Source organism: Thermobia domestica, chromosome 8, assembly GCF_964235325.1.
Source record: "Thermobia domestica chromosome 8, izTheDome1.hap1.1, whole genome shotgun sequence".
In the NCBI taxonomy this organism is placed as follows: Eukaryota; Metazoa; Arthropoda; class Insecta; order Zygentoma; family Lepismatidae; genus Thermobia; species Thermobia domestica.
Window position 1 is genome coordinate 290,257,563 of NC_137461.1, and position 144,179 is coordinate 290,401,741.

General features: G+C 36.6%; 1 protein-coding gene across 1 annotated transcript; it reads right to left on the bottom strand.

Moving 5' to 3' along the window:
- Positions 1-2,135: 2,135 nt before the first annotated feature.
- PolA1 (DNA polymerase alpha catalytic subunit) lies at positions 2,136-119,263 on the bottom strand. The gene is made up of 30 exons (XM_081769986.1): positions 119,067-119,263; positions 113,962-114,171; positions 107,109-107,299; positions 105,440-105,585; positions 100,852-100,963; positions 99,594-99,725; positions 98,247-98,371; positions 90,213-90,366; positions 81,977-82,141; positions 79,089-79,280; positions 76,897-77,073; positions 72,049-72,253; positions 66,620-66,891; positions 61,361-61,477; positions 56,504-56,568; positions 55,875-55,993; positions 50,938-51,062; positions 44,843-45,067; positions 43,638-43,781; positions 41,387-41,495; positions 39,929-40,068; positions 35,750-35,955; positions 32,413-32,677; positions 29,023-29,197; positions 27,484-27,595; positions 23,977-24,046; positions 18,874-19,005; positions 14,487-14,603; positions 9,176-9,251; positions 2,136-3,246 (listed from the first exon to the last, which is right to left on the bottom strand). The coding sequence occupies exons 1-30, from the start codon at positions 119,083-119,085 to the stop codon at positions 3,083-3,085; spliced, it is 4,461 nt and encodes a 1,486-aa protein (XP_081626112.1). The 5' UTR covers positions 119,086-119,263; the 3' UTR covers positions 2,136-3,082.
- Between the last annotated feature and the right edge of the window lie 24,916 nt (positions 119,264-144,179).

Genomic DNA, 144,179 nt, shown 5'->3' on the forward strand with positions numbered 1-144,179 from the left:
ACAAATCGTCGCAGTCTGTCTGCTCACCTTTCAAAAGTATCTACGAAGTCATATTGAGGTGGTTGGGGTTCCGTAGACAACGGTATACGAAACTTCTGGACGGAAAGAGCTCCTGGGGAATGGTTCTTACAAAAGGAATGGACGAGTGACCACTTCGGTGCTCATATCCTGTCAAAAGCCGCCACCTTATCTGAGAGACCATTTTTTCACTTAGCTGTCGACGGACAAGGTTACGGATATCTTCAACGGCAACCTTCTGTCTTCCATGACCACGGCCTCAATAGGAGCAATGTACTTTGAGCTAATTGCAAAAATGGGGTTTTTGGACTTTGGCCGATCTTCAGTTTGTGCAGCGTCCAATTTTGCGTAGTTTTCTAAAAGATGTAGTGCCTGCTACTTGTAAGATATAGTTCATCTTGAATGAGAATTAATTTGTGTTCAGAGGTGGAAGTGAAAACTGTGTTACAGAAAAGGTTCTCTGTAGTATTTAGCGAGTGTATACAGCAACCATTCTAAGAGTACTACTTTAGTTAAACCAGATGCCATTACTATTTTTCGTAAATTTTATGAAAAACTTACAGGGTTTGAGATAAGTTAAAATGACTGGTAAACTGCATATTATAGCGAGCGCGTGTGCATCTCGAAATGAAGCAGTAGAAACTATTGTATTTGCTTTGTAAAAAATCCACAAATATCTTTAATGTGCGTTTCCTTGAAATTCACATAATTTCTTACCAGTATACTTTACTTTTTGGATACGAATCATTATCTTTGTTTCCCACATTTAAATGTTCCCGTGTTTCTTTCCCTCCACTTTCCTCTATCCAGGGCCCCCTCTATTCTCCATCCCCTCTCCCTAGATCATTTTGTATTTTGTCCTTCCCTTTCATCTTGAGTCTTTTCCTTGTACCTGGTACTTCCAACTTTCCAATTCTCTTTCCCACAGAATCCTCGTTTTTCCGTTCTACAGGGTGTTACAAAAATAATATCACAATACTCTAGGAACAGATTTTTCACATCAAAATAAGAGAAAAAGTTCATATGGATCTATGCTCAAAAGTGGATAGTTTCGTAGTTATAGGGTGGCGAAAACTTCAAAAAAAACTTTTCAGGTCCATACTATAGGACTGACTAGTCGAGTCAAGACATTACTGAGGAACTGATATGTGAACTATCCAAATATCCATCTTTAAGAACCTTCGGTGCTTGCACAATCATTTTTAGAGAGGCTGTTTGGGAATACTTGATCACTCTCCACCTACCTCTCTAAAAATTGGTGTGCAAGTACTGGAGCATTCTTAAACATGGGTATTTGAATAGTACACTTACCAATTCCTCAGTGATGTCTTGACCCGATTACGATAAGCCACGTAGTAGTGGAGCTATGAACTTTTAAGATTCACTTGTTTCACGTTTTCGGCACCCTATAACTCCGAAACTATCCACTTTTGAGCACAGGTCCATATGAACTTTTTTTTTCTTTCTTATTTTGATATGAGAAATCTGTTTCCAAAATATTGTAACACCCTATATATATGTCCAAGCCATCTCAGCCTCCATTCTTGAAAATTTTTACTGAAGGTCCCACCTTGGACAGTCTAATGACATATTCACTAAGACTACAACGTTGGATTATTTTACTAATCAATTGCAACTATCAAATTACATATTCGAAGTATCTGGGAGTGGTTGATTTCCTTTCAAGATTACTACGAGAGAAAAATACACAGGATTGGGCAATAACGAAACAACTTGTCAACACCATTGAATACACACATTTGGCATCATTAATATTAACTGAATTAAATAAGGACGCCATTTTATCTATCATTAAGGAATGGATTGGGTTTTAAATGAGTGACAAAAATTAAAATATTAAGCAACTGGGAATACTATTTAAGATCTTTTTCGGACATCGATATGAATTATACGGGACTAATGCACATATATTCTGGGATCACCGCTTGGTTTTAATATATTGTTTCCATTATTCAAGCACATAACAACCACTTTAGTTTACAAAGAATGAAGTCGGTGGCCAGAATTAGTTTTACATTTCTTTATGGATAATTCGATTCGGTAGCAGTTAGACTCCTATTGTATTTTTTTTTTTTCCTTAAAGAAAAAAATCACACTACGACCGATGTATTTTATTTTTCTATGAAAAGTTATAAACAGATTGTCTTACTGACAAACTATATTATTTCGAACACTTACAAAAAAATACAAAAATGATTACCTACACTCAGACCTTTAAATTACTTTCGAATTTCCAAAAGACAATGCACAACAATATTTCATTCACATGCTCTCACATACAATACAAAGCAAAAATACAAAATTCTACTACCGTTTCTTTTTGCTTTCAAGTACTTTTCTACAGTACACGAAATTCTAATAAGACAATCAAACATACATATACTTAAACGTATCGTTGTATTTTCATGGATCTAGTTTAGCAAATACAGACAGAAAATCGTATTGAACCCACGGATCTATTATATAAAACGATTTTTGATATTTAAAAACAATTTTAAAATTTTCCATCACAAATTACCTAACACTTTCCATCAGTTATTGTTAGGGTTTTTTACTACGTTCCCTAAATGCCTTGTGAAGTATCACATAGATCTTCAAAATATTAAAGATAAAAAAATTTCAACTTATTTCACACTATGTACAAAAGATTATATGAGATAATTATTTTAAAAAGTAGTAAATTTATTTTTATTAAAACATTCATGACCACACCGTTCAATAGGTATTTCCACTTAAAATTCTATTACCTTTCTAAAACAATGAACACACTGGGGTATAATTATAAAAAATATTTCCCATAGAAAATTAATGACTTTTCAATCTTCTGTTAAGAATGCTGGCTAAAAGTATTTACAAATTTTCACTCGACTACATCTTTCGATAGAGCTATTTACATTTATCAAATACAGAGTTTCATTGGCAGTTTCTGAATTCGTACTTAAATATACAAATCAAATCGGCAATAACAGTGAGGTATTTCCACAGTTCTTAGCACATTTGCTGCACTCAAATATTCACATATACAATTAACTGACTCCGTTCTTCAAATTTGCTTTTCTACTTTGATGTTTGGTGTAATCTTCGTGGCGGGAAAAAGTCCTTCAAATAGTTTACTAAGATTAACAACAGAGTAGGCACTGCTTCGGAGAACACGTTCCACATGCTCCCTCAGTCTATGGTACGCCTTGGACACTTCATCTGACATTTCTGAAACAGAAACAGAACATTACATGACCCCTTCCAGTTTTGTGTGTTTTCTATGGATAGTTTTATTCGTAAAATTATGTCAGTGCTGTCATCTGTTTTATTACTGATAACAATGGTTCTTTGAATGTCAATGTACACGAATGAAGAATATAAAATCCAAAGAACACCAGACGACTATTAAAAATAACTCACAGAGAAGTAGAAAAGAATTCAACTTTCATTGATATTACAAAAAACGTCACCTATAGTTCGCATCACCCGAATTCGCGTGTGGCATCAGCCAATAAGCTCGCAGTGCACTGTTACTAAACCTTCAGAGAGAAATCTAATCATTCATAACTGGTTTTGTTCATATTTGTGAATAATTCTGAACATCTATATTACGGTACTATATTACATCTATATTACATATAACATTCCCTACGAGGGGGGTCAAAAAGTTCCCAGAATTCTGTCGTAGCTCTTTATTACCACAATATACACGTAAGTATATGTCAGAAGCGTTCCCAGTGCAGAAAGGTGTCAGACAGGGAGATGGACTAGCCCCCATACTATTTAACCTGGTACTAGAAGCAGCAGTAAGACGATCAGGCATAAAAAGAACAGGGACCCTAACGACCAATAGCCATCAAATTCTAGGGTATGCAGACGATATTAACATCATTGGAAGAAGTCTGAAAGCAGTAAAAGAAGCGTTTATAGACCTGGAGAAAGAAGCGAAACAAGTAGGACTTGAAATAAATGAAGGAAAAACCAAACTTCTAGTCGTATCTAAGAATACAGGACATCTGAAAAGAATCGGGTCACACATAAATATAGAATCACACAACTTCGAAATAGTGAATGAATTTATCTACCTAGGAACAACAATCACATCAAATAATGACCAAAGTGAGGAAGTCAAAAGAAGAATCACCACTGCGAACAGAGCATATTTTGCACTGCTGCCCCTTCTAAAATCAAATCTCATCTCTAAAACTACAAAAACCAGGATATACAGAACATTAATCAGGCCCGTAGTAACATATGGATCAGAATGCTGGACTATACGGAAAGAGGAAATGCAACTACTAGGGAGCTTTGAAAGGAAGATTTTAAGGAAAATATATGGAGGTATGAAGGTAGACCAAAATACATGCCGAATGAGATATAATAATGAACTCTACAATAAGTACGACGACGTAGACATAGTAACGCACATCAAACTTAGCCGTTTGCAATGGGTGGGACATATTGTCAGAATGGGGGAAGAAAGAGTAGTAAAGAAAATCATCTTCGCTAACATGGAAGGAAAGAGAACGAGGGGAAGACCAAGGAGGAGATGGTGGGACACGGTCCTAGAGGACATGAAGGAAATGGGAATACGGAACTGGAAGGCGAGTGCGGCAGACCGAAAGAAGTGGAGGCAGATTCTGACGGAGGCGAAGGCTCGTCAAAGAGCTGTAGTGCCATAGAAGAAGAATACACGTAAGTACACATTCACTTAACCGGGTCAATGTTCCATTAAGGGGGTCCAGTAATTTTTTCACACGAAATTTGCAATTTCTCCACTTCTTTCCATTGATTTTCGTTTGATTACACAGGGTGTCTACTGGAATACCAGAAAGTAAATTCATGACTTTTTCATGACTTTTCATGACCTTTTTGTTCAAATTTTCATGACCATGGCGATAAAAATTTACCATTAGTAATAATAAACCCCTACCGTCAGTGGTGCATCGGAACTATGCGGGTTGTTAGTCTTAAATATCACTTATTGTGAATCTTAAAGAAAGAGTCTAAAATTCTGCCGCCTTGTGCTCAAGCACAGAATAGAACTTACCTAATACGGGCCTGCTCTTACCAGTGAATCACTCTGTACTGTATTTGAAGTTTTAATTCTGAGTATAATTATCCATCTAGCAGAAATTTGTCTGAAATTAAGCACTCAGAGAACTCCCCAAAGACAAAACAAATTATAAAAGAAATTCGTTTTAAAAAAATAGATCATCAAATTTAAAATCTGCAAACTCAAACGAATAATATTATTTGTATAAGTCTAAAGGCCCAAAAATACACAATTTACATTTCTTAGAAGTAAAGAAATAGCAGATCAGAAAGTTGGACAGTAAAAAGTTGTTACTATATTACAGAGACTAGAAGATGAAATGGGGAGCAGCTAGGAAGACAGTAACTAACTGGTGGGGGAAATTCTCACAATAACTGACCTGATACAACTATTTCAGTACATGCAGTATGAGGTATAAAAGTATGAAGTATAAAAATATACTCTGAGATTTCAGATTTTCATGACCAGTTGGGTAAATAAAGGACTTTTTCATGGCTTTCATGACCACTAAGCAAAATATATGACTTTTTCATGACTTTCATGACCAGTAGACACCCTGCTACATAATATAACGTTATATTAGGTTAGTTTGGACCCCCTTAACGGAACATGGACCACTTAACCGCCTTTAAAGTTAGCACTGTCGAAAAACACACACACACACACACACACACACACTTGTTTTGCCGCTCCTGCGATTGATGGTAACACTGACGAAAGACCTCTTTCGGCATCTTCCGAAGTTGAGCCATCGCGTTGGTGTTTTGATGTCTTCTACGGTGACGAAACGGGTACCGACGCTGTTTTCCTTAAAAGATTGTCACCGTAAACTGACTTTAAGGCTATCAAAAAGTAGGTATCTGAAGCAGATTTCCCAAACTTGTATAAAAACTAGATGTTTGCGCGTTGCTCGAACTGCGACAATGCACCAACTGATTACCCACGACATATTTCTCCGTTTACATACACTACTCGTAAACTGACTGTTATGACCTGTTCATACTTGTCATATTTATAATTAGGGAATGTAAGGACTATGCTGGACAAGGTTCATTGTGATTACATCAGAAATGTCAAAACTACAACAATAATCCAGGAACATTTTGACTGTCCTTTGTATTTTACTTATCTACGTATCATTTATTTACTATAATAAACATGCTATTTTTATTTTGGATCCATATGTTATTTCTTCTTTACCAATAATTTCGGCTTCCAACGGTACTTGAAGTCCTTCGTCAGGGTATAAATATACTAGAAGATGATTTTAAAACTCCTGTTTGGCCTCAAAATGTTCTTGAGCTGAGTGTTTATGTAAATCTGTAGAAAATTTTGAATTAATCTGAAGAATACGACCGTCTCCCTGTATGTTCTATTCTATTAGATATTTAAGAGCACTATAGTAAAAAAAAATATATATGTTTAAACTTATTTATATACGCCTACTCGCAATTTTCCATTAATCCTTCATATTGAAAACGATGTAGCCAATTTAACATTAACCTGCTACATTTGGAAGTATGGAAAATCTTCAGACGAATTCAAAATTTTCTACAGATTTATGTAAATAGTTTGAGAACCTAAACATTAGAGTTCAACTAGCAGTTCACGATAATCATCTAGTACAGCGTGTTTCAAAATGCTTTGAACGAAACGAAACCATTCCACGAGCGTTAAAACTCTAAGGATGATTAAAATTGTATTAAAATATTTTCAACCACATTCTGTACTTTCATTTGGTACTGTCGTAGCAGTACGAAATTCTTCCGCCAGGTGGCAGTCACAAGTTACAAGATGGCTGCCTGTGGTGCAGATAAAGCATTCTGCGCCCTACCGTCCGTTAGTCAGTTTGCTGTGTGTGTGTGTGTTCATCGTTTAGTTTCGAACAAAATTTCGAAAGAGCCACGGCCAAAGAACTCCATTCGTAAGTGGTATCCACTATGCATGACAGAAAAATGCATTTGCAAGGAAAAGTTCATCTGGTAAGACTTTCTCATATCATGCAGATGTAGAGAGAGCTCGAGCTTGTTTTCAACAGCCCTCAAAAGTCTACAGGAGAGCTAGTTGAAAACGTCTGTGGGGACACCTCAAAGACTTCATCTACAAATCACCTCTACAGCAAAGATAACCATGAACTGATTAAATGTAAACTGTTCATGAAAACTTGTTGAAACAGATCTGAGAAAAATCGGATTATTGAATTGATGTATCTAGGGTAAATAAAGAGGGTTCACACTGAGTATTTGAGAATTACTGTACTACAATTTTTAAGACCTTAACTTGGAGAGTTATAATACTTATGACTAAAATTGAGAAATTTGCAGATTAATAATAATAATAATAATATGAAATCGTTCAGATCATTTTGAAACAAGCTGTATACTTATACCCTGACGAAGGACTTCAGTATTGTTAGAAGCAGAAATTAAGGATAAGGAAAAAGGATAGCATACACATACTAAGTTAAAAGCTGTCTCTACATTATATATAAATACACGAGTGCGTGCAATCAAAATGAAAGCATTACCATTATTTATTAAGATCTGTTGTTAGTACATCCGTCCGTTACGTCATATGATAACTCTTGAACGAAAGGGAATTACTTTTTTTTTTTTTTTTTTTTTTTAATAGATAGCTGGAGCGATTATTTCGGTCGTGTTCATTAATAAAGTCAATCCATTAACATTTCCACTAGTAATAGTGGCTACCCATATAGTGTTTACAATATATAACACTCCCTAGCTTCTATGAAACCTGCATAGCAGCGAAGAAATGTTGCTTGCCTATAATTAAAGGATATTTACTCGTCGCATGATTATCTTTACTGTCTTTTAGCACTTTATTTTAGTTTATAATTTAGTTCTTATTAGCTTCCTTGATATGATCATCGGGGCAATTTAAAATTAATGTAAGTTTTACAAAGTATCCAAAAAATTCTTACCGTTTGTGACGTCCCATTAATCATACGCTCACAGAGTGGAAACGAAATAATGAACGTGCCTGCCAAGTGATCGAGAGTTAGTCTGACCAACGACCTTCAGTAATACAGGCACACTGTGCACATACAGCAGTCATAGCGCGTCCAGGGTCGAAGACAAATGAAGGTATGAAAGAAGCTTGTTCGCATGTGTTCGTTATATGCCTTTAAGCTAGGCCTATCAGCTGCCGCATATACCAGGGATTTATGGAGAACGCACCACCAGGCATTGGTTCCAGAAATTACGTTGGAGAGATGTGAGCCTTTCGGATGAATCTCGCGGTCATGAAAGCAACAATCGAGGACAGTGGTCTAACATGTGATGAACTAGCAGAAAGGTTCCATGTTTCCCTTCCGCAAGTTTCAAGTGTACCAGACATTGGTTATCGCCACGTGACCCTATTCCTTACACCTCAAGACCACCTTTGCATCTACGAAAGGTATTGGTGAAATTGTCGGAAAGTGTACATTATCAGTTCCTTCTACCTGGTCAGACCATTACTGTTGACCTCTAATCTCAGTAGTTGCAAAGGGTGCACTGCGGCAGTAGGAGTTGGTATTGGTGAATCGCACGGGTGTGCTGCTCCTGCACAACAATATCAAGGCATATGTAGCAAAGAGAACCCGGGAGACCCTTCAGCAACTTCGCTGAGAGACACTGTGCCATGCACTATATTCACCGGACCTTGCGCCAACATTACCACCTGTTTCATTCCCTCGACTACTACCTTCGTGGGAAATCCTTCGCAAACGAGAGAGACCAGCGGAACACACTCACGGACTTCTTTGCATACAGAACCGCCAAGTTTTATCACCAGGGTACTGTACAGCTATAGGAATGTTGGCAAAAGGTGTTGGATGCTGATGGGTATTACTTCGAAACCTAAAGATAGTACCGTCCACTGTATTGCTCTGTTTATCATTGCTCTAGAACGACAAGAACTTCTTTTGGTTACCTTATAAGAATATAATGCATTAATATTATATTTTGTTAACAGTCAAAATATTATCGAATGCCACCTTTCTTATTAAACTGATCCATGACAGCCATCTAGAAAGTTCAGTTTATCATATGAGAACTACAAAATGCAACTGACACTTACTTTCCCAAGTCGTTTACTTACTTTTTTCTTGTTCCTTTGAAATGTCAAATATATGCTGGAAATAACTAAGTTGAGTATACAGCTGAGAGTCGGTGTACTGAAACAGAAAATAACAATTACAAAATATTCTAAACTTTAATGTACAAGTTTTAACAAAGACGAAAGTGCCTTGATATATTTATATGGTGAGCCCTAAATTCCTCCTAGACCTTGTGTGAACTTCGGTTTCAAATTTCCGAAACAGACTGGAAGTCGATTTCTTTCAATTTTTTTTTTTTTTTAATGTCAACTTTCCTCCTAAAATATACTTGAAAACTTAACTTCATAAATAAACCCCTGGCTGTTTATTCCTCCTAATATTAAGGAAAGTGAATTTTGTCAAAATCCAAAATGTTATAACCAAATTCTCAATGTTCTATTAAACAGATTTTTTAAAATGAAATCTTTGAGTTTAACATCCCACAATTATGCCCTTTAGGCTAAGGGAGGGTGAATGATGATGAAAGAATTGGTGGAATGAAAAGTGGGAGGAAACGAAAGTACCCCGAGAAAACCCATGGAAACTATGTTGTCCACCACGAACTTACTTGGCCAGGAATCGAACCAAAGGCCCCATGCGCCAGAGGTAACCGCTCTACCACTTAGCTACCGTATTCCCACTGGTAAAATTAAGAACATATCAACTTAAGAAACATACGGAAGTAGAATTTAAATCGAAAGTATTTCTTTTAAAATGAATTTGCTGATTTTTGTTTCATACTTGAAATATACGCGGAGAAAAAGCTTCAACCATTCTTTCCAAAGTTTTCTTTGTCCTTATAATGACACTGAAAACTAGCCATTTGGTAAATTTTTCTGAAGAGGGAAAATAAGCAGTTGCTCAGGAGTAGGAAGGTAGGAAGTGATTAGAGCACTCGCACGGGTAAGACAGAAACTCTGAGCCCGCGCCCTTGGTCCAGCGGCTAGCACGTGAGCCTCTGGTGCATATGGTCCCGGATTCGATTCCTGGTGGGAGAACATTCAATACTCACGTCCACAATCATTCACTTCCATCAACCACCTATTTATTTTCACCGTGGATCGTTAAAACTAGAAATTATATTTCAGTTTTCATTTTGCAGAAACCCAGACTTAATTCCAGTTTAGCTGCTTACCTTTCACTTTCTGAACTTTTGCAGTATCCAACCATATTTCGTCCCATTTTTGACGGAAGCAAAAATAGCACTTGCGGGAAAAGGGTTCGAAAAAGTTCCTTGTTCCATAAATAAAAGTTAACATGTTCGATTCGACTTCTGGACTAAATATGTCACTTCTGCTCTCTTGTGGAAGTTAAAAATTCCGTAATCTTATAGAGCACTCAGCATTGAGTTATATCTAAACTTAGACAAATTTAATTTCCTTCCATTATGGAAAAATGAAAAAGTGTTGAATTGTGTATTATTAATTTCCGGTCTGTTTAGAAAGTTGAAAGTACAATCACTAAATTTACCACACCCGCGATTTTTTTATGAATTTCTTTTTAAACTATATGAAATACGAGTCGAGTTCTCAAAGACTCAGTATAAATCGAACCTTTCCTTGTGCACTATATATCAAGGCACTTTCGTATCTAAAAATTATACAAGTTCTTAATAACAAGTTTTTCTTAGGACTGTTTACAGTACGAAAGAAATAAAAACCTCTGAGATTGAAAACATGGACACTTGCTTACATATATTTGAGAAATGCACGCAATCACTGGATCAATAGCAATTTGTTATCTCATAAAACTTAGATTGGACATTTATCACCGTTTCCGAAAATTTCTTCCTTAATGCATTCAGATATTGCTCTTTGTTAGCAATACCTAACTTAAAAATTAAAATATTATTATGAAACGAAATGAAATTAAATCTTTGAGTTTTACGTCCCACAATTATGCCGGCTAGGCTAAAGGAGATGATAATGATGGGAAATTAATGAAATGGTGGAATGAAGAAAGTTGGAGGAAACGGGAGAACCTCGAGGAAACCCACGCATACGGTGTTTGTCCACCACAAAGGTCACTTGGCGGGAGCAGGGTATGAATCTGGGACCCCGTATACCAGAGGTGAATGCTCTACCACTGAGCCCTGCGGCCCCTATTATGAAACGAAAGTTGAAGATCTTTGTAGGTGAACAGAAATAAAATATGAATCGTTAAAGAGAAAACTTAATTTAATATATAGCTCTAAAATCAACAAATTTTATGACGGAAATTCTGGCTATTTTTACCATCAAATTATAATTAATCTATTATAATATATTTAATATGTAAACATATCTAAAATGTTCTGAATTGCAAATAACATCAATTTTTCCGTAAATTACATCGAATTAAGACTAATATACATTTTTTTAATTATTTACAGTATTCGACTTAGTGAAACATGTACAAGAAAAAATCATCATCATCATCATCATAGGTATACTGCCTTTATTGGCAGGTCACTTGCCGCAGCTGAGAAGCTTCCATGCTCCACGGTCCTCCGCTAACTTCTTCGTCTTCGCGTATGATCTTTCTGTTTTTATATCATCCATACGTCCCTCATGATATAATCTCTTCTTAGGCAATGTCCCAACCAGTTTCTCTTCCTCTTCCTAATAATATCTAAAAGTGTTCTTTTCTCACCCACCATTTCTAACACTCTCTCATTCATTTTCCGCTCGACCCAACTAATTCTTTCCATTCTTCTCCACACCCACATTTCGAAGGCTTCCAGTCGATTTTCATCACCTTTACGTAATGTCCACGTTCCTGCCCCATACAGTACAACACTCCATACGAAGCATTTTATGAGTCTTTTTCTGAACTCTTTATTCAAGTTCCCACAAAACAGACTTTTCTTCCTCCTAAAGCCTTCTTTCGCCATTCCTATCCTTGCTTTTATTTCACGTTCGCACTTTATGTTATTACTAAGAATACTACTCAGATATCGAAAACTATTCACTTGTTCTATTTTCTCCCCTCCTACTTTTATATTTGACACCGACCCCTTCGTTCCAATCACCATGGCTTTTGTCTTTCTAACATTTATTTTCATCTCATATTCTTCAAAGCCCTTTCTCATTTTTTCTAACATTTTATTGATTTTCTTTTCAGATTCTGCAACAAGCGCCATGTCGTCTGCAAATCTTCTGCATCTAATCATTCTACCTCCTACCGAAATGCCATCATCATCATGTAAACTCTTTTTCACTATCTCTTCTAGATAGGATATCATTCTAACATTAATAGTAATTACTTTTTATAACAACAACATTTTTTCAATTCGAATCTGACGACTTCATTTTTGTTTTCCGGTCATATGTCGCATATTCATGAATCTTTTTCGAACAGATTAGGCATTCGTTTACATCACTACTTTAACAATAAAAACTTACGAATTAACAATTGGCGTTGTTACTATATACTGTAACAACGTATCTCAGACTACGAACATCTTTGACGGTCTACTTATTATCAATTTCCAGCGGCAGTGCACTTACAGTATATTTTCCTTAATTCATTTTTAGGAGGGAGGTCGGAGTTATATTTCTTCTTTCGTAAAACAGGGCAATGCCTTTCCACACTGCCTTTCTTTATCAGAGTAACATAAGCATCAGAAAAATCCTTTGACATAACAAAGGAGAAATAATGTTCCCATTCTTTAAGGAAATTGTATGTTTTTGTCCTTTGAAATCATTTTACCTCAATTGAAACTCACTTAAAAAAAAAAAAAAAGCGATTGGTGTCAAGACTTCTTTCCAGCTAAGATCATTTTTTCGAAAAAGTTCTGCTATCTACCCGATACTCAGCGGCGATCGATTGTCAGGCCAGTTCCACCCTAAAGGATACAGTAAGAATAAAGCACAGAGGAACAAGGCTGAAAATGTTCAGCGCTACCATCATCTCAGTTCCTCCAATTTTGCATTGGTGTCATACAGCTCTGTTCCTCGTGGTTATAGAGTTTTAAGTTAAATAAAAGCAATATTGGGATACAAGTAAATCATAGGCTGGCATTGTCTTTGTTTCCATCTCACTCCCAAATTGAAGGATTCCACGAGTCACTGGTTTCAGTACTACAGGTGGTACCTCAGGTCAAGTCTCAGGTAGGAAAGACTAGAGTTGTAGCCTCTCCCAGGAGGGTTGGGCTCTGCTTGTTTCGGTACCTTGCGGTGTTAGAACGTCTCGAACCGCCAAAAGGAAGAAGGGCATAGTCTTACCTTAAAATTCTCCAGTGGCAACACTGAAGACCTCCACTCGCTAGAGTAGAGAAGTTCCCCCACTAGATAAAGTGCTTTCAAAACTAGAAACAAAATTGACAGCTCAAAAACACTTGCAGATTTGTTTTGAAGAAGGGAATCTACGTCACATAGTTATTGCGGTCACTCAGCGAGGGTCGAATCATAAACGTCATTTTAGCAACAGTGGGTGGAGGATTTCCTTGGCAATAGACCTTAAGATTCCAATGTTGCCGCTAGTAAGCACGTGTTTTCAGAAGGAAAGAAGCTATTTTAGTCTTTCGCTTCTCTATGCGTGGAAGTGATTATTTAAAAAAAAAAAAAAAAAAAAAAAAAAAAAAAAAAAAAAAAAAAAAAAAAAAAAAAAAAAAAAAAAACCTCCTTCCCAACATGCACGAATTGGGACGACAAACATCCTTTCATCCATTCCAAACAAACCAATATCTACAAGTTTTCTTTTTCGTTAAGACTCACAGAACAGTTGCAGCTGATGACTTACAATGCGCACGAAGTGGCAACAGCGTACCACGTGCTTCTCCAAACGTCAATTTGTTTCTAGTTTTGAAAACACTTTAGTTTTGAAAAGGTTTTAACTAAGATATGGACTTCGATCCATTGCTGTTGATCTCATAAGAAACGAACCTCCTTTTCTGTACGGGGGATAGAAGTGCGCTTAACCTTGAAAAGGATGCAAGGTCACTGGGTTCAATGAACTTAAGAGATCAGTTTAGGTACACAACACACAGAATATGAAGAAATATTAAGATCTTTCTTTCGAAATATGAACATTTTGTCAAAATATTATAAAATACGAAAATTTAAAACACGCTTTTTCGATTCGATATACCATGAAACATTAAAATCCTTGTTCCCATTGCTCTACGAGCCACGGTTTAAGGTATTTTGAATCTCTAGTTATAACTTGTCCTTTAACACAGATCCACCGCTAACATGACTGTTTGCTTGCATATTTTTCTTTCTTTTTATTATTATTTATTTATTTATTTTTCGTACACAGTTCTTACGCTTTAACCTTCTAAATGAAACATACATCCTCCATATTTATTAAGAATATACTTTCCCCTCTTACCTCTTTGATCATAACACCTTTTTCGCAGGCATTACAAATAGGATAACATCGGGAGAAGCGAAGAGGAACTCGGCGAATGCGGTTTGGGCAACCTGGATCTTCACACATCAACCAACCCTGAAACACATATATTATCAGCACACACACACACAAAATGACAATATGTTCTTAAGACATTAATGAAAAATGTTCCGTATCTTTTCTGTAACTCAGTGTCATAGTAAAAATATACGCTCGAAAAGAGTATTTCACTACAAATGCTTGGCAACACTGAATATCTAACAATTACCTCCACTGATAATAAAGGCATGAAGAATCACTGACCTAAATTTAGATTATTAAAAATTCAGACTGAAAATATTCTTTCCCACTTCTTTCCCCATAATCTTTAAAACTTCGTTCCTACTTCATGACCAAGGCTGACGATTTTTTAGCCAAAGTATTGGAAACACAAACAGAGGATATACATACGATTGCTTCGCTTTCGTCGCCAATCTGCTTGAAATTCATTTAGCTATCCTAGTCACTGAATGAAAAATCACAGACTCTTCTTAAAAAAAGACAGAACCGCTGACTACGCGAGGGAAAATCAAACTAATCAAACTTTATAAATAACTCGCTCAATATAAGTTTTCTCCCATCCGATGAAAAATATTTTCAGCGAAAATATTCGATAAACATTTTCAATTATCGGGTCGGTGCATAAGTTTTCGTTGGTTTTCTTACTCCATTCAACCACTAACAACGAAGCCACTAATTCCGTAACATTAATCACTAATATAGTCTTCAACATTATTCACGACTATCACCATGTTTAGTAAACTCCTCCATCATTTTACGGTAAAATTCTGGGCGAAGAATGTATAAAGTCAAGTGTTCAGTGCCACGTGGTCGATCAAGAATGTGTTCTGAATCAGGTTTGACTCTACATGGAACAGATGATAATCCGAAGGTGTGAGGTCTAGTGAGTATGTTGGCTATTGTTTATGACTCCTATTCCCAGCTCCTGGAATATTTAGATTTAGGTTTCAGTTTAGCGTCTCTTTCAGCAGCGGGGCTGTATGAGATATAGACCTACAGCTTAATATGAGATCTGAACCACATGAACTTTCGCCGGGAATCGAACTCGGGTCTCCCACATCAAAAGGCGTGTACGCTAACCACTTAGTCACGAGGAAGCACATCCCCTGCAAGACTATTTTAGTCATGGTTGCAAAGTGAGACCTTACTTGTCGATAGCAGAATCATTGGATATCGTGTTGCTGGTCGTTTCCTCGCTAAAACTACCTGAAGTCGAAGCAGTTGTTCACAATACAGTGCAATATATACCGTCGCGTTTCCAAGGGTGCCGATTCTTCCTTCCTCCCCCTTCCCTGTTCATGTTGGCCTCCATATATTTTTATGAATACGTATTTTTTATATGTATTTTTTTTATGAATATACAATATTTGGCATAATTTGAATTTGTCTTAAAATCCTCATATATGCCTTCGTAGACCCTTCTCTGCAACAAAACACATATCTGAACTAACCCCCCTCCCCCCCCAAGAAAAAGTTGCAGAGAAATCTGCGCCCTTGCACGTCCCTAGGGAATATTTTCAGCTCAAATTGGATGTCTTCCTTCTCCGTCCAACCAGATGAATAACAATATCTTACGTAGATGCGGATCACTTTTGACATCGGGTGTTGCCTTTTTCTTTGGACTAAGCCATTGTTTCCTGTGTGTAATGTTAATGTCGAAGTACAATTCTGGTCAAAACGGATGGGCGATGTTTGCGTGCAGTGATGAAGAGCGAACAAATAGATACAGATGACAATATGTTGGCCTTTTTTGTCGTCACTTAGAACACACGCACCAAGCTTCTGCACCTTTCTAATGGCATGCAGGTATCTGTCGACGGTTTATGGTCAGAACGCATCTATATGGTCAACTCCCTGTCATTTGATGTGGTTCTGAATGGATTAACGGCATTCAAACAGAACAAAAGTCCTATTTCCGCCCAGAATATGCACGTCGAACTGTCCTTTCTTGAAACGAGCGTACGACCTTTAGGCAATCCTTTCACTAATTGTTGTAGCTATACACTGCACAAATGTTTCTGGCAGCCTTCGATGCCGACATAGTTCGATTGAATTCATACAAGATAATGTGTCGTAAATGTTCGTTTCCCTCCATGTGATATTCATACACTAAGTGCAAATTAATGTCGATAGGTTTACATAGCATGGATTAATCAAGAATCAAATTGTTCAGTGTACACACAATACCAACAGCAACAATTTGACAAGCGATTTTTCATCTCATATCCTGACTGACAGAACCTAGGCACCAGCCCAATATATTTCGTTGCTGAGCTGTAATCGCTAATTATTATAGGTCTCTGCGAGTCTCAACTGTACAGCACTTCCGGAGAATTACTATTTTGAGAGTCAAGCAAAACTACATAAAATAAATACGTAAACGATCAATAAAAAATTACAAGTCTATTCTTGAAGAGAAAATTCAGAACTTGCTTTCTCCGCTGTCCATTTAAAAGTAACTGGCAACTGTTACTAGGATAGGAAAAGAGAGAATCTTGTATCTTAAGACAACTGTAAAATCAATCAGAAAATTTCTGATTACTTAAAGAATTACAATGATCTACTAAAATCAAGCTCGACTTCACATTTTAATTACGTGTCGAGATATTTTACGCTTTGTGACTCACGATGCTTTATGCCAAGATCGAGTGATTGGTTAATGAAAATGTAACAAAGCTAAACTAGTGTCATTTGAGTGCTATAGAGAAAGAATTTTTATTGATTATGGAATATACATTGAAAGGCTCAAGCCCTAGAGCAGCCCTTGAACTACATTAAATTTTATGAAAAGAGATGATGTAAGGGGATGGCCCGGATGGAAGGAATTCCACCTCCCTTCTGAGCGGTATCACCAATCGTGTTCAATGTGAATTACAAATATTTTTACGGCAGTGCTTTTCACCCTCTGTGTATTGAAAGTCCGCAGGGGAAAATCTGAAATCATCAGTCCTACTAACTTTTTAGATCAAGGACAATCCTCAAGAAACAAATCGATGAGGTCTCCAAATTAAAAACTGCAATTATATGGTTCATGGTTCTCTAAAAATCTTATACTGATTTCCATGACTTTTCCTGAATTTCCATAACTAAGAAAATTTTCCCTAGTCTAAGACACGCGAACACTATAATTTATGTGCAGGTTAGAAAAAAAATTAAATTTTCAATCTGTCTCCACCATTCCCATAGCAGTCCAACACTATCCTTTCTATTTTGTAAATATTGGATAAGCTTACTTTCTTATTATAAATATTATCATCAGTCAAATTTACTGTATTTGGAATACGGTAAAACACGTACCAAACAATAACTATGGCACTAACAACATCTTTAATATTTCAGCATTCTGCAGGCTCATAAACAAGTATAAAACCAGCTCCAAATATGATGTTTTTAATCTAAAGTGATGATTTTTTTTTTTTTTTAATCGAACGAGCCCTTTGGGCTCTACACTCTTTATACGTTCAATGTTAAATGAAAATGCAACTTTGCCATTTACCTGGACCCACAACATAAGGTAAATGGCAACGTTGCATTTTCATCTAACATTGGAGCATAAAGAGTGTATACAACAAACGACTCGACCGATTTAAAAAATTCCTTCATTTTAGATTGAAAACATCATATTTGGAGACGGTTTCTCCTCTTACATTTTGTTGTAACTTTGATAATGGTTACTCTAATAAGAGTTACACTGTCAGGGGACTTTTGAGACACCCTGTATATACATCATAATTTGGTCTATTTCTAACTATTTGATCCAAGAAAACTACTTTTTTTTTTTTATTTTGTAGCATTAAGAAATTTCTTAATATTTGCGCGTGAAATCTGATTGCATCTTCCACTGTGTTCTGAACAACTAACCAATGTTCATGTAAATTTTTATAGAAATAAGTTTTAATTTTTTAGAAAAAGAACATTCTCCACCGCTGCACTTCCATGTAATAGTCTCCCACAGTTTGAATGAGATTTATTTCTGACAACTGCTGAAGATGGAGAGAAATTTTCTGAAAATGATTTGAAACTCAAGTCTAAGATTCATTAAAAAGCAATTCACCGTTGTATATTCAATTTCATTATAAAAATCTGATTATTGCAAAAATCCCTGTCTCTTCTGTTAAACATAGCAATTTCCCAATTCTTCAGCACATTTTGAACCATTTCCCTATCCTTCGACATACATACATATATATATATATATATATATATATATATATATATATATATATATATATATATATATATATATATATATATATATATATATATATATATATATATATATATAAGGGAAAAACATATTGCTTACCAAATAATATTGGTGAATGTATCCTCTCATCAGGAGCGTGAGTCGATTTTGAATATTTGAGAGATACTGCGTGGGTGGAACGGTACAGTTAGCATTTGAACATCTCTCTAAAGCAAACACGCTTTTATCATCCTGTAATGAAAACAACAATATTAGTGGCCACACTGCCTCATCATAGATAGCAACTAACAGAAGAAAGAAAAAAAAATTCATATGTTATTGGACAACTAATACGTATAGAAAAATTCTAACATATGCAGCTATTCTGATGGTTGTTGGCAGTTCACAGTTCATCACTTGAACAAGACAGTTAATGCAGTAGTTTTACAACATTCTATATAACTACAGAATGAAGTACAAAACGATGATAATATAAATTTAGCACCCTTAAATTTATTAATTTTTGAGTACTATGGCCCATACTGTGCTATGGTGAAAAAAACACCAACAATTATAAAATGAATGGTCAACTGACAATCAACATCTATATTGTTGGCAAAACACGAACTCAGGATGTTGTACGGAATCCCGGTGGAAGAGCACGACGGTGGTTCAGATTCCTACTCAAACTGTAAGTCCATGACTCATACAGCCTCGGTGCTCTAAAGAAATGATGAACATCAATAAACAACCGCGAATCAGCGGTTTAAACCACTGTGATTCAATTGCAACTTAAATCCAACTGAATAATCTCCCCTTTTTCAAAATAACCTTCCTTTCGTTGTAACTGTTTGTCATAATAAACAAAGGTCTATTGCCGCAGAAAAATCTCGGTCTAATCCTATGCAAGTCAATCCATTCTTGATTGTTTCTCTGCTTCATATTATTCTCCCACTGCAAGCTGTACTCAAAAATCTTCCTAACTGGGGCTTAATACACCATCTTTCTCATATTTTCCGTCCGTCCATTTTGTATGGCCCGATACTATTATCCGTATAGTATTCAGCGACTTATATGATTCTATGCACCAGTACGCACTACTCATGCCAGTAACATGTCCTACTTATCTTAAATGCCCCCTTTTTATTATTCGTATGATGTGCGAACGGTCCCGGGTTCGATTCCCAGTGGGAACGCTCGGTCGAAAAGGTTTTGGGTGTCTAATAATGGTTCCTAAAAAACGTTATAGGTGCTTGTCCACCTATTACATAATACCAAGCTACTAAGGCATTCTGTAACATTCAAATGTTTAAGCCTACAAACACACATATTGAAGGAAAATCCACTTCCAGCGTGGCTTTGAATTACTTATCGAACGTATGGAACACATTGTAATAATTAATATACTGCTTACCCAAACCATGTTCCTTTCTGATATTTCAAGTTGTTTAGTCCTAACCTGTTTATTTAAATTGTTTAGTTTTGTTTAAAGATGTTTGTTCAATGTAACTTGTTAGCTGTAGAAGAAGAAGAAGAAGCAAGGGTAGTTGCTTGTTGAAACTGTGTATAGCAGCAGAGTGTGTGAGTGAGCGCGTAGCCTATAGCTGCATCATCGTAGTGTTCAATGTGCATTTTATTTTAACTCGGGAATTGTAAGAAATATTAATAATATTATTAAATCGAACTATTACAGAACGAACCAGCGTTTGTGTGATACAGTCCATCACAAGTGTCTCTCAGGACTTTCCATTAGAGTCACAAAGCTTTTTTTTTTTTTTTTTTATGTAAGGTCTTCACGTTTTTCTTTCTTACATCTCAACAGTGGTAATATAATGAATATTACACAATAAAGATTTCTACGACACTAATAGTTGCTTACTTATTACAGTGAATATAATGTTTATGAGTAAACACTTAAAATATATAAATTTAAGGTTAATGCACGAACTTATAACTAAAAACTACTAATTTTTATTGTTTTAGGAATCATTTCCGTGAAATCTTCTTAACAGGAACTTCATCATATCCAATCAACCAACAACCCCCAAAGCAGAACGTTTTTCAACTTTCTGCAACGACTTACGAAAAATCCAGAAAATTTCTGCAAGCATTTTTGCAATGGCGTAGTAACATTATAACATACAATTTTCAAGCGCATAAGTTTTTACGATTCTACTTTCTAAACTTTTTTCTTTTTAACTTATAGGCTTTTTATCTATGGAGAAATATACAGGAAGCTTATAGGGTTGTATAATAACTGAATAAGTAACCAATCAAGAAATTCAAATATATATTTATTCAAAAAGAATTACAGATACTTTTTTTTAACATCTTAAAGCATTGCAAAGTCTCCTTGAATCCATCTTATAACTTTGAATATCACTTCTTTAGACATTAATTTGTCTTCACAAGTAGGCTTGAAATGGTTGCGGTATTTGACATAAAGCCATTTTCAAAAAAATTTCGTTTCCTTTGTAACTAGCAGGTAGTCCATTTATCTAAATGCAAACCAATATATCAGTTGTGCCAATCTCAGCAAACGAAAAATCACTAGCTGCAAGGCGTTTAGTCATAATAGTGCTAATTAGACACAACCAACTTTCACAAATTATCCTGAGGTAGCCATTTTCAAAGTACCACAATCACGCTATATCAACGACGGCAGTGTAATCAACAGAGGCACGATTTTTTGGTGACACGCGAAATGTATAAATTTTGTGTGGAAATGCTGTGTACCTAAAACAAATATTTTTTACTATTTGTTAAACCATATAACGCTCGCGATTAAAATGCGAAATTCTGTCGAAGTAGCGAAATTTATAATAAGTCTCGATATTCCACAAAATTTACGCAAAAGTGACAATTTTTCGATGCTTTTACGATTTACTCATTACCGTTATTTTTCCCTTTTGCATACTTGACCATGAGTAAACGCTACTAGTTCGTCATTTGCTCACCACACCAGCTCAAACCTGCAAAACCTGATGGTAAGCTTTCTAGGAATATGATAAAAATTCCCATTTTTGAGAAAATAGGCCATTATGAATTTTTGAAATTTTACATACAGTTACAAAATGAGCTTGCCGGTATCTACTAGGGATGGTCACAAAGTTCCGGTGGAACCGGTTCTCGGAGATCCGGTTTTTAGAACCGGTTCTGGAACCGGTTCCACACCTGGATCCGAAAACCCGGTTCCAGAACTAGAATCTAAGGAACCGGTTTCAGATCTGAAAACCCGATTCCAGAACCGGATCTTGGGAACCGGTTCCAGACCTTGATCCGAAAGCCCCCAAAGACCCGTAAAGGAGGCACAGAGTTCACCTTTCAAACCCTGCAAAGAGGACCATGCGCTTGTGTCCTCCCCGCCCAGACCCGCTTGTGCCCCCAGAAAAAAAATTTTTGTCCACCAGTGGGTGTTTAGCCAGAGTTGGCCAGTTTGCCTGTTTAGCCAATGAGTTTGCCAGTTACCCAATTTATTTAGCCAAATAAAACAAGCGGCCGCCGCCTGGGCGCCTGCCTGTCGAAAAAAAATGAAATGAAATCTTTTTGTGTTTTATGTCCCACGGTTATACCGGTTAGGCTAAAGGAGACGGTGATGATGAGTAATAAATGAAATGATGGAATGAAGAAAGTGGGAGGAAACGGGAGAACCCCAAGAAAACCACGCACACGGTGTTTGTCCATCACAAAGTCGCCTGCCTGTTGATTCCACCATTTCATCTAGCACATTGTTCACAGCCTACCAGCAGCTCGGGTTTAGCGTAGGGATGGTCACAAATTTTCGGTTCCAGCGGAACCGGCTCTTGAAGATCCGGTTTTCAAAACCGATTCCGGAACAGGTTCCAGACCTGGATCCGAAGAACCCGTTCGAGACCTGGATCTGAAGAACCGGTTCCAGACCTGGATCCGAAAAACCGCTTCCGGAACCGGATCTTCTAGAACCGGATCCGTTCAGACCCGAAAACCGGTTCCACTAGGAACCGGTTCTGGCCATCCCTAGTATCTACTGGTGAAGTGGATAGTGTGGAAGGAAAGTTGCGAGGTATGTTAGATGAGTATTCAGAATTCGTTGGAAAGTGTCTCCAACTAATGTAGATATCAGTTTCGAATGTTGATGTGGAGAGGGCTCTCTCTCTCTATTCTTACAATGACATACCGACTTACCGACAAAAGAACAAATTTAGCACCAGAAAACATTGAAACAATGCTCACGTGTTATTTGCTTAAGTAAACTGTGAACACTATAGTTATTTTTTTTTCTATTAATGTTCTCTCTGGTCTGTTTATTTTTCCTTTAAATGATACTTTTATTTAATGAGGATGCTTAGTGTTAGTTTTTAAGAACTCAAATATTGTTTAATATAGTCATGCATGAGCTCATATCATGATGATTGGTGAGTGGAAATTAAGGTGAAATAAAAGGTAACTAATTGTAACTGTCCGGGAAAATAGTGTTCTTACATTGAAATTTTATTCACCGATTTCATTCCACTTTAACGAAATTACGAATTCTTATTTACCACAAAATCGTGTCTCTAGTCATCAAGCAATGTGCAATGGCTCAGCTGACTGCTAGGGTCTTCACTCGAGAGCATGCACAGACATGAATACATATTCTTTGCCTGTGGCTGCACGCACTGTAGCACTGGCGACTGTAGGTGTCGCTTACTCTTCCCATTCGCGCCTCTTAAGTTTATCGGTACATTATCACGAGTATTAAACGTTGAATTGTTCTGAATTGTGTTTTATTTATAGAGAAGAAAATCTTCCTACAACCGTATTTTTTATTTACAGAGTAGACAACCTTTCTGAGGGAGTGATTCTCGTCTAAAAGTTAGCCAATCTTTCTGAAGCTCACATTTTCCTTACTGCGACATTGTCCCGCTGTTGCCTGTTGTTCTGCTTTGGGGCCAACAACTATTTCAAATTTCCGTCCGCGCAGTCTATATTGTGCAATATTTATTGTATTATCACTGTAGAATAATAATAATAATAATAATAATAATAATAATAATAATAATAATAATAATAATAATAATAATAATAATAATAATAATAATAATAATAATAATGATGAAGAAGAAGAAGAAGGTCTTACTTAAAACTCGACTTACGCTTTGTGACCCAGACGGCAAGTGCCCGGGAGAAGCACTTGAAATATCAGAAAGAAACACAATTGAAAGAAATGTTATTTGGGTAAGTAGTATATTAAAAGTACCTTACCACTTTCCTAACTGGTCCATCCATCACTATCTCCTCTTGGCACTGTTCATTCATGCATTTGAACTTAAATCTGCAAAAGAAAGGAAAAAAAGTATGTCCTTATATGTTTACGTATAATTGAAGGTATATCTTGTATAAAATTACTGTCATATTTACGTCCTTCAGTAGAAGAAAACAAAGATACGACACAAGGAAAAGAATATTTATACACATTTATTATTATCTCATTTATATTCTCTGAAAACAATGCCACTACTCAGGGTTCGCTGGTTTAAACCAGCAGGTATTTTCAAAGAAAAACTGCACGGTAACGTTCCCACATATACCATCTGCATTAGTTTTATATCCTTTTCACCTTTTAATCAAGGCGTCCTATGTTCAATTCTCGAGCGAACCACAACCCTTCTTTCAAGTGTAAACCAAGTAATGGTTCGGGTGTTACTTTCGCCTTGATAACCTCGGTATTACTTAAGGATATTAAGCCTAAACATACGAAACGAAACCAAATTGTATATTTCTGCTTGCCTGAATGTCTGTTATTTTATAAAGAAGCCAAGGTTGTTTAAATATTTTGATAGAAATTGGCAAAATTTATCGACTGCCTACTTAGCTCTAACATTAGCTTGGATTGGACTTTGTTCTAATTTTATTGAATGATATCTACATACTAAATTTGTAATTTAATACCTGAGTTTTAGCGTACTGATTATGATACGCTGACCTTAAAATTTTACACACAAAGCAATAATGGGATTTTCCTGTTATTGCTTTGCATTTAAATTAATAACAGAATTTTACCAATGGCTAAGGCGAGAGTTTCTAGATTTATATATAATTTTGTATAATGGTTTCACTTGTGCAACTGTATCTCTTTGTCCTTCTGAAATGACTCTTAACAATTATATTAACAAATATGTAAAGATCAATACAACTTATTTCTATCAGGAGTCCTTCGTGACTGAGTCGGTACTCATCGCACTTTGGGAAATTAGTCCCGATTTTGAGTCCAAATGGAGAACAATTTCTCTTGGATGTAAGCCGAGAAACGGTTTGGATTCCGCTTTAAGCTTATACGACCCCTTTCAGCTAACCCCGTTGTTGCATAATAACATCAAGGCGAAACCAACTTATTTCTGTTCAAATGTAATATAAATACACAGAACAAATTATTTTTAAAAAATGTTTACACAAAAAATCGGGATTTTTGGTTTTTTAAAAAAGGTCTTTGCCAACCCTGCTAGTACTAAAGGAAGGAAGTTGATTTGAGAATAATAATGAATGTGTTTTGGTTGTTTAACCGATACCAAAGTGCAAAGGCATATTCGTGAGTCACACTAGTAAATACGCCGAAAAAAGAAATGATTTGACTGAGTCACTTTTTTTAGTTTTACATCTATTATGTGATATAGTTAAAAGAGAGATTAGATGATTATGAATTGAAGTTAGGACTACATGTCCACAGATAAAGATTATGATTATGGGTCTCTCAAAACAATGTTTTTTTTTTTTTTTTTCACGTACCGTGTTCCCAACTTGAAATCCAGTACAACTAATTAAAAAGAAAAACATACGAAGTTAAGGTTTGCATTTTGTGTATACTTTAATCAATGCAAATTATAAATTGCTTACTTAACTGAGCTTTTGGTTTCAACGAAGGTCTGCATATACACCGACAAAGAAGTTACAATAAGCTAACCAAAATACCGTCTGGAAAATCAATTTATGCGAATTTAGGTAAACAATTTATGGTTTTCACACGAAGTTAAGCATCACAGTAAGCTACCAAATATATATTCTAAAAATGGCGCCCACGAACAACGGAGCCCTATTCTTCAGGTTAAAAAAAAAAAAAAAAAAAAAAAGCGAAAATGCTATATAAAAGTATACCCTCCGAAGCTTCCTTTAGCTGCTATGGAAAATGAAAATTTTCACTATGTAGCGACGTCGTACATTAACTTTGAAGCACCAGCGTTGCTCTACGGATCCATCAAGCACTTGCATCAATGATTAATAGGTGGTGCTAGTGTCAACGTCTATCGACTTTGACTGCAATATGGAAAAAGTCAATGTAACTATTTTATGGTTTGGTAGGTATCTAATTGTATGTTTCCAGACGAAGACCCGAAAGGTATAAAATTATAATATATTTATATTATTTTATTTTAACTTGTAGAATGGTGCTCTATTATTTTCAAAGAACACTCGATATATATATATACAGGGTGGTAGGTAACTCCAGCGACAAACTTTGGGAGGCGATTCCTTATACGAAATGAAATAAAAAAGTTCTAATAAACATGGGCAGAAAAAAATAAACATGCCTCTTCAGAGTTATGATCCATTGAAAATTCGAAAAATCATTTTTCAAAACTCCCTAACTTAGAAACAATAGGACCTATCCAAGCAGTTTAAGGAATTACACAGGAACTAGTATGTACTCTATCTATACCAGCCTATCTATACTAGTCTATCTAAATATCCATGTTTTACCATCCTCCGTTATCGGTGAAAGGAACTGTGAAAAGGAAGTTGAAGTATAGGGATACTCCTTTAAGTGCTAATGGTGCGTTTGTTTCGCTGGTACCGGTAAATTCTGAAACATGGATATTTAGATAGAGCGTATACCAGTTTCTGTGTAATTCCTTAAACCGCTTGGGATAGGCCCTATAGTTTCCCGTGATATATCGAATTTTCGATAGTTCATACCTTTGAAAGGAGACGTTTTTCGACCCATGTTTATTAGAACTTTTTTCTTTCATTTCGTATCAGGAACCGCCTCCAAAAGTTTTTCGGTGGAGTTAACTACCTCCCTGTGTATATATATATATATATATATATATATATATATATATATATATATATATATATATATATATATATATATATATATATATATATATATGAAACAGCACAACCATTCACATTAGGAATACCTACGGACAGTTGTAATTTTGCTTTATGGTTGCATAACATGAAACATTAACATTATGCAACGAGTTTGCTTATAATTATGTAAGAACTTTATCTTCTCTACCACTGGTAATAATTTGATTATAGTTCTATTGTACACACCACAAAACCATTTGTTGGTATTGTAGAACCCACCGGGTCCACGATATGCTGTTTTGTTTGCTATGAAATGATCAGTTTTCTTCTATTCTCAAAAACTCTAAATATTTATTTTTATACAATGCAGAGGAAAAAAAAAACGGAAAAAAAACTTTTATTTATTTATTCACTAAAATCATCCATTTTGTGTGTGTAAACAGCATTTTCCCAAGCTCTTAAATCTGTAGGTAGATTCATGGATATGCTATTTGCCCATCACAAATCTGGCACGCCTTGTGATCAACTTTTCGATTCCTCGTACAGGAAGTAAGAATAGAATTGTCCCTCTTTATTTCATCGACACACAACTGACTGTAGCTACGTGTGATTTCAAGTGAATACAACGGTTTCCTTTCTCTACATAATAATAATATACATTCCATATATGAAGATACTCACTTATCACAGAATCTAAATCTTTCTTCATCCATCAATATGGACCTCTCCCCTACATTGACGTCATCGTCCTCTGCTTGAGCAATGGATTGACGGTAGGCTGTCGGATCCAGGCCTGGAATACAAAGATTGACATATGTATCAATTCACAAAAAAAAAAATTAATAAAGATGGATCGACTGGCTCTTTTAAGAGTTATTGACCACCGAAAATGTGAAAAATCATGTATTAAAATGTTCCGGCTTAAAAATTATAGGACCTATCGCAAATAGTTCACGGAATTGCACAGAACATAGTATGCGGTATCTAAATATCCATGTTTCACAATCCTCTGGTACTCACGGAATGAGTACCCAAATTACTTTATGTATTTAGGTAGAGTGTATATTAGTTCCTGTGTATTTTCACAAACCGCTTGTGTTACATTCCATAGGTTTCAAACAGTCATTTTAATACATGATTTTCGGCAATTAGTAACTCTGAAAAGAGACGTTTTTCCACTCATCTTTATCTGAACTTTTTTCTTTCATTTGCTATAAGGAATAATCTCCCGAGTTTGGTGGTGTTATTTTGCCGCCGCCAATATATAGGTATCTAACAATATATAGGTATAATAATATATAACAAAAATGTAAAAATCTTCATGTTATATTTACATACGTACGCATAAGAAATTTGACATGGTTCCTCGTATTGGGAATGAGATGTGCTGCGTTTTTTTTTCCGCTTTTGGACGGCTCTAGCTTTGAAACTATGCACTTTTTCGAACAGGTCCATATTATTTTTTTTCTCTCTTTCTTTGATGTGAGGAGTTACCTGTTAAGAGTTCGTTAATATAGTTTATTAACGTCCAGTATACATTGTGTATTAGTTGATAGTTATAATTTATTTCTCTTTGACAGATCTTTCAAATAAAATTAAATAAAATTGTTGAGTTTTACGGGAATGGAGGAGGAAACGAGACAACCCCGAGAAAACCCACGGACACTTGTGTTTGTCCACCACAAAACTCACTTGGCGCGAGCTCGAATCGAACCAAGAACCCCATGCACCTGAGGTGAACGCTCTACCACTGAGCACCGCGGACCCACGGGTCTTTTTATTTGGCTTATTACTAACACCAAATTCCTTACTCATTATTCTTTTCCTTCCTCTCGAAAAAATTGATGACAGGATCACTGTTTAAAATTGAGAATGGATATCATAAAGCATACTAAACACTTGAACACTATGATCGGATAGAAGTAAAACTATGTGTTAAAATCAACATCTCCTGCGCACCCTTTAGGATCAAGCTCTCACCTAGCACAACTGAAAAGAAATTACTAGATATATGTGAAATGGAAGAAAATGTAGAATTTTGATTACTTTAGTTTGATTACAGCTATTAAAAGCTTCTCATTAAATCTGCTTCCCACATCAGCTGACTGAAAGCAAAATTTTACTGAATTTTATATATTTCATCTAATTCTACTGATTTAGTTGTAACAAATGGATTTGTGAATTGCAAACACAACTTGTTGTTTGCTTCCATCTTCTTACCTAAACATTCTGCAATCCGAGCAGCATCCGTGCCCTCAATTGGTTCACACAATCGTGAAACTACTGGATGTATCTGCTGCGACAAATAATACTTGACATCTATTTTTAGATTTTCGTTGTTTTTAAGTTCATCAATATGGTATGCCCTCTGAGTTGCTGGAAGATTACTACCGTCCTACAATAAACAGTAACAAAAATTTTATATTACCAAAAGCAAATTTAATACATTTAAAGTTAATATTTTATGCAAGTTAGTTTTTGATTTTCATGGCCTGTTACAGAGGGCCGTTCGTTGTTGACAAAATGGGATTCATCCTCCCTGATCAGGCGCGTTTCTCACTGTAGTTTAACAGTGTGTTTGTGTTTTCTTGCTGGGACAAATATCCCGTCCAAATTTACTCGCTTTTGGGAAGAGTACATTGTATAATCTTTCCAAGTATTTGTTTTCCCGCTAGACGGAAAATACAGTCAAAACTGAGTCGCTTTGGGAGGGTTATGTTGTAGCTCTTTACGGAGCGAAGTTTAGGGTTTCAATGATAAGGAAGCAGCGTTAAGGGACAAGGATTATGATATTAGCTTAACTTTAAATCAAGAATTTGACCGGTAAATTTAAGGATTCCGTGGCCTCAGCATTCGGTTCTCAACCCAGGAAACGAGAACACGACTGTGCACGCAAGCCACCGCCAGCATGCAGACGAAACTTTGCAAAATGTCCATACAAGAGAATCTCCCGACTGAAAGACAGATTGCCAATCGTGTAAATGTGTCTTTGGGAAATGTCGACGATACTTTGCGGAAACGACTGAATCTTGGAAGGTGTTTAAGGCTAGCCATAATCTTACCGATACCAACCGACAGGAACGCCAACTGTAACGCTTGGAAGCTGTACAGACGGCATCTAGCAAACCACAGATGGTGGTACATTAGATGAGGCGTGAGAGTGCCTTTCCGACTGCGACAAATTAAGAGCCATCATGTACAGAGGCAAAGATGCGAAGTAGGTCAGAAATTTCCCGAAAGGGTTCATGGTGGATACCGGCTACTGTCACAGAGGCAAACTGAAGATTCGCAGGATTAAGAGAAACTGGAAAATCAATTCGCAGTTCTACCAATAGGAGATACCAAGGCTGATCTACGAGCAGGAGCTACCAGAAATATACGTAAACAAGATCAAGATGGTAAGCATCCATAAAGACAAAGCTTCATCACACGTCTCAAGTTCGTTCCTCGCATTCTACCAGAATATGAAGGGTCTACTGGAATACAGACAATATCTTTCAATGATATACCTGTGAAGTCTCTAGATACAAATCCAACGGACTTTTGTGTATCTGGACTGCTTAAAAGGGTTTTGGGCAGAAGTATGATAACTGAGAATGGACTCTGGAAAGCTGTGAAAAAAGAATGGAACATGATTCCCTCATGGTGATCCAACGGAGCCCTCTGCAATGGAAATAACGTTATTGGCGCAACGTTCGGTAATTGGAATCTGTATCCTGATACATTTTCACACTTCAGGGTCACTATTCTGTCCTTCACGAAAACTTTTATCTTTGGACGCAAGGTGAAGATTAATTGATATTTATGCACTTAAAAAAATCCTCTTCTAATTAAATACTCATTAATATTTCGGAAGTCGTGTGTTGCCACCGACAAAAATAATTATTTTAGATGTGAGGTAGGTGCGTTTCTAAAATTAAGAAATAACAGATGAAGATAAATCATCTTGATTTGTAAAAATTTAAAGTAGTACATAATATATTCTCCCTTTTACTTAAGGTGTATTCTTGTAAATCACCGCCACACTGATGAATCCGTTAGTATGTTGTATTAAAATTAAGAATCAATTAGTAATGAATGAAGTATCAATGACATAAAAAATACATATATATTATAACATGTTGACATAGGAATCACATCTTCAGTATATTTCAATTAACTAGATGAAAGCAAATGATTCTCTAAAATTGGATAATAGTTACTGATAAAAAGATTTAAAAGTAAATACACTAATACCTATATACCTTGTTTCTTGCGGTGTTTTATTTCGTTTCCAAAGTGATTTGAAAACATCATGAAGTTTTGCTGGAAATACATATAAAGTCGTCAGAATTATTATTATTATCACTATTATTGAAAATTTAAGAATTAAATGCTGCATTTGAAATCATAAAAGTGCCCAGACCAACGAAATGAAATGAAATGAAATCTTTGAGTTTTACGTCCCACGGTTATGCCGATTAGGCTAAAGGAGACGGTGACTATGAGAAATGAATGAAATGGTGGAATGAAGAAAGTGGGAGGAAACGGGAGAACCCCGAGAAAACCCACGCACACGGTGTTTGTCCACCACAAAGTTTACTTGGCGGAAGCAGGTCCAGACCAACGAGTTCAAAGAGCGGGCGAAGGGGGCCTAAAGTATGGAGCGTTCACGAAGTAGGCGCCAGACAAATATGGTTGGAAACAACTGATCTATAGTGATTAATATTATAACTGGAAATTATAAGATTTCTACAACTTCCGGTTAGAATAGATAGATTAAATACGAGATTCAACCTCTGTTTGGGACACTGAAACCGTATCAGAGAAAGTTTCTCACTTTTAAAGTTTTTGGTGTATTGCAATCAACAATGAAACTGAAACAATCCACTCCCAGTTGGCTAGAGTAGTGTTTCTCAAAGTGTGGGTCGCGGGTCGTTTCTTTGGTGGGACGCGCGAAGTTTTTCCTTTTAATTGTGAAAATTTTATTTTGATGCAGAAACATATGTTGTAAAGTAAGCGCCATTCAGGAAATGAAAATTGAAAGCGTTTGCTAATGGGGTGAAGAGTAAGTGGTTACTCAGAACATTGCCCTGCTGTACAGTCAATAGAGATGCTGGGTTAAGATGACAAGAGAATGGGTGAGTCAAAATCTGTCACGGGGTAGGGCATTGCGTTGAAAATAGTGTTAGCTCTGTGTTACCTTTATAAGCAAAAATTAGAAATATGATTTACAAAGTTAATTAGTTTGAAATACCACCATAAAAGTAGGTGGGCCACAAAGTACTTTTTTAATATTTAATGTCGATTGCGGTAAGAAGTTTGAGAACCACTGGCCTTGAGGGTTAAGGACAGAGATTAAACTTAATCTTGGGACTTAAACACATACAATATAATTATTTCTCGCTATTTTTGACCATTTTTGCTCTACTTATCGACAGACGAACGAACGAATACAACCATTTTGTAAGATTTCCTATACTAATGTATAGCGTATAGTTTGTAAGTCTAAAATGGGTCTTTAATTACTTTTAATGTCCAATTTGAGCTAACAAAAACGCACAAGTAACTCAAATGAAATGTAAACAGTGATCAATAACTGAACTTAGAACTAAAAAATCCTAAACATACATCACATATGACATAGGACACGGCGTCTCCTTGCTTTAGCTTTTTCCCTCCTCTTGAGTTGATCCTCATAGCAACCTGCACGTGAGGTAAGCTTTTCTTATCAGCATAGTCCTCGGCGTTTTTCGTCAGTTGTTTAGTAATAGCCAGAAGCTGAATCGGAACCTTCCCGTTTTCCAACTCTTCCCTCAGATTCTCCAAATGAGCGTGTATGTTCTCGATCCTTTCGTCGGGAGACTGATCAGACAAAATCTGCTCCAAAACTAATCTGAAATAAAATGAACAAATAAATTAAATACTGTCGTTGATAAAACAGGTCATCTAAGAAGTACAAAGGATACTAGGAAAGTTTTTCAATACAGTTTTATTTATTTATTTATTTTCATTATAATTTTCACCACATTCAATACTCCTCTCCATCTTCCGAAACCAATTTTAAAACCAGACTTTAAAATTTTACTAGGGAGTAAGGTACACTCGTTGTTCCAAGCCCTCAGAAGATCCAAAGTCGCAGGATGCAAGGTCTTAAGACTGTAAGGAGGGTGTTCAAGAAGTTTCAGTCTTGTAGTGGTCAAATATTCGGCGCAGACTTTTGCGAGGTGAGCTGGAGCATTGTCATGATGGAGGAACCTGGTGTTCATTCTTGAACTTGGTCGTAGGTCCTTCAAAGATTCGGTGACTTTAGGCATTCACTGTTCAGAATATCACTTAGTTGTGACTGTCTTTTGTGTCCGAAACGACACGCTCCATAATTTCACTCGATTATAAAAAATACAGCTACTATTTTCTTTACTGATCCGGATTTTCTGACAGCTACAGATGTATCCTCATCATCAAAGATCCAAACTTCGTTCTGAGTCTTGGTCGGCACAACATAATAATACAACCAAGTCTCGTCACTTGTCACGATGTTGTTCATATATTGAGATTTTTCTTTTTCAAACATTTGCAGCACCTAGAGGCAACAAAGTTTCTTCACGTGTAAATGAACTTGCAAAATCGAACGGATTGCTGGTGCATTTAGACCTAAGGTATCCTCAATCTGCTGGTAGATCACTTGCCTGTCTTCGTCAAGCATTTTCCTAACAGCAGTAACATTTTCCTCCGTAACTGACGTTCGTGGCCTACCCGCCCTCTAAGTGTCCTCCAGAGTGAAATTTCCGTTTTGGAAGTCTTTGTACCACCTGACTATAGACATACGATGTGGACAGACACCACTCAGTGCACGAGTCATTTCTTCTAAGTACTGACCTACGTTTAAACCATCCGCGAAGTTATATCGCAAAACTGTTCATATCTCATTTCGTGACAAGATGCCATACCAAGAACTTTAGATTATCACTGCTAATCAATAACTCAGCCCATCGACTTGGCGCAGCAGTTCTGTGCAAGTATGAACGTATCTCACTGTGCACCAAGAAGATTCCTGCAACACATGGTTGCGTCGTATGGCGTCAGTGTCCCAAATCTGAGGGTATATGTGTGTTGCAACTTGTCAGGCGTAATGCCAGCTGACAGCTAGGAGTTGAAGCTAGTACATGTGCAAAAAGGGTTTGAACTCTTGTAACCAAACGTAAGGTATTGCGCCGTGAAGATCAGTGAACTTTCCTGAAAACTGCGCTACATTTTACGATTTTATTTCGAAAAATTGTGTAAATGCTGTTTATGGACAAGATACATTACCAAAAGCAACACGCCAAAAGATGGTTTAGTCGCTTTCATTCTAGAGATTTCGATGTCTATATGACATTTCTCGCTGTGGGCCACCAATTACAGCAAAAGTGGATGATTTTCTGGCAAAAATCGAGCAAGACCACCGTGTAAAAAGTCACGACATTACCAATGATCTAAACATTAATCACCAAATAGTCTTAAACCATCAATCATCAAATAGTCTTCTTCTTTGGAAAAATGAGATATTTAAGTTTTACGTCCCACGCTTATACCGGTTAGGCTAAAGGAGACGGTGATAATGAGAAATGAGTGAAATGGTGGAAAGAAAGTAGGAGGAAACGGGAGAACCCCGAGAAAACCCACGAGCACGGTGTTTCTCCACCACAAAGTCCACACGGCGCGAGCTGGGATCGAACCAGGGACCCCAAGCACCGTAGATTGTGAACGCTCTACCACTGGGCCACCGCGCCCCCCTATTAAACCATTTGGAGAAAGTTGGATACAAATAAGAAATTCAACGTTTAAGTGCCATATGATCGAACTCAAAGAAACATTTTCTCGATTCTGCTAACCCCTACTGAAACGAAACGAACTTTCACCATTTCTGAAGCGGCTGATCACGAATAATGAAAAGTAGATAACCTAAGACGACAATATGCAAAAAGATCATGGTAGAAGCGAAAAGCTCCACTTTACAGTCTGTGGGAATATTGATGCTTAGGAAGATTATGGTATGCGTTTGGTAAGATTGGAAGGAGATCGTGCATTATGAACTGTTGCCATCGGGCAAAACGGTAGACTCGGATCTGTGCTATCGACAATTAGTGCGAGTGTGCCTAGTAATTCAAAAGAAACGACTGAAACTGCTCAACAGAACGGATGTCGTATGCCACGCTGAAAATGCATATATCTTTAACGACCCGTCAGAAATTGAAAAAAGGTGGCCCAGAGACTTCAAAGTGTCCATTGTATAACTCGGGCCCGCACTGTCAGAACATTTGTATTGGTCTCTGCACAACTCCCCAAATAGTGTTAATTTGAAAAGAGGTCTCTGAAAAACTACGTGATTTTTTTTTTTTTTTTTTTTTTACCAAAACCAGATTTTCTATAGCAACGGGATTATAGAGTTGCCAAAAAAAAAAATAGAAGAAGAAGAAATGGAATCTGAGTTTTACGTCGCACGAGGGCTAAAGGAGACGGTGATGATGAGAAAAATGGAGAAAATGATGGAATGAAGAAAGTGGGAGAACCCCCGAGAAAACCCACGCACATAGTGTTCGTCCACCACAAAGCCCACTTGGTGCAAGCTGGAATCGAACCAGGGACACCACGCACCAGACAAGAACGCTCTACCACTGAGCCACCGAGGCCCCAGAGTTGCCGGAAAAACAGATCATTTCATAATGTTATTTTCAAATTACAATAAATCTGCTCACAATTTTGACATCCCAAGGGTCAATACTTTAAACAATCTGGTATTTAATTAACTTCTAAACATAAAATAATGGTTTAAGACCCTGTACTATGACAAAATTTTGTTTTAAAGTAACGAATATAAATTGCTGTGTGACATTTTTGATTTATTATAATTATTACTTTATGTCAATAAATTAATGCTGCATACTGTATCTAACTCGTACTACATAAATCCATACTGTGTACTTACTTGCCAGCTTCCGCAGATAATTGCGACCAATCTCTTCGCACGATGTCCAACCCTTTGAGTTCCTGCTCAGTGACCAGTGTTCCATCTGGACGACGAGAAATGGTCACTGCTGCATACTTCTTTTTCTTCAAAAGCAGCATGTACTTGAAAACTCCATCAATGTCTAACTCCACTTGGCGATACAGTTTATTTACTTCACTCTTTACCTACAACAAATTATGAACAAACGACACATTTTATTATTTCAATTGGTCCACGAAAAAAAGAATGCCTTCTATTATTACAAATAAACAGAACGGTCTCACAACAAATGAATGCTGGGTTTCTTTGTAATTTTTAATTCATCTCCTACACCCTAAAATAAACTAAGACTTGATCAACTTCTGAATTAATCAATACATTAATTTGACTTGGATACTCTCCTTCAAGTTCAAAAATCACGTAAAACAAGCATACAAATATAACATTGGAAAAGGGTTAATAATAAAGTAGAATACACTCTAAGGCCTACTATACAGTATAGGATAAATCCTAGGAAATATCTCATGATTTTTCCTAGAGACAAAATCTCAACGTGTATGGCATCAGATCGCATGTCATTTCCTATGTTCTGAACGATCATATGAGATTTCTCTTGTTTAGAGCACATACTATTTCGGAACGAAAATTCTTAAGATTTCGATTTAAGTGACATCAGGTGCGAGAAAGTGAAATCAAAACTCGACAAAATGAAATGTGGTGCAGAGACTGATGAGGTGTTTTGCTAATTTATCTTCTGATTTTTGTACTTTTTTTTTTAGAGGTGTGCAATTTAACAATATAGCGCCTGGTATCAATATCAGTAGGATGTGCAGTGTAATTACGTGTTATGGCACAAAAGGGTAGGATTTCCTACGAGATGCGTCGTAACATTTTTCCTCAGATACATCCTAAGATATTTCCTAGGACTTATATCATAGTGTATAGCAGCCCTAAATGAATATGTCTCATAGAGAAACTTAAACTGTCTCGATATGTATACTGATATTAGTTAATAAAGAAATCCTCAGTTAGCCAGTAGCATATATCAACATTAATTTATGTAATACTAAGTGTCATTATTGCCAAGAGGAGGTTTAAAAATGGATTGGTTAATTAAGCAGTTTGGAATGACGAACTTAAAAGTTATCACTGAGATTGACTTTTAAATTTTATTTCCTCAAGAATAGCAAGTTGAGACGAAATTTTTCACGGTGCACTTACACTTACAAATGCAATTCTAGAACTTTTTTTTTTTTTTTTTTTTTTTTAAATCTCCACCAAATACATTCCAAAATGACCAATGTCCAAACTTTGTCCATTGTCGAAACCAACCGTCACATTCACAACATAACACTTTCACAGCCTATCTCAATAACTAGATCAGGTTTCGACCCTTTACAATTAAAATACTTTGAAATACTAAACCGCTTCTTTCAAACTCAAAGTCTCGGTTATTAATTTTCTAAACTTTATCCACCAACGGTATCACCCAACACACATCTACATCTTTATCCAATGTAACTACGATCAACTGACAAATTTTGTCTGGTCATCTGACTTTGAATGCCGAATATCGTATAGGGCCATTACCACTACGCTTCATCTTTATTAATCTTCAAGATATGACGGATCATGTCTCTAATATAGAAATGGTCAGATTCTCACCACGCCGATATCAGTGCACCAAATAACCTGTTGTTCATGCAAGACGCTGGAAAACTATCTTAAAATCTCCAATTTCTCTGACAAATACAGGGTGTTCGGGATAAATCTGACAGTTGGTTTGACTCCATATAAATATGCGTTCACGGAGGGTGTTGCTTGAGTTCTCACATATTTCTTCTCTTTGGTTTCAGATACAGCTGTGAAGTCACACAGAACTGCAATGGACTAGTGGAAGCCACCAGAATATTGGAAAAGAGTTACGTGCATCATGATGATTCGCGGCGGACACCCAAATTCTGCAATCACGACAGCCGCTCAGTGCTCCTTAAAATACTGTGAAAGCGATACGAAGTGAAATGCAGAAGTGCAACGGGGACTACGAAGCTGTGGCTGCAAGAAAAGAGTACAGAAGACTGTCTGATTGCCGCCGCACACAGAAATTCATGCAACAATTGCAGGAGAATGTGAAGGAGAACTCAAGCTCACTGCACATGGGTATGTGGAGCTTTTATCCACTGTTGTGAAGCTTTGGGTGGAAAGAGTGGCTGCTGGACGACCCTACGTGTAGCAGCAAGACTGCTCCCTGCCATACTGCTGGGAAGACCCTGAAGTGGTTGTCTGACAATTTTTACGACTTCACCGGTCCCGACATCTGGCCCCCAAAACTCCCCTGATTGCAATCCTATGGATTATTATGTGTGGGGCGTGGTAGAGCAACTAACCAACCGCACTGCCTGAAGAACGAAGACCCAGCTGATCGACCGGATTCAGGAGGCATTTGCAGCTCTCCCTTGGTATACCATGAAGGCTGCCTGTTCCAGATTTCGAAGCCGCCTTGAGGCTGTTGTGGACGCGATTTTTTTTTTTTTTTTTTTTTTTTTTGTTTTTTAGTGGTTTTGCTTTGTCTGGTTCTCTTTATTCTGTAGAGTTTCCATGAGGTCAACACAATTTGGTTTTAAGATGCTATTCCCTGTTTATGACTTTCACCTATACAAGTGTCAAATTTATCCCGAACACCCTGTAAATGCTAAGTTGTTGAACACCTATGCGATCGTCCGAACATAAGCAAAGTATCAGTTTAATTGACTAACGTACACACATTTGACGTGGCTTTAACTAAGCTTTTACGGTTTATAGGTATATGTACTCGAATCCTGCCAAACTGGATCAAAAACGTACACTGTTAAGTATACGAATTCCTTGTTAACAGTAACTCTCACCATTAGCTTTCAAATTGGTGTCCGTTGCAACGATCTAAAATGCAAGACAGCTTCACTCCAAAACTGCGCTGCGATTGGACGAGGGTGCGAACAAAATAGTACTTGGAGCCATTATTATCTGCTTTATTTAATTTTAGTAACAACATATTTAATTTTATATTAACAAGTCACTGAAGGATTGTGCTGTAAGCACCAGAAACGATATATAACAGATGGGACAAGTAAGAAATATACAACTGTTACACTATCACAAACGTAGTAGTAATTTGCTGGGCTTGTGGGCCATTATCTTGTCGCAGCAGGTATATTCGGTAACCAGAGCTGGAAACCACAAGGAAGGCACAACGTTCGTTTAAGATAATATCAATGCGATATTATAGTAGTGCCGGAGCAGTCTTGTAACTGTTGTTTCCTGTTGGGTCTCAAATTGGGTTGACTTACTGGCGATGGAATACATGTTGAGAAATGCAAAATAGAGGCGATGAAACACGAAAGGAAAAAATACAAAGTAGAGCAAACGGAACACAAAAGAATACAAAGTAGAGGATATGAATCACAAAAGGAAAAAAATACAAAGGCAGTGGAATACACAGAGAGAAATACAAAGGTCATGGAACATAAAACAGAAATACGAAGTAGAGGAGATGGAAAACACAGGAAGAAATACAAAGTACAGGAGATAGAAGACAAATGGAGAAATACAGGAGATGGAAGAAGAAATGAGAAATACAAAGTAGAGGTGATAAAACATAAGAGGAGAAATACAAAAATACCAATGTCTAACTCAGCTATACACTCTGCTAATGGGCGGGTCATTGTAGTTACTACTGTAATACGTGTAATATAAGCACTAGCTGTATATACTCAAACAAACCATAGCAAACTGTATTTGTGGACTTCTTTGAAACTTGGATCGAAGAATAGTAGCATGATTATCTCTCAATAGATGATAACCTTTCAATATATGTCAAGGTGCCATTATTTACATTAATATAAAATGATCATATAACATAAGACTGCATCAAAATAGCCATCACACGGTTATCGTGTTAAGATCATAAAAATATTTCAGTTGTTTGAAGAGCATAAGAGTACTTTAAAGTTGTATTTTAAGTTTAAGAAGGTTGCATACATCATTCATTCATTTTACAGTCGTGTAAATAATGACTTCTGTTAAAAAAAAACCATGCCACATATTACTACCATAATCCAATTCAACTTTGAGGAAAATAATTTCTTGACAAACGAATTCTAAAATACCTGGATTTCTTACCTTAGTCCCAACTTTAAAGACTTCGTCGAAATCAGTGCAACGAGTGTTAATCATGATTGAATCCGTATCACCGTAGATAACTTCGAAATTCATCTTCTGCACAAGATCTTTTGTGTTCATTAAAATTTCTCTTCCTTTCGCTATAATAATGACAGTAAAACATTACTTGGTACAAATTAAGTAAACAGGGACATTTATTACACTTTACGAACGTGTTTAATCAAAACAGAAAATATTCAATTTAAAAATATACATATATTACTCCCAAGAAATTAATATTAACAGTAATTAAATAATAACTAAAAAAAAGTTTTCAATATTGAAATTTCTTTGTCAGTGATTCTTATTTAATCTGAATATTATTATCTCCCGGTGTAAAGCATATCTATCTATCTATATTTATATATATACAGGGTATTGCAAAAGTGTGTCTCAATATTTCGGGAACAGTTTCCTCAAATAAAAAAAAAAAAAAAAAAAAAAAAAGTTAATATGGATCCGTGCTCAAAAGTAGATATTTTTGTGTTTACAAGGTACCAAAATCGTGAAAAAAAAATAACTTTAAAAGTCCATAATTTCACTACTATAAAATCGATCGTAGTCAAGACATCACTGAGGAACTAGTATGTAAACTATTCAAATATCCATCTTTTAGAACCTCCGGTACTTCCACGATTATTTTTTGAGAGTCTGTTTGGGAGTACTTGATCACTCTCCACTTACCTCTCTAAAAATTGGTGTGCAAATACTGAAGAATTCTTAAACATGGAAAATGAAATGAAATCTTTAAGTTTTAAGTCACACGCTTCTGCCGGTTAGGCTAAAGGAGACGGTGATGATGAGAGATGAGTGAAATGGTGGAATGAAGAAAGTGGGAGGAAACGGGAGAACCCCGAGAAAACCCACGAGCATGGTGTTTGTCCACCACAAAGTCCACACGGCGCGAGCTGGGATCGAACCAGGGACCCCAAGCACCGGAGGTGAACGCTCTACCACTGAGCCACCGCGCCCCCCTCTTAAACATGGATATTCGGATAGTTCACATACCAGGTCCTCAGTGATGTGTGCTATTTAAGGAGCGCACTGAGTAGCGTATTGGTTTAGCCGCCTCAGTTCTGTACTTTTTCATTCTTCGAATGTTCATTAAATTCCCATCCATTAACAATACTTCATATGGTGACCTGTTTTCTCATATGGTTTGTATTTTAATTAACTTTCAACATTTCATAATTAAAGATATTTTGTTGTGGCTAGGCCGCTCTTAACTTGCCGCTCTTAACTTGCAGAGAACACTACCATTAAACTCTTGTGGTACCTTTGCCACAATCAACAATACATATAAGATTAATATCTACTTAAGTCTTTATTACTGTACGATTCCCTTATTCTTGCGCCTTGAGTATAAGAAATATAAAAGGTAAAACCTATAAATTAGTTGTTAAATTATTTGATACTAACCTGTTACCAAAGCTGCTAAGGGTTTAGCGTAAAACCTTGAGTGGGCAAAACCCAAGCAACCGTACATACTGTTTGCTGTCAGTTTAAGGGCCATCTGCCTGATATTATACTGCAGAATGCAAAAGAAAACAAATACATTGTAAGTAACTGCCATCATCTCAGATACAAACACTCAAAATGGAAATGTCAACATACGTTTTAGTTATTTGAGGTTGTAAATAATTCCTCTTTTATTTTATTTCTGAAACACACATTTCAGATTGGAATTAATTAAACCAACAGGTATAATTTTCCCAACTTCTTTTGAAACATGAAATACAATATTATTGTTTTTTTTTTTCTTTTTAAATGCCCGTTATGTGGCCTTAAAATAGCTCTCCAAAGTTATATTGCGCAGCTCACAAAACTATGAACAGAAAAATAAAGTGTTAGAGTGAAGCTTATCTAATGTGTCCCATTCTTGCGCAATACTTTGATTACGTTTCAAAAAATCAAGGGACGCAGCGATATCTTGATTACCAAAGCACTTAAATATTTCGAACATAGAATTAAGGATGTAAATGTAAACACAAAACTACCTTTGCGGAAAACAAAGCGAGATAATCATATTTTATCTTGACTAAGAATCAGGGATATACAAAGTGAAAAAGTGCATGACTCAACCGGAACTCGAACCCGGATCTTCGGCATACCGTGCCGATACGTTAACCACTACGGTACCCAGTCCGTCCCCAGAACGGACATACACTTTCCCACTCCTGTAATCGGATTCTTTTTCTCCTGAGCACATGGTTTGTACCCTAACTTCCTGTTGTGCTTGGACAATCCAGCGTCCATATTGAGAACACCTATGATGGTTGTATTATCATCATATTAACGAAAGGAGGAAACAAAACAATTTTAAGACACCAACCTCTCTTTAAGTACGAATTCAATGATATACAAAGAGTATAAAAGTGCATGAGTGGACCGAGCTCGACCGGTTGGTTGTGTCAAAAATCGGTTGTTTCATCTTTAATATTCAGTGTAACAAGATGTTTTACGAAGAATTTTTATATCCTTAAATGTCATGCTTAGTAGCGTACATATGCTTACACAAATCTAAGGCTGCAGCTTCTCTCGGCTTCAGGTTTGTCTAAGCACATGTCGACATGAACATTTGAACCATTCCAGTTTAAAGTTATAAAGAGTTATGTGCGTAGTGTTTGCTTAAACAATCTTTTTTGTTTCAAAACAGCTAGAATATTGGAAAATGGTGGACTGAAGGAATTACTAGCCATAATCTTCTTAAGAAGGCAGTTAGTTATGAAATATTCATGCAATTCATACTACATTTATTCACTATTCATACAGAAAACGAACACTATAATTAAAAGGTTTATTTGTAAGTATAATATTATATACATACATGCGCGGATCCAGGAGGGGGGCTATAGGGGCTATAGTCTCCCCTTGACACCCAGGTATACACTGGATAAAATGGGATATATATATATATATATATATATATATATATATATATATATATATATATATATATATATATATATATATATATATATATATATATATATATATATATATATATATATATACTGCAAATTGTATGTTAAGAAAGAGGGAAGAAGTAAGAATATTACTTAATATACCAAAAATTGAAAAAGTGCTTTATACAAAAATTGTCTATTCTGATTACACTTCTGCATCGATCTTATGTAAATTCTGATTGAAATCTTTAAGTTTTACGTCCCACGCATATGTAGCTAGGCTACAGGAAAAATCTAAGTTTTACGTCCCACGGTTATGCTGGCTAGGCTAAAGGAGACGGTGATGATGAGAAATGAATGACATGATGGAATGAAGAAAGCGGAAGAAAACAGTAGAACCCCGAGAAAACCTACGGACACGGTGTTTGTTTATCACAAAGCTCACTTGGCGCGAGCTGGGATCGACCCAAGGACCCCATGCACCAGAAGTGAACGCTCTACCACTGAGCCACCGCGGACCGCTAGGCTAAAGGAGACGGTAATGGTGAGGAATGAAATGAATGGTGGGATGAATAAAGTGGGAGGAAGCGGGAGAACCCCAAGGAAACCCACGCACACGGTGTTTGTCTATCACCGCGCGAGCTGGGATCGAATCAAGGACTCCATGACCAGAGGTGAACGCTCTACCACTGAGCCACCGCGGCCCTCTAAATTGTGATTGAGAATAAATATCAACTACACTGTATGAAGCTAAGAGAACAAACCTGTAATTTTAGATCTGGTGCAAGGTCTGGAGTTTTCATTAGCTTTTTCACTTCCCTTCTACTTTCAACAAGTTTACGGATTTCAGTTGGGAGGATGCCTGGTTCTAAGTTGCTGTCTGGAAGCTCTATCTGCACCTCAGAATCCTGAAAAAAAAAATGTGTTTTGAGTAGATGCGCAAAATATTATAGGCAAAATATCATTTTACCTATTATAAAATATTATAGTTTAAGGGAAAAAAGTTACTCATAGTACAATAGAACTAAGAAGTTATTTAAACGTAATAATCGAAGATCTGAATCTACTTACAACAGTAAATTCTCAATTTCGTGTCCTAGACATTAGAATGAACTCAAAACTACTTTATTTTCTATCGTTAAGCACCTTTTGCTTTATGCTAAAACTACGAGGGAGGCTCAGAAACTAAGGTTACAAGTATTTCTGGAGTTTTGTCTGTTATAGAGGAATGAGGAGTGTGCGATAATTTTAATATATGGATTTGGCAACTGTGTAGTTTCAGCTACTTGCCACCTACGGCGCAAGTTGCATGGAAACTAATGGCGACTCGTTTGTGATACTGCCATCGCGAAGAAGTCCGCTTAGTTATTCGATTTCTGTGCACGAAACATGTAACTGAGACTGAAATTCACCGGCAGTTGGTAGAGGTTTACGAAGAGACTGCAATGTCTCGTCAGTATGCGGAAGAATGGTGTGGGAAGTTTGCGGCTGGTAGGGAAAACGTCAACGACGAGGAACGCAGTGACCGATCCAGCACGCTGCTAAAGCAGTTTTGTTGGAACATCCGAACCTCGTTCCAAGCGACTTTCACCTGTTCCCGCACTTGATGGAGCATCTAGGAGGCCGTCGCTTCGTTTCAGACGAGGAGGTGAAACACCTCGTTGACAACGTGGCTGAACACAGAAGGAAAGAATTTTTACCATGAGGGAATCTTTAAAATCATCCCACGATGCGACAAGTGCCTCAACCGATATAGAGACTGTCGAAAAATAACCTAATGTATATATGTAGTATCTGTTGGCTGTATTGGTTGTATGAAATAATATACACACGTTTCACTGCAGGCTTTTTATTTTGTCACTCCTCGTGCACAAAATACTATGAGACAAAGTTTATCGTTAAAAGACATCTATACTATAAAATTCCAGTAAATACGGCTTTGTCAATATTACAATAATAAAGGTTTTACCTCTCCTTCAACTTGAGCAAAGTATGACCTCTGAATGGTAGTGAAGCAAATATTATATTCCTGAATGATACTCGGGTATAAAGAATTGAAATCCATTAACAAAATGAATGTATCGTAGAATCCTTTCTTTGGTTCGAGAACAAGCCCTCCGACGTATTGAGGCTTCTTTCGACCTTTCTTCTTCTTAGAAACCAACTCCCCATCTTCATCATCATCAACTTCCTCCTAAAGAGAGAAAATAGAATGAGAATGAAAACAGCAACGAAAGAACATAGTTTGTATTTAATATTTATTTAATTCAATTTCAATTTATTAAAGACTGAGTTAAGGCTTTGTCTTATTTTCCACTCGGTCTACTACATAATTACATTGTCAACAATAACAAATAAAAATAATATAAAAGAAAATCAGCTTCCAGACTCCATTGTCTTCAGCTAATCTCTTCGTATTCACGTACAATTTTTGTTTTAATACCCTCCTCAACTGAAGCCTCCTTCGCCCCTCCCTCTTTCCTATCATACCCTCTCGCGCATTCCTCGTGATATAGGTCTTTCTTAGTCAATATTCTAACCACTTTATCTTCCTTTTCTTAATATCTAAATTGTTCTTTTCTTCCACACCATTTCTAACACCATCTCATTTGTTTTCCGCTCAACCCACCTACTTCTCTTCATTCTCCTCCACACCCACATTTCGAAAGCTTCCAATCGTTTTCAATTATTTTTGCGTAATGTCAATATTTCTATCTTATGGTATAATACTCCACACGAAGCACTTTATGAGTCTTCTTTTCAGTTCTTTATAGAATGACCCACAAACTACACTTTTCTTCCCTCTAGATGCTTCTTTCGCCATTCCTGTCCTTGCTTTTATCTTCTGTTCACAGTTCATATCATCATTAATAATACTACCCAAGTATCGAAAAACTAGTGACCTGTTTTTCCCCCCTCCTATTTTCTCCCCTCCTACTTCTGTATTTGACACTGACCGCTTTGTTTCAATCACCATGGTTTTTGTCTTAATAACACTTATTTTCATTCCATAGTCTTCACAGCCCTTCACACAAAAACATACAAAAATGAATTCCCACTTTTTCCAACTTAAATCCAATTACGATAAGCATATGTAGTATATATATTTAAATGCAGTTATTCCCATGAATGATAGCGTCCCCACGAGGTCCGAAGAAGACAAAGTGACTGAGGCACGGTTGTAGCTTGATTACTACAAGAGCATTTTTAAAATGTTATTTCAAATTTGGTAATGTTGTCGAAGCAGATGATAATGAAGTGTAGATTTCAAACTTTCGTAAGAAGTCCGTTAAACAAAGATACTGAATGTACTAAATTTTAATGTCACGTGTAGGCTGCCACCTAGCGGTTTAATGAACGATTCGGTTTTTGAAGGCACTGTTAGTAGCAAAGACTACCTAAACACACTACACCCATCCATTTTACTTACTACATTGCACTAAACACGAACAAGCCAATTTCACTTCGAACAAGATAATGCACGATAACATTGCCATTGACACGTGAGATCTTGAGTAGGTGGAAATTGAAAGAACACGAATAGGACGAAGAAACATGGAACAAATTAGGAAGCAGACATGAAATTAAAACAAAATGTATAGCAGACATGAAATTAAAACAAAATGTATCTCACCAGGATAGGGGTCCGAATGAGGCACGCGAGTTGGCGAACGACATATTATCAGATATGAAAGAGGGTGTGAAACTATGTTCGTATGCAAATTTATAGCGGCTGAGGACAACATGGAAAAAAGCAGGAGAACCGGAAGAAATATGGCCGATCGTAGCGTGCAGCAACACAGAAAGCTAAGGAATCACTCATTTTACGAGTGAATGGTCACAGAAATTAAGGTCAAATGTTTAGTAGTAGATGCATGATAAAACTTGCTATATGTAATGAACATCATGGCCACCGTATTGAGTGGCCATCTTAAATTCGGATTCACAATGTAAAAGAGAAAGTGGGTCATGTAACATGAAACAGCACTGGAATTTTACCAGAAATTCATTGTTGTTAACCATTATATAGTAATTCTATTGTGAGCTGAGAAGTTACATGCAAGAAAATCGTGAGCGCATATTTGAACAAATGTCGGAATAACTTGTCGGAAGGCACAGGATGCACATCTAGAAAAAGATTACAAAGAGCTGGTAATATTAGTGTTAAAGATGGATAGTTGTAGTCACGTTAAAACATCCAACACAAAGGAGGGCTGGGGATAACAGGTACAATTACGGCGTGGCTCTCTTCAAAGAAAATAGCGTATATAATCACATAAGTAAGTGTACTAATAAAGGTATATACCAATCTATGAAGGACGGTTGACGTGAAGAGTATCTATAAGTGTGTGATGTAAGCACAAGAGCTGTTAATAGTATCCACACCTGACGAAACAGGGATTATTACATTGAGGGTGCTGACAATCCGATTATGTTTCATAAAGCAAAAGGACATTGGAGTCTGGAATTTTCCAGGGTGCTCTTCAAGATACCCAGGCATGTAGAAGGCATGTTTAATGAAACCGGTGAACCGGGGAGCACTAAACTGGAAATGCGTAAAAGCTTGGAGATGGATGAAGTTGTCACGATGCCGTACATGAAACCCATTAAGATGTAATGAAGCATCCTTGATAAACCTCACCTACTGTTTGTATACGCGAAAGAATCCAACGTCGAGAGGTTGAATACGTCCATTGCATTTAGCGGGGTATCAGTTTCTTGTGAAACTCAATATTACCCGGAACAGTGGAATGCATAAGTTTATCATCTTTGTTACAAGACCATGAATCAACCAAGAGCAAGGTCAAAATACTTCCTGTCCTTCCACATATTTGCTGATTTTCTAGCAAATGCCTTGATATCGAAGGGATGCTATGTATCTTCGCAGAGAATTTACCCGTAGGTTTAGCGGACATAAGAAATAATGGCGATAACAGTTTCCCATTCATTGATATAATGGGCATTATCATATACGAGTGCTAACTTCTGTCGTTGATCCCATGCTACAATACACTCGTTTCACACCTTTATTTGCCACTTTTTGCCTGAATGCATTTCTTTGTCGAATCTACTTTGATCTCTGAAGAACTTGGTTTAAATTGAGATTTTCTTTTACAAACATCGACTTTGTTTTAGGAACAAACTTTTCTGCAATTCGATGTAACTCTTGCTCATATTTGGTTATTTTGGACATGGAATGAGTGATTTTGCGAGACACAATATTGTTACGCCTTTCATTTTTCTTTTGCCCAAGACCAAGATGCTTTGAACTGAAGTTACGAACTTTTTCAATTCCATCCATGGCCTGCGTTCTTTTAAAACGTTGTAATACCTCATCGTTTATTTTTCTCACAGACACTATGTTTAGGTTTCGTTCAAAGTTACGAAGGAACAGAAATTTGTAACGTGAAAACACAGATGATACTTTTCTTCTTTTACCTAATGTTTTTTTCTGTCTCCATTGAGTAGTAATATGTATTTTCTAATTGTTGGCTTTGTATATTTTGTAGGCTCCAATTAGGTGGGGATGGCGCGTAGGATGAACTCTTCTTTTGGTCGAAATTACTATATCTTAGAGCATGCATTTGCGCGTTCGTTACACCAGTTTCTTCGAGAGGGTCACTGTGACTACTCTTATTACGGTCACTGTCTCTCTCGTCCTTATCTGACACACTATCATCTATAAGTAACGTTTCATGTTCTTCGACCATTGTATCAATATTTACTAATAACTACACTTCTGATCTTGCGCACAGGGATTCTTGTCGCACGTCCAAAACTCACGCACTAATAATAACTACGTCGGGATTCATATTCATGCTCACAAGAAGAAATAACTTTTCCATATGATGAATTAGAATATACCTTGGTATTTTCTAGCACTTCCTCACTAGTGGCTCGCCGACCAAGGGCACATTAACAAGCTTTCTCCAATATTTTCTGCCTGCAAACAGCACACACAGTAGGTGGCACGGGCTCACCTTTGGTCTCTTCTTTCTCAATCATCAATGATCATCTTTTCCTTACCCGCAACTATTCTGCATGTAAACACTTTTTTTTTGTATACAAACCAGTTTATATATATATATATACAAACCAGAGTTTTCTAGCTTTTGCGTCATACTGGTGAGACTTTCACAGAGTTTCTGTGCGTCCTTTTTGTATGTTACTTCTCAGCTCACAATACTTATTACAGAATGGTTGACACCAATGTGTTCCTGGTAAAATTTCAGTGTTATTTTATATGCCGCATGACTCACTTTCCCTTTTACATTATGGATCCAAATTCAAGATCGCAACTTTCAATATGGTGGCCATGATGTTCATTACATATAGCAGGTCTTATGTATCTACTACTAAATATTTAGCTTAATTTCTGTGGCCATTCACGCGTAGAACGGGTGATTCCTTAGCTTTCTGTGTCACTGGGCCCTACGGTCGGCCATATATTTTCCGGCTCTCCTGCTTTTCCATGTTGCTCTCAGCCGCTATAAATTTGCATATGTGCATAGTTTCACACCCTCTTTCATATCTGATACATATCGTTCGGCACCTCGCGTGCCCTATTTGGACCCTTTCCTGGTCAGACCATCAGTCTCTTGAAACATATTTTATAACCAACACAATATACATATATAAATCTTAACTTTGTGCACATTGTAATACTCCTTACTTTTAATTTTTCAAACCTACTGTCTCTTCCCGCACCACTGAAGATCCACATATTGAGTAGAGAGCTAAGTGGTTCGTATGTTTTTAAAAAATTGGAACTGAAAAGAAGTGTTTGGGAATTATTTGCATCTTAACTTCTTAGGTAGGGATGTTATTTTTCTATCTAAGTTCTTTCGCACTCTTTCCCTTTAGAAACATTTTGCTGTGGTTCGAACGTCGATCTTTCAACTTTTGTTAAGTTCTCGTTGATATAGAAACAGAGTACCGTATAACCTTGTTTATCTGGCGCTCGTTGATCCCGATTGACGGATAATCAGGATCAGATTTGTAGACATTTCAGAAAACAGCTGTGGACGTATGTACAGGGTGTCTACTAAAATTCCAAAATGAAATTTCGTGACCTTTTCTTCAAATCACAAAATTTCCTAATATTTTCAAGAACGAATTTGAGTGCGAATTAGGCCGAATTTTCATCCATGCGATAGAAACGTACTTTGCTTGCGATTTGATAGCGTCTAAAGCCGACGGTCGACATTTTTGGTAGTGAACTTTGACGTTTTATAGAACAAAAATTTTCAATCTGTACTTACATCTATACAGTATTAAAAAAAAAAAAAAAAAAAAATCGTGACCCAAAAGCTAAATTTGGTGACTCTCATGACCGTTCTCTGATTTCGTGACATTCGTGACTGATAGACACCCTGATCTAGATGCTGTGCACCAGCTGACAAACATCATTGCGTACTTGGAGCGTCAGCCCGACACTACTCCAGCTGAACTATTAACGATAAAGTGTTTGCGTGACCGTGCTTCATTCAAACGCCACACGTGTTTGAAACAGAAGATATTGGACCAGTTTTTATTTATTTATTTATTTATTTATTTTTATTTTATTTTATTTATTTATTTTTTTTTTTTTTTGTAAAGAAATGATGTGAAAAGTTATCATAATAAACGGTAAGTATGATTATTTAAGAATCTGTTTTGCTTATTTTATAAATATTTCGAGTTTCGATTTTCCGGATTGCCATTGGTCCCGTCCGGATAAACAAGATTGTACTGTATATCGCAAGATACTTTCTAATTTTTACACCGGGCTGACAACTACCGTATACGTTTAATAGTGCTGATTTCTATGTAATTAAATATCTCTAAAGATTATATTGTATCTGAATCTATCATAGCTAAATCAGAAGAAATCCCTGAAAATAATATTGATTGATTGTTTCCGTTGGGATTTAGCGTCCTGCTTAGCAGCGAGATGAGCTCCTGCCGGGAATTCAACCCGGGTCTCCCGCGTGAAAGACGCGTATGCTAGCCATATAGCCACGGGCAGGCTCCTGAGAAGAATGCGGAAACACGTAAAGGAAAAAACTTCAAACATTCGTATACCTTAACGTTGGCTTTCTTGTACTGCTTATCTGGAACTATGAAATCCTTCTCTGTGAAAGCGTGAAGCAAAAGGAATTCATTCCTTTCAGATCTTCCTCCCATTAGCGTACGAGACATCACGTTTCCTGCAAGGATTATTAATGTTAAAGCAATCTCTCATTATAAATTAAAATAACATATTTAATTTAAAAACAATCAAAATATACAAAAATATATCGTTAACTGAAAAATGGATAAGGCCTACCTCAAGCTCTCACAAATACATGCATCTTGATTAAAAATAAAATTCGCAGAAAGTAAACACTATGTTTGAATCCAATGATAAAATTGTATTTTCGAATTTATGGTTTCGCTAACACTGTTCATGTTTTTTTAACGGTGTTTGTGTATTAAGCGTTCATCAGTCCCATTCCAATTTTTCGCTTTTCTTTCGTTTAATGCCGCACAAATCAAAGACTATTGGAATTTGCCTTTGGAATTTTTTGGTCAACACAAATACAAATGCGTAAATTGTACACTGATTCTAAAATCCGTGCTAAGTGCCGAAATGAAAATGTTGAGTATAAAGACCAGATTTTACTTCAGAACTGGCGGCACATAGGCCCAAGCGCATTCTTCTGGCGATTATTTGAACTACTTCTACAGTAAACACTAGACAGCCCGACTTTAATTGAGCAGTGTTAGGCACATAACCAACATTTCGACATTAAACCGAACTTTTCCATTTTTGGCACTTAGAACGGATTTCATTCTCACTCTACAATGAAACAATGTTTTTTGTAGTGGTGGGCACAAAAACCGGTTTTTTTGTTTTTTAGAAAAACCGAAACCAGCTTTTGAAAATTTTCAAAAAACTTTCGGTTTCTTCAATACCGGTTCGGTTTTCACCGGATCGGGTTTCGGGTTTTTTCAAAACCGGTTCCGTTCTTTTTTTCATTTTTTTTCTATTTCTGACCAGAATAGTTTTGTTGTTTTCCGGAAACCGAATCAGACTCCCTCTATAAAAATTGCTTCATGATATCCTTAGGGCTCTGAAACATGTACTTTTAGATAGCGCACATATCAGTTCCTTTGTGAAATCTTGACCCGACCACGGTAGGTCCCATAGTTTTGGAGCCATGGGCCCTTAAAGTCCATTATTTCATGCTTTCGGGAGCCTACAACTCTGAAAGGAAGCATTTGTGCACCCACGATGGTCCACACTTTCTGTCTTATCTTGGTGTCAGGAATCACATCCCAAACGATGTGGGTGTTGTTTTGAAACACTCTGTAGTAAAGGGAAACCGAATCAGTTTCCACAGAAATAGCTTTATATGTTTTCCAAGATTTCACCGAAACCAGTTTCGGTGAAAACAGAACCGGTTTTGGAGAAAAACCGAACCGGTCTTTGGAGAAAACCGAAACCGGTGGAAAAACCGAACCGGTTTTGGAGAAAACCAAAATGTCGGTTTTTCGGATTTCGGTTTTCTAGAAACCGGTTTTGCCCATCCCTAGTTTTTTGAGACAGTCTTTATTCACTCGGAATTCCTCATCTAAGCCTACGATGATATAATAGATTTGAGACTATTTCTTGTAATTGGAGAACGTATTTGCAAAGAGCTGCAAGAAAGCCTTTTTTTGGGGGGAGGGCGATTTTTTTAATTAAAAACAGCTTTTTGTATTTAAAAAAATCACTATTTTTTGTGACTCTTCTTAAAGTACCACTTTTGTTCTGTACTAGATTCAACAGTTAAAAATGTGCCTTCACAACATTCAGTATTTTTGAGTCTTATTTTCAACCTGGGGCTAACTATCTTGACTAGTTTTCACACTTGACATTTCTTCGGTTGACAGCATGTGTATGTTATGCAATACAACTTATCACTAGTAACACTTTGCTTGCCTAATCACTCCATCAAGTGCCTGAAAGTTACATATCTTGTTGTGTGTGTTTCATAGGTTGCCTAAAGTCAAACTGACAAACAAAAATGTATCATAAAGCATGAAGCAGGTACAAAAACAATACAGTTTTGATATAAAATTTCGCTTATATTTCGTTCTCAGTTGTGAAACACTATTGTGAAATTCAGATATTCTAAGAGAACATAACATAAATTCATTTAGGAAAATCAAATCTATTAATAGTAGTTTTGAGTATGATGTTAGTTTAATGGTAATAAAATTTCATTATTTATAGAACTACTTCTTTTCTTACTGCTATATCCTCTCAATGTGTTTGAAATAGGAAACGTAAAGTATTGCGTTTTTAACAGTCTCTCGCTCGTATTTTAATGACCTCAATTGGGCTCCATTGTGACCGTGTAGATAACTAATGTGCCTTTGGCGTGGGAAACCCGGGTTCGATTTCAGGCGGCAGCTTAAGTGGTTCGGTTTCAACGTCTCATATAGCTTTGCTACTTAAAAGGACGCTACAAAACCCATTACATCCAATGATCTATACGTTTAGTTTTTTTTTTTTTTTTTTTTTTTTCTACAAGTGCCCGATTTATTTGATTCTTGAATTTGTCGTGTTTTCTTCTTCAAAATAAATGAACTAAATGTTTTTCTTCGTGTTATAATGGGAGAAGAAAGGTAGAATGTTCTGTTATTTCTTCATTAAAATAAGAGTTCAAAAAGCTAAAAATTTTCCAGGCAAAAAAGCAGTGGAAAGACTTCGTTTTTTTTCCAACCCTTACATCTCTTAGTGTCTCTAGCCAAAATACACACTATTCTGCTAAGTGGTATTTTCTTTGTTTCTCTATCCACAGAACATACTGTTCCATTAACAAGGTGGGCACGGTCGCCCAGTGGTAGAGCGCTTAACTCTGGTGCGTGGGGTCCCTGGTTCAATCTCTGACCAAGTAAATTTGTGGTGCACAACATCGGGGTACTCGTGTATCCTGCTACGTTTTTATTCCACCAATTCGTTTATCATTAGTCACTTACCTTAATCATCCGTCTCCCTTAGCCTAAAATGGCATAATCGTGGTGCCTTAAACTAAAATATTTCATTTGAGAGCATGCTGGGTTATCCTGACGGTATAGGAACACGTGTTACCCTGCCGAAAGATGAAATTCCGCAAACTGACCAGGTAAAGGACTGATGATGACATGAATATACGACGCATAGCCCCACTCCCCTGAATGAAGACCAGAGACGACCACAACGTGTATTTCATTACACATACCAGAATGCCACGTGTGTGGTCCCGCGTAGCGTAGTCGCTAACGCTCTCGCCTCCGGTGCAAGCGGTCCCGGGTTCGATTTCCGGTGGGGCACTCGGTCGAAGAAGTGTAAAACACTTCTTCAGGCCAGCCATATTGAATGAGGTTTTCCTCATTCCAACCAGGCAAATGCCGGGGTGGTACCTAACTTATAGGTCCCAGGCCGCTTCCTTCCTTCCCTTTCCCCGGATTGTGTGCTCGGCGAGGGACGTCATCCCTCAAAACGTGAAAGGCTAAATGGCCTTAGATGCCGAAAACCCAGAAATCTAAATCTTCCCCCCCCCCCAAATGCCACGTGTGGGTAGTGTAATGTACGATGAGTGCGAATATATACGGACATGCATACGACCATCACTGTATCCAAGAAGAAACGGATCTTACTTGCTGAGTACTATCGCCCTCCATTTTCCTAGCCTTGCAGCCTCTCCCAACACCACTACAGACGTTATTGCTGATAAGCAATTTTGCGAGAGGATCACGGCAATGTATTTGCCTTCGACTTTTTTTTTTTTTTTTTTTTTTTTTTTTTTTTTTGTACTTGAGCACTCAGATATAGGGGCCACGATGGCTCCACGTGCATTGGAGATCGCCATTTTGTGAGTGCTCGAGTGGCCTGAACGGTGTGTCGCGGGGTACATCTACTGTGGAGACAACCTCATCATGTACAACACCGATGAACCATTGACACGTGACGACTAACGCGAGCGGCAATTGTGAGTAAAGATCACCCAGCCTCTCGCAGCCTCACAATTTAGCCATGTTTAAAGTCATTTAATTTCTATATAGGCGTTCGCTGTCGTCACCTTGTCACTACAGATGCGGACTGTGCTGTACACACAATGGACTCTCAAACAGTTATACTTGACGTATTGTCCAACGATCCTGAAACTACTACCAGCATATCGTTTGTAGATCATGCATTCTGTGATGTGAATTTTCGTTCGAATAGGGGGTGTTTCACTTTCTGCAATCTATATTTTAAAAATAATATTTTATGAAGGGCAAATCACAAATAAGGGCAATGTATTTGTACAGTGTATACGTAATCCTTTACCAAACCCAGAACTTACTCTAACTAGAAACTCAAAGGGGAAGTACCAGAGCAAGATATCGAAAACTCACGTTTACAAGAAGAATCAGAACATCAAAGTGTAAAAGTAGATAAAAAATATATAACACGTTTGACACTATTTTGCCGCCGCAAAACGTTAGACATTGCAAAGTAGGTCAAAAGAAAACCTGCAGTCCACAAAATCCTTTACGTATCTTAATACGTTCCGCTGAAATCAAAAGATTGGAGACTTCTCGCTTCGAACAAGCAATTTGTATGTTTTTCAAAATGATTACCGCTGTCAAGAAATGAAAAAAATCTCGCAGTGTGTTAGTATTTATTAAAAATCTGCACCACCTAACAACCTCAACTTAAAACCCTACGTGATGAGTCGAAATGAAAAATGAAATCTTTGAGTTTTACGTCCCACGGTTATGCCGGTTAGGCTAAAGGAGACGGTGATTATGAGAAATGAATGAAATGGTGGAATGAAGAAAGTGGGAGGAAACGGGAGAACCCCGAGGAAACCCACGCACACGGTGTTTGTCCAACACAAAGTACGTGATGAGTCGGTATGAAAGGTATATTTTATAATTTGAACTGCTAATATAGTCAGAAAATAATAATAATAATAATAATAATAATAATAATAATAATAATAATAATAATAATAAACACATACCTGCAATATTTGTAATTTGCAGGGCAAGTGGAAGAACATTAAGATCACACATGAGTCGCACAATGTAAGCTGCATCCTGCATGGTCAGATTCACTAGCTGAAGTAAATTATTGGAATTGCTGCAAAATAAACACAACAAACTTTTACTGATGATACTCTTTCACACGAATATTTAATTTTTAATTTTTGATACGAAATAGATATCTTTGTAATATCTACCGCTATTTGAGTTTTGACACAAAGTGTCCATAGAGTAGTTACGTTCACAAGTTACGTTACACTTCTTTTAATCCTTGTTTTTGTTGTTATTAAAAAGGCTTCTGAATGAACTAACTAACTACAGCATAGTTTTCTGCCCATCAAAGTACAGCAGACTGTTTTCACGTACACAAAAATCGACATATTTGAATTCACTTTGAAGTTACTGGTAAGAGAATCCTGAACAATGAAAATCTACTTTAGAACACATTTTGCTACATGTTATATCAAATGCCGAATGTTAACCGAATGCCGAATATTTCCTTTAAACTAAACACAATGTTAACATACTTTGTTTTGCCTTCTTTGAACAGAAACTTAATAAGAATGGACAATTCAATAATTAACATGTTAATAAGACATCAACGAACCTGTAACAACTTCTAATTTCCTCCATTGGAACATCGATTCTTTCATTTTCTTTAACGTGCAATACCTGTAAAGATATTCAAATACAAAACATTAAAAGTAAATTTCTCAAATTCTGTATAAGGACATCATCTAATATGTTGAAGAAATATAAGGTATGAAAGCCTTAAATAAAATCTCACTACATCAGTTTCCCAACGTAACACTATGATTTATTTCGGCCAACCAATATGTGTCCACCATAAAGACAAAGGAAGACCAGAAAGGGAATATTTATAGCGGCATTCATACTTCGAGCTTTGACAACATGAAGAAGACAGGATAAGAATTCTTATATATCAGAAGTTTCAACAAAATTTTACTACTCTTTTATATGTCAGCATTAAATATAAAGATTTTTTCGTCTTTATGTAATTATTCTAAGACTGGAAATGGATTTACTGTTCGAAATACCGGTACCTCAAGGTGCTATTAACGTTTTTTGGAAACAGTTGGCAAGGTTGGCTTTATTTTGATGCTTACCAAACTTCTCAAACTAATTCTTATTGAAGTAATTTAGTATTTAAATATGTACCAGAGGTAAAATCAACAATATTTATATGTAACGAATTTTAAGCACAGAACATTAAGCTTAGTGAATTTTCATTTATCTCCACTTCAGCATTTATATGATAGACCAAAAACACCATTTGAGTTATTGCATTTACGAACAATGTTCTGTGCACTACTACGTAACGCTGACGCTCATATCATCACTACTATGATATTAGAGCACATAACGCTTAATTTTCCCTCCAGAATTTTATTTATTTAATATAATGACTGTAAGAAAAGCCTTCCTGTTCTATTGTAGTACAAAATCTAAATATCAGTAACTGAAGAAGGTAATAAATATGTATGTTCAACATTTCGTATGTTCGTTTCAAAAGAAACTTAGCTCCAGCCACGACAGTCATTCAAATGAGAATAAAATTTATTCTCTGTAGATATACCTATATGAGTAAGTTTTAGCAGCTAGAAGGAAGTTTTATCTCAAAACAAAAGTATACGTTTAACAACGTAAGTGCTCAATGTTGTTAACTATAGCAACTTTACTCTCTTTTCCTTTCTGTAGTAACGGCTAATAGAGGCGACTAACTTTTTTCTCTCTCTCTCTCTCTCTCTCTTTCTATATATATATATATATATATATATATATATATATCTGGAAAAACAGCACCTTTTATGATTTTTTTCGCCTTATTTTTAACATCTTCCTCCCTTTTTACCTCTCTAAAAATCCTAACCTTGATTATTTAATATCTTTAAAATCCCAGGATTCTGAATACATCCATAACATAATTAAGTAAACTATCACAATTTGTCTTGAATCTTTGACTGTACACAACCAACAAACCTTTTTTTTTTTCTTTCTTTTCTTGCTCTGTAGCGTTTGAATATTTTATTTCATTTATTGTTCTCTCAAAATTTGAAATTTTAACACTGTTTGGCACTCCTGAAGCTGCTGCTACTTTTAAAAAATATTTTCCTCTTAAGCTTATTCTCATCTTCTTTCTGAGCCTCTTTTGATTCCTTGACGTGTTCTTCATACCTTCTGTGGGAAGATAAAAATAAGTCCCTGAATCTTGTGTGAAATAACGCAGATTTCCCTGAATTTCAAGGCCAGTGTAAACCCTGTATAGACAGTTAAGACCAGAGTGCTGTTCAAGGATAGGATAGTAAAATTTCCATCCATCCTTTTCTGACGGACACCGAGAGTCTGAGTGAACGATACGCTGAACTCGAAATCGAATATGCTGTTGTGATAGGTTGTATGCTGTAAAATAGGTAAATAGGAAATTTGACTGTTGCAGAAGTATCGATAACACTATGTTACAATGGTTTTCTTTCCTGAGATTTATTCATTGATTGTTCTCGTATTTCGTGCCCTGATCTTAAAACCATAAGTCGTTCATTTGTATCAGCCTCCATTTTTGCAGAATTGGGGAAAAATGGAATTTTTATTAATAAATTTTCCTTTCTCGAGTTGGCTACACTTTCTGCTGTGTAGTTGCAACACTGTGCAAAATTCTTTATCAGTGAAATTGTGGTTCGTTGTTTTACTTCCTGATTTGTGATTTTGCTGCAGATGGAAGGACTGGGAAATCAGACATTGGGACAAAGGAAATTGTTGGACAAAGATAAAAGTATGTTGCTGGATATTACTCTTAGATTTTTTCTTCTAAAAACTACTTGTATGAGTGTTGTGTGCAGTGAGTCTTGCCGAGACAGTGACTGTTACATCCAACTTTAGACAGATAACACTGCTTGTGAAAAAAGCATATGAATTGTACTTTGAGTGAAAAGTCGGGGATCAGGATAAAAAAATGGGCTCCATATGTGAGTTGTAAACCTTGTGGAGTGAATCTTCGAGGGTGGTAGAACGTAACACACAAAGCAATGCCATTCGCCGTGCCAATAGTGTGGCGTGAGCCGAAAGACCACAGCTCAGACTATTTTTGTTTAACAAATGTAAGTGGAATAACCTCAAAAATCAAGAAGGCAATCATATACCCAAATTTACCTTCCGTTGTTCGACCTCTTCCACACAGAAAATAGTTACCTGTGCCTGTTCCACCGAGTAAATGGTCGTTGGATGATTCTGATGAATATGCTTCTTTTCGTAGATCGTGATTCCGAAATTTAAGAAGAAAAAAATCCTGTCTATACTGAAAAAAAATGAAATCTGTAAGTTTTACGTCCCACGGTTATGCCGGTTAGGCTAAAGGAGACGATGATAATGAGAGATGAGTGAAATGGTGGAATGAAGAAAGTGGGAGGAAACGGGAGAACCCCGAGAAAACCCACGAGCACGGTGTTTGTCCACCACAAAGTTCACTTGGCGGGGGCTGGGATCGAACCCGGGACCCCAAGCACCAGAGGTGAACGCTCTACCACTGAGTCACCGCGCCCCCTCCTGTCTATACTGAAAAATCGTCGGAGCCGCAATTAATATCTCAAAGTAAATTAAATTATCTTGTAAGGGATTTGCACTTGTCCAAGTCCCAAGTTGAACTAGTAGCTTCGAGACTACAAGAGTGGAATCATTTAGAGAAGAACACAAAAGTAACTATGTATCGCTTTCGCAGATGTGATCTTGTGAAGTTTTTCGATTCTCACGAAGGTTTGCTGTTCTATACAGATGTTTGTGGATTCATGTCTGCATTAATCGTTGACTACGATATGAGTGATTGGCAGTTATTCATTGATTGTTCCAAATTCAGTCTAAAAGCCATGCTATTACACAATGGAAATAGTCACCCTACTATTTCTTTCGCTTATGCTGTAGATATGAAAGAAACACACGGAAATATGAAGCTTTCACTTGAAAAACTTGAGTACGCGGAACATCCATGGCACATTTGTGATTATCTTAAAAGTTCTTGGCCTGCTTTTGGGGATGCAATCGGGGTATACGAAATATTGTTTTCTGTGCGAATGGGACAGCAGGGCAAAATATTAACACTACAACGTAAAACGATGGCCTGCAAGGAAGTTTTTGACCCCTGGACAGAAAGGTGTTAGTTACGAATCTCTTGTCGAACAGCAGAATATGTACTTACCACCATTACATATAAAGTTAGGATTAATGAATATTTTCGTCAGACCTCTAAATAAAGAGGGCGGTGACTTCCGTTATCTGAAGGCACCATTATCCCGCATCGGAGATGCAAAGCTTAAGGAAGTGATATTCGTTGGACCAGAAATACGAAAAGTGAGGAAAGATCCACAATTCGACGAAACCCTTAGCGAAAACGAGAGAAGAGCGGGGCTTGCACTGAAGAATATGGTAAATTCTATTCTGGGAAACAGAAAATCTGAACAATATGTCCCAATTGTTGAAGAACTGATACTGAGTTTTCAAGAAATGAGTTGCAACATGTCTTTGAAACTTCATCTCCTCCACAGCCACTAGGACTTCTTTCCCGAGAACCTAGGTGCAGTATGAGATAAACACGGTTAAATATTTCATCAAACAATTCGTGTTCTAGTAGAAAGTTACTCGGGGAAATGTGAGGGGGTCTCTATGCTAGCTGACTATTGTTGGACCACGCAAAGAGAACGAGAACATGAGGGTGCCTAAAAAAGGAAGTGTTGATAAGAACGTTTCTGAAGCAAGACAGTTTTCTTATTTTATTTCACTTCTGTATGTTGTGTTTCACTAATTTTGTTTCGATTACATATTTTATGTGCATTTTAAGTTAATGATTACATTTACATTTAGGCCTTTGATTCATTGTAATGTAACTATAAGGTGTGTGGATAATATCAATTGTCCATCAAATTTAAAAAATAATAATAATTTTCATCTTAGCGTAAAGATACCCATACGATCTTTCCCAAGGGAACAAAACCCTGGAGGTAGGCAATTTTGTCACAAAATCGTTCAAACTGTACATACAATTGCATAACGCCAGCTTTTCTAAACGACAATCCAGGACACAAATGCCCACTTGAGACACACACAGTCAGGCATTAGTAGGAATTTGTTCTGCAATGTTTCCTTTCAATTTCATGCGGTTCCTTCAAAATTTAGACGGTCTTTACGAGCTCTGTAATGTTTAACCTAGCATATTAATCATATTATATATTAAAAATTTAATTGGCTATTTCTCAGAATTGGAGGCTGATACAGAAATTCCAGTTACATCACTCTAATCAGCATAAAAAAGTTCTATAGGAATCAGTCATTCTCTTTCAGGAAAGAGAAAAAAGTTGAAAATTTGTTGTACAGTATAATCGTTGATGTGAATCGAATATATATATCCTCAATAACAGTTACAACAGAGAAAGGAAATTTCCTTATTACATATACTAACCTGCTGACAAAGTGTTCCCAAGTCGTAACTCCTTGCTCTAATTAGCTCTTTGGCCGAAATCTTTATATCACAAACAAGTCTTCCACACATGACACTTCTTTCAACAAAGCCTTTCGCCTAAAAGGAATACAGCAAAAAAATAAATAAATAAATAAATAAATAAAATAAAATAAACAAATAAAATAATAAAGAAATAATAATAACTAAATAAAAATAAAAAACAAAATTTAATTTGGTGTTTATTATTCGTAAATTACCTTGCCACAATATATTTCTACTAAAAGACTGCTTATTTGGTATTAATATTATCGTACTTGAAGATATCAATTGTGCAATGATATAAGTGCAATGGGTGGTCAATAGTTTTCTCGATCAGGATTTACTGCCTCGTAATTAAAGTAGTCTGACAAATGCCCACGACACGAGTTAACGCCATTATTAGTAGTTAGTAATTACTAAAAACATACTTTGTAATTAAGTTCGTATTATATCATTTATTATTATTTAATGAAAAAAAATCGTTGGATGAATGTCCCATGTTATGTTGTTATGTTCTACAGATTAAAGAAGACACAGGAGAAAATTAGAAAACCCCGCAAAAGCTCACAGACATAACTGTTTCGCAAAATGGACGAAAATGCTTTGTGATACGGCGCGCCAGTGAGTACGGTTTCATTTGTATAAAATACACGAAAGTTTCCCGATTGCGGCAAAAAATCGTCCTTCATTGATTCAACTAAATCTGTAGTAGCAGTAAGTGCATCAATGTTAGTAGTATATGTATAACTGTTACGAGCACCTGCCACTCTTAAGAGAAATCAATCATCAACAGAAGCAGACTGTTACTTAAGAATGTGAGAAATCAAACAACAGATGCAGGTTGTTACTTAAGAACGTGAGGAATCAAACACCACAGATACAATCTGTCACTTAAGAATGTGAGAAATCAAATAGAACAGATACAATCTGTTACTTAAGAATGTGAGAAATCAAACCAACAGAAGCAGGCTGTTACTTAAGAATGTGAGAAATCAAACATCAATAGATACAATCTGTTACTTAAGAATGTGAGAAATCAAACCAACAGAAGCAGGCTGTTACTTAAGAATGTGAGAAATCAAACACCACAAGTACAATCTGTCACTTAAGAATGTGAGAAATTAAACACCACAGATAGAAACTGTTACTTAAGAATGTGAGGAATGAACCAGATACAATCTGTTAAGAATGTGAGAAATCAAACACTACTAGATATAATCTGTTACTTCAAGAATGTATATTATATAGTACATGAATACATAAGTGACCTATTCCAGCAAAGAGAAAACTATCAATTGAATTAGCCTGGTAACGAACGATTACTTTTCTCTTATTTTCTGGAAAACTACGCACGGGAATTGACTTTCAAGAACTGTTATATTGATCAGCTCGATATGATGAAATGAAATCTTTCAGTTTACCGTCCCTAGGCTAAGGGAGACAGATGAGTAAGGCAAGTGAATGATTATGGAATAATTGGTGCAATATGATTGTGGAAGGAAACGAGAATACCCCGACAAAACACACGAACACGATATCGTCTACCACAAACTTACTCAGCCGTGGATCAAACCTGGAACCTCACGTACCAGAGGTAAGCGCTCTACCACTGAGCCACCGTGCCCCCCCTGCTGGATGTGATCTATCGATAAATATTTACCATATCTTTTGAAAATATTATAGTTAATTTTGGACTATGTTTCATGAACCATACTGTATACTGTCATTTTGGAGTCGAATAATGAAAATCTTGGTTACTGGCGTAGTTATCGTACAGAATCACTTTTTAGTTCGCTTTTTCGACCTTCTCGAAATCTACGCATCAGGATTTACGCTCATCAGTTAAATGATATATATCGATTGGCACGTGTCTCGTTTTGAAGAAGTTTCTTTTCCTCGTTAAACGCTAACAACGTGGTAGAATAAGTAAAATTTGTGTTTACTTAACATTTTAATCTTTTTTACACGATTTATTCCACTTACTTTCCGGGAAATGTTGTTTTAAACAGAAATCACTTGAAATGATTCGCGAAAATTTGACTCAAGTCTAAACCCCATATTTCAGCACGGAAACCAAACGTCCGTACAGGAAAATATTTCACATCAGTACTAAGGAAGTCAAGACTTGCCTCCATCTTAAAATGAAACGGAATCTTTCAGTTTAACGTCCATTATAATGGAAGAATTCGTGGAATGATAATGTAGAAGGAAACGGGAGTACCCCGAGAAAACCCACGGACACGACATGGTTCACCACGAACTGGCCGGGAATCGAACCAGGAACCCCACGGACCAGAGGTACATGTTCTACCACTCAGCCACAAAGCCTCCATTTCCATCTAAAGTTTGGTAAAGGTAGGTAGATCGTGCACGGTATGTATTTTTGTTTTCGAAAAAATTGAATAAAGGACGATGATAATAATATACAGGGTGTTTTAAATCAACACCGACAACGTTTGGCAGGTAATTCCTGACACTAAGATAAGACAAAAAGTATAGACCACAGTGGGTGCACAAATGCTTCCTTTCGGAGCTATAGGCTGCCGTAAACATGAAAAAATGAACTTTAAAGGTCCATAGCTCCAAAACTATGGAACCTACCGTAGTCGGGTCCAAACTTCACTTAGGAACTAGTATATGCCCTATCCACAAATCCATGTTTCAGAACCCTAAGGTACACACGCAACAATTTTTTATAGAGATAGTTGAAGAGTACTTCAAATTATATGCCCGTAGCCAGACTCCCACTATAAAAATTGCTACGTGATTTCTTAGGATTCTGAAACATGTATTTTTAGATAGCGCACGTATTAGAAATCTTGACCTGACTACGGTAGGTCCCATAGTTTTGAGACTACGGGCCTTTAAAGTTTATTATTTCATGTTTTCGGCAGCCTATAACTCCGAAAGGAAGCATTTGTGCACTCACGATAGTCTATACTTTTTGCCTTATCTTGGTGTCAGGAATCACCTCCCAAACGTTGTCGTCGTTGTTTTGAAACACCCTGTAGTAAAGTGTACAACAGTGGAACTGGGTGTAATAGTGGTGTAACCAATCTAGGTCCACAACATAAGTAAAAAACAAATTGCAAAATAAATCTCATCTTCTAATACCAATCTACAGTGCAGCATACACATTGAGAGCTTTACTGTATTAGCTGCCAAATATAAGCTCTGTAAAAATAATATGCAGAATAGAACGGAAAATTTTAAGGCTGTGCTTCTCTCTTTTGAATTATTTTCGGTTAAACCACTATTTTACACAGGTTCAATTATTATTATTTAACGTGAAGATTTTACAATTATACTTAATATACAAGAAAACAGAGGTACACTCCTTTAACAAGATTCTGGACGCCAATTCTTCTATGAAAACCTTTGTATTTGGTCCATAAGAGGAAGTAAATCACATAATTGTGAATCTTTAGCTGTTTAATGATGCGAGTAGACCTGGGTTCGATTCCAGGTGGGAACACTCGGTCTAAAAAGTATAAAGCTTTTCCAGGACAGCCATTCTGACTCGGGATGTACTTGAGCCTGAACCCACAAAGTGGAAGTGATGTATATATTTCCTGAAAGCTTGTGTCAAGATAAGATCAAAACCAGTGACCAAAATTGAGGTGCTCTCATGTATTCCGCTTGGGGGCAGCACTTCTCTCATTTTTATTAAAATCTTTAAGCCTGTCTATAAAGTCTGCTGCAACCCCGAAAAATCTGAAACGGTGAGACAGATATGAAAACAGGATTGTGCTAGTGTCCCCCGCAGAGTCCCAGAGGGGGTCCAACTCAAAATTTTTAAATGGAAAGGGGGTCAACTTGCATATCGTATGAAAGTTAGTGTTAAATGAAAGAAGATAAATCAAGTCTCGACTCTCTACGATAAGCCTGTGCAAAATGGCGGTGGGTCAAAATGTCAACACGGGTGTTGAAACATTCGTCTTTTTTTTTATTATTTTATTTTATTTTTTTTTAACACCTGCCTCACAGTTTCAGATTAACAGTAGTGGGCATAAACTCTTCAATGACACCTGTGTTCACATTTTGCCCCATCGCCTTTTTACACAGGCTTCTCATCAAAAGTCGAGACGTGTAACATCTTTCACTTATCATCAGCTTTCATACGATACTCAACTTGAACCCTTTCCCATTTCAGTATTTTGAGTTGGATCCCGTCTAGGACCTTGCGAGGGAACCTGAAACTTTTTTTTTTTTTTTTACTTTGAATCATTATACTTTTGAAATAATAACATATCCATGTTTTTGTTTTCATACCTATACCACCGTTTCAGATTCATAGGAGTGGCCATAGACTTTGCAATGAAGATTGTACTGATATTTTGACCCACCGCTATTTTGTACAGGCTTATCGTAGAGAATAGAGACTTGATTTATTTTCTTTAACACTAATTTTCATACAATATGCACGTTGCTCCCCTTTCCATTTAAAACTTTTGAGTTGGACTCCGTCTGGGACAATTTATTTTACTTTGATACGTTGTACTTTTGAAATGATGAAAGACATGTTTTTCTGTTTTCATATCTGTCTCACCGTTTCAAATTTTTCATAGTTGCAACGGACTTTGTAGACAAGCTTAAAGATCTTAATAAAAATGAGTAAAGTGTTAGCCCCGAATCAAAATGCATGAGACCCCAATTTTGGTAACCGGTTTTGATCTTACCTTGACCCAGGCTTGTAGGAAATATATAAATCACCCCCATTTTGTGGGTTCACGTTCAAGTACATCCCTAGTGAGTAAGATTTTCCTCATTCACATCAAGCAAATGCCGGGATAATTCCTAACATATAGGTTCCAGGTCGCTTCCTTCCTCCCCTTTCCTCTCGGATAGTGTGATCACCCTCATACGTGATAGACATAGATGCCGAAAGCCCAGAAATCTAATTCCTATTCCTTTAGCTGTCTAAGAATGTTGTTTAAGTGTTTGTTTCCAACCGCTTTCTCATCTCTAATGAAAGACCATATAGTGATTCCAAGTACAGGAAGTATATTTGCATTAGGAACGGTGAATACAAATACATAAATAAAATTCTTTACTAAAACACTTGTTATTTTCACTTGCTGTCGAGTTTTAAATATTACTGTAAACACCAAATAACTTTCAAGACAAGCGTTGCCTTTAATAGCACATCACAAAGTGAGTAAAGTTTTTGTTAGTTTACACTGATTAAAGACAGCAATTAAGAATAACAAATACACTTACTTTTCCCACCGGTACATTTGTTCGTTTTAATCTGCCAAGTCTCGACCAATGAGGAATCTTATTTTGGTTTATTCGATGAATCAACACTTCGAGATCAAAACCAAAAATATCATGGCCTACAACGATATCAGGATCTATTTTGTGCACTTTAGCGAGGAAGAAACCAAGCAATGCTCTTTCAGAGTCCATCTTCTCTAGCTTCGTGGCTTTATACTTTGAAAACTTGTCTTTATGATCAAACGGCCAAAGCTCATCGGCTGGGCGAGTTATAGCTGGAAATAAAACATTCTTCATAAGTGTATGAAACACGAAATTTCTACGATGTAAAACCTAAGACGATGTAAAATTACCACTAAATTAAAATTAGATTTTAGGACAAATATGAAGAGAGTTCTTTTCAACAAAATCTGAAAGATTTCTACTCTAACATGTTGCTGAAAAATGTGACCTTATCTATCATCATTTGAAATAAATTACATCAGAAAAAAAGAAACATATCTGCCAAAAATATAACAGGTCTTTGAAATATTCTACAATAGGACAATTCATTTAACACTTTATATATTTATTTATTGAAAATAAACTTTCATTTTTGGGAATTATTATGATTTTTGACAATGTTTTCTGCAATAAATTAAAACAAGATATCAAATATACTTTCAAGTACGGGCTAATCGATGCTCCTTCTCGTTTAAAATTTAAGGCTAAGTACTCCAATCTGCTGCGGAGAAACATTACGGTAGAATCTTCTATAGATATACTCTATCAGTTTCGAAGATATATATGTATTCTAAATTTGTTTAAGACTATTAGTTGGATATATTAAGAAATTGAAGAGTGGATTGTTGTTTTGATATATTAACCTTTAGACGCCCGCCAGGAATTTTAACAAAATCGTAGACTCTCACGTTGGGGACTCTGGTGACCCCTCTAATTATCACAGAGTCATGATTCATACACCATTGGAAAGCTTATAAAGCACAGATTCGTGCAATGCCCGCCAGATTAATAGAAGATGAAGAAACACACACAAAAAAAACTGTGTTAAAAACATGAAAAAATTGACTTTGCGGGGCCCTGGCAACCCTTGCAGTCACCTTACGCTGACAAAATAATGCTAATGTGAAGGCAATAATATTTAAAAATGGTAGCCATTGCTACAATACAATACCGATTTTTATGGGTGTACCACAAAGAGGGAGGAATGGCCTCTCAAAACTTGATGAAAGAAAATTGATGAAACAAAAAAAACGAACTTCACCCTCCCCTTTCCCCTCGGCCGTGGTAAATTCCATATATAGAAAATGCATACTGGCGGAAAGCTTCATCCCTCAAGAATACATTGGTATCAAATCATCTTTCTAGTTTAATTAGGGGCTGAGCTATTGATGTTGTCGTAAACATGTATGCAATTTAGGTCAAAAAACTGAAGCTCCAAAAATTGGTCAACTTTGCCCCTTCCCTACTCCCCCATATAAGCACGAACAACAAATACAGGCTATTATCATTTAAGGGCTTGTTTCACATACTAATTTTTATGAGTATCCCCAAAGAGGAATGCCCCCCCCAAATAACTTGAAAAAAAACTTTAACTTGCTCCCCCCGCCGTGGTACCCCATACTACATGCACATCGGCGGAAAGCTGCATATTTCAGGAATACACTGGTATCAAAGTCATCTTCCGATCTTAATTAGGGGCTAAGCTATTGAGGTTTAAAGCCCCGATACAGCATTTGTGTCAATGGGCGTTTAAAGCTTAAATCCCTAATAGCTATATACGAAATTAAACACTAACACGAATTACTAGAAAGAAAAATTGGACCCAGTTTCCGTCTATTGGTATCGGTGCACTACGTTAACCAAACAGGAAGACTCGAATAAGACAAGACGCATTTTCACTCCAAATGTTATTGGTAGTTCAGAAATTATTCTGCCTGACAGTTACTTTTGAAAAACCCAATGCCGTGGACCCTCTGGTAACAAACTTAATCCGTTTTATAAAGTTGTTCGTGAACTGAAATCATTTTTCTCATTTAATGTAAATACAATTAATCTGTTCCAGCAACAGAAACATGGTACTGTTATTTTTTTAAAGTATTTTTCTATGATCAAGAATATAGAATGAGATTAAGGTTATCCTTTTTAAAGACAAATAACTGTAATACTCAATTAAACGAAACAGTATGAAGGCTAATGTTTCATTTTAACGTCCCACGATTATGTTTGTTAGCCTGAGGAAGACAGGTGATTAAGCCAAGTGAATGATAATGGAATAATTGGTGGAATGAAAATGTGGGAGGCACAAACTTACTTGGCCGGGGGGATTGAACCAGTGATCTCACACACCAGAGGCAAATGCTCTGCAACGAAGCCCCCTCACACACATACACACACACACAAAGTAGCTTTTGGCACAGCACTAACAGATTATTTTACGGGCAAACACGCAAAAGCACTACTGAACGTGCTGAATTGTGTGGGTACAGGTGTATGTTGTCTCTGAGATATTGTTCGTAAACAGAGGGATTCGTAAGCTGTGTCCATTGTTATATGCATATAAATAATAAAATCAATAAACTAATGGAATTAAATGTATTTATACTAGAAAATGAAATACTGCGAAATCACTTTTAGTTTCTCACATTACGTTAGACTATCCAACATTACAAATACTTCGCCCAATTCCTTATTCTTTTCATAAACCTTTTGGCTTGGTTACCCTGAGTACACAACAGAAATAATTTTCTCTGAAGTCAGCTAAGATCAAAGCTTCTTCCATCACTGTTTCTCCTCAACAGGGGAATCGCAATGAGACTCGACCCTGGAAGAATAAACTCATTCTCGGATCTCATCATTCTTCAGACCAAAGGACCAATTATATTCCAATTATAATACAATGGCGCTGACTAGGTAAAATATCATTACCAAGCAAACGATTACTACAAGAGCACTTGTATGGTGAACACACGAGTAGGAATCATGTTATTAAATTATTATAAATGAAATAAAGTAATAACTAATAATAACTTGACTCGTCTTGTTCATGTCAATGTATTTAACATTTGGAATTTTCTATGAAGGTCTCCATCTTCCTCAGTCTTAATCATTTGAATAGAGCCTTTTACGCATGTAGTTAATAATTTTAATGAAATTCAGTGAAGTTTTATTCGTTTCAAAGTACAGTCAGCAACAAAACTTCCTTCCGTTTGATGAAATAAGTTTCGTAAATAACTTCAGAATTGAAAGACAATTGAGTCCAGTTTTCAGTAAATTAAAAGGAATGTAATTTTCTGTACATTCCAGCCTTGAAACTCGGTGAAACTGCGTACGTTCCACAGTTATTCATAAGGTTACCAAACGGAAAGAACTTATGTCGCTGACTGTACAAGAAATTCCACATATTGGTGTTATTTTGAATATTCACACATTGGAAAAATACCATATTTGTTACAGATCCATCCATTCAAGAATGTTATTTTCCATTAAGGAGATTACAGTTTAATACATCTATATACTGCCCATCTTTATCACGTAGCTGGACTTGAATCAAACAATTCCAGTGTACGCTGACATCTTTGTCGGGGGCTTCTAAAGGTTTTAAACTGGATAAATCTAGGAAGGGTCCTGCCTACCTGTGGAATCTTTTTGAGAGGAAAAGAAAACCTGTCACTTCCCAAAACTGTAACGAACTAGACTTTTTGGAAAGAAGTACGATACTTCAAGCACAAAAACTAGTTCATTGCGGAAACTACTCTTCTATTGTTCACCGATACATTGATGTCAACTTAAAAAATAAAGTGTCAAGTGGACTTACACTTTTCACAGATTTTTATGTTTAGAATCTTCAGCTAACTGAAAAGTGAATCACAGTTATCACGAAATCTACCCCAACTTTTACTCCAGAGTTCCTACCGATCTGGAGAAATCTATTTCCCTGACTTTCCCTCACCTTTAGCAGGAAATTCCCTGACTTTCATGACAGGTGTCGGATGATGTTAAAATATAAATAATTAAATAACGGCGAATATTTATATATGAGAACATTTATTCTACAGAGACAAATAGTACTTAATTGTTCATACGTACATTCCATTTCCATCCCATAAAAATCTGAGCAACGCCCCATACTGTGATCATTAATATTGCACGTACAAGAAAAAAATGCAACAAAAACCAAACAGGTATGGCTAAGCTGAAATTGGTGTAGAAAAAATTAATGTTAGAAAAAATATATTTTATAAAATTTCCCTGATTTCCACTCTTTTCCCCTGAGTTTTCCTGACCAGTAAGAACCCTGTACTAACAGGAAGAACAACTAGTCAAAACAGTGATATGCACCTATAAACTATACACTGCACCATTTCCAAAAAGCCTAGTTCGTTACAATTTAGAGAAGTGGGTTTGTTTATATTTTTCTCTCAAGAAGATACTACAGGAAGCCACGACACACGTTTCCAAGTTAGAAACAAGTTACCGACAAAAGTCTCAGCTTACACTTAAATTGTTTGGTTGAAATTCAGTTACTTCGCGATACAAAGTATAGTTCATTTCTTCAATCGAAGTGCAGTTGGTATATAAAGAATGCTGCCTTCTACGTGTGTGGCTCGTCCATAAATAAGTCATCGCCAGACGGATCTTGCGGAAAACACCCCCGATAGCTAAATGGTCAACTAGAACCCTCATTTCAAGTAACTGACAGACGCTTGTCAACTCCGTGTGAAGTCAGTTGCCACAGTTCCAAATGCTGTCATTTAAGTTGTGCTCGATTCCTTGTTTCCAGACCAGCTTCCTTGTTTTTACATTGGCTGACATCTGTTTCATATTAACCATAGTATTGGAAATCTTTAAGTTTTTCGTGCCACGATTATGCCGGTTAGGCTAAAGGAGACGGTGATAATGAGAAATGAGTGAAATGGTGGAATGAAGAAAAGTGGGAGGAAACGGGAGAACCTCAAGAAAACCCACGAGCACGGTGTTTGTCCACCACAAAGTCCACACGGCTCGAGCTGGGATCGAACCAGGGACCCCAAGCACCGGAGGTGAACGCTCTACCACTGAGCCACCGCGCCTCCACCATAGTATTGGGAAGAAGGAACAAACGCAGTGGGTGTTAAAACGTTGCAACCCCGCAAATGCGGTCAAAAGATACTGTTGTAAAAATCACCATGGGAGCGAAAGAAATTTGCCGAACTGCACTCCTATTAAGTGAACACACTATAAGACTTTATATTTGAGTTATTGATAACATATCTACGGGCCAATCAACCCCAGAAACATGTTGACGACATGAGATGTGACTAAAATTAGTCAGTTGGTTTGAAGAAACGGCGGGAAAATTATATATTGTACAAAAAGGTTAAGTCAAGTTATTATTTATAATTATGTGTCAACTTAGCTCAGCTAGTTGAGTAAAACCACTTGCTACTTACCACAGAAGTGTTGGTTGAAAGCCGGTTGTGGAGGTGCCTTGTCAACATGGAATTTGTTATGAACTAACACCCCCAACATCACTATTTCATTTTGAGAGGTCTTCGAGTTGATTGTTGTTCGCATATTCAACGTCATCACAACCAGAGGCGGGGGAGGGGATTTACACGACGAAACCACCACGTTTTCTGGTTTCACAGCTACAGCCTACGGTTCAACAATGAAGAAAAGTATCAAACATGAGAGGAATATCTAAATACACAAAAATCTCAGTTTGAAAATGTTCCAGTATGAGACTATTATAAGAAATCCATATCATTGTTTTTATAAGACTCTTCAAGTCATTCCCTGAATGGTTCCTTCCTTTATTTCAATTGCATGTATTTATGTATTACTGGTTTCGTACAGCCATACTGTAGTTTCTGGCTTATCAGAACACCTGGGCGGGCTGACCAGATATATCGATATCCCAAGAACATTTTTTGATATATAAATGTTCTGGTTTTTATGAATGGTCCCTTTTCTGAAAAAATAAATAAATAAATAATTTTACGCAGGAGCGCACCCACACATTCTTGCTAGAGGAGTCCAGAGTTTGGACGGGGGTCCAATGATACAAGAAACTACGCCTATATAGTACCGAACTAGTGTTATTCTTCATCCGAGAAGATGATAATGATTGTAATGAGAAAAGAAAGAGTACAGATGTAGTATAAAATCAAATCTTAATGTTACACCCATCACTCTCTGCCCAACAAGCATCGTTTCATTATGAAAGTGTACAAATGTATGTTGCATTTAAAAAGTTTGGGGGACCCCGCGTGAGTGTGCCCCTGGTTTTACTCACGAAATTTGATTCTAGTTTCAAGCTGTACGCTCGAACTAGATGGATGTCTCTGTTTCCTGTTCTTCAGAGGATTTTAAGCATGATTCGTGGTTTGAATTCATACTTCTTCTCAACAGGGAAAGATTTTTCTGTTATTTTGAATGCTTTTTTCTCCAACAGAACTTCATTACTATGGCTGAAATTTCTGACTGACCAACTTAATGTATAAAATAGAACTATATAATGTATAAGACAATTGCAAGCAGAAGAGTCATCATTGATAAAAGTTTCCAGTTTAGTTGAATTTCGATTAATTTCTCTGATTTATGTGTGTACTCCTCATCGGGCTTTTGCTTCAATGAACATATCAATCATGCGTGCAAGAACATATCTAAATTGTTAGACTTTATTAGGCAGACCTTCCTTCTTAAATTCTCGATCATTGTAATAGTGTGTAGTCTTGCTTTCATTCTATTAAAGCATAAGAAATCGTATTCAGAAGTTTTCGAAAAAGAAAAAAAATCACAGGATCAACTACGTAAGCTTATAAGATTCAATGGAAGTATATTGAACAGAATAGAAACCTAGTTGATCTTTCTAAGCAGTATACTTAAATCACAAATCAATTTTTCTTGTTTATTGCAGAGAAGATGCCTTCACGCACCAAACCGCCAGACATGACACGGAAATCTCTTCTAATGAACGTACGTACAATTTCTGCAGGGGCGGCGCAAGGGTAGCCCCCAAAGAAATATAGGACATTTTGAACATCTGCAACAAACATGCAACGAGAAATTGGTAACTGTGTTCAGTACAGATGTTTCAGATAGTCGTGATGCCACTAGCTTAATTATGAGCTGAACACAGTAGTATGCTGTGAAAGAAAGAGGTACGTACATGATGGTGACTGTGCACGTGTGAAAGATGGAGAGGGAGGGTGTGTAATCACAAAAGGAGGAATCAGAGGTGAGGAACTACTACTAGCACATGCGACAGTACAATAAATAATTACACGGTAGGAGTGTGAAAGAAAGCCATAGCAGGAGTGGTTCAGATGATATCACTGGTAGCGAGATGTGTGCCAGGAGGTCCTCTTCGCTCTCTACAGGAGTTTCGTAGACAAGGGTTTTCATGTAGCCCCACAAGAAGAAATCAGATGGGGTGAGGTCCGGCGAACGAGCGGGTCATGCAACAGGACCCTCTCGCCCAATCCACCTATTTGGGAATGTTTTATCGAGATAAGCAGCATGAGCAACAGCAGCAAAGTGCGCTGACGCTCCGTCATGCTGAAACCAAATCTGCTGTCGAACAACAAACGAGACAGTTTCTAATAGTTCTGGAAGCGTATACTACAGAAACACCGCGTACACTGGTGCAGTTAAGCGTGAAAAACGAAGATAGGGGCCTAGTAAGTAGTCACCAACGATGGCTGCCCACATGTTCACTGCACATTTCTCTTGATGGCTCCGTACAATTGTTGCGTGAGGGTTTTCAGTGGTCCACGCGTGACTATTACGACCATTAAACACACCGTCTCTGGTAAAACAGGCTTCATCAGTGAACAATACCGAGGCATGAAACTGAGGATCGACCACACAGCGCTACACAAGCCATTCACAAAATACGACACGAGAGTCGAAATCAGCTGCACTCAAATGTTCGCATTCTTTGTGGATGGTAGACATGCAATTCCTGTTCATGTAGCATCTTCCACACAGTACTGTGTGCCACACCCGTCATGTGCTATGGCCCGAGTGTTTGTTGAAGGTTGCTCTTCCACACGCGCAAGCACTTTTTCTTCGAAGGTAGGCGTCCTGATAGTTCTGGTCCTCCGCGTCGTGAAATTGTGGTCGCATCTGCCCCGTTTCTCGCAAACGCTGGAAAAAGCGCGAGAACATGGAACGCTTGGGATGTCTCCTTTGCGAAATCGTGCACGATATAACCTTTCCGTTTCAAGGCTGCTACCATTCGCCATTCCATACGTAAAAACCATATCTGCGAGCACGTCAAAGGCAAACTCCATTGCACTGAAAAGGTAATCGCACAAACTACAACCGGACAAACATGACACCAGTCTATCAACACTAACCAAATCAAAACACGCTTTATCAACCGCATTTGACGAAACACCTCACAGGCAACTGACAGCTGCTGCGATAGACACGAGAATCTTTCGAACTGCAGTAGAGAGGGCGTGCTTACATTCGTGCTGTCGACTGGCAAGTCGTTTAAAGGCCCTCTACTTACTCTTCCTGTGTTTGTCTTGTTTAAAAACAGAAAATGTGTTCACAGCTATTAGATGTAAGAAAATAACTGCATCACTTGCTTTTGTCGATACACGCGATAAACGTCGTCTGTAACTTCTGTGATACATTAATATAATTTCAAGTAGACCAACACTCAACTAACCAGAATCTTTGTGTTCCTCTGCGTGCAGAGTTGGAGTGGGTCACGTAAGACATATTTGAGCGTAGATCGGTGGGTTGTGAATCATTTCGATGACCCACGACAACGTAAGTCCTTCTATTACCCTTCTTATGAATCACAACGGTGAATCAACACTAACCAGAGAAATGATGCAACCCACAATGACCCATGACCCACCACAACTGATCCCTCGTACAATATTAAATTCGTGGGTCAGACTGGGTCAGTCGATTTATGGCACGGTGGGTCACGTTATTGTTGACCCACTCCACCTCTGCACGGTACATTTACTGCCGTCCTGCTACGGTTTTCTTTCACACTCCTACCGTGTAATTTTTGTACTGTCGCATGTGCTAGTAGTAGTTCCTCAACTCGAATTCCTTCTTTTGTGATTGCCCACCCTCCCTCTCCATCTTTCCCATGTACACAGTCACCATCATGTACGTACCTCTTTCTTTCACAGTATACTACTGTGTTCAGCTCATAATTAAGCTAGTGGCATTATGACTATCCAAAACATCTGTACTGAACACAGTTACCAATTTCTCGTCTCATGATTGTTGCAGATGTTCGAAATGTCATATATTTCTTTGGGGGATACCCTTGCGCCGCCGCTGCTTTCAATCCATTCCAACATTAATGAAATATGCAGGTAAAAATAATGCACACTGAATTTGACCGGACCTTAATCCAACATTTCCTTCTCGAGTTATGGCCATTTTCGTACCGCTGCGACAAACTGCAGTGACCTCTTATCATAAACTTATTTCTGCATTATTTTTGGTGTACCCGGCTCAAGACAATTTGATCCTTTTTATTTTAAAAGTCTGTTACCTTTAAACAAATAGTGTAACTAATCGTTGTACGTTCTCGCAACGGATGTATATCAGCAACGAGCAGACGAAGCAGACAGTGGCCTTGGCAATCAACTGCAGCCCATCACAGTCGTACTTGCGCTTACGTCACTATGGTAGGTGGGACTCACGTGAGCAGCGAGAACAAGGAGTAAACTGCGTGACGTAGCCATCGTTGGGCGCCAACTAGGTCATCTGAAAGGACCATGCACTAACTGCAACGATTAATTAATCTAAAATTTAAAGTTATTAATATCCACTTGTCTTTTCATAAAAAGTAAACATCCACATTATTTATAGTTAAAATCTTACCTATCATGGGTGAAGCAATATAAGTATGGTGTGGGTATCAAATATAAGCTTAATTTGTGTATCATTGACGTTATTCTGACCCGGATATTCTCGCCTCATGGTTGTGCATGGTACGAAATATATATATACTAATGCTAGCAAATTGTTTTAAGTTGTTTTTCAGGTTAAATGATGCTGAAGTTTTGTCCTATTCGTAAGTTTATGGTTGTTACTTGAATTTTCGCCTATGTGTAGTTAGCGGTAAAAGAAGCTATTGCTTTTGTGATAGCTTGTTTCGTCGTATATGTCTCTTATCGTTTTCCTCATAGTTAATGTGGCCACATTAATGACATGATGTACCAAAGAGGCTTTACAGTATCTCTATCACTTACCAATAATTTTTCCTCCAACTGCATTCTACTCAGTCAATATTCTACTAACGATGTACCTACCTCAGCTTTACACCAACTAACGGGAGGAGTACTGGGCTGTGGGGCTTTGATATCCAACCAACACGGTCCTTTAATCTTCCTGCTCAACAAAAACAACTCCAAACTTGAGGTATTTGTGCCAAACACATGACTAAACGTTTCTCCTTTGCAGTCTGCTGGCAGAATCGGATTACTAGCCTTAAACGAATAAACAAAAAACAGAAATAAATCAAATCAGGAAAATTTCTGAGCAATGAGTGCATACTTCAGATAAAGTATTAACTTTACGATTACGATTTTTTGTAATTTAATAAATAAATAGAACAGTAATATAACTTATGAAAAGAAGGTATAATCATTTCTATTATCAACTCCTTACATCTGGAAGCAGTCAACGTATTATGTGAGTTGATTCGTGTATTCTCACCTTTTCTCTTAGTTATTTTGTAATAATTAGCGACTTATCTACAATTTGTAGATCGTTAAATAATGGGAATTGGTCATTGCATATATGGAAAAATGTAAATTAGTTGAAGGGTACACTGTGTTACATGCATAAATTTCTAAATTTCTGAGCAAATGTAGGTGAATCACCAACCAATTCGATACACAAATTAGATATCTTCAACATAATTAATATTTTGGATTCTCAAATGATAAATTGACGATACTTGAAAAATAACAAGAAACAAATTATGTAAACGAGTAAGACATCTCGCACTTGTTAGAATTCCTTGAGGGACAATGCATTAAGATTGAATAAATGAATTTTCGCTTTTAATTATTTACTAAAGGCGGCAGTATTTAGAAGACGGTAATTTATAACAATTCTTGCCTTTTTAAAATGTTAAATGAACTTAAAGAAACAATTAAGGATACGAAATAACATTCAAAAAAGAAAATAAGACAAACAATATTAACAATTTTAGACATCCGTAGGATATACAGCAAACTCACAATTAGTAGTGTTAATCGCCGGATGAAATGGCACGAATATGTGAACAACACAAATCCAGAACATTTATTGATTTGCCACAATAATGGTTTAGCATAAGAAAATCATGGACTATACAGTGTTTACACTACAATTGTTTCAATTGTTGCTGTTTACGACACGCGTACTGCTAGTTGTGCGAGCTCCGTTCACACGTTCGAAATTTCTTGTTGTTTCAATCTTTCGAATATCTTCATCGAAAATAATATACCGTGCACGAATAAAACACAAATAAATTAATCGAGCTGAGTTGATTTTGAGTTTAACGTCCCTTTTAGCAGCGAGGCTATATGATACGGGACCTACTGATTAACGTGGAACACGAACATGAGCTCCCGCCAGGAATCGAACCCAGATCTCCCACGCCAGAGATTAATCGAAAACTTGCGACGAGGTGGCAATCATTTTATCTTTCTGAACTTGGTTGGCGATTTACATAATACCACCATTTCTTTTTATTATAATTATTATTACCATCCTTCTTCTTACCCTCGGTGCTTAATCATGGGACGTTAAACTAGGAATTTCATCTCATTCTTGTCAGATAGTTACCGTATTAGAACCCACCTATCTAGCATTTCGTGTTTTTGTGGCGAGTATTAACTTCTCCGTTTTTTCCGGCTCTTTTGTGGGAAGTACTTCTCTCTTCTGTACTAGAACTTAAGACACGAAATTTCAAGTATAAATTCAATAGCCAGATTAGAAAATTTGTCCCCAATTTTTCTTCCCATTTGAAAGAAAGAAAATCCAAAACACCTACTACCAAACTAAAATATTGCATCCCCAATGGCGATCTGGGACTGGAAATTTTGCGATCTGCTTTAACTCGCTATCTACCCAGTTAATTGCACACTCCAGTTCTACTGCTTCTGATATAGTATGGAGTTCGCTGTAACACCACTGCCAAATCAGTCTAAACCTGCCGTCGCTGACTGATCGTTACCAGCCCAGACACCTGACGTATTTCATACTTCAGGTATTTCTATTAAATCGACGTATATAATTATTAATAGTGTATAGCTGCAAAATATACATAGTTCAAATCCGCTACTTTTAGAGCACAACCTAGCTACTTTTTAATCTTTGGATCTGACAACACTGGTTGGGATTGAATTAGGGACCCACGCACCACAGGTGAACGTTCTACCATTGACACGCCGCGCTTCCTATTTGACTCAAGGATGACGACGGGAAAAAATTAAAAATTATCTTTACTTACCGAATATTTAACTTCCAAATATTCTGAGGTAACAGGTACATCGGTAAGCTCAAACGCATAATTCTTTGTGACTCTACGAGATTTAAACTGAGAGATTTTATACTTTTCGGCCACTTTGGAATTAAACTCGTTGTACACGTCCATTATGGTAACAGGCTTCCCAGTATCTGCATTCGTTTTCAAATCGACGAACTATAAATTAAAAATGAGTAATTAGGAACACAAAATTTTATACAATATATAAGATATAATACTCTGTTACGCCAAAAAAAAAAAAAAAAAAAAAAGTATCCAATGTTATAGCGCATAGGAATATAAATTATCTTAAAACAGAAACAAAATAACACGTAACATAGTTGCTAATGAACTTAACTTTTCCATTCAATTAGTTTAAGAGCTCTCACGGTTGAGCTTCATGGCAAGGTTCTAGAATACAGATCCCCCCCTCCAGGTCCAGCAACCAGTGGCCAAGTTACGTGAATTACGACAATGTAAACTATTTCAAACTATTAACTAACAAAAATATCACTTTCATAAAACGATTTCTTCCAATGATCTACATTATAAAGTAACAGTAGGGCAGAGTCCCCCCCCCCCACACACACACACCTCAAACGTATATTATTTTAGAATATATGTAATTAGAAAAAATCTTTCAATGCAAGTAAAATTTTGGTTAATTAATAATTTCGAACTTATCCTAATAAACAAAAGTAACCATGAACATCAATAACATCAGACAACGCACTATCAGATCTACATAAATAGGAGAATTCCAGTGACCCTAAACGACAATGGTTAAAGTAAAACGACATATTTACGTCAATAATTCATATTTTATTTATTACAGAACTAGAAAGCAGGCATCTGGAGCTTAACGTTTGTGCCTATGAAGAAGGCGTCCAATGGGAGGCCGAAATGAAATGAAATGAAACAATGTACCCATTGCGAACAACTGAATTTCAAAGAACACCACATTGTATGCCACAAAAACATTTTGTAAACTCATAAAACCCAAACACACACACACACAATAGAATCAAGAAACAGAACACTAAAGAAAATTATAAAATGTACACACAACACACAAGGTGTAAAGCAATATATTCCAAGATATAAATACTTCGACAGATTCACACTACGTCTTCCGACAATGAACAATTCAACATAGACTCCGAATACGAAAATGAAACTGAATAAATTTTAGAATAAAATACAAAGCAAACTAAAATATAACTTATGCACAAGGAATCAAAGAAATAAAAAACTTCATTTATCTAAAATTATAATTAATTATAAATAATTAATTAATAATTACTATATGAATAAAACAACAGACCTACATATGATTAGTGTGGTTAAGTAAACAAACATGGTAGTGAACCGTTCAAACATTGAAGTTCAGTGTTCTTAGTTTCGGTAATAATATATTTGAATGTTAAAAAAATATCCAAAAACTGGAAGAACAGAACACAGAAAAGAATAAGGAACGAAAAGGAAAGAAGACAAGATACGTAAAATATATATCATTAGTTTTATAAAGGAAGACTTGTGTTCTAGAACCTTCCCAGCTTCATTCTTATTGACGCCAAAGTAATACTGAACTAATGAAAATATACAGCATAAATTCTCAATACACTAAATACCCTTATAACAACTGAAGGAAGCTTACAGATCCATATCATGAGGTAGATAAAAATAGGTATAATTGTTACTCTAGCATAGAAGAACAATACCTGACAAATATACAATTTAATAATTATGTTAAAAAAAGATTCGTACAAAAACAAAGAGTACTTCTTCCCCTACCCCCTACATTAAGAAAACAGAGGGCGAAGAGTATTTCCAAAATTCTGGAAAGTGACGTCTTATTAGATAATACATGACTTATATAGCTAATACTTCTTGTGTAAAAAAGGTTAGAATATATCAACACAATTATGCAGCAACAACCTTTTCTTTCGATGCGCCGTGGAAGAATGAGAAATGCGTTGTTGATTTCAGTTTAGCGTCCGTTTCAGCAGCGAGGCTATATGAGACGCAGTGCTATATAGAGTCATTATAAGAACTAATAGATTTCACTATTATAATAGATATTATTATTTATAATAAAAATATAAAATAAGTATGTCGCGATACCCTGAGTGTCCAAGTAAAGTGTGCTGTCAATTAGAAAAGGTTGAAAACCACTGACTAAACTCTTTCCAGCCTTACGACAAAGTAGACATAAACAAAGCGAAATGTATTACTCCGCGGCTCACACGTGCTTCGGCAGCGAAAGACGTCAACAGCAAGATCGTCTGCTAGCTTACTGTCGTCGCATAATTTCAACAATGTTAAGGTTATAGTTGGTTGGTAAATAATTAACGCACTGACACTATATTGGAAATATGTATTTTCTTAAGTCCTTATATAAACAAGCTTACCGCTGTTCCTGTGTCCTCTTTTGTGTTTTATAACACGAGACGAAACATGGATTATTGTCACATATCGTCGCCACGAAACTCTGCATTCTGCAATAATTTTAAATGAGTGGGGTAGGCGCGCGAACACATACGCATGCGCAGTAAATACTATATGTCCAGATACGGGTGAGGCTGAAATAAAGCTACATCTGTTGTTAAATATTATATATATATATATCGCGTTTATTATCACAAAATGCATGATAGATTCAGATATCTTTATTTGAAATTATTATTTTAGTAGGGATTATATTGCGGTAGGATACTAGTGCAGTGAGTCCAACAACCAATCACTGGTCATCGACCCACTGGTAATCAGGTGAGTGTGTTTACATCTACTTTTTTCTAAGGCTGGAAAGAGTATAGATCAATTAGAATATTCTTGTAAGAAAATTTTTAGATTAAGGATAATATAGAACTTACCGTTTCTCGTGGTAAAATATAGATCCTTCGTTCTATATTTTTTACTGTAACACAACAGCTAACGAAAGTATTCGCTGATTCAATCCAAATTTTGCCGAAGAGAAAGACAGTGCCTGGCTGCTTGAAACTATCTTCATACGCATCCCACCAAAAAAACCTTAGCACCTGGAAACAAACACACATCAAGTCACATACACCAATTCAATAGTTTATTATCTCGATTAAGTAAAAATTCATTATGGAATAAAACGCAATGGTTCTTCACTAAGAATCGTAAAATATCAAATTTTACCACTCACGTAGAAACTCAAATTTCACGTTCCGAAACAAATCAAGGTCTATTTACCATGTAAAATATAAAATGAAAATGAAATGAAATCTTGAAGTTTAAAGTCCAACGTTACATACCGAGGCTAAGGGAGACTGTGATGAAAAATGAATGAAATGGCGGAATGAAGTGGGAGGAAACTGGGGAAACCCGAGAAAACCCATGCACACGATGTTTGTCCACCAAAAAGTTCACTTGGCGCGAGCTGGGATCGAACCGAGGACCCCATGCACCAGAAATGAACGCTCTACCACTGAGCCACCGCAGCCCCGAACGTTTAAAATATAGTTTTAAAAAAATGGAATACTATATTAACTGGCCAATATAAAATTATTCTATAGGTAGAGCTGAGTAAGATGCCACATTATGTTCTCCACACATTTCTTTTGCATGCTTGCCAATATCATATGTTTAATATGTGAACCAGATTTTCCATAAAACTTTAATTATGTTCCAACTGTTCTCCAAATCACCCGAGAACAAATTTAATTTCGGGGATTTTGTTTTAATAAATATGCTTTATTTCCTTTCAATGTTATTACCTAGTTTCAGAAAGAAAAAAACCTTTTTATTACGTCATGTTTCTTCTTTTTATTATTATTATTATTATTATTATTATTATTATTATTATTATTATTATTATTATTATTATTATTATTATTTGTGTTGGGATATTGTGAGATGAGGAATTCATTACTACTGCCTGTGTTATTTTAATTTTATATTGGGTGCCTTCCATTTCAATTCAGGCAGAGCAATCTCAGTTATTGAAACTTTTTTTTATAGCAACTAGACATGTTTTTAAGACACCCATATTTTTTTGTTTTGTCGAAAAAAATTTTCCCGCCAAGTAATAGGTCATCAAAGACAGGGAGTACAATTTATGAATTGTAGAAGACATGGAAAACTGTCAACTTCGGAGCCTCACCATTCGGCTATGGAGACAGGTAGAGTTATAATTCTTGTTGTGGTATGTACATAGGGATATAAATAAACTATATTTTATTATAGTTTGGTTTGCGCATGCGTATCTTTTTGTACATAAATTAACAAATAAACGTCAATTTATCTGAAAAGTCGAAGTTTGCGAATTTTTTTCGAGCACTTCCGGTTCGAATTTTAAAATTCTGTTTTCGCGGTTGGTAAGACCTGGTTACCCGCTTTCCGAAAAATATTTTGTATCGCTTGTGTGTACAACCGTTTTGTCGCAAAAAAATTCGAGAAATTGTAAAATTTTCAAAAATCGCCATTTTTGGGCGCCATTTTCTCGAAAACACCACCTTTTAAAATTTTGAAATTTTGTCAGATGGTTCAACTTTGCATGAATAATAAACACACCAAATACCATTCTCGACCAATGCTTCATGAATTAACTGCAGCCTTTTAAAGTTAGCGAAGTTTCGTTCACTTTGATGTCACAGTTAGCAACACTGGGAACAATAAAAGTGCAATGATTTGATGTTTGTGGTTGACATTCATTAAATAAAGAATAAAAGGTTTTCTTGGCTGTTTTTATTATTATTATTATTATTTTGATCAAGAAGGCGCTCTGAAATAGTAAAATGAGCCTCCCTCTACTCCTCCGTTTTCTTAAACCGAAATAACCTGAGGTAGAAATTACGATTACGAAACACACAAATTTTAAGTTTACTTGAAATGGCCATCCAATAAATTCTGATGATCTACAAAAAGCCTGAACTATTACCTCAGTGATGATTTGGAATGCTCCAGACAAAGTCTCAATTAAGTGCGATGTCATTACAGTGATCGAAAAAGGACAAAAAGTTTAAAAAATCGAAACTTTTCTTATGCGTTCCAAAGAAATTTCGTATCGTACATTGCTGGTATAACTGTAAGAATTGTGATTCATGACTACATCAAGAAAATCCAAAGAGAATTAATTACTACCGAAAAGCACCGTATAAAATTTCAAGATACAAATTCTATTATACTTCATGTGGACTTCGCTGAAAACTGGGCTGTTATTCTGCAAAGTGAAATTCAGAGTTATCACCGGAATATGAAACATATGACAGTTTTGTTGTAATAAACGACGATAAAACACACGATTCGGCTCATGTACTCATAACCATAGACAAGATTCTAAAAATATTCGAAGAAAAGCGAAAATATATTTTATAGAAAAAGGTTTGAATACGTGAAAATTAGTGTCTATAATTTCCCAAACCGTGTCAGTGATTTCTGATGGTGCTGCATCCCACTTTAAAAATCGCTTTCAGATGTTCGAGATGCAGACAGGTCTGATAAAGCAGTAGTTTTGCAGTGAAACCGGCCATGCAAGGGTTTCTGCGACGGTATTGAGGGGGGAGGTGTAAAGAATGTGGCAACGTGGCATAACCTTAAGCAAAAACAGATACACAGTATTAAAACCGCAGAAGAAAAAATGAAATGAAATCTTTAAGTTTTACGTCCCACGTTATGCCGGTTAGGCTAAAGAAGACGATGATTATGAGAAATGAATGAAATGGTGGAATGCAGAAAGTGGGAGGAAACGGGATAACTCCGAGAAAACCCACGAGCACGGTGTTTGTCCACCACAAAGCCCATACGGCGCGAGCTAGGATCGAACGAGGGACCCCAAGCACCGGACGTGAACGCTCTACCACTGAGCCACCGCGCCCCCACTAAAACAGCAGAAGAATTCGTGAGTATAGTGCAAGTACAAACTCCGGGTATTACTCTCGTTTTGTCGCCTAGAACTGAATTCGACGACTTCCGGAATAAAAAAGGGAAAGTATGCGACCGGTAACTGGTATTCAACGAAGTCATCTTTGGCTTTCGGAAAATGGCAAAGTTTTTATGGCAGTAACGGGTCACCATGAACTAACTTCATGCTTCCCTCAAAATCGAACTTCTGCAATTCAAAGTGTAGATTTAAGAAATCTTCAAAAAGGAACTTTTGTTACATACATATATGTATGATAACCAGTGGTGCGTAGCAGAAATATTATGAATAAATCATGAATTACGTGAAGTGCTGTTTATGATTCTACATGGACCTTCAGCATTTGTGATATCGACAATGTGCTACGCAGGGGCGGATCCAGGACGGACTTCTGGAATGGGGGGGGGGAGTAATACTTCTCTTAGAGGTACTTTTAAGAGCTCCAAACTCTGAAATCGGTTTTATTTATATATAAAATAAAAAAAAAAAAAGTTTCTTCCCCCTAGATCCACTCCTGGACGAGTTGTGTGTGAGCCAACACCTATTGGAGCACCTGCACGGTTACATGCTATTAGCGAAGACGACACCAACCAAGCAAATGATTGGTCCATGTAAAATAATAATAATAATAATAATAATAATAATAATAATCAGTGAAATTTTATTTCCGAAGACCATTTTAAGTAAGTGAACTTAAAATTTGTGCGTTTCGTAATCGTAATTTCCATCTCAGATTATTTCGGTTTAAGAAAACGGAGGAGTAGGGGAGGCTCATTTTACTATTTCAGAGAGCCTTCTTGATCAAAATAATAAAAAAACAGTCAAGAAAACCTTTTATTCTACATTTAATGAATGTCAACCACAAACATCAAATCATTGCACTTTTATTGTTCCCAGTGTTGCTAACTGTGACATCAAAGTGAACGAAACTTCGCTAACTTTAAAAGGCTGCAGTTAATTCATGAAGCATTGGTCGAGAATGGTATTTGGTGTGTTTATTATTCATGTAAAGTTGAACCATCTGACAAAATTTCAGAATTTTAAAAGATGGTGTTTTCGAGAAAATGGCGCCCAAAAATGGCGATTTTTGAAAATTTTACAATTTCTCGAATTTTTTGCGACAAAACGGTTGTACACACAAGCAATACAAAATATTTTTCGGAAAGCGGGTAACCAGGTCTTACCAACCGCGAAAACAGAATTTTAAAATTCGAACCGGAAGTGCTCGAAAAAAATTCGCAAACTTCGACTTTTCAGACCAGAGGTGAACGCTCTACCACTCAGCCACCGCGCCCCCTATCCAGATGGAAGTTAAAGTCAATATACGTAAACATTAGCATCATTTATTAGCATAACAATCGATATAACTGCTTGAAGGATTCGTACAGTAATGCTAAAGGTTCCAAGTTAATCTGCGACGTTGCCACATAGTGAAATTTTGATTCCCTATAGCGACTGTACGAGGGCCTGGAGAGTATACCATTACATAGTTTTTTAAGAATATTTAAAGAAATATATAATTACAGTGTAGAATTCACTTCAAACCTCAAGATATGCATGTGTTTATAAATTATATTCGCTCTACTTTCACTAAACTAGTATTGTCTCTTATCTGTGTCTTGAGAATGCTGCCAGTGAAGAAGTCGGGAGATTCAACGACTGATGATTAATAGATTTATTAACAGTGTAGAAAAGAGCAAGGTGTAAAAATTTGGCGTTTATTTATTCTACATAATTTTCATAATGATATCTTCAATAAAATAAATTAAACTTTTGGTGTTTCATCCGTGTTTTATGTATTTTAATTCATGTTTTAAACGCACTGACGAAATGTATAGCAGTAATGATTAACGCAATTAGTGCGTCTGAAACCTTATTTAAAATAAATAAAACACGAAAAGTTTAATTTACTTACCTTTAAAGTTTACTTTTAAGACTTTCTTTCAAGAAACTTACATTAACCACCATATATAAAATCACACGCTTAATATCTTATTAATGTTTTATAAAGATAACCAAGGAAGTTGTCGCTTTTTCACCCACCACCTTCGAACATCAATATGTCACCTCAGACGTACCTACCTAGTTTTTTAAGTATTCATCAGCATCGACGACCTTCTGCCAACGTTCTGGAAGGCCACGGATTCCATCGCGGTAGAATTTGGTAGGCCGTGAAGCGAAGAAGGTATCAAGTGCATTTTGCACCTCTACTAGGGATTTGAACTGGCGTCCTCTAAGGTAATTGTAGAAGCAATGGAACAGGTGATAATCGGACGGTACAATGTGCGGGAGTATGGCGTGACAATAGTGTTTCCCATCCAAGGTGTAGAATGGTGTACCGGGTCATCCTAACCACGTGGGGCTTAGCGTTGTCCTGTAACAGGAAGATCCCTTTGCCATTTAGAAGTACTCGCTGGAGAGTTTTCAGTTTTTCTTGAACACGGCTCAACTGCTTACAGTACACAGTTGCATTGATGCTCTGAACAACTAGTAGTACTTCCCGATGCACGATGTCGCGAGCAGTCCACCAAACACACAGGAGGACCTTCCTCTGGTGCAATACTGGTTTCGACTGTTTTAGAACCGGTTCATTGGATGCTAACCAATGCTGACGGTGCCGTGGAGCTTCGTACAGGACCCAGTTCTCATCTCATGTCAACAAGCTGTCCAGAAATTGCTCCTTTCTCAGACGAGACAGCAAAGAAACACAGATGTCTGCTCGCGCTGCCTTCTGGCCCGGAGTCAAATCATGTGGGACCCATCGACCCAACTTGTAGTGCTTCCCAAGTTGAAGGTGCTGCCGAATGGTTTCTCCACTCACACTGAATTGTAGTCCCAGTTCCTCATATGTCTAATCACTGTTCGCCTCAATTGCTGCCTGAAGATCTTCATTTTGTACATGTGTTGGTCTTCCGGCACGTTGTGCGTCTTCGAGTGTTTAGTCACCGTCATTAAATTTGTTAAACCATCGCTGCACTGTCCGCGTAGTCACGACACCCTCACCAAAGGCCTGGCGTATCTTCCGCCCCCGTTGCAGTGGCGTTTGACCCCAGTTTGAACTCGTACACCGTACACGCCCGTATGACGCTCTGTGGAGGTCCTATGTTCACTCTGTCCTTGCGCAAGTTTACGGTGAAACTGACCTTCCAGAACCAGGTAGTATGTTGGATATATCCACACCAACAACTGACCTTCGCCTTATCTCCATTTGCATTTAACTCACGGTTTGAGAACCAACTGAACATACATCTCCACAAAAAGCGACAGAACTTTCTTGGTTACCTTTATATTATTTCATTGTTTAAAGGTATTTTTGTTTCTTCCGTATTTTGAAAGATATATCGTAAACTACTCACCTGCGGTATATTACGTGCAAATGCAGCTTGAAACAAATTGAAAAAAAAATCATTAAATGGTTTTTAATCTACAATACTGTATGCATCATGCTAAGTTATCAGGCATGTGAAAGAACGGAAAGTAGAAGAAAAAGAAAACTTACCAGAAACACAAACACTTATCAATCCCACGAATAAATAATTTTAAAATTAATATTCCAACGTAAAACTCGTTAATTTAACTTTCTGATATTCCCGTGTAACAATTCAATGCGATATCAGACTTGACCGGCTTCGAACCAATAAGCATGCCTCCTATATTTTGCGAAAACATCAACAATTGCGCTCTACTTGCTGTTTGACTGGCCTTCCAAATTCTACTCCGGTTTCTTTGTTTGAGTAATAATAATAATAATAATAATAATAATAATAATAATAATAATAATAATAATAATAATAATAATAATAATAATAATTGAAAGGAGCGTAAGCAAAGTTCAACCACTCGATTCAAACATCTGAGTGTACGCGTTGTTCGTCTGTTTGTTCCACGATAACTTTCGTAACATTTATCGGATTTTAAAGAAACTTCGCTTACTTTCCCTTTGAGACTAGGAAATAAACTATTACTTGATGCTGAATCCGTCAACAATAAAGGGTAAACTCATCCCAAGTCAATAAGCATATACATATGATAACGCAACTTTCAATAAGCACGTCGTGAATTTACCCCGTCTTTAAATAATAATAATAATAATAATAATAATAATAATAATAATAATAAAAAGCTTAAGAGCAGAAATTTGTTAAGGTGCAAAGAAGATGAATTCAGAAGTTTTAAATTTAACATCCCTATTTTCCGAAATAATGAGGAAGGCCTATTGCTTCAGGTTGATTCACCTTAACCCTTATCCGGACAAGACATTTTTGTAACGTAAACGGGCAACCGGGGCCTGTAAGGCCCAGTATATATTTTAAGTGCAGAATACACAAAATCAATGCCTATTGTCACTTACTGCTCAGACTAGTCTAGAATGTACCGGTATATATTTTTGTCAAGTAGCGAAACTTCGTGTCACGCTTTTGTAAGCCAAGCAGAATAGCAAATCCGGTCCAGACATTTTTGTAACGTAAACGGGCAACCGGGGCCTTTCAGGCCCAGTATATATTTTAAGTGCAGAACACTCAAAATTCAATGTCTGTTGCCGCATACTGTTCCGACTAAAGGTTACAATAGTCACGTGTTCAATATATAATTATGTGACAATTTGATCTAATATTTGACAGGAATTTGACTAAAGTTATACGGGGCCTCCTAGGCCCCGGTTGCGCGGTTACGTCAGGAAAAGATTTTCAAATTAAAATAAATAAATAAATAAATAAATAAATAAATAAATAAAAGCTTTACCAACTCGATATGTTCATGATTTTAACTTCGACGAAAGATAGAAGAATTCAGTATTTTATGTCTTCGAAATATGTATGGTTATTGAGAAATTTTAGAAAAATGAAGCTACTGGGCCTGGGAGGCCCCGGTTGCCCGGATAAGGGTGAAAGAAAATTGAGGTTCAGACACTGACTGAGTCGAGGCGAGACCTTCAGTTTTACCCTTGACCGATTTAACCTCAACAGATGCATGATTCATAAAAGTAATTTTTAAATTTACCCTAAATTTTTTTATGAAACCCTTTCTGATTTGAGCCCGCCGAGTGCATATATATATATACTTTTTAATTTCGTAATGTAAATAGAAGCAGTCGGCAGTCCACAGGTTGGCTTTCACTTTGGTCCAATGCACCACGCGTAGATTTGAAACATAGTACATTATTTAATGAAGACTTAAATGGTTAAGTACAGATACTCTTATAACACATGACTACTACTTACTTGCTCATTTTCTTCATTTGTAACGAGTGGCAGCTTAGAAGGATCGAGATGAACCTCGGGAGTTAAACTACTCATATTCTGATTTCCAGATCCTTGCATTGTTTCCCAACCCATCAACAATTTATCTTCTGTTATTACATGACCATTAGTTGAACTGCAAGATAAAAATAATTACTTATACACTGCTGAATAATTATTAGAAAATCATTTCATTTTGTAGCCTAAAAAAGAACGAATGTAACTTAAGCTACCTGATTTAGTCTTAATCCTTCGCTATCTGATACATATATATTAAAAGAAAAACTTAGTAGCATCGTGAACTGGTGACAAAATAAACACAAAAAATATAAAATCGTGGGAAAATTAGGAATTATCAAAAAATTTAAATTAAAAAATCAACCCATTTTCTCAGTTCCAAAGCGATGACGGACGTAATAACGTACAAAATAGTTCGACTATCGCTGACAAAATCAGACATCTTTCAGTACTAAAACACAAAAGTAGAGCTGAGCAATTGCTAAATGTATACACAGCCCACTAAACACAACACTGATCAAGGCTATTTGACAAATATGTAAAAACACGAACACGTAAGTGTCAATACGCTAACTGTTACGTGTTTATATATATATATATATATATATATATATATATATTAATGATATAGCCTTGCTCAGTGTGTGTTGTATTTCGTTTGACAATATGTAAACAAGGTCTGATAGAATAGTTTTAGATACGACAATATACATATAAATCACGGTGAACACAAATGGATTGGCTCCACGAAAACAGCGATGGTCGAAGAGGGAATATCAGTTGTAGATGTCTATTGCTATAAATTATATTTCATATTATAACTACGTGTTTAAATGTGAAGTGTATACCGCATTTCAACTATACCGAAAGACAATTTTGAAATAAGAAACATCAAACGAAAGTGCTGTTTTTGCCGCTCAACTATCTTGTTGCTCTGGCTAAATGCATTGAGTCTTATGCGAGTCGGCTCACTGCGGCGACAGCCACAGAAAGTTGCCTACGTGCCTGCAAGCAGGGAGTTAAAAGAAAGAAAAATGTTTTCTACAAATTCTTTTGTACAAGAGTTCATTTCATGTGCAGCGTGTGAAAAAAAAAGTTTGCAAAGGGAGCTAATAGGTCTTTAATTAGCAATGAAGACAATGAAAAATTAATTGAGGAAATAGAGAAATACATACCGTTTTATATATATATATCTATATGTATATATCTATATCTATCTATCTATCTATCTATCTATATATGTATATATAACCGTTTGCAAGAATATTCAGATATAAATTTAAAGAAGAAATTGTAGGAGTAAGAATGTTTCGTTACTATAAGAACCTGAAATGAGCTTTCAAAAAAAAAAAAAAAAAAAAATAATAATAATAATAATAATAATAATAATAATAATAATAATAATAATAATACAGACAGGTACATTGTTTGATAATTACATTTCGCTCTCATACTATACATGGTTTCAGATCAAGAGAACCCTGGTTCCAGGAATTCACAGATCACCCACATGGCTCTGACCCTTGTCAACTGGCCATAAATCTAAGAAAACAAGAGGCGAGAAACAGAAAAAGAGATTGCCAAATGTCCTCTTTTCTCAAGATTTTTTTTCAGTTTGTGTTAGTGTGTTCGGTTATAATTCGCTACAATGTCAATGTTTTTCCGACCTTGGTTAAACAATAACACTCGTAACGAGCAATATTTGGACGAAAATCCGGAGCCTGGGCCTTCTTCACCAAGAACTCCGACGAAAGAAGATAATGTTGTAGTTGGAAGGGGAGCTAAGTTGCGTAAGCAAACGATAATGTTAGTGATTTTTTTTTCTTCTTCTTTCGAAGTGTCATCGATAATGGTGGTGTCTTAACTTCGAAAAACTTAAATAAGTTATTAACGCAGGCGACTGGTGTTAGCATTAGTACTATAAAAAGAATTTGTGGGAAAATTGATGTGAAAAACTATTCGACATCAACAAAAAAGAGTTGTAAAACAAAAGCTTAAATTCGACAAAATTGACGATTTCACTCGTGATTTATTGCGCCGTTTGGACGTTTTTGAATTTTATAAGGAAAGCAAATCTCCCACAACGGAAGCGCTAATTGAAGCAATGAGGCTTAAGACAGCTGACACCGAATACAAGTTTCCATACCAACGCACTACATACGAAGTATTAATTTTAAATATAAAACCTCGGCGAAAAAATGTATTCGTAGTGAATCACCACATGTGTTTGCATGGTGATATATGTAGATACCTGTATAGTATCAATAATCTTCGTGCTCAGGGTTATGCAGATGTGTACTTCGACGAAATTTGGTTTGCTAGTAACTCCTGTCGGATGAAGAACTGGTCAGACGATTCAAATAATTGTGCTATAACGAGTCCCGGGAATAAAGATGATAAAATTGTTATTCTACATTGCGGGGGACGTTCAGATTTTATTGACGATGCGCTTCTAGTAACTCACAAAACAATGTCTGATGCTCCAGCAGATTACCATGGTAGCATGAATGCAGATATCTTTGAGAATTGGTTTGAGGAGAAACTATTGAAACACCTTGAGACACCATGTGTAATTGTTGTGGACAATGCCCCGTATCACAGTCGTGTTCTCAACCCAAAACGAATCTCTTCCTGGAAGAAAAATCAAATTCTTAACTATATAACCTTGCATAATATCCCCATTCCTAATCCTGTTCCTATAATTCCCATTCTCCTTGAAGTTATACAAGAGAACACTTCTGTTACCGACAGAAAAAAGAAATATGCAGTAGACGAATTAGCTGCAAAATATGGGCATATTGTGCTACGTTTACCACCTTACCATTGCATCCTCAACTCCATCGAAATTTTGTGGTCAGAACTGAAGGGTAGGGTTTCGTCTCAAAATTTAAGGAAACTGGCAGTGGGGGAAGTAATACAACTTCTTAAGGAGTCGTGCATTCATGTGACGCCCGAAAAGTGGATAAATAATATCAAACATGTAGAAAGCATTGAAGGAAGTTACGAAAACTTTCAATCTATTTTTGATGAAAGGATTGAAATCTGTGTACAAGTAACAGATTCTTTAGAAGATGAGAGCGATGATGATAGCTCATAAACAAGAAAGATAAAAGTTTACTACATTTTGATCACACACATATATTAATGTTGAAATCATAATTATTGTTAGTAATTGTAAAAGTAGTAACGACAATAGTAGTAACAGTAAAATGGCTATTGCACACGCTATCATATTCGTGGTTCTGACTGATTTCCAGGTAAAATTTTCGTTATTCACTTCACATTTTGAGACAAGTGGAGGGCTTTTTATTTTTAAATTAAAAGATAATGAGCCTGGTCTAGAGATCCAGAAATAAAGGCGATGGAAGTCATGTACTGACATCACCCACTAAAAGTTGGCTGGATGGCCATACACATTCATAAGCAGTATCTCCAGGCAGTTTGTAGTAACTTTCAGTCACTAATACTAATAACAGTTGTACCCGTTCTCCAAGTGCTTGGGCGAAATCATTCCCCAAATTTATCATTACACCCAAAATAAGTGTAAAGGACCCCCCCCCCACGAGAAAAAGGAAAAAAATGAATAAAAGTACCCATACTAATTTACATCCCAAATAATAGGACGCTATTTAACGTGGCAGCCAGTGCTAATTTCTATCTATACAAAATCAATCTAGATATCCTTATCTCTCCCTCCACAATTTTACTCTTTCAATTATAAGAAAATGCATTCTTGGCCATAATTAATTATTATATTAAAATGCTAAGTTTTCCTTTATAGATAACGTTCTTAAAGGCATCATTAAGGTATAATTAAACCGACTGTGCTACTTTCTATGAAATATTTTGTCTTTCAAATAATAATAATAATAATAATAATAATAATAATAATAATAATAATAATAATAATAATAATAATAATAATAATAATAATAATAATAATGCTATGTTAAATCTATCACAAAAAGTAATAACATTATGTCTTTATTTTCACTTGTTTTCCTTCCTTTTTTCTTTCTTGTTTCTTCTACCTAGTGACATCGGACATCTGGCAACAACCACCAACCATCGTCCTAACAAGGGGTGGGTTGCCCTTTTGGTAGTGGTGTGAGAGAAGGCTCACATGTTTTGGAATTTCCTATACACACTACACTTTTGTTGATTTCCTACAACTAGGAAAAAATACAGATAAAATTATCATTCTCAATTTTTTTCCATTTCATATATGAAAAACAACAAAAAAATCAACTGTACTGTATAAAAATGGTAAATTTAAAATGTGAAGAGTATGCGCGAAAAACGACGAAAGCCCTCATTGTTAATATGTTCAAATTACTTAGTTCCGTGGATAATTGCGTATATCACTATATATAATGTAAAATTTTCCCTTCAGGAATCTATCACTTTATTTTTTTTTTTCCTTTCCTTCTTAAATTCAGAATTAGGACAAAAGCAATAGCACATTCTTCGAAGTCCATCGTTCTGTGTCCAATCCCGCCAAATTGTGATACCAAATGCCCAGCAACTTTTCTGTTGCAGTCGCCAGTGAGCGAGGGTGTGGCAACACAACTTGTAACCTGATTGGGTTCGTTTCTTGCCTGTCCCTGTTTGGGATAAGCCATTCTTGTAACCCGATTGGGTTCGATTCTCTTATTCGGGCACTAAAGATTTTTATTTATGGTAGACTTAGTGGTTAGAGGGAACAAGCATTTCACTCCGCAGCTAGTAATGCTAGAATAAAGGACAAGCAAACCTCAAAGTTGGACCACGAACCAATTTGAACTCAGATTGAGGTTGCAGTCGCGCGTACCCCCGTTAATATCCACAGAGTGCACACAAGTACCTGGATATAATACCCACAATTTCGATAGTGATTCATGTAATGAATATGGTAAAGAAACTGGAAACAAAACATATACATGAAGTAAATTTTATTTCATTAAAAACAAGCCATATATTAGATTTACTTACGTGTACAACTTTTACTATGTTTTATTGATAAACCTATTTGAATATGTACTCAAAATCTATTAGCCCATTTCAAATTTTAAGATTTATATGAAGAAATGATTATGAAAGATTGATTTTAAAAAAATTGCACACCGTAGTTGCCGGCTAGAATTTAATTTGAACGATATATTAACACTTAGCACACGTTATTTATTTACACTCCACTTCATTGAACTGCAGATTGATGATTTTTTTTTTTTGGGGGGGGGGACCTTGTAGTTATTCCCTGTGAAGAAATTCCTTACAGATTCATGTCCTTTCTCCAATAATCATTTTCTGGCTCTGTCCTAGTTACTGCTGCTCAGCTTTGACAATAATCAAATCTGTGACTGCATCAATTCCTTGTTTTTATGGCGTGGGCTTATATTACTTTGAATAATATCCTTTGCTTTTACATACGTTCAATAACTCCATGAAGATTTCACGTTGAAACAATTGCATTAATCATAATTCATATTTACATTACTAATTCGACAACACTTTGAACGATGGTCCAGAAATTTTAAGATTTTCTTAACACACGCTGCATTTCTTAGTTTGTCTATGCAGCCATCGTCACCAAGCACCTTCGCGCGTTCAGCATCAAGCGTCTGTATTCTTACGCCTGATACTAACTACGCTTATTATTGAAAAGCACCTTTTCATAGACAATATACACATTGTCGAATTTGAATTTTATTCGCTATCAAAGTTACATAATCAAAGTGCTAAAAGTGATAAGGATAAGCATCGATGATGCTGGAGTTAGTTGAACTATTTCTTTATAGAGTTACTGCCGCTTTACCTTCCTTCGTGCTTTGAACAGGCAATGCAAGTCACCATTGCACAGCGTTGCCAACACATTAAAAAAAAACAACCACAATAATAAGGTTTGCGTCAACGTATAGTGCATGGAGCCTTATTCCACTTCAGATGAGACTGACTAGGGAATTTATAAGGGAATGGGAGTGAGGGAGGACACACGCTCACAAACTGTTTTGTCTCCGTGAAGCTGCTGAGTGTAAGCCACAATGACGAGATAGTTTTGCAACTGTTTTGTCGCCAGTTAGCGGTAGGCCTTAGTTTGACGTTTGATTACAGACGACAGCTGCGAGTCTCAGCAATATAGATGTAGTTTCATGTTTGCCAACCTTAAAAAGCTATTACTAACAAAGATTCACAAGATATGAGATCAGAAAAATACAAATATTGTATGGAAATCTACTCATTTTATTTTCATTATTAAATAAATTTTGGAGATGCCATAAATGGGAGGGCGCACTGGTAATTTCGCCGCTGGGCAAGTCCATGCCTGAGGTGAAAACAATAAGTATCACTTATCTCTATGATGTAAAAAGCTTTTATTTATGATTGGTTGGTTGATTTGGGGCAACGGTTTCGAACCAGGAGGCAGGGGCGTGAAGAGCAACAATCTTGCAAACTACTCACAAAATTGTAAGAAATTAATCATTGTTTTTATTATTTTTTTTCCCACTCACGTGGTATAAGTCGCCGAATTCAGGAGTGAAAGAGTGTATGGCTGTTCTGGAGACGGACTGGGTAGCTTAGTGGTTAACACATTGGCATAGTACGTTAAAGATCCCGGGTTCGAGTCATGTACTCTTTTACTCCGTGTTTATCTCTGAATTCGCATCTATGGAGGATTTGGCGTTATAAATCGGTTGTTTACTCCTTTTTTAATACAATAAAAACAATTCATTACAATTTATTTCAAAATAGGAACCATATTTAGATTTGAGCGTTGATATTTTACAATGATTAGATATATAAGGTTTGCAGATGATATGGCGCTTGTTGTGGAATCTGAAGAGAAAATCAAGAAAATGTTAGAAACCTTGAGGAAGGGTTGTGAAGAATATGGGATGAAAATAAATGTTAGATAAGAGTCATGGAGACTGGAACGAAGCGGTCAGTGTCAAACAAAGAAGTAGGAAGGAAAAATAGAACAGGTGACTAGTTTTCGATAACTAGGTAGTAGTAGTATTAGTGAAGATATGAAGTGCGAACGTGAAATAATAGCAAGGATAGGAATGGCGAAAGAAGCCTTTAGGAAGAAGAAAATATTATTTTGTGGGACCTTAAATAAAAGAGTTGAGAAAAAGACTAATAAAATGCTTCGTGTGCAGTATTGTACTGTATGGGTCAGAAACACAGACATTACGGGAAAATGATGAAAAACGACTGGTAGCTTTCGAAATGTGTGTGTGGAGAAGAATGGAATTAGTTGGGTCGAGCGGAAAAAGAATGAGAAGGTGATAGAAATGGTGGAGAAAAGACCAATTTTAGATATTATTAAGAAGAGGAAGAGAAACTGTTTGGGACAGTGGCTAAGAAGGAACTGTATTATGAGGGACGTTTTAGAGGGTATGGTGGCAGGGAAGAGGGGTGAGGATGAAGGAGACTACAATTAATGGACGATATCAAAACAGAAAAATCGTACGTGAAGACGAAGAGATTAGCGGAAGACCGCGGAGCATGCAAGCTTCTCAGTTGCAGGAAGTGACCTGCCAATAATGGCAGAATACCTATGATGATTATTATTATTTTCATTGCTAGATAAATTTAAATAAATTTGTTAAATGTGAATAATTAGAGCTGTTAACTAAGCATGATTTTTAACCTATAGTGTACAGTCAGATGAAGGCACAACAGTACGCATCAATTTCTCTCGATATTAATAGCTACGACAGAAGTTTTTGTACGGAATAATAACATACATTTTCCGCCATTAATCTACCTTCTATCTATGCTTTATATATATATCAGGGATGCAAATAAACATTCGCCCCCTCCGTGCGGGAGAGTTTTTAATATCACTATTAAAATACCGAAGGTAAGTAAATGATTTGTATTGTGGGAGGTGGGCTAGTAGCTGTTTTCTTGGGCTAGTAAAATTCTGTTGCTTATTTGCATCCCTGAGATATACTGTATATACATATAATATTTATGTCCTCATCACGTTACCAGGCTAAAATAAAGATAACTTACCTACTATGCTGTTCAACTTGAGGCTTTGTTGGCCTTGTGTTCGCCACTTTGGAACCAACAGGAGGCTTTACGTCAACCTTCGGCTTTTGTTCTGTAGACTGGCTCACCTGCATATCGATTTCCATCTGCAACAATAGATTTACAGTCTCCATTAAAATCTATGCGTAGTTTTACTCTAGATAATAACTTTTTAAATGTTAAGTAAGACTGTTCTGAACGCTACTGTTAAGTTTACATGAAGTAGATGATTTTTTTTAAATAGACCAGATCATTAAAGCGCAATACCCATAATACCAGAACTGCTTACTTTAAATACTTGTGTATATATACATATGTATATGTATTCGAAGTAAAAAAAGGTTGAATATACAGGGTATTAATGGGCTATTCCGACAAGCTATGAGGTGATTCCTCATATCAAAATTAACAGGTAATTCCTTACATCAAAATAAGAAAAGTTTATATGGAAAATAGCGTAGTTTTAGAGTAGGGCCATCCGAAAGCGCGTTAAAACTGCATTTTTAACATGCCTTATTTTGACCGTGACAAACTGTGGAGTGGTCGTTCATATCAGCATAAAGAAGTCACACATATCCCATCCAAACGTGCATATTTCACCAATGTGCAATAAGTGCGCAAGGGATTCCCTGCAGGCCATAAATCCCAGACATGCTCCCAACATAATTCTAACATATGCTCTCATTTCAAGGTGGATCCAAAATAGACAAAAGGAAAGTCTTGACAGAAGTGAAGACGAAAACCGTCGACAGGAAGTCGGAAGTACTAGGGACCATGATATCCATGCTTCCTAGTGTTTAGAATAACACGTACTGTGATGTTCCTTGTTTCACGCTTATACGTGAAAAAATACATCGCAGCAGGCATTAGGAAACTACATGAGAAACTATGGAGTTGACGGTCCCTGACACTTCCGAAGTATTCCGTGTTCACTGCTGTTAAGGCTTACCTTTTTGTCTACTTGGGACCCACTTTTAAATAAGAGAATATCTGAAAATTCTGTTGGAAGCATGTCTGGGAATTACACTCTGAAGGGAATTCCTTGCGCACTAATTGCACTCAGGTGGGTTATACTTTTTAATAGCGCACGTGTAACTTCCTTTACGTTGCTATGGACCCCGCCACTTCACGGTTTCTACTTTTCAGAATAATGCGTGTTGAAAAGTATTTATTCCCCGCCTTTGGACGGCCCTACCTCTGAAAACTATGCACTTTTCCCCATATTTTACATGAATTTCTTTTCTTATTTTGATGTGAGGAATCATTTCTTCTAGTTTGTCCGTAAAGTTTAACACCCTGTGTGTACATATATTAAAGACGTAACATTACCTCTTCAACGGCTTGTGCATCTGGAAACCCATCATTTGAATCGAAATCTTCAATCATCTGTGAAGCTATATCTTCCTCCTCTTTAGGTTCCTGCTTCACATGTTGGCTGGACTCTATTTCAATAGGAATCTCCTGGAAAAAGATCAGAAAGTAAAGTAAATATTGAATACGGGTTTATAGCCTACTGTATTAATCCGTTAATTACAACAATATCCAGTCGGTCCTTTTAATATCCTCTAAAGATTTGACTGGTTATTTTCCAGTAAAGGACAGAATTTAAACAAGGCATATAAGGTCTAGTATGGAACAAGTAAAATAAAACCTACTCAGAAAGGAGCTACAATATCCTGCTTTGGCTTCACTACGAAACTGAATGCATAATATTGATTGAAGCAGTTATTTTATGAAATGAAATGAAATCTAAAGTTTTACGTCCCACGATTATGCCGGCTAGGCTAAAGGAGACTGTGATTATGAGAAATGAAGAAAATGGTGAAATGAAGAAAGTGGGAGGAAACGGGAGAACAGGGTATCTACTAAAATTCCAAAAATAAAATTCCGTGACTTTTTCGTGACCTTTTCTTTACCAAACCATAAAATTTTGTAGCACTCTCAAGGGCAAATTTAGGTGCGAATCAGGTCGAATTTTCATGTATGTGATAGAAGCATACTTTACTTGCGATTTGCTAGCGTCTAAAGCCGACTATATAGACATTTTTGGCGGTGAATTTTGACGTTTTATAGAACAAAGTTTTTCAGTCAGTATTTATGTGTATACAGATAAAAAAAATCGTGACCCAAAAGCTAAATTTTGTGACTTTTTCATGACTTTCATGATCGTTTTCTGATTTCGTGACTTTCGTGACCGATATACACCTTGGAGAACCGCGAGCTATCGAACCAAGGACACCATGCACCAGAGGTGAACATCTACCACTGAGCCACTGCGGCCCCCAGGTTGTTTCATGAATGCCACTTGGATGTTAGTGGTTTTATTTTGGCCTTGCACTTCTTCAAAGTTCAAGTTTTAAGCCACACTTTTCTTTTATAACCTAATGGATAAAATTAAACTTCTACATTTAAAGAAAAAAAATAACACCTAGACCTCCGAGAGAAAGACACAGAGAACAAAGAAATTACAGAATATAAGATGGACTTCAATATGATACAAAGGATAACGTACTGGGTAACGATAAAAGCTGTTGAATATCTAACGAACATAAAACAAAGAAATAACAAATGAAATTTTGTTACTGACCTCATCAAAATCTCCATTAGTTTCTGGTATATCGGGCTCAGTCTTGATTGGCTTTGTATGTAGCTTAGGTTTAAGAGAGAAGGTAGGTGATGCAGAAGCCTTACTATAAGTTCTGAAATATAATATTAACAAAGAAGTATTAACATAATTATCAATACTATCTGAAATAAGCTATTCGTGATACTACAGTTTCTGAAGAAACTTCAATTTCAGTATAAGCAAATGCATAAGCTGCAATATGGCTGACTTGAAAAAATAGTTTTCATTGTATGTATATGTACACTCATGTCCAAAATGATTGTCACATATCTATAACTGCCTTCTTGTAAGAATATAATTCGATAATGATTTTGCAGGGTACTTTTAATACTGATATTATGTGTATAATCGGGAAATGTATATTTGTAGTAAATTTCATAGGAAAAGAATTATAAATATATAAATCATAATGAGTAAAATAAAATATTGCTAAATGGACAAGAAAGTTTTATTTTCGTTTTATTGTTCTTATTTACTGCTCTTTTGACATGAAATTTGCCACATGTCCTTCCGATTATACACATACTAACATTGTAAGAAATATCGGACGAATTCGTTATCAAATTATATTCGTACAACAACATGTTTATAGACATGGGACAATAATTTTGGACATGAGTGTACATACAGTACTTTGTAAGGATATCATGTACTTAAAACTTTGTAAAGATATCGTGTAATTAAAATCAACTCTCCATCGATTCGAGGATAGAATTAATATATTTGAGATGTGGAAAAGCTACTTGCCGAACGGTGCTCACTCAAAAACTGTTTTCCGAATGTTGGATATCTCTCCAGCTAACTACCAGACATTTCCGGTTGAGATTACAACAGGGTTTCTACTGATCTGGAGAAATGTATTTCCCTGACTTCTCCCTGACCTTTGGCAGGAAATTCCCTGACTCATGACAGGTGTCTGATGACACTGACATATAAATAAGGAATAAATAACGGTGAACATTTATATGTGAGAACATTTATTTTATAAAGGCAAATAGTAATCAATTGTTCATACGTGCATTCCATTTCCATCACATAAAAATGTGAGCAACGTCCCATACTGTGATCATTAAATATCTACCCACAAACGTCTGACAATCAATTACTCTGAAGATACCATACTTCTTATACATTCATTTAATAATGACAAGGCTCTTTTAAAGTATCCTTATCCAGTTTTAATTAAGATCTGTTACTTATCCAATATTGCAATTTTTAGATTACCTACAGAAAAACAGCAATAAAACAGAAGAAAATAACAGCAATAAAAACAAAATAGGTATTGTAATGGTAGCCTACGCTGAAATTCTTGTATAATTAATGTTAGGAAAAACATAGTTTATAAAATTTCCCTGACTTTCCCCATTTTCCAATCTGTTTTTCTGAGCTTCCCTGATCTGTACCATTTTCCCCTGACTTGTAGGAACCCTGTACAATAATATAATAAAAATAAATAGGTTTGAATCCTCATAAAGGAAGAAGCTTTCCCCCCCCCTTTTTTTTTAATTCTTAAGTTTAATCTTCTCCCAGTCGCCTTCTGATATCATTCTCTCAAACCAGTAAAAGATCAAGGTCTGGAAAGTAGTTTGTTGCTCTGCCTCTCTCTAATGAAAGAGGAATAATGCTTAATGTTTATTTGTTTGAGTGGATGAGAGAGAAAAAGAGAGAGAAGGAAGGAAAAAGTAAAGATGACTTTACTAAACGATTCTCTTTATACAATCGTCTGACTAAACTGAGAAGGATGAGTTGTGTGACAACTGACAAGAAAGTAAGTTGTAGGTTAAAAGGAAGTGCATACAGAAAACTGCAATAAGACCAGCAGTAAACCTAGGCAATCGTAGGGACCCAGAAGTGGCGGAAGTGAGAATATTAAGATGGATGTGTGGTGTAACAAGGAACGATAGAATTATACAGGGTGAACATAAAGTTTCTCTCTGATAACAGAACATTAATAACAAGGAAACAAAGAATGGCAGAAGCATTCGGTCTGAAAACATTGCTTATATGATATTTCAAGAGTTTGCCACAGCCTGTGCTGTCATCTACTGCAGATTACCGCAGCTCGAAAGTCATTTCTTTAAAAATGGTGTCAACACAGCAGAAAGCGAAGGATGTGTTGTGGTATCATGAAACAAAATCTCCTGTCACAGTTCAACGAACATTCAGGAGAGAGTACGGACAGCAGCCACCAGATGTTAAGAGCATAAACGAATGGTATAGAAAGTTTATTGGAACAGGAAGTGTTTCAACAAGTTTATTGGAACAGGAAGTGTTTTAGATCGTGATAGAAGTAGCAGACCGAGTGTTAGTGAGAAAACCTGTGAAAGCTGTTCGTGTTGCTTTAACCCGAAGCCCATGGAAATCCTTGCGTTGTGCAGCACGTGAACTGGACATCCCGAAGTCAACTATGTTAAAAATTTTACACAAAACACTTGAAGTTATAAGCATATAATGTGCAGATTGTTCATGCGATAACACAAAAACACCGTTTCCGACGCGCAAGTTTCGCATGTGACATCGCATGGGCAACTAAAGTGCTTCCAAAAACTAGAAACAAAATTGACAGCTCAAAAACACTTGCAGATTTGTTTTGAAGAAGGGAATCTACGTCACATAGTTATTGCGGTCACTCAGCAAAGGTCGAATCATAAAGTCATTTTACCAACAGTGGGTGGAGGATTTCCTTGGCAACAGACCTTAAGATTCCAATGTTGCCGCTAGTAAGCACGTGTTTTCAGAAGGAAAGAAGCTATTTTAGTCTTTCGCTTTCTGTGCGTGGAAGTGGTTAAAAAAAAAGTCCCCCTTCCCAACATGCACACGAAGTGGCAACAGCGTAACATGTGCTTCTCCAAATGTCAATTTGTTTCTAGTTTTGAATACACTATAATGGAGAACATGTGAAAATTCTCTCAATCAGGTTTAAAAAAAAAAAATTTCGATTATTTGTCGCAAACTGCATGCTTCTATCGTTCCTAGCTATCTTGTTATTAATGTTTGTTATCAGGGAGAGATTTTATGTCCACCCTATATAAGATGCACTGTTAAAGTGGGAAATTTGAGTATAAGGTTTCAAGAATAGAGGCTGAGATGGCTTAGACAGGTAGAACGAAAAGACGACGACTATATGAGAAAGAGAACTGGAAAGCTAGAAGTAACCAGAAAATGGACGAAAGGACATAAAATAGAGGACGCCCAAGATAGAAGAGAGAACACGAAAAGAATTAAAGATAGGAATGAGGACCTCATAAAAAACACGGGCAAATCGGAGACAGAAGAAACAGAAACAAAATCTTTAAAATATCGAGAAATCAGGAAATTACAACACAGTTCCTAGTGTTCGAATCTGTAACTCAATTTAAGGAACAATATTTGCATTAGAAATTCTTTCCATTTCTATCGATAGTTCATTTACGTTGGTTTCTGTTTGAATTTAATGCACCATTTTTACCGAAGACTGTAAGACGTGGGCCTAAAGTTAAGCATGGAACCCAAACAAATGGACCCATAAGAAATATAACCCAGAACTTCTGCACTACGGAACTAGATGTTGTCCTGCTTTTTCCTGATACCTATACAACTCAAAATAGTTCTGGAAGTTTCTTCGTAAATAGTCAATACGAACAAATACATACAGGAATCAATTTCCAATAAAACCTGAAAACATAAAGCACTGCGTGTACACAAGAAGCTTACAGGTGTACTCATCTTACCTCGGTTAACGAATACAACTGAACATATGTTAATACAAAGTGGCAACATTACAATGGTGTTCTTTTTACAGAAATCATCCGCTTGTAATTACCACTACGACGTTTATGATGGCCTGTCTCTCGGTGATCTTAACTTTCTGACGTAGATTCCCTACCATTCTCAAGACAAATTTCCATGGAGTTTTGAAACTCTTGAACCACCCGACAGATCTCGTTCAAATTTTCAACATAGATGAGATTTGGGCCTAGGAGCGTTTTTATGATTTCACTTTGAACGGTACAACGTAGGGAAGGGGGGAGGGGAAGATGTATAAAAATAAATAAAACTCAATAACTCTTGAACCATGAGACTGATCTTGATCACATTTGCCACATAGATGAGATTTGGATGATTTTTATCATTTCACTTTGACGGTGCAATCTGGGGAAGGGGAGAGATCTTTAAAAATAATTGAAAATGACCGTTGTTAGTGTCCAATCAGTAGTTTTCGGGGTTGCTGAGATGAACAGTGTCGTTTAAATCAAAATTCAGCACCGCGACTTGGGGCAGGGGGAGATACTAAAAAAAATGATCGAAAATGACCGATATTAGTGTCAAATCTATAGTTTTCCGGGTCGATGAAACGAACAGTGACACTTTGATGCCGTTTAAATCCAAAATAGCTCCTTTATGTCCAAAATAAAAAGTAAATTTTTCCGTGCGAAGAACGGGTATTCTGCTAGTAATATATAATTTACGGCCATTTCTTACGTCTAATGAATACAAAAGTAAAATATGTTCTTATCAAACAATTCAAGCAGCCTATTTGGAAATTTATATAATCTACATTTCAACTTACTTCAGTGTAGTAGCAGAGGAAGAATGAGATGAAAAGCTGTTTCTTTTGAATGAAGGAATGCTCGGTTTGATTACAGTGCTTGGTTCACTATGAAGCTCCTGCATTATGTCACCAAGAATATCATCATCTTCAAGCTTCACTGGACCCTACAAAATAATAATAATTGCAACCACAGTAAATCAATAATGCAATACTCTCCTTTTAATAATAATAATAATTGGAAATAGAGCAATAATTCAAAGTATGTCTTTGATTGGACAAAGACTCGAACCTGGGATCTTCGGCATACTGTGTCGATGCGTTAACCACTACGCTACGCAGTCGGCTCCCAGAACAGCAATACACTGCCCGCCTCCTAGATGTTAGGTTTCGGTCCAGTCACGTACTTTTTTTTTTTTTTTTTTTTTTTTTTTTTTTTTTAACTCTGTTTATTATTAAATTCGCAACCACACAGGATTTGGTGTGTAAACGCAAATTTAAATCGGGTGTTTCCTCCTTTCATCAATGCATATGTTTGATTGCTCATAATGGTAAATATTGTTTCCATCTTTGAATTCTGACCACTTACTGAACCCTGTTCCTCTTCTGATATCATTCCACGGAGGAAGTTGTATGAAGGCTCTCCAGAAACTAACAGGCGTTTTGAAATTAATTAATTAATTAATTATAATTAAATAAATAAATAAATAAATAAATAAATAAATAAAGTAACAGAATGAACAAACCAAATTGTATTATATACATTTAAAAGGTACTCTCTTAAGCTATTTTTCCACATAATCGTTATGCAAATTAAGGCACTTATCATACCGTAGCAACAATTTTTTCGGAATACCGTCGCGGAAATATCTGCCGCTTGCGATTTCAACCACTTGCTTACACCGGCATGCAGTTTAGCGTCAGTGTCAAAGCGTTGTGTAGCGATTCATATCTTCATCACTAGGAAGAGGTAACAGTCGCTCGGCGCCAAATCCGGGCTGTATGGTGGATGATCAAACACCTCCTAACCAAAACAATCCAAGAGCTCTCGTGAACATTGGAACGGCCATATTTAAGATCAATGCACCATTAACTCACTCGCCTTCACTCATTATCCATGTCCGTATACATCACATAGCTGGCGATGGATACCAATTGGCTTGTGATTTTTTGCCAACAAAAACCTAATCACAGAACACACCTCACAGGAGACGGAATTTTTTATTGCAGCGCACATTGTAACACATCACAGAAAGCACAGTAAGAGCGTCACAGTCCTCACGCTACAACAGCTAAATGCGTACTGAGTGTGGCAACGTTTTGATTCTAGCCTCGCCCACTGCCACGATAGGTCCAAACGTCTGCTACCTTCTGGAGAGCCCTCGTAGTAGTAGTAGTGGAGCATATATTGTACAAATTGACAGTTCAATGATTACATGTTCATGCAAAACACTGTAGTAATTACAGGGAATGCCCTTATAGTTGAACTAGGTTGTAACGACAGCAAAGACACCTAAAAAATAATGTCACGATAAACTAGCTTCGTTGTAATCTAGGTAAGTAATGTCAGCGTCAGGTATCAGAAGTTAATAGTTATTAAGCATCTGACCACTCGATCAAGCTATATTACAGGTATAAGACAAAAATTTTCCCCAAATTTGTCATTTGAAAAATACGGGGTCGTGCTTACCTCTTTCTTTTTCTTGGTAGGCATATTCATCAACATGTTCTTTATATTCGATTTGGAATGAACCTCATCGTTTGACTTATCCGATTTCCTTTTTTTCTTCGTATCTTTCTTCTTGGAACTGTAAAACAAGGAATCATCATCCAAATCATCATCGAAGATTTCTCGACCGTCCTCAACGTAACCACAACCATCTGAAAAAACAAAAATAACAAGTGAGTGGCGTTCCATATTGTGAAAGTACGGTACTCCTTCAATGTGGATTTAATACTCAAGCTGGAAACGGTAGATCTGTAACTTTTAGTTGCAATTGAGGGATAAATGCTGAATCTATATGAAACAACCTCTCGTAACCTATTACAGTCTCCCCCCCCCCCCCAGGAGGGGATCAGAATTGAAATCGGAAGGTGTATTTGTACAGCTTTCGGTTCTTCTAGAAAGATAATCAATTCTGTTATACTGAATGCATATCAAACGACCACTTCTCTTTTTTAAATAAAGGTTAGTGTTTCCACCACTTCCAAGCTGAGTAGAGCAATGGTTCCCAACTGGCTTTGATTTGATTTGCAGTTTAGTATGCCGTTCAGCAGTGAGGCTATATGAGACGTGGACCTACAGTTTAACGTGGGATCCAAATCACATGTGCTCATGCCGGGAATCGAATCCAGGTCTCCCACGGATCCCAACTGGAGAGGGGACCTCGGGGCTTCCCTTCTGGGAGGGAGTGAAGAAACGCAAAAAGAGGAGCGCAAACTACAAAAAATAAACTTCATTCGTAATTGGAAATACTGCGAACGCTGAAACAAAGAAGTGTTACATGAAATACCGTAAATCACAAAATAAGTATTGGGTACGAACTGAGATCGTATTAAGAACAAATCTGGTAAAAACTAATAATAATAATACTGCACTATAATGTCATGTAAAAATTTTGCTGCAAATAAATATAAATTGGTGAGAATTATAATATTACTATTATTATTGAACATTTGGGAATCAGGGTGGATTGATTTAAATCAGTCTGATTTAAATCACGATTTTAATCAAGATTTAAATCACTTGATTTTTTTAATAAAAATAGTTGATTTAAATCAAATTCCGAAATAAATTAATTTCAAGTGAAAATAAGTAAAATAACGTTTCTGTTCTGTTATTCCGATTATGGAAGATAATAATTATAATACAATGAGACTCAAATGTATGTACAGCACAGTATGAAAACGAGTATCATGCAGAGGATGATTAGGGAAAATCCCGTTTTGAATGGGTAACTGGAGAATCCTGCTTTCTTCTCTTCGTAACATAGGGTTTTTAAATCGTTAACTATTCCAACGGAGAAATCACCATCGACATTTAAAACAAAAATTCTTTTATGTCCACGTCTGTTTGTTTGTTTCCAGATAATAGGGGCGTATTTAGAGGGGCCCGATCCCCTTTCCGAAACAAAAATAAATTAAAACTATAGGCGAAATTTATATACTAAATACATAGAAGTTCCTCGGGATCGTAATACGGCAAATTTTGGATGCGTTAAAATATCGAATAATACTTTTGATAAAGTGGATTCTTTCAAATATCTAGGATCAATATTAAAGACGAAAACGATATTTACGAACAAATTAAATGTCAACTAAAAGCAGGGAATTCGTGTTATTATTCAGTTCAAAATCTCTTGTCACGAATTCTGTCCAGGAATTTGAAGATTAAAATATATATGCCTGTTGTTCTCAGGGTGTCTAGCAAGCAAGCATAATCAAATTTCCTGACTTTCCCTGACAAAATTATAATTTTCCCTGACAGTGTCATTCTTTTTTTTTTTTTCTTAGTAACTCATGAAAAGTAACTTATATTTAAATCATGAAAATGAAATCTTTCATTTTTACGTCCCACGATTATGCCGGTTAGGCTAAAGGAGACGGTGATGGTGAGTAATGAATGAAATGAAGAAAGTGGGAGGAAACGGGAGAACCTCGAGAAAACACATGACCACGGTGTTTGTCCACCACAAAATCTACACGGCGCGAGCTGGGATCGAACCAGGGAACCCAAGCACCGGAGGTGAACGCTCTACCAGTGAGCCACCGCGCCCCAACTTATATTTAAAGTGATCTGTAAGTTTTCACCATTGTTTATACGCTTATACAATGTTCTACAAACGTACAAACGAAACAATTCATTTACCTGTAATTTATGACTATTTTAGTGGCATTCCTTCTCCCCTCAGGCCTGGGAAAGATTTTTCCCTGACACACAATGAAATTACCTGACATTTTCCTTGACCCTGCAAATTCCCTGACTAGTAGACGCCCTGCTTCTGTATGGTTGCGAAACATGGTCGCTTACTATGAGGGAAGAACGTAGACTGAAAGTATTTGAGAACAAGATCCTGAGACGAATATTCAGAAGAGGAGCGGAAATGGGGGAAACTTCATAACGAGGAACTACACAATTTATACGGTTTACCAAACATTGCTAGGGTCATCAAGTCTAGGAAACTCAGGTGGGCAGGTTATGCAGCCAGGATGGAAGAAAATAGGAACACTTTCAAATTCTTAACTGGAAGACCAATCGGAAAACGACCATTAGGAAGATCTAGGCGCAGATGGGATGACAATATTAAGATGAATCTCGCAGAAATAGGAATACAAAATAGAAACTGGATCCAGTTGGTTAAGGATAGAAGTCAGTGGAGAGTTTCCGTGAACGCGGCATTGAACCTCTGGGTTCCATAGGCCATAGAGTTAATTAGTTAATTTTGGGCGAAATTTATGTACTTTACATGTACTTCGTGCCGCTGGCTAGTTTCGATTTTTTTAAAATATACTCCTGCCAAATATCAGGAACTTTCGTGAAAAGAAAAGTGTCATGTTAATAAACGTTGCTGTACGTTTTTTCCTTAATGTTTAAGGAATATTGTTTCGGATTGAAATAGGTTAACGATTGAGGATTAATTCGAAATTAAACCAAAATACTTTCACTTAAATGGCATAATTGTCATTTAATATTAATTCCTAATGTTTTTTCTCCAGTTCGCGACTTGTATTATACAAGGAGAAAGATTTGATTTAAATCAAAAAAATCAACAAAAATGATTTTTATTAAAAAAATCATGATTTTTTTCCACCCTGTTGGGAATTCAATACTGAATGTGAAATGGCAAAAAGAAGTGAGACCAACGAGTGACGTGATGTATACGCAGAATTCACGAAGGGAAGCGCCAGTTAAACAAAATTGAGGAACCACTGCAATAAAGGGATAAGAGTTGAGCCGAAGCTTTTTCTTTGGGCGGTAAATCCGTATCAGAAAACAGTTCTCAATCACCATTTTCGCAATATGGAGATTAATATTGAAGCCAGAAATGGTAGTAAATTTCCACTACTTTCGGTTTTAGTAGAAGCAAAGGTGGAGATTGAACCTATTCCTTATAAGATTTCCCATACTTATACACGGCGTATGAAGTGACAATAGTTACCGTCTTGATAAAGAACTCTGCCGTCAACAAATATCACCACACTTTTTCTACTAATTTCGCTAACATTTCAACAACATTAATGATCTCACCACATACGCTTACACAGGCAATGTCAATATATTGTATTGCATTTACAAACGCAATATTTTCTTCCCTATCGCGAAATATTCTCGAGGAAAATACAGTATCAAGGTCAGTAATAATAATAATAATAAAAAGAGACAATCGATTAGCATCATACTGGTTGTCTAAGCATTGAGAAGTGTTGCCAGGGTCTTTTACTTTATATAGATATCAGTTCGATTTTTTAAATCAATGTTTTGATCAATACAATTATTTAACGACATTCTAACTCTTATTTGAGAAGCCTGTAAATAAAAATAAAATCTTTTAAGTTTTACGTCCGACGGGTTATGCCAGTTAGACTAAAGGAGTCGGTGATGAGAAATGAAAGAAATGGTGGAATGAAGAAAGTGGGAGGAAACGAGAGAATCCTGAGAAAACACACGCACACAGTTTGTCCACCACAAAGTTCACTTGGTTAAAAGTTCATCGAACCAAGAACCCCAGGCACTAGAGCTGAACGCTCTACCACTAAGCTACCGCAGCGCCATTTGGGAATCCTGTTCAGTTTTAATTTTGATTTCTGTGTCTAAACACACAAAGATTAGTCAGCCTGCTTCCCAATGTTATCTTCATCTGCTCTGTAAAGTATCACTACCCGACTCACTTAATATCTTGGGTTCTATGAAAGTCGGACGTGAAGATGTTAATTTTACTATCTCCTATGGATCTTTTAATATTGGTCTTTCTTTTTTCGTTCCATCATAGCGATTTTTTCCCCCTCACAAATTGCTTTATCAATGCCACATAAATAATTAAACTTAAAGAAGTAACAAACTTAAACGGTATTTACTTGCTCTTCAAGCAGTTTACATTATAATTATTGAAGTAACCTATCTGGAAATTCGCATAGATTATTGTACACAGACTAACAGTTTACATTGGACCAATAATAACCGAAAACCAATTTTATAAAGTACACTAGAAAGGACTCCTTTATGTGGTAATTTAGTGTTATTTCTCTTGAGTTTTACGTCCCACAGTTATGCTGGTTAGGCTAAAGGAGACGGTGATGATGAGTAATGAATGAAATGGTAGAATGAAGAAAGTGGGAGGAAACGGAAGAACCCCGAGGAAACCCACACACACGGTGTTTGTCCTCCACAAAGTTCACTTGGTGGGGGTTGGGATCGAACCCGGGACCCCAAGCACCAGAGGTGAACGCTCTACCACTAAGCCACAGCGACCCCCAATACTAAAATGGAATAAGATTAACACTAAAAGCATAGCAACGAACGAACCACTTCCTAAACATCCATAGCCCTCAATCTTAGGAAGAGCGTCAAATGTTTATAGTTCTTAACCAAATTTCTTTACCCCACGTAAATTATTTTTTTTTTTTAAAAAAAAAAGTGAATTTTTCGAAATTTTTGTTAAATAAAACACAATTATCCCACGAGAAAACAATTCCTCGTTTTAGTGGATTTTATAAGAGCGTTGTTTTTAACTTTTTTCTTTATAGCCTTCATTCAAAATACTGTACTTCTTGACTTCCTTCAATTGAAAATAGTGCATAATCTGAATGTTCAAGTTTTCTCATGTTATTTTCTAAGTAACAAAATTAAAAAAAGTTGACTCAATGTTGTTGCAAAGGATGTAATAATAATCAAGCTTCCAACGGGTGAAAGAATTCTATTACAAGGTAGTAGTTCTAAACTTTCCCCGAGTTTGTGAAGGTGACGTGCGACAGTGAACTGAAACATGCCGATTTTAGAATTTAGGAATTGCCGATTTTAGGATTAAGGCTTCTATGGTCATGTTAGCCCATCACATATGAGTGATGTCCCTCGGCGAACACTCTATCCTAGAAAAGGGAAGGTAGAAAGCGGCCTCGGAACTATGTTAGGTATCATCCCGGCATTTGCTTAGTGTGAATGAAGAAAATCTCAATCAGGATAGCTGGCCTGAAAAAGCATTTATACTTATTCGACCGTGTCACCACCGGGATTGAAATCCTGGACTGCTCGCACGTTCGCGACTACGCTACGCGGGGTCACCTGAAACATGCCGAGTTGGTTTAACAATTGTGGTGTGATGTCGGATAGATTTACCTCAATGCCATGTAGTATCTATCATTCTGGAGCGGCCGGACCTTGCTGATCTTCGACATTTTTACAACTCGTACGAAATTTCTGGAACCAAACAATTCTGTCCTGTGGTTGATTGAACCTTCCTCTTTTCCTGACAAACGTTTTGGGTTGCTGCCACAGCATCACGTTTGTGTTTGAACTCATAAAATAACAGCTTACGTATCAGTCGTTGTTGAGCACTCATGGCTTCTTTTACTAAAAACTGACGAAGATACTGATGGAGTGGCGGCCTCTGTGTTAAACAGTCCATTTCCCACACTACCTCCGTAGGCCAATTTAACCTTTTATCAGGCACGGCATATACAAGCGCTTGCTTTATGCGCAGAGGAAATATTGCAAGACTTCTGATTCAACTGTGTAAAATTTATTCAAAAATGTTTTATCGCCTGCTAGCTTTTAAAATGAAAATGTGCTGCTATTCACATAGTTATAAGTATTAGAATGATTGCTGGCGTTTGGAGAGACTTACGAATAGAAGAAAAGATTTTGATGAAGTATATAAGCACAAAAAAAAAAAAAAAAAAAAAAAAAAAACGTTTACGAAACATTAGTTTTAGAGTACCAATCATAGCATAACGAGGGTGTCTAATAAAATTGTAAAATGAAACTTTTTCGTGACCTTTTCTTTACCAAACAATAAAATTTTGGTAACATTCAAAAACTAATAACAGTACCTACATTCTTTAGCACTTATCTATTTTATCTTTACTTCCAAAGGCTGTATTCTAGAGCGATGAAAACTCGGTGTCTTCTCACAGTTGAATAAACTGCTTACATGCGCAGGTGGTTTCGGCGATGCGATGCGATTTGCATCACCACTGCTCAATGATGTCAGCTGAAGGACAATCTCAAGAGCGAATCTGGGTACGAATTAGGCCGAATTTTCTTGCATGCAATAGAACCGTGCTTTCTTTGCGATTTGGCAGCGTCTAAAGACGAATATAGACATTTTTGGCGGTAAATTTTGACGTTTTATAGAACAAAAGTTTCCAGTTTCTACTTATATATATATATATATATATATAGAGAGAGAGAGAGAGAGAGATACATATAGATATATATATACAGATAAAAAAAATCGTGACCCAAAAGCTAAATTTCTTGACTTTCATGACCGATAGACACCCTGATAATGTATACAAATGAATATCTAATGTGGAAAATAGCTTACCATCATCAATTATCCAATCTTCCTCTTGACGTTTGAGAACCCTCTTCGTGTACTCCTTTTCATCAACCTCATCGTAGACACGGTCCACCTCATTTACCTCATATTTGTTCTTTGATCCCGACCCTTTCAAATTCTTCAATTTCTCTAACGCTGCGAACCTTCCTTTCTTATCCAACCTCTGCCTTTTGGCTCGAGATGTAGCGATGGAGTCTGAAATTACAAGATTTAACAAACTGTATACATAATAGTTTCTCTTATACCATCGAACTGAAATCAAAAGGTTCTTATCGTTATTATCCTGTAAATTTAACAATGGAGTAAGTTGTAAATTAGTATAAAATTATACAAGTATACACTGCAATAAAAACAAAACAATGCTTAAAAAGACAATCTAATTTTCTACACCATTCTCAAGTCTCTTGATATGCACTAACCCTGAAGATGTTGGTTACAAACAACTTTAGAGTTTGTCACACACGACATTTTGAAAAATGAAACGAAATTTCTAGATTTAAGTCCCATGATCATACACTAGAAGAGATTACTAATGAACGTGAATAATTATGAGAGATTTGGTGGAATGAGGATGTGGGAGGAAAATAGGTGAACTCTGAGAAAAAGTATGCAAACGGTGTTGTCGAACTATAATGTCACTTTCATTGTTCAGTCGATCCTCACAGAACTGCAGTTATGTTTGAGTTCTTAATTTAGGGAGAGTGCAAACTAAGGAAATTCACCCGTCACGTTGATGCTAATACAGTCTCTACTTATACGGGGAGTTATGCACTTAGTAAACAGACCCATGCCACACTGTAATTTGTAAAGTAAATATATCAAACTTACACATTAATGCATTCCCAACAACTTTCAGTTTAGCAGAAACTAATCAACATCATATTGTACTTTTATCTGTTTTCAATTTCTTACATTGAAGCCAATCAGCACATGGATCAAGATTTATCGGGTAAATTCGAAGACGATAGGATGTATATATGTATGACTCCCTCCCTCCCAAAATAAAATATAAATCTTGCGATAACCTGTACTAGTCAAATTCCGTAGCTGATAAATGATAATTCATTTTTTAAAAGGTGCAGGTGTAGTTTTGGCACATTACATTTTGGAAGATTTACAGATCCTTTGCATGAAAAGACGAACAAATTTTTGCAGGCGACAAAATTAAAGTGCTACAGCTGTATTTTAAGTTTACAAGTGTAGGGCTACTAGCGTAAAATAATTACAAGTGCTCTACAATGAACAAAATGAGTGCATATGAAAGATGGCTCCGTTAGATGCTATTTTCCATCGGCTAAATATTTCTGCAAAGTGTACAGAACTTTTTTTTTTTTTTTTAAAGGGAGGCGTTACTACAGCCTTTCTATTTGAACTGTGCCCTTGCTGGCGCTGCTGTCGATGTGTGGTTTCCCGTACCTCTTCGAAAGATGAGAAACAAGTTGCTGCGGCCGAGATCTTTCAATTGTTGAATGCGGAAGCGTTGCCACAATGAATTATTTCACGGCCAAAATCGGTGTGCTCTGTCTTGTTATCCATTCTAAGTAGCCTGCAATCTTCACTCGTCAAGAGCAAACGACTGAATGACAAATTGGCAACACAGCTGAGGTCATTCACTTCTTTTTCCATAAGCGAAGAGACGGTTTCCTCCGTTATAGGATGGCGAGGTGTAGCAGACGTACTGTATGTTTCGCATATTTTTCGAGGGAACTCCTGCGACAGACAGGCTCTAGTATAAAACCATGAGAACTAATATTGAAACTCGTATCATTGCCGAAACCCACCTCTGTCCACTACCCTCGTTTGTGAAAACCCACCACAGCTGACGCGCCTGCCTCCTTAGGACGCGCTCTACGTGGGCCCACCAGCTTCGCTCTGCCCCGATCCCGTTCGATAACATTCGTGCTCTTTAGTGTTCACCTAGCACAGGTTGGTTTGTGTTTTTTGCAATGTAGTTTTTTTTATGTCACACATGAAAAAGCTACACAAATTGTAAAAGAATTGAAATTTTTCTGGTGCCCCCATGAATTTTATCTATGCAAACTGAGATATTTTAATATCACCTAGTGGAAACCTTTTAGGGAACAATAATAAGGAAATTAGTGAAAGAATATAATTTTTTCAACAATTCTTTCTAGTGGTGCGCCAAAAGTAAACCTGAATCGCTTAAAATTCACGAGTTCAGTTAACATGCCCAACGTTCAGTTGCGAGTGGGGCAGCCTTTTTTAATCGAAAAAATGTTACAATTTCGCTAATTTCTGTTACTACTAGGTTACGTTTGGCCGCTTCATCTAAACATTAATAGTTAACATTCGCAACAAGGCCCACCAAATATCGAATGAGGTTCCCGCGATCCGAAGATGATTAAACCAATCATGTACCGGTAACTACGAAAGAGCTTTATATTAAATAAATAAACCGAAATAAAGATAACAGTTTAATGATAACTTAATGAAGCAAGAATCAAACTTTGTAAAAAGAATAATTTGCGGTAGAGTTTTAATAAAACGCATTGCATACGAATATTTTATGACCCGAATGAAACAGAAGTAATCCTTTGATGTCATTTTTCTCAATGATTCCATCCTTCTGAATTAATTGACTGATTGACTATTATACTTTTACTCAATGCCCAGTGACAGCTTAGTGAAACAGCACATAACCTCATATTATTACGGTAAGAGATGCGTAATATACATAGTTCTGTAGAGAGCGAAACATAACATAACGAAAGCTAACATTTACTCTGGCAAAAATAAAAGTCTTTGATTAAAATATTTCTTCTGGACACCAAGCAGGTTTTTTTTAAGGTTTAAACCAAATACCGAAAAATGCTTTTAAAAGTATAAGTGTTCGTAAAGTCTTGATGAACACACATTTGTGAGTTATCACATATTATATTTAGACCTAAATTCCCCATTCATTACTCAAAGAGATCATACTACAAAAGTAACTTTTTTTTATGTTTATGAATGTTTCTTTTGTGATTTTTTAATAGTCTGATATTGTTATGCAGTTGCAATCAAAGAAAAATTCTAAATATTGTTTCGTTTTATTAATGTTTACTATTGATAAAATACATCGAAATGCCGTACTTTTTTAAAGGAGCGGTTGTCATACAAACCCCACGCGGGGCATTTATTGAAATCAGAAGTATCTTTGGTATCCATTTATATATAAATGGGTCAGAGCCGAAATGGACTCAAATAATTGATATCTTTATTCACTTTTCATACTGATGTACAAATTAAGTCGTTGTATTTCTTTAACTTGGACTAAATTAGTTCTTCTGTACTCTGCAGTATTTTGAAATTGTCCACATGTAATTCTGTATAATGTTTTCACTTATGCAACTGTTTATCTTTTTGTCCTTCTGAAATGACTCTTGACAATTACATTAACAAGTATGTAAAGATTAGTACAACGTATTTTTATCAGAAGTCCTTCGTGAGTCTGCAGACGTATAGCATTTATGAGCCCGGGTTTCGAGTTCAAATGTAGGACAATTTCTCTCGGACGTAAGATGAGAAGCGGTTAGGATTCCGCTTTAAGCGTATGTGACACATTCCGGCATAATCAGGTTGTTGCATAATAACACCAAGGCGAAACAAACTTATTTCTGTCTATGTGTGATATAACTACATAGAGCAAATTATTTAAACCAAAAACAGTTTTATATATATATATATATATATATATATATATATATATATATATATATATATATATATATATATAAACCATGGTTTTTGCCAACTCTGACACCAGGAAATTTCGATATGCAAGTGTACTAGTTTAATACTTAAAAACTTTTGAAAATTAAATTTCTAGTTTTCCGTCTTACAATTATGCTCTTCCGGCTAAACGAGACGGACGATGAAACTGTCTACTGTCTATGACCCAAACTTTTTAAATTTTCCCATTTTTACCGGATGTTGGTTGGCCTACGATCACTACCCGTAACCTTCTAGATTGGGAACAATCTTCTATATTTTTATCTTGGTTGACCACAACAAAACGACTTATATTTCAAGTTTGATTTTGATGACGGATAACATATATATCTAATTCCACCTGAAAATTTTCTACCTAGTAGAACCATTCGTGCAGATTGATTATATGGATCCATACTGGTCACTAAAAAGCACGAACGCTACCGAACCGAGACAGAGCAGGGGCACAGCACTTTTCCCCGAGCGTAAGCGAGGGGGTGCGCCCGTAGGGATCTGGCGTGTCAGCGATAGTGGGTATATGAGTAAATGATGATAGAAAATCACTACTTTTACGGTACAAAAATATGTGATTAGTCCCTTCAATTACACTTTCACTTACCAACCTGATAAAAAAAAAAAAAAAAAAAAACTCTCTTACTATTCTCCACATCTTACCCCTCTTTCGTGCTGGATTTGTAACAACTTCAGAAATTTGTAAGAATTCAACCAATCCTTCAATGGTTCTTCTTCTTAACTCTTCACCTTTGTATATTCTGAACCACTTTATCTTACTTTATACACTCTGGTCAATAACCACATAAAGAAGAATGTGTAAAACAAGTTACATTTCCACTTCTGTTTTTCTGCGTACAAATCCGTGTGGGGTGTAAACAAAACAACGCATTTCAATTATTCAAATACTGGTCTATTGCAATATTACTACTAATTTATTCTGTAATTTTTAGAAACTGTCCACTCGTCACTAATTACCTTATGGATGAATACGTGCATACCAGCTTCGACTGTCATTAACGTATTTCCATCTACGGACGCGTCTTATTATTTACACATTATTAAAATATTACAAATTTCCTCTGTAAATTTTACAAGTCTGTGGATTAGACAAGTCTGTAGTCAATCTGCACCGAAAAACTGCGCAAATAAAATAGAACTATATATTTCAATACAAATGTAGGAGAAAATCAGAAAACTCATGCACACGAGTTATCCACCATGCTTCTCACCAGGTTTTGTTAATTGAATTTTTAACAGCTGAAAAGAATACGTCATGAAGTTATGTAATTAGTAAAATATATTTATTTTTCCTAATGAGATTGTGTAGGTTCTCTTGTTTACTACAGAAATATAGCACCACTCACCTGAGTTACTTTCATCCATCGTCGAGCCACAATAAAATATTTTTTTTCTTAATGGACTTATATGAAAATCCTCATTCACTGTAAATTCTAAAAGAAAAGAAATTTTACAAAAGGATAAAAGATAATTCTAAAATTCCTCACTTCCCTTTTCCAATACACAACGTCAAAAAGGCGCGAATCTTACGTCACGCATCCATTTCCAGTGTTGTCAATCAAGATCGAATCTTGTTTTGGGGACTTTTAATTCTGAATATGCCGAGATGAGATCTTACTGTGGAAAATTTCGGTGCAAAGTCTCCTTTCAATGATACAAATGATATACATAATCTCAGTGGCGGTCGGTGGTTTGTGGTTTCGGGTGTTGCAGTACGAACGATCGGAGACAGAAGATATAAAGTGGACTCATTGACTAATCAGCGTAACTTTAGATGCAAATGCTATGTGACGTGTTAAATTAAATAAAATTCTGTTTTTAAAAATAAAAAATGCAGAACATTTAATCCGATTAATTACCTTATTTAATTAGTAAGTTTATTCTTCTCTCTTTGATTGGAATAAATCTGCCTAATACATGCTGGTTGAACTCTAGTATTCTTATTGTCAGGTCTTTTTCGATGAAAAGCATAACCAATGGTGATAACCTTTCTTGGGACATTCAATTTCTTGAAAGTGTCAATTTTTTTTATGTGAAAAAAAAAAAAACTTTTCTTCTTTTACTGACGCCATAGGTACAGTTAATATTAATTTCAAAAGCTTTGTAGATGCACTAAATATTTTTTTCTAGATTACTGTGAACAATTCATTCTATCAAACTTAGTCCCTGACTGTGATCCGAATTCCTCTTCAGTGTAGACAAGAGAGTTCGTAGCAGAGATTAATGTTATAAAAAATGTATATTGAACACGCTTTATTCACAATTTATCTAGGAAAATTTAAAATAAATTGTGGAAATGTATCTAGTGCATACAAGATTACTGCCATAAGATGTCCTGTAAATTTAAATCTTTTTTTTTTCGAACACTCTCCTGAATTGCACTTTGCTTGTTTTGTCTAAGCCTTAATTGTAAGTTTTTCCTCAGTTGAAAGCTGGGCATTTTTTTGGTAAGTTATTTACAGAAGTCATGGTATATAATAAATTCATAATTTGGAGGTTATGTACAGAATTAAAACACACACAATAAAATTAAATCTATTAACTAATAACCAAAACAGCTGAAACAAAAGAGATACTGGTATATGAATTGTGAATGTCACATGTTCATACATAGGGCTGTGAACTGGCCGGCTTTTCGTTGGCCTGGCCGGAAAAATTGCTGTTATTTTGATTAAAGCCGGTGACGGGTACAAACTTCTCACCAGCTCCTTTATAACCGTTTCTTTTTTTCAAATTTGTATCTAGTTCGAAGTAGAGACATTGAAAAGTAGCTGTCATTCTGTAAACTCAAAACTGTTACCTTTCACCACCTATCAACGATTAATATATTTTGTTCACCTGTTTAGAAAATTTTAGAGAGATGACAGGGACTGTATCAGGGAAAATTTGAAATTTACTTCCAAGGAATTTTACACATTTATTAAGAGTGGAAAAGGACTTCTTAAAGCAATTTCCTATAGTTGAAGTAGAGACTATATGTTTAAAGAGTGAATTTCATTTTCTAAATCCAAAATTGTCGCGTAAAGATTATTATACTTTTGTTCATCTGTTTCGATAATTTTAAAGAAATGGTAGTTACTGGTAAATACAATAAATTGATCAATGCCGATTGATCAATTTCGGTTTCTCATTTATAGCACAATGTATCTATTAAGCTTATTAGTGAATGTTCTAAGGACATACAGAATATATGTGTTAATGCACTTTTGTTCACGATAGTACATTTCCTTTCCATGGATAGGTCCGAACAGAGATACGTGACGCTTAGACCTATATCATAGGGAATTTTGAGGAGGTGCCGGTTTTTTATTTTACAGAGTTGGCAACCCTATTCATACATCAATACACACAGATGTGTGTAAAAAAAAAAAAATTCCAAATCATCCGTCTTGGTTGTTACGCAATGCAAGATGAACACAATATAATTCCATTAGTATCAAGTTGGCCCCACCACTTTTGGACGGAGAAAAAGAAATAATGCTATTCGTTTGTGCTACGTTAGTGCTGGTTAGTGCCCAAATTTCAGCGTTTGTGCAATCAAAATAACAAAGTTATGAACAATTTAAATTTCGGGGCCAACTTGACGTCAAGTTGGCCCCGCTTTTTTCCCTAACTGAGATAGAATGGATTTTCTAACGTCAAATGTTTGTGCTACGTTAGTGCTGGTTAGTGCCCAAATTTCATCGTTAGTGCTGTTCAAATAACGCAGTTATAACGAATTAATTAGCGTCAAGTTGGCCCCGCCTTTTTTCCCTAATTGAGATAGAATGGATTTTCTAATGCCAAACGTTAGTGCTACGTTAGTGCTGGTTAGTGCCCAAATTTCACCGTTAGTGCTGTTCAAATAACGCCGTTATAACGAATTAATTAGCATCAAGTTGGCCCCGCCTTTTTTCCCTAATTGAGATAGAATGGATTTTCTAATGCCAAACGTTAGTGCTGGTTAGTGCCCAAACTTCACCGTTAGTGCTGTTCAAATAACGCCGTTATAACGAATTAATTAGCGTCAAGTTGGCACCGCCTTTTTTCCCTAATTGAGATAGAATGGATTTTCTAATGCCAAACGTTAGTGCTACGTTAGTGCTGGTTAGTGCCCAAATTTCACCGTTAGTGCTGTTCAAATAACGCCGTTATAACGAATTAATTAGCATCAAGTTGGCCCCGCCTTTTTTCCCTAATTGAGATAGAATGGATTTTCTAATGCCAAACGTTAGTGCTACGTTAGTGCTGGTTAGTGCCCAAACTTCACCGTTAGTGCTGTTCAAATAACGCCGTTATAACGAATTAATTAGCGTCAAGTTGGCACCGCCTTTTTTCCCTAATTGATAGAATGGATTTTCTAATGCCAAACGTTAGTGCTACGTTAGTGCTGGTTAGTGCCCAAATTTCACCGTTAGTGCTGTTCAAATAACGCCGTTATAACGAATTAATTAGCGTCAAGTTGACACCGCCTTTTTTCCCTAATTGAGATAGAATGGATTTTCTAATGCCAAACGTTAGTGCTACGTTAGTGCTGGTTAGTGCCCAAATTTCACCGTTAGTGCTGTTCAAATAACGCCGTTATAACGAATTAATTATCATCAAGTTGGCCTTGCCTTTTTTCACTAATTGAGATAGAATGGATCTTCTAATGCCAAATGTTAGTGCTACGTTAGTGCTGGTTAGTGCCCAAATTTCACCGTTATTCCTCTCCAAATAATGCCATTATAACGAATTAATTAGCGTCAAGTTGGCCCCGTCTTTTTTCCCTAATTGAGATAGAATCGATCTTCTAATGCCAAATGTTAGTGCTACGTTAGTGCTGGTAAGTGCCCAAATTTCACTGTTAGTGCTCTTCAAATAACGCCGTTATAACGAATTATTTAGCGTCAAGTTGCCCCGCCTTTTTCCCTAATTGAGATAGAATGGATTTTCTAATGCCAAACGTTAGTGCTACATTAGTGCTGGTTAGTGCCCATATTTCACCGTTAGTGCTGTTCAAATAACGCCGTTATAACGAATTAATTAGCATCAAGTTGGCCCCGACTTTTTTCCCTAATTGAGATAGAATCGATCTTCTAATGCCAAATGTTAGTGCTACGTTAGTGCTGGTAAGTGCCCAAATTTCACCGTTAGTGCTCTTCAAATAACGCCGTTATAACGAATTAATTAGCATCAAGTTGGCCCCGCCTTTTTTCCCTAATTGAGATAGAATCGATCTTCTAATGCCAAATGTTAGTGCTACGTTAGTGCTGGTAAGTGCCCAAATTTCACCGTTAGTGCTCTTCAAATAATGCCGTTATAACGAATTATTTAGCGTCAAGTTGCCCCGCCTTTTTCCCTAATTGAGATAGAATGTATTTTCTAATGCCAAACGTTAGTGCTACGTTAGTGCTGGTTAGTGCCCAAATTTCACCGTTAGTGCTGTTCAAATAACGCCGTTATAACGAATTAATTAGCGTCAAGTTGACACCGCCTTTTTTCCCTAATTGAGATAGAATGGATTTTCTAACGCCAAATGTTAGTGCTACGTTAATGCCGGTTAGTGCCTTTCACCGTTAGTGCTCTTCAAATAACGCCGTTATAACGAATTAATTAGCGTCAAGTTGGCCCCGCCTTTTTTCCCTAATTGAGATAGAATCGATCTTCTAATGCCAAATGTTAGTGCTACGTTAGTGCTGGTAAGTTCCCAAATTTCACCGTTAGTGCTGTTCAAATAACGCCGTTATAACGAATTATTACCGTCAAGTTGCCCCGCCTTTTTCCCTAATTGAGATAGAATGGATTTTCTAATGCCAAACGTTAGTGCTACGTTAGTGCTGGTTAGTGCCCAAATTTCACCGTTAGTGCTGTTCAAATAACGCCGTTATAACGAATTAATTAGCGTCAAGTTGACACCGCCTTTTTTCCCTAATTGAGATAGAATGGATTTTCTAACGCCAAATGTTAGTGCTACGTTAATGCTGGTTAGTGCCTTTCACCGTTAGTGCTCTTCAAATAACGCCGTTATAACGAATTAATTAGCGTCAAGTTGGCCCCGCCTTTTTTCCCTAATTGAGATAGAATCGATCTTCTAATGCCAAATGTTAGTGCTACTTTAGTGCTGGTAAGTTCCCAAATTTCACCGTTAGCGCTGTTCAAATAACGCCGTTATAACGAATTAATTAGCGTCAAGTTGACACCGCCTTTTTTCCCTAATTGAGATAGAATGGATTTTCTAACGCCAAACGTTAGTGCTACGTTAGTGCTGGTTAGTGCCCAAATTTCACCGTTAGTGCTGTTCAAATAACGCCGTTATAACGAATTAATTAGCGTCAAGTTGGCCCTGCCTTTTTTCCCTAATTGAGATAGAATGGATTTTCTAATGCCAAACGTTAGTGCTACGTTAGTGCTGGTAAGTGCCCAAATTTCACCGTTAGTGCTCTTCAAATAACGCCGTTATAACGAATTAATTAGCATCAAGTTGGCCCCGCCTTTTTTCCCTAATTGAGATAGAATCGATCTTCTAATGCCAAATGTTAGTGCTACGTTAGTGCTGGTAAGTGCCCAAATTTCACCGTTAGTGCTCTTCAAATAATGCCGTTATAACGAATTATTTAGCGTCAAGTTGCCCCGCCTTTTTCCCTAATTGAGATAGAATGTATTTTCTAATGCCAAACGTTAGTGCTACGTTAGTGCTGGTTAGTGCCCAAATTTCACCGTTAGTGCTGTTCAAATAACGCCGTTATAACGAATTAATTAGCGTCAAGTTGACACCGCCTTTTTTCCCTAATTGAGATAGAATGGATTTTCTAACGCCAAATGTTAGTGCTACGTTAATGCCGGTTAGTGCCTTTCACCGTTAGTGCTCTTCAAATAACGCCGTTATAACGAATTAATTAGCGTCAAGTTGGCCCCGCCTTTTTTCCCTAATTGAGATAGAATCGATCTTCTAATACCAAATGTTAGTGCTACGTTAGTGCTGGTAAGTTCCCAAATTTCACCGTTAGTGCTGTTCAAATAACGCCGTTATAACGAATTATTACCGTCAAGTTGCCCCGCCTTTTTCCCTAATTGAGATAGAATGGATTTTCTAATGCCAAACGTTAGTGCTACGTTAGTGCTGGTTAGTGCCCAAATTTCACCGTTAGTGCTGTTCAAATAACGCCGTTATAACGAATTAATTATCATCAAGTTGGCCCCGCCTTTTTTCCCTAATTGAGATAGAATGAATCTTCTAATGACAAATGTTAGTGCTACGTTAGTGCTGGTTAGTGCCCAAATTTCACCGTTAGTGCTCTTCAAATAACGCCGTTATAACGAATTAATTATCATCAAGTTGGCCTTGCCTTTTTTCACTAATTGAGATAGAATGGATCTTCTAATGCCAAACGTTAGTGCTACATTAGTGCTGGTTAGTGCCCAAATTTCACCGTTAGTGCTGTTCAAATAACGCCGTTATAACGAAGTAATTAGCATCAAGTTGGCCCCGCCTTTATTCCCTAATTGAGATAGAATGAATCTTCTAATGACAAATGTTAGTGCTACGTTAGTGCTGGTTAGTGCCCAAATTTCACCGTTAGTGCTGTTCAAATAACGCCGTTATAACGAATTAATTAGCATCAAGTTGGCCCCGCCTTTTTTCCCTAATTGAGATAGAATGGATTTTCTAATGCCAAACGTTAGTGCTGGTTAGTGCCCAAACTTCACCGTTAGTGCTGTTCAAATAACGCCGTTATAACGAATTAATTAGCGTCAAGTTGGCACCGCCTTTTTTCCCTAATTGAGATAGAATGGATATTCTAATGCCAAACGTTAGTGCTACGTTAGTGCTGGTTAGTGCCCAAATTTCACCGTTAGTGCTCTTCAAATAACGCCGTTATAACGAATTAATTATCATCAAGTTGGCCCCGCCTTTTTTCCCTAACTGAGATAGAATGGATTTTCTAATGCCAAACGTTTCTAATGCCTAAAAGCACATCAGCACCTGAAATGTTATGATGGTAGAAGACAATATAAAAAAAATGGCATAATAATACTGCTTTGTGCATCGCATTCTTTTCTTTTCTTTGTTAAAGGAAATTTGCTAAGGCAATAAATCGTTTTCAAGGTGTAAAATTATTCGTGTAGAGAAATAATATTAAACGGAAAATTTTGCGTCTCATAGCTTCTTTCACCTTTCCTATTTGCACTGTTTATTTTGTGTTGTCCACTTCATTGCATCTTTTTTCATCAAGAGCTCGAGATCATATATATGATTGTATCCCTCTTTCTCTCTCACTCTCTCTCTCTCTCTCTCTCTCTGTGCAGCTGAAATGGTCTCAATTTGTTATGGTTCCTTCTATGAAGCTATTATTATTATTATTTTTTTTTTTTTTTTAACAACGGTAGATACATATGCACAGACGTACTACTACCTTTCGCATTACGATTTATTTTATTATTATTATTATTATTATTATTATTATTATTATTATTATTATTATTATTATTATTATTATTATTATTATTTATCTTGAACAAGGAACTGGAAAGTTGACTAATACTACGCCACGATCGGTGGTGCAACTTTGATGTAAGTTTGATGGTTTTGACAGTGGCCGTTACGGCGAGTGCCTCGTGTGCTGGGGATGCTCTGTGGGGAAGAGAGTTGAGTGGGACTTCTTATACAACTACACTACACTCACACTTTTCTTTTACATACACACGTACATACATTCCTTTCTTCTCTTACTCTTTTCCTTTTTCATCTTACACTTCCCACTTTTCTCTAAATTTTCACCCCTCCCTGGGTAGTTAGCCCTCTTTCACTGTCTCAACTCCCTTCCCGACTTTGACCCTCTTCTTTTCCCGATTTTGACTTTCCTTTCCCGATTGTGACATTTACTTGTTACCGTTTTACTATAAACACTTTATTACTTTGTCATTAACAATTACTTTTTATTCTTTCTATTTTTACCTTTTTACTACTCTATCTTTACCTGACAACATTTATTACAAACCTTGTTCAAAGGCATTAGTGCGGGAACATATAAAGGGGGAACATTTTATCCTCCAGATGAAGTGAAGTGAAGTGAAGTGATGTAAGTTTAGCATAACCCTGTTGGGGAAACACATGTTGGATTGCTTTCTTTTTTGAAGTGTTAAGATATTGCAAGAAGTTTGAAGAAGTTCTGAAATGTAAGTAAATTTTGTAAAATGCAATTGAACTCTTTACTACTATCCATTTCATAAAGATATTCCCCTCAATTCGCGGAGCTCCCCTGTCGCTTACTCAACTTATCTTCAACCGTTTTCACATTAGTGGTATTGGACGTTTTATCTGATACAGGCACCATGTCTTGGCAGCTATTTTGAAAACGGTGACCCATATGAACAATCTTTTGCCACAACTATGTTTAGTGTATGAAGATATGTTGAAGGAGGTATCACTTGACCCATATTTTCATTTAAAATTTCTAAGTTGGGCCTGGGCCTTCCATGAAAGGCAGCCCTGGGGACACCGCGACAACATCATTGGATTTACTCCATGGCTTTCCTATTTGAGTTTTTGTTTGGTTCATTTATGTTCAACCGATTTCATATTAGTGCTACTGGACGTTTATCAGATACAGGTAACATATTTTGGCGGCCATTTTGATACGATGAGCGATATGAAAAATCTTTTGCCACATCGCTTTTTAGTTTTTAAAGATCTATCGAACGATGTGTCCATCGCCCCATATTTCCATTTAAAATTTTAAATTAGTCGCCGGGTCCCCTTGAAGAGTGGCTCTGGGGGGCACAGCGACATCATCATTCAATTTGCCCCATGGTATTTCCTATTTGAGTTTTTGTTTAGCCCCATGGTATTTCATTTTTGTTCAACCGTTTTCGAGATATATCCGTGGAAATATATATATATATATATATATATATATATATATATATATATATATATATATATATATATATATATATATATATATATATATATATATATACAGGGTGAACAATTTATCTTGATCATCCGCTATAACGGTGAAACGAAGAGAGAAAAGCGAAACTTAGCACGAAGCAACTATAAGCAGGGAATATCTTTGCTGGTATTAAACAGAAAGTTGATTGATCAGAAGATCAGAATAAGAAATAACAATGTGTTTCAAATTGGAAAATTACATTTTATTTGTAAAACGGGTAAAGGGATGGAAAACAAAAGCCTCGTAGAAAGGGAATTATAATGATCTTTCCCCATAGCCACGGAAAGTTATGTATTCTGGTCATACATGCCTTGGATGGAATATGAATCTGATACACTAGAACTTGTTTTCTAACGAAGACAAATGTTGCAATCTCAAGATGATAACAGTCGGTGGTTATTATGATTTCTGGTATGTCACTATACAAATTTATGTCAAACACGATACGTAACGGTAAGTTTCAAACAAACAAGTTTACGCGGTGGAAAACACGCTGAGAACAGAACGCAACAACTACTATTATTATTATTGTATTAGTAGTACTACTAGTGCTATTATTAGTATTGTTAATATTAGTAGTGTGATGAATAATAATAATTAGAAGAAGAAGACAACAAATATATTGTTGGTCCAGTTAAGTAAGGAAGGACATGCTCGTGTTGATAGACATTAAAGTTTTAAATTACACAAACAATCATACCACAGCCGGGATTCAAAGTCCGGACCCTTGAGTCGCTGGCTTGATGCCTAAACCCAAACGAACACAAGGTCGGCAAGAAGAAGAAACAGTTTTTGATGATGATGATGATGATGATGATTATTATTATTATTATTATTATTATTATTATTATTATTATTATTATTATTATTATCTCTTCTTGCCGACCTGGTGATAGTGTGAGTTCAGGCGTCAAGCCAGTGATTCAAAGGTCCCGGCTGGGTAGGCTGTTAGTGAATCTTAAAACTTAATGGCAATGCTAGAATACAATCAACACAGGTCGAGGTCCTTCGTTACTGAACTGGTCCAACAATACATTTGTTATATTATTATTATTCTCTCATTACTCATTACTCATCATACTACTAATATTAATAATACCAATCATACTACTACTACTAATAATAATAATATTCATAGAAACCCATTTTTGCGTTGCGTTTTCAGCCTGTCCCTTTTCTCCCCGGTAAAAGTGTTCGGTTTGAACTTACGATCGCATGTAGTGTTCAATTTGACATCGATTCACATAATAGCGTACCAGAGATTAGGCCCGTATCCAGGGAGGGTCTAGGGGGACGGGCTCCCTCCAAATTTTTGCTGCCCCCTAAAATTTTCATGGTACGCTTGCAAATGAACTATAATATGGTGATGAACTACAAGAAGGTTGGATTGGGCCCCCCTAACTTCAGCCGGCCCCTCCATTTTTGGGCTGGCTACCGGCCTGCCAGAAATCAAAATCACCACCGACTGTTATCATCTTGAGTTTGCAACATTTGACTTCGTGCAGAAACAAGTTCCAGTGTATCAGATTCATATTCTATCCAAGGCATGTATGAGAAGAGCAGGGCGATACCGTGGGGGGACGAGCGGGACGACGGCCCCGGGCGCCGAAGTAAAGGGGGCGAAAAAATCGGGAGGAAAAAGGAAAAAGATAGGAAAAATTACTTGGAATATATGTACGGGGGCGCCGTCGTATACTTTCGCCCCGAGCGCTGATTTTCTACGGGACGGCACTGGACAAGAGTACATAACATTTAGGGGTTAAGGGGAAATATCATTATAATTCCTGTTCTACGACGTTGCGAATCATAGGAGTAAGCACGTTTCCATCTTATAGCATGTCCTTCCACTTGTGCTGTTTAATCTGAGAAGGAAAGGGAAGAAAAATATATTTTCTTTAATTTCTGATAGCCTTGGGGGAAGATTCGTTATTGTAAAGACACATGTAAAAGTATTGTTAGCCTGGTCTACTCTTGTTCTGAATGAATATGGGGATTGTAGCTTAAAGGAGAAGACCAGACTAAACTTAGAGAAATATCTGAAATTTCTCTTGTGAACATGTCCCTAATATTAGGCAAAATTATGTACAATGAAAACTAGAACTAATTTGAACGGTGTGTAATGAGGTTGATGTTTAATTTAGAAAGAAGTATTATGTTCATATCAGATCAATTTATTTGACATAGTATTATGTTTTCTTAGTTTGGACGTGTTTAAAATATCTGAGAGATTGTGTAGGATAAAAGAAAGGAAATTTGTCCAAAATAGAATATCATACCTTGATTCCTGTTGCGTCCATGTTGTCAAGAGTCCTTCTATGCAGTTCCGTTTCGGTTATTTTAAAATGCCCTTGGAAGTATCAAACTTGGTAACCGAAATATTTGATGACAAGATGCTTCTACGAAACTTCTAAACACTTGTCAAATTATTTAAGTGATAGTTACTCCGACTTGCTACATTGGGGATAATACCATATCAGAAACACGATATGTTTGTCTATGTACGGTTCGCGGCTCTTTATGTTTACTGATCCATCGCGAATCTCTTCTGCACTCTACTAGCTCTCTGACTCTACTACTACTTCCTATTTCCAAGGAAACGGTTTTCTGTAACCGAAAACATGAGATAGCAAATTTCAGAGAAACTTCGAAACAACGATGGCCTCAGCCAGCACGTGGAAACTCTTGAGAAAACTCAGTTGAGAAAGAACATTCTGCTGACCAAAAATCCGTAAAATTTCAAGACACAATTTTCCGGATAATTTAAATTTTGTCAATCTAAGAAATTTCTGGAAAAGATGAGTACAAAGATTCTTACAACATTACAACATTTGCTGTTACAATTCTGGAATTAAAATGCTGATTTAATAGTAGTTATCTAACAGTTATATAATAGTCTTATTGTGTAAATTTTCTTAATGTGATATTACCAGCTTGCAATATCCTGTTTCATAACAAAAGACTATAATTCGTGAACAATGTGAATAATTCTCATGACACAATTTCTTTCTAAACTTTGTCGAGTAATATAATTTAATAAACACAAGTGATTATATAAATAAAATTAAGATAAATTACTTTTAAAATATAATGTATCGTAGCGTTACCAAGATCTAAACCCAAGTACCATAACAGTATAAATAATAACGTTGAGCAAATATAAATATATGTTAAGGTTTACTTTGTACTTGACTCTGTCAGAATCTGAACTTTTCTGTCATTAGTCGTATTTTAATGTTTGTATTTTTCATGAACAGTGTATGGTTACATTTTATTTTTTACAGGAAAGCAAAATGCCGAAGAAATCACTAGTTTCAGCGGAATACATATTAAACGTTTTACAGAAGTACAAGAATAAACTGATGGATAGGGGAAAAATACCAACTCCTTCATGCGAGATATGGAAAAATATTAGTGATGACTTGCAAGGCAAAATGTCCCCTAAAGCAATATACACATTAGTGTTATCAAATAGACATGGTATAACGGACGCACTGGGACTGAATTACGTTCGAGAAGAAAGTAGTGGAATTCGAAGTTTTACCTTCGATATTGAGAGTTCCGATCAAAATGACGAAACTACATCTTATGATGAGGAATCAAATGGAAAAAAGGAAATATTTCATATCCAGTTTTCAAGAGAAAAATGGGAACAAATAAAGCCAATAGTACATGTAAGCAAGGGTAAAGTTTATAACGTGCTTCCGAAAGGTATTTGGACCCACATGATAAATGAAGAAAATTTTCGTTTCACAAGGAAGCCGTGTACCTGGGTGTTTAAACGTGCTAAAGTACACACTCATAGTATGTATTACATCACTTTAACAGGATTGTGTAAGCAATGCAATGCAAAAATCTACTCCTACTGCAAACATTCTAATGTGAAGAGCGACGGGTGCACCATGAAATGTGTAATTACGAATATTGATAATAACATTACACATACAGAAAAATGTAAAAGAAAATTTAGTGGTATTCTAAGATCACGTGCGGCCGATATCTTAAAATATAAATCTGCCTCCATTTACAGGCGAGAGGAAGCTAGCAAGATTATGGAAAATTCAGAAAGAGAACCACCACACTTACCAACAGAATCAGTGTTACGACAAGTAAAATATGAGACAGTTCACGAAAAAGCTCTAAGCAAGGATCCATTACAGTCATTATTGGCTTCAAAGTATACACCACCGTATAAAGGATGTGTTCACAGAATTGGCCTAGATCCTTTCTTCGTCCATTATTGGACCCCATATCAACTACAATTGTACAAAGAATATGCCAAACGAGAATTTGCTTCAATTTGTATTGATGCGACTGGTAGTGTAGTCAAGCCTCCAAAAATTATAGTTAAAAATTTTCCTGTTGAGAAGAAAAAGCCAGTATTTTTATATCAAATAGTATTATCGGGAATTCCATCATTTCCAGTTAGTCAAATGATTTCACAAGAACACACATCATTAGCAATCGAAATTTGGCTAAGATCATGGACCAAGTCTGGAGCACCCGTACCAAAGGAAGTTACCACAGATTTCTCACATGCGTTACTAAATGCTATTGCAAAAGCATGGAATGAGTGTAAATCCGTCTCTGATTATGTAGATAAATGTTACCGTATCATAATAGAGACAAACCAAGAAATAGTTCTCCAGGTGTTTCAGAGATTAGATGTTGCTCACTTCTTGAAAATGCTTTCGATGAATAACTGTTTGAAGTATTGTGATAAACGGGTAAAAAAAAAATTATATGTGTTGCTTTGGTCTTCTAATAAAGTGCAAACACATGGAAGAAGCTAAAACAATTGTAAAAGAGATGATATTGTTGGCTAAATCTGTAAATGATGGGTGGACTACACAAGGGGAGAAATGTGAAGCAGAAAAAGCAAGGCAAAAGTTATCAGCAGCAATTACAAGTTCGACCAGTAGAGAAGAAAACGAAGATATTTTCAATAGTAAAAATACGGAGCAAGATTGTACAAATGATATTTCTGACAACTTGGAGACACTTAGTCACGAAATGTCTCAAAATTGTGTTCATCGTACTTGGGCTTAAAAAATTTCAGAAGAGGTTACAGTATTGATGAGAAACATTGCTCAAGGTGACAGACCAAATATGTATTATTTGCCTGATTTCGTTCCATTTCTTGAGAAAATATGCGAAACTTTGCCTCTGTGGTCAGGATTAATGATAGAACATTTCAGGTATGGGAGTCAAGTAGCATCCAGTGCCCATGTGGAACTGGCTTTTAAAGATGTGAAGACTAGGCTATTTCAGAATGATGTATTGCCTATGAGGTCAGATTTGTTCGTACTGAAACATATCAGAATATTAGATGGTACATTAAAATTGACAGCTGCGAAATATTTTCTTGGGACTGTTTCATTACCCGAAGTAACTCTAAATAAGAACGCAAGCGGTACGCTTATGGACACGAATGAGGTTGATGCAGTGCCTGCTAAAGTTGTTATTACAGAAACCTGTCCAGTATGTGTTAACGGGCATACACCAAGTGGAGCTCACAGATGTATCTATTGCAGTAGCCCAGTACATGCTATTCCTCAATGTTCAATAGGAATCGGAGAAGAAGGATACGGACAGAAACGTTCGTGTTTTCCTTGTAGTAAGAAATATATTTTAAGAGCAAACGAAAAGGTAAGTGTAATTCCCACTGAAACATTTACGAAATCACCTCAAAGAAACAATGATATATTTCTCACGAAATCACGTGCGATAAATAGTGAAAATACAGTAGAAGTGTGTAACACTGGAAATGAGTTGCTATCAGAAAATACTAATGTAAAACACAACTCTACTCATGTGGGTATGAATGAAGAAGTTAGTGAGTTTCCTGTGCAAAATCTTTCTCAAACCTGTCCAGTATGTGTTAACGGACATACACCAAGTGGAGCTCACAGATGTATCTATTGTGGTAGCCCAGTACATGCTATTCCTCAATGTTCAATAGGAATCGGAGAAGAAGGATACGGACAGAAACGTTCGTGTTTTCCTTGTACTAAGAAACATATAATAGAAAACGAAAACGTAAGTGTAATTCCCACTGAAACATTTACGAAATCACCTCGGGAAGATCGCGATAATATTGAAATAGAATTTAGTGTAGGAAAAGATAAAAACGTAGCAGAGATAAATGACATTCAAGATAATGTGCTAACAGACTTGGAAGCTGCCTCATCGCCAGAAGAAAATTGGAGAGGTCTTAATGTAAATAAAAAACCTAAGAAGAGAAGATATTCGTATATCTTTCCTAATAGTGATTGGATTTTAAGTGATGACAGAGCATGTAAAACAGGAAAGAAAATTTTAATGAAGAATGGCCACAGAGGAAGTGTAATACGATTTCAGAATGAAAGAATCTCTCTCTCGAACACATGTGCATTTGATAGTGTTGTTCATGCACTTTGTGTTATATTTAACGATAATATATCATTTCAGAATACCGTTAAAACCAGAAAAAACTCTCTTTTATGTCAGCTAATCATATCTGTGTGTTCTAAAGGGGTAACAATGAAGTCGTATAGGATAAGAGCAGAAATTTTGAAAGAACATTTTCCACTTAGAACTGGTCAACAAGGAGTTCAAATCCTTCAATGTGAAACAACTTCCGCAAACATCATTCGAAAAATAGTGGCAAGAGATTTTCCCAGCTGCAGCGAAGTACGACATTGCTCGTCACCTGCTTGTCCTCAAAAGGAAACACAGAAATCATTTTCAGAAATTTTCAGAAATTCAGATAATATCTTCTGTTCTGGCAAGCCCTATGAAGTTTTGAAAATTTAGTAAAAAATATGAAAAATCTAAAATTTTGTAAATTTTCAATAGAATCGTAGGCCCTTTCGGGTTAGTACGGAAAAGTTGTATCTACATGTAGGTATTGCGTGTGCGAAATTTCAAAACCCTAGATTGAAAAATTCACAACATTTATCTTTTTTATATATTTTTTAATACTACACATTTATCACAGCATCTTTCATGGTAGTAACGAAAAGTTGCGTTTATATATATTTAACTACTATAAGAAGTTTCAGAATCCTGGGATAAAAAAAAAAAATACCAGGCATTTCTGACCGATCAAAGAACAAAGCGACTAATGTGTATCGCCCCGGTCGATGAGCAAGAAACGAGGAAAATTCAAAAGCGTCTCGAGAGAAAGTCAAATGCTCTTCTTCGTAGTTCTGAAATTAATACCTCAACCAGCTCGTTTCATGGCTCATTGTTATCGCTGCAGGATTTGCAGTTCAAGACAACAAATTCAACATACTCAGAGTAAGAAGACGCAAACAAAATGAAGGAAGACGTGCAAGTGCACGGTCTTTGCCTTGAACAGCGTCGTCCGAAATGCGAATGAAGCTTACACGTACCGCCATATTGAATCAAAGGTTCAGGGTATTACTTCAAGACACTGCTGCAATAGCCACATGTGGTTTGTACGACGTAGGCCTAATCAGTACATCGGATACAACCAGTGGTTTATTTGTGGATTTTGTAGAAGGGGGGAATATTTATAAAAAATTGCTACTAAAACATGAAGTTGAATTATCGTACTTTAAAACAGATTATGTAGCCTATGAAAGGGGGGAAATATCTTTCCAGGCTGGGAAGACTGAATTAAGCTTAGAGACAGGGAAGTCAAGACTTAGAAGGGGGGAAATTCCCAGGCTTCCCTGGCTACAAATAAATCCCTGGATACAACGTTAGTGGTTGACAAGAGCAAACTATCAAGAGAAAGATCTCGAACTGTGAAAAAAAAAAACTTAAAAGTAGGAGTTTGGAAAATGTATGGGGTCTTTACTTTGATTGTCGACTTGATAACATTGTCAAGAGAAAAGCTTGCCGAGAACATTAACGAAGAACGGCGAGCATAGAACATTAACGGAAGAACACTATTGTCTTGTGAAGAACCTCTTTCTGTCTACGTTGTACACCTACCTCTGGATCCAGTCTGGAAATTTCTGAAAATAATATCAACTACGTCACAACAGAGGTGCTCGGAGGTCTCAACAACATTATTGTGCTCGGTTGTGATGGAACACCATTGAACACAGGAGTACTTGGAGTACTGCGCCGCCTTGAATAGAAGTTCGGCAAACCTGTTCAATGGGCTGTTTGTCTCCTTCATGTTAATGAATTACGAATACGTCACTTGTTCCAGCTTCTTGATGGGCCTACTTCTGGACCTTCGTCTTACTCTGGCAGCCAGGGCCGTCGCCTGGGTTGTAAGCGCCCGGGGCGAGAATTCCAAGGCGCCCCCCAGTGTGTTATGACAGAGATCAGACAAAGGAAAGACAAAGGCAAAAGCATAGACCTTTGTCAAAGGTCTAGGAGTTATATTTCATAACAAATTAACCTTTGCTCATCATCACTGGCGCAAATCCCGGGGGGACGAGGGGGACACGTCCCCCCCAATGTTGGACCTGGGGGGACAGTCCCCCCCCAATAATCTGACTTAAAAAGTGCTTTCTGGGATAAGCTTGATGATTTGCGTCCTACTGCCCCAAAGGAATGTAAGATGAAATTGATTCCTCTTGGCTTTTCCATTTTTTAAAAAGAATCGTAATCTGTAGTATTTCAAACTGAACTTCGTGCTGTAGTGCGTTTAGTAGTCTCATCAATATATATTAATTCCACTTCCACTAATTGGGCACAAATTGCAATAAATGCCAGAGGAGGATATGCCCCTCTCCTCATGCTGAAAAGTTGTCTCAGCTGTAGGTACGGGCACAAATTCAAAGGAAATGGGGATACATGTCCCCCCAACATTGTAACTGGAGGCTCTCTCAATAATCCGAGAAAAGTGTGATGATTTGTGTCCGACTGCCACAAAGGAAAGTGAAATGAAATTTGTTTCTCTTGGCTTTTACATTTTTAATGAAAAAAAATGAAGACGTAGGACTGCGTGACGTTACCTGATATGAAATCTTATCTCCTTTTCTTCCCTAGGCTCTAGCACACGAAGAATATACAGACTATCCAATGTCAGTAGAACCCATCTTTTCAGTAAATGGGAATTTAATCTATTTGGAGTATCAGCCTAGGCATCTACTCATGCTTCGTAAGCTAACTAACTCTATAGCCTATGGAACCCGGAGGTTCAATGCCGCCGCGTTCACAAAAGCTCTTCACTGACTTCTATCCTTAGCCAACTGGATCCAGTTTTTACTTTGTATTCCTATTTTTGCGAGATCCATCTGAATATTGTCTTCCCATCTGCGCCTAGGTCTTCCTAATGGTCGTTTGACCGCTACCACTTGGTATTACCGCTACCGCTACCGATTGGTCTTCCAGTCAAGACTTTGAAAGCGTTCCTATTTTCTTCCATCCTGGCTATATGTCCTGCCCACCCAAGCCTCCTAAACTTGATGACCCTAACAATGTTTGGTAAACAGTATAAATTATGTAGTTTCTCGTTATGAAGTTCCGTCATTCTCCATTCCCGTTCCTCTTGGGTCCGAATACTCGTCTCAGGATCTTGTTCTCAAATACTTTCAGTCTATGTTCTTCCTTTAGAGTAAGCGATCATGTTTCGCAACCATACAGAACAACAGGTTGATTATCGTTTTATATATTTTAGGCTTCAAATTCCTCGACAGAATTTGCGACGACATGAGATTTGAACCGAATAGTAACACGAATTCCCTGCCTTTAGTCGACATTTAATTTTTCGTGAATATGATTTTCGTCTGTTAATATTGATCCTATATATTTGAAAGTATCCACTTTATCAACAGAATTATTTAATATTTTAACGCATCCATAATTTACCGTATTACGGTCCCGACTAATACTTCCATGTATTTAGTTTTCTCTGCATTTACTTCTAAACCCATGCTCCTGCAAGCGTTTAATAAGATCTGTGCATTTCTTTCTATTGTTCTCCTGTCATCCCTATTAAATTTACATCATCAGCATATGCCATAACCTGGTGAATACCGTTCAATTCTAGGTCCTGGTTGCTATCTTTGATTTTCCTTATAGCGTATTCCAGCACAAAATTAAATAATAATGGCAACAATGCATCTCCTTGTTTCAGGCCATTCTCGACGTGAAAGCTCGTGGCCAAAAATTTTCTTACCCGGACTTTACACTTTGGGATTCATTTAAACATGCCTTAATTGATCTAATTAGCTTTTTCGGTATTCTAAATTCTGTAAGAACGGTGTACAATGTTTCTCTCCTAACCGAGTTGTACGCCTTTCTAAAATCAATAAATAGTTGATGTACCGGGGTATTGTATTCCCACTTTTTTTTCGGGTACTTGGCGAATGGTAAATATTTGGTCGATAGTTGATCGATTTCGTCTAAATCCACACTGATAATCTCAAATCATTTCATCTGCGTATGGGGTCAATCTTGCTAATAGAATGTTTGAAAGGATTTTATAGGATGTTGACAGAAGAGAAATGCCTCGTCAGTTTTGTCGACTTTCTAGTGGATTCGAACAATGTTTGATTCTTTCCACTCTTGCGGCAATTCTTCCTTGTTGTAGATAAGGAGAATGAGTTTGTGTATCTTGTTCCACAATTTTTCGCGTCCAGCTAAAATTAACTCAGCTGGAATTTCGTTTACACCCAGATATTTGTGTTTCTTGAATTTCTTTATAGTGATTTCTTCTACTTCTGTTCGGTTGGGTTCTGGAATATACTTTTCTGCGGTGTGTATCTCCCTTTCTCCACGCACATTAGTTTTTGCTGCGTGTTAAGCAAATCGTTAAAGAAATCTTTCCATCTTTTTAAAATGCTATCTGTATCAGTGAGAACTGTTCCATCAGCTTCCTTTAATATAAGCAGGAGGTTGATTGCTTTTCTTAAATTCGCTGATCCCCTTATACATGTCCCGAATGTTTTTATTTTTACTATTATCTTCAAGTTCCTAAATTTTAGCTTTCAAAAAATCGCGTTTCTTTGTTCTAAATATTTTGGAAGTTTCCCGCCTGATGCCTACGAAATTCTGAGTAGTTATTTCATTCAGATTTTGTAGCCAACGTAAGTTTGCTTGTTTTCTCTTTTCTGCTCGTTCGAACCATAGTTTGTTGCTACGTATTTCCGCGCGTCCCAATTTTTCTTTTGAGAGAGGATGCTTCGTAAGCAAAGAAAAGAATTCGATTGCTGGTATATTTTTCTCCATAATCTTAAGGTTACATCTGTTAACTAAAGAGTATATGACATGCGTTAGATTTCTGTAGTGATTCCTTTAATTTTATTGAGATCAAGGGGGCCGATCCTGGGAGGTCGGAGGCCCCCAAAAGCTTACGTGGACCCTCTGTATTTATATGAATATGTATTTTTATGTGTATTTTATTGTTATATGTATTTTTTATGAGTGCCCCCCCAAAGTTACAGAGAAATCGGCGTCCTTGATTGAGATTATCATCATTTTGCTCAAAGAGTATTGTTGCGTCATACATAATTGATATTCTTTCTTCATAGTTTTGGGAAAGTCATTATGTATATTATTATAATACAATTTTAACGTGGATCTTTGTGGACCCCTAATTAGAAACATACCAATTGTAAATATGCATGTATTCAGATTTCAGAATGTGTTCACGGCAGTGATTTGTAATACTGATATGTACTACTACTTCATCTACATCGCCTAATATATAATATACTCTACAACAGTTGATCAGATTCATCTACCGTAATATGAGCTTCATCTCCCTTCTCTAGAATAAGCCTCAAATGTGCCCACCTCCCAATGTTAAAGACAACCAATGGCGTATTGAGGATTTTGTTTCGAGGGGCTATGCCCAATACAAGGAAGGAAGTGGGCAATTGCCCATCTGAGTTTGAGGATTAAATATATTTTAATTTATGCATAAATTGAAGTTATAATTGCAAGAATTGCAGACCGATAAATCCTATATGACATGATATAAAAATTTAGGAATGAATGTAACCCTTTATTCTATTCATACAAGAAAAAGGAAGCATCCTCTTGGCCTTACTAATTTTCCGGGCTAATTATTCCTCCGTTTTGATTTTTTTTTAAATTCAAACATTTCCTTCTTTTAAAAATAACTAAACGATATAATTTTTTCTTTGTTATAATAACTCAAGTCCTGTCATGTTGATATCCGCGCAAGTTGGTGTGGAAGACCAGTTTCGCGTATCAACTTTTCTTAGTTTTGGTGTTACTGATGACGGCCGACTTGCATCACAACTGACAATGGTCGATAAAATATGATAGACGAAATGAAAGAAAGTAACGTCAAGAAAAAGAAACAGAAAAGTAGAAAGGACGAAAGAAAAAACAAAAGGACGCAGTTCTTACATGGAATGAAACTTGACAAATACAGTATTATTTCTGAACAAAGAGCATAAGAAAATGGAAAGTCAATAACATTCCTAGAAATGGTTAGAAGGATTATTGTTGTACGTGGAATGCGACAAAACTAACAAATTTATTTCGGGAGGAGCTTGAGCCCGATAGCCTCCTAAATACGCCACTGAAGACAATTCTGTCCCCTGATTCTTCACAGCATTGTATTTCAACTTTATAAATATTTTGAACATCGCTTATATATATATATATATATATATATATATATATATATATATATATATATATATATATATATATATATATATATATATAGTGTTCGAAGTGGAAAAAAAGCCGAGGCGGTATAGCATACCACCGCATACCGTTTCACTTCGACCACTGTATCCTTATATATATATATAAGGGAACGGTCTTACCCCCCCCCCCCCAATGTTGAGGACAGATTTGCGCCGATGTTCATCATGTTGATGCAATAACGAGTAGTGCATATAGAAACCTAGGTTTAATTTATAGGATAGGACAGGATTTGTACAAATAATCAACATTTGTAAGGTTATATCTTTCGTATGTAAGGTCAAAATTAGAATACTGTTGAACTGTTTGGACACCAAATGTCACTAAATACTTAGATGCAATAGAAAATATACAGTTTAAATTTAAAAAAAAAATGATTGCATACTAGAAAACCAGTTTCTATCTAAAGTATGTCCCCTGTGTTTGATTTGTTGTGCTTACATAAATTATTAAACGGTAAAATTGACTGTCTAGAATTAGTTTCAGAAGTAATATTACGTGCCCCAATAGGTAAGACTAGAACAGCAAATACTGGCACATTCTATTCTAGAAAACTAAGAACTAACATATTACATAGGTCTCCTCTGTAGAGAATGTGTGTGTTTCATATAACGAATTAATTAGATTTCATGTAGTAGATGTATTTAGTACGTTCGAAAACAAGTTCAAAACAATCGTCAGACAATAACTTCTGCATAATTAAACGACGCATATTTGTGTATGTATAGTAGTGTATGTTAGATAATTATGTACACGACACTATAACTGGACATTAAGCGTATTGTGTTGTCCTTATGGAATAAATAAATAAGTTTTACTCATAGTTAGCCGTGGCCTGATCATTATTAAGATATCTGAATTAACATTTATTTTTTTTTTTTAAATTTCATTTACCAACATAATCTAAATTCCTTGCATTTTGTTGATTTGTCGTCTCGGCGCCCCCTCTGGTCGCAGCGTCCAGGGTGATTGCCCCGGTTGCCCCGCCCATGCGACGGCCCTGCGGGCAGCATTGGAGAGTCTTTGGACGGCTGCTTGCAGCTTCCGTCAGTAACATATGAGCCAATTAATAGTGCCTTACCTTTGATTGATCCATCCATTCCTAGTAAGGATCAAAAATATCTTATGGATATTGCTCTTGCCATTTCCTCAGGAATCTGTCCAGCATTCAGCCAAACGCAATCCAGGGCGACTCAACGTGTTTCGCTGATTAACAACAGCGACCGGATCTTACGACTGTATGTTTCCACAACGAAACCTTCGCACAGCCTAAACCAAGGATGTTATAAAATAGAGGATCTGCCCATACAACAAAATCGTGAAGCCATACGTCACAGCTTCGCCACACCTACTCTACCCACTGCGCGCCACTAAGATCGCAATGTTTCGAGCCAACAATCAGTGCGGAAACGAGAGTAGCCAATTAGACGTACCGGCTCAGACGATGCTCGATTGTTTCTCGGCTTCACTGAGTTCATATAATGAAGATATGTATGGGCAGATCCTCTATTTTATAACATCCTTGACCTAAACACCATAGTGGAGTTCATTATGAGAGTGTATGTACCATTCTGGTTCCGTATCAAAGTCCAACATTCAATTAAGGATGGAGCTCGACACTTTCACCAATTCATTGTGACTTCTAGATATTTGGATAAAACTCACCTCGACGTGATCGATAATATGGTTTCGCGAAATGCTTTCTTCGCATCTCCAAAAAACATTCTGATTTCAATGCTAACCGACGAAAGAGCACACATTAGAACACTTGCAATTCCAAGAGTTGTAAAAGCCAGAGCCAGAGAAGTTGATGCAACAGGTGAAGCTGATGGTGTTCGCAAATTCAACATTCCTAAAATAAAGTTTAAAATTAAGGACTATGTTGATATAATCGACTGGAAGACAATCCAAATGAGCCCACCACTAATTTTGAATGACATAACATCTAAGGACCTGCAAACCATGCTACAAGAAGAGGTTCCAACTGAATGGTCATTTGCTGACTTTCCATGCCACATCTAAAGTGTGGAAAGAACTGTACAACTACTTACGAAGGCCTTCAGGAAAGTTTTGTCATGAAAACCGTGGAGACTTCATTCGGACTACCTTGAAATCCAGAAAAAATATGCTATCATTCAGCTTCAAGAGTAAAAAATGTGAATTGTGAAACCTTCGCGAAAAAATTTCACAAACTCGAAACTGAAAGTCCGTAAATTTTATAATGTACCGTACTTTGCACAAGATTTAAGCAATTTTAAAGAAAATCGCATGTAACTTACCAGAGATGGAGTGGGTCAGTGGGTCAAGTTTTCTGAGTGGGTCAGTGGGTCGTGGGTCAACAGCATGTGACCCACTGTGACCCACCACCCACCATGACCCACCGACTCAGTATGATCTACCGACTTACTCTGCTCACTGCATTGTAGACAGTATCTTCTGAAGACTGGTGAATTTGTCTGCGTTTTACTTTCAAGACCTTCATTTCCCTTCCTTTTTTACTTGTTTCTGTCTACTTACCTGACGTGAGTATATCTAACTGAAAAAAGAACTTCAGGGACTTTTTGATATTGATATTTGTAATTGTAATAATAGCAATAGGTCTTATGCTACTACTTGGCTTTCCTGTGACGTTTTAGAGGAGCTAACTACTGGAAAAAATACATTTTTGAATCACGGTAATATATAAATTATTCTATAAAAAATTAATGTAACTATGTGTTCCTGATCATCAAGGCCAAATTGCAAAGTTAAATGAAATGACTTTTGATATATACAAGCCTTAATCCAAACTGGGATGTTATATTGCTATTATTATAATACATATCCTAAGGAGGTAGTGGGGATTCGAATTTTTGCAAAAAAAAAAAAAAAAAAAATCAGTATCTCGCAAGCCGTTAAACTTACTGAGCTGAAATTCAGTGTATTAACTCTTTATTGTAAATGGACAGAACGTCTCGTAACATTTTTTAAAATTCTTCTTTATGAGGGGGGGGGGGCACTTTCTATATATGCAAAATTGGTTTGGGTTGGTTTGTAAAAATAATCGAAAACGTTCGATATTAGTTGAGAAAAAAATCAGAAACAAAAAAATACAGTGCTTCGCGTCATACATTTCGATTGCTTGCTACTATAATAAATGCTGAAGCTTACGTTTATTATATGGAACGCTTAGAGCACAAGGCAATCAAGCCATAAACTTGTGAGAAAAATATACATAAAATTTGTATTGTAAGCTTAGTTACACGGAAATTTTAAGTTTGGACTGGAAGCATAATTATATGGAAAATTTTGCACTTTTTCCCTTTACGTTGGTCTATTTACCTTGATTTGGGATTTTCAAATTTCATCATTTTTTCCACTGAAAAGTATCGATAATTCAAGAAGGAAATAATTATACTATGATAATTTAATTGAAATTCATCGTAATTTGCCCCATGACAAACAGTTTGGTAGTTGAAGGGGAAGAAAGAGACAATTCCCAGGAACCTCTGAACACTTTCTCGGAACCTCGTTTTCCTTTTGCTCTCTAGGGGGGGGGGAGGGAACTTGATAATGACATCAAACCTTCATGTGTAAATACAAAAATTAAATTTATAAACAAATAAGAAATTACCAGTTTATCAGGCTTTTAACTAATAATTTATGCACAAGATTCCAGTAACAAAACTCTTCGGGGCCCCGGTGCAAGAGGATATTCTGGGGGGGGGGGGAGACCACAAGCGAACGTATTTTTCAATATAATAGTAAAAGAGCAAACAATATTACACACATACTGAAATACTTTCCTCCAAAGCAGCGGTCCTCAACCTAATTCTTATCACGACTCTCATTTTACCACATCATCTTGCCAGTGACCCCCTTTTCTGGTTTGTAATAAGTTTGTATTATAACTATTGCGAACATCTCACGATATCCATTTATTTCTATAATAGTAGAATCCACAGTAGACAC

What these genes read in the sequence shown, in the direction of transcription:
- PolA1 (XM_081769986.1), bottom strand. An exon ending in TTTCAACCAACACTTCTGTG is followed by an intron (nt 66,892 to 72,048) that starts GTAAGTAGCAAG and finishes TTTTATTTCCAG; the next exon opens with CTATAACTCGCCCAGCCGAT. An exon ending in TTATCTGCGGAAGCTGGCAA is followed by an intron (nt 32,678 to 35,749) that starts GTAAGTACACAG and finishes ATTTTATTTCAG; the next exon opens with ATTAGTTTTGGAGCAGATTT.